The sequence below is a fragment of the Chlorocebus sabaeus genome, chromosome 24 (genome assembly GCF_047675955.1).
Source record: "Chlorocebus sabaeus isolate Y175 chromosome 24, mChlSab1.0.hap1, whole genome shotgun sequence".
Taxonomy (NCBI): Eukaryota; Metazoa; Chordata; class Mammalia; order Primates; family Cercopithecidae; genus Chlorocebus; species Chlorocebus sabaeus.
In genome coordinates, this window is record NC_132927.1 from 70,853,802 (window position 1) to 70,997,014 (window position 143,213).

General features: G+C 47.0%; 4 protein-coding genes and 1 pseudogene across 8 annotated transcripts; all 5 read left to right on the forward strand.

Annotated features, from left to right (window-relative positions):
* The first annotated feature begins 14,098 nt into the window (after positions 1-14,098).
* On the forward strand, positions 14,099-22,562 carry SERPINA4 (serpin family A member 4). 2 transcript variants are annotated; one of them, XM_073010832.1, is made up of 5 exons: positions 14,099-14,469; positions 16,136-16,804; positions 19,628-19,901; positions 20,782-20,941; positions 22,053-22,562. In XM_073010832.1, exons 2-5 carry the CDS (start codon positions 16,153-16,155, stop codon positions 22,251-22,253), a joined length of 1,287 nt encoding a protein of 428 aa, XP_072866933.1. In that variant the 5' UTR covers positions 14,099-14,469; positions 16,136-16,152; the 3' UTR covers positions 22,254-22,562. The 2 variants fall into 2 exon arrangements, with proteins under 2 accessions (XP_072866933.1, XP_072866934.1); XM_073010833.1 differs by having other exon boundaries at positions 14,099-14,313.
* Positions 22,563-33,669: 11,107 nt separating this feature from the next.
* On the forward strand, positions 33,670-47,572 carry SERPINA5 (serpin family A member 5). Of its 2 annotated transcripts, XM_037984448.2 has the most exons (6): positions 33,730-33,796; positions 33,921-34,016; positions 39,949-40,584; positions 42,614-42,884; positions 43,323-43,470; positions 46,511-47,572. In XM_037984448.2, exons 3-6 carry the CDS (start codon positions 39,966-39,968, stop codon positions 46,691-46,693), a joined length of 1,221 nt encoding a protein of 406 aa, XP_037840376.1. In that variant the 5' UTR covers positions 33,730-33,796; positions 33,921-34,016; positions 39,949-39,965; the 3' UTR covers positions 46,694-47,572. The 2 variants fall into 2 exon arrangements, with proteins under 2 accessions (XP_037840375.1, XP_037840376.1); XM_037984447.2 differs by lacking the exon at positions 33,921-34,016 and having other exon boundaries at positions 33,670-33,796.
* Positions 47,573-50,781: 3,209 nt separating this feature from the next.
* Positions 50,782-78,481, forward strand: SERPINA3 (serpin family A member 3). Of its 3 annotated transcripts, XM_037984453.2 has the most exons (7): positions 50,782-51,695; positions 51,942-52,015; positions 52,790-53,528; positions 68,792-69,442; positions 73,599-73,872; positions 76,652-76,802; positions 78,039-78,481. In XM_037984453.2, exons 4-7 carry the CDS (start codon positions 68,800-68,802, stop codon positions 78,240-78,242), a joined length of 1,272 nt encoding a protein of 423 aa, XP_037840381.2. In that variant the 5' UTR covers positions 50,782-51,695; positions 51,942-52,015; positions 52,790-53,528; positions 68,792-68,799; the 3' UTR covers positions 78,243-78,481. The 3 variants fall into 3 exon arrangements, with proteins under 3 accessions (XP_037840381.2, XP_037840379.2, XP_037840380.2); XM_037984451.2 differs by lacking the exons at positions 50,782-51,695; positions 51,942-52,015; positions 52,790-53,528 and adding an exon at positions 66,729-66,857; XM_037984452.2 differs by lacking the exons at positions 50,782-51,695; positions 51,942-52,015; positions 52,790-53,528 and adding an exon at positions 66,756-66,853.
* Positions 78,482-85,240: 6,759 nt separating this feature from the next.
* Positions 85,241-87,641, forward strand: LOC103229917 (adiponectin receptor protein 1 pseudogene; annotated as a pseudogene).
* A 5,785-nt stretch (positions 87,642-93,426) lies between these two features.
* Positions 93,427-100,046, forward strand: LOC103229621 (putative serpin A13). The gene is made up of 5 exons (XM_037983861.2): positions 93,427-93,666; positions 93,998-94,597; positions 96,164-96,434; positions 97,659-97,779; positions 99,572-100,046. Exons 1-5 carry the CDS (start codon positions 93,627-93,629, stop codon positions 99,779-99,781), a joined length of 1,242 nt encoding a protein of 413 aa, XP_037839789.2. The 5' UTR covers positions 93,427-93,626; the 3' UTR covers positions 99,782-100,046.
* The last annotated feature ends 43,167 nt before the right edge of the window (positions 100,047-143,213 follow it).

Below are 143,213 nucleotides of genomic sequence, written 5' to 3' on the forward strand. Positions count from 1 at the left end.
TGACATGGTCGTTAGACTGGACACACAGTTTCATCTATACCTCTAACAAGTATTCAAGGAGCATCTGCACCATGTGGACACAGCCCCAGGCACTGGTGATGTACATGGCAGTGGCACGGTCAGGGATCCCGGTCCTCCTGAAGCTGACAGCAGGCTCTCCTCTGAGCTCCTGTGACCTGCCTCCTTGTCATGTTAATGACCTGGCCCCAGATGGTCCAGTTTGCAACCCTTTCCTGGTCCAGCCACCTTGATTTACAGAGGAGGAAACTGAGGCCCAGAGAGAGAATGTGACTTGCTGAAGACCACTTAGTGATCAATGGCAGACATAGAACTGGAACCCAGGCCTCCTGACTCCAGTTCCCAGGACATTCATCTGAGCCGGGGTGGGTGGCTTCAGGCAGCCACTCCCCTACGCCCATGATCCAGTTCAGTTTCTCTCCAGCTCCCTCCACCAGGGACCGCCCCTAGGGAGGGGCTCCCTCAGTGCTGCCAAGACCCCGTGTTTTAGTAAATGTGTGTCCCATGCTGGGCTGATCTGACCCTGTGGGGAGGGGCCCCGCTCCAGCCTCTAGCTGGGGGTAGGTAGTGATTTCCACCAGGAATGCACGTCATTGGCAGGTCCATCCCCTCCCGCTGTCCAGCCAGCCTGGCATCTGACTAATCAGAGCCACAAGCCCACCATGTGAGTAGCCTTGCTGTTCCTTAGGTTGTTTGCCTTTTTTTTTTTTTTAAATTTTTTTAACTTACTATGCTCAAGCTCTCAGCAGGCTTATCCAACCCAGTCATCCCTGCAGTGCAACCCGTCATTTCAGCTGTGTGTGATGCTCAGCTAGTTGTCTCCGAAGCCTTTCGTCTTCCCACCCACACACCTTTTGGAGGTTGGCAACCGCCCAGTTCTCCCCCTGCACCCACCCCTTCACCATCTCCCTCCTTGCGGTTTCTATGGTGCTGCTGAGCCACAGACCATCACTTTCTTTGCAAGATGGTTTCCACGGCAACGGGTGCTGCGGCCTCTGAGTGAAGCAGAGGCTACCTCTTCTCCAGAGACTTCCTGGTGTGGTCCTAGGTGCCCTGGTCACCTCCTTCTGCTGCTGACTTCTTGTGTGGCCTGGGAAACCTGTGCTCTTCTCGGAGCCCACAATGCTCAGCCATGCTTGTTCATATGGTTTGTCCTCTCCCTCCATGCAGCTCTTGGTTCAGATGCCACTTCCTCAGAGTGGACATCGCTGACCTTTTGCCCCTAATTAGTCTTTATCTCCTGCTCCCCGCTGGACTTCTTCTGGCACTTAGCACAAGCTGAAATTCTATTATTTGTTTATTTGTTTACTGCCCACCACTCTGTCTAGAATATACATTCCACAAGGGTAGAAACTTTGTCCTGCTCAATGCTCAATTTCCAGAGCCTTGCACAGTGACTGCCACAAAGTAGGTACTCAATAAATAACCAGTGATTAAGTAATTGGCCCCACGTCTCCTTTCCAGATCTCAGCCTTCTAGTCCATGGGAACAGCATTTATCCTGGTGTGATGTTGGGCTATGTAGTGTCTATCAGGCGAGCTATGCTTTGGAGTTCTTCAAAAAGAAAAAGGAAAAGGAACAATGACTTGAAAAGTCTCTTAAGTATGGTACTGTTTGGAGAATCCATCGCAATGTAACAGATGACCCCAAATCTCAGTGGCTGAAAACAACAACGGCTTTATTTGCTGAAGATTCGGTGGGTTAGGAATTCAGGACTTAGCCAAGCAGTTCTTTGGCTCCATGTAGTGCCAGCCAGAGTCGTTCACTTAGCTGCATTCATACCATGACTGGCTGAGCTGGCCTGGAAGGCCGCTGAGGCTTTGCTCACATGTCTGGTGCCTAAGTGTTCTTCCATGAGACCTCTCTCTCTCTCTGTTTGGTTAGCTTGGGCTTCCTCACAACATGGCAGTTCCAGATCACTCGGACTTCATACATGGCAGCTGGCTTCCCAAAAGGAGCATTCCAGCATGTAAAAGCAGAAGCTGCAGAACTTAAGGCTAAGCCTCACATTGCATCACTTCTCCCATATTATTAAGACAAGCCACAACTGACGTCTAAATTCAGAGAAAGGGGAAATAGACTCCACCTTTTATGGGAAGAGCCGCAAAGGCCTTGAAGTCATATATCATCCGCCACAGGGACAAATCCCTTCCCAGATGCCACCAAAAAGACTTGGATAAATGTTTACTCCATGGGATCAGGCCTCACTCAGTGCCACTAATTTGAGGATTACAATTATCCACGAAAAGGCTAAGCACAATGATGGACTAAGATAAAGGATGAGTTTGCTGTGGAAACTAATACTAAGGACAAAATTGAGGGAGAATATCAGCCCAACTTGTGAAATATGCTAATACCTGTGCTAGTTAAACTTCTTTCGGTTACAAAAACATAATCTTAGAGACCCTTTTGGATTGCTTAAAAATATAAACACACACAAATATTGGAAGGACTGCCAGGTTGTGGGAGAGCCTCACAGAGCATGGAAGGACTGGATCACAGAAAAGCCAGCTCTGGGGACTCAGTCGCAGGGGGCTATGGGCTGTCTTTTGAGGCTCTCCTGCAACCGCAACTCAGCACTCAAGAGTCTTGCTCACTGTTTTCCTCACGTTCAAATCTCACTTTCCAGGACAGAGACTCAGTGGCCCATCATTCAGGTATGCTGCTAGCTCCAGCCTGAGGGACTGATATGGTCTGGCTGTGTCCCCACCCAAATCTCATCTTGAACTGTAGTGCCCATAATCCACACGTGTCATAGGAGGGACCTGGTGGGAGGTAATTGAATCATGGGGGTGGGTTTTTCCTGTGCTGTTCTCATGACAGTGAGAAAGTCTCGGGAGATCTGATGGTTTTATAAAGAGCGCTTCCTCTGCACATGCTCTCTTGCCTGCTGCCTTGTAAGATGTGACTTTGCTCTTCCTTCACCTTCTGCCATGATGGTGAGGCCTCCCCAGCCATGTGGAACTGTGAGTCCATTAAACCTTTTTCCTTTATAAATTACCCAGTCTCAGGGATGTCTTTGTTAGCAGCTTGAGAATGGACTAATACATGGACAGACGCACAGCCCAGGCCATGACCTTAGGGACTGTGCAAGGTATCGGGGGCAGATCCTGAAGAGGGGAGGTGATTGCAACCCAGAGGCAGGATGGACACCTCCCACTCAAATTTGATCTGGATGTTGAGACCAACAGCAACACACATGCACCCGAGAAAGATCTAATGCTCACACTATGAGGCTTCTCAGGACGGCAGGGCAGGTTGCCTAAGGTGCTCTGAACATGGCTTGAGAAATCACGGAAAGAAGACTGACTGTCTTCGTGTTTTATGGTGGTTAGTATGTGGGGCTGGGGTGAGAATTCCCAAGCACAGTTTGAGAGGCACTGGGCTATCCCATCAGTGGGCCCAGATGTGGGGCAGAAAGGGGAGAAGGAGGAACCAAGATTAAAAGCTGTCAGCAGCCAAGCATCGAGAAACAGAGTCAGACTGCATTCCAAGGGCCTGCTGCAAGTCCTTCATAGCTGCATAGGAGTTTGGAAAACCTGCTCCTCTCCTTACGCTACAAGCCACAACAGCTCCAAAGCACTGAGACCTAGGACGCCCTGAGTTGAGGGGTACAGAAGGACAGGGCAGAAGGTCAGGTGTTTGCTCTGAATCTGGACTTTGGTCAGCACTGCACAGAGACCGAAGCGTATGCAGGAAGCCTGGGGTGGGAAGGGCGGCAAGGTTGGGCTGCAGCCATGGTGGGCAGGGGGATAGGGTTTGGAGGATGAAGCAGGCCCTTGAAGAACAGAAATCGCCATCCCCTCCCTCCCTCCTCAGTTCAGAAATATCTTCGCCTTCTGAAATCATCAACTCAGCATCAGTTAGAAAATCCTCATGGCTAAGGTGATACCTGCTCTGCATGGCCAGAATCAGTGTCCTCAAATCAAACCAAATCGGGATCAACCTAACGCCCCCTCCTCCACGATGCCTGCCCCTATCTCCCCTTCCCTCCCCTTGCTCTACGGCCTATGGCCGCACCTGGGGCTGCCTCACCATGTCCTTGCTGCTCTCTAAGGTCAAAGTTGCTCATGTCTGTGTCCTGGATGTGCCCCGGCCCCGGAGCACAGCCATCATCATTCCATGCTCCATACTTCTGCAGGACATTTGCCCATGCTATTCCCCTACCTGGAACACTGTTCCACACTTGGTACCTCCTCGTCATTCTGCTCAGCTCAAACGCTCCTTCTCCAGGAAGCCCTTCCTGAAGGCCCCCTCCCCCAGCCGGAGCGAGTCCCCGTTGCTGTCAATTCCAGCTCCTGCTCTCCTCTTCAGAGCCCACCCACCCTGTGCAGCTGCAGGGGCGGCTCCCACCAACCAAAACAGGGTGATTTTTCTCACTGCAGCAGGAGCTCAGTAAGCAGCTGAGAACAAGTGCATGAATCAAGGAAGGAATGAATGCAGAGTCCTGCTGAAGTCTTCTCCCCACAGGGCCAGAGGCTATTTCTCTTTCCCCTCCAACCTTCGCCAAGTCTAAGCTCAGGAGAGGAAGGGGCCTGTGTGGTGTGGACCCTGCTGTTGCGAATCTTTCTGAGCCCAGCTCCTCCATTAACTTGCCTTAGTGAAGTTCTGTCCCTCACGTAAGAGGGGGTGTTTGGCTAGATGAGCTAGTGTTAACACTTTCAGAATAGTAGCGGACTAACCCTGTGTTCCCAAACGCAAAAGCCACCGTTTCCTACCCAAAGTCCCAGGGCGCGGGTTTTAGGAGCGCCTGAAGGTGGAGGCGGCGCCAATGCAGTTAAGAAATGGAGGTGCGCCCTCTGGTGGTGAAAGTTCAAACTGCAGCGATCAGGCCCCGCCAAGCACTTGCCCTGAGGCGGTGGGTGATTCTGAAGACTCCCTTGGGGAAAGCATTAAGAACAGGCCCCCTCAAGACCTGCCCTGCACGCCCACACCCGTGATTCTGATTCAAGAGACTTGGGGGAAAGCCTGTGGTTCTTTGCTTTTGATAACAAAGGCCAGGCACAGTGGCTCCTAGCATTTTGGGAGGCCAAGGTGGATGGATGACTTGAGCCCAGGAGTTCCGGACCAGCCTGGGTAACACAGTGAAACCCTCGTCTCTACAAAAAATACAAAAATTAGCTGGGCGTGGTGGTGCATGCCTGAAGTCCCAGTTACTTGGGAGGCTGTGGTGGGAGAATCATCTGAGCCCAGGAGGTTGAGGCTGTAGTGAGCCAAGATCCTGCCACTGACCTCCAGCCTGGGTGACAGAGCAAGATTCTGTCTCAAAAATAATTAACGAGTACCTCTCTTATGGAGGACTCCAGCATCACATTTTGAGGAATGTTGGTCTTGGGCAAAAAACGGCTGAATTCTTTGGTTTCCTAGTACCTCTGTGGTCTTACAGGGCAGTGGCCTAGCCTCCGTGACTGTGGGTGTGGCCTCAGGGTAGCAGAATTTCCCTGGGAGATGCACAGCTTCCCGCAGGGTCACAGGCCCACAGGGGACTCAGTCTACCCACATAACCCAAGAAAGGAGTCCTATCCTCTTTGAGAGGAAAGTGTGGGTTGGGACTGCCCCTGGGTGGTTGCACAATTGGTTGAGATTAAATTTCCTTTCTAATAGTACTAGTCAAGGTGGAGGTGAAGAGAAATTTCTGAGTTCAAATCTAAGTTTTCCCATATAGGAGCTGTATGACCTCAAGGAAGATATTTAGCCCCCCGGGCCTCCACCACCTCCTCTCTTTAATGAGGATAAAGCATGTCTGTTGGGATTCCCAGGATGATTTAATGTCAATGCATCATCAAACACAAGACCCAGCACATTGCAAAAACTCAACAAACAGGAGCTGGTTTTGTTGTAGTTATTATTATAGTTATTTTTATTATTTTTTTCCATAGGTTATTGGGGTACAGGTGGTATTTGGTTACAGGAGTAAGTTCTTCAGTGGTGATTTGTGAAATTTGGGTACACACATCACTTGAGCAGTATACACTGTACCATATTTGTAATCTTTTATCCCTTGCCTCCCTCCCACCCTTCCCCCAAGTTCCCAAAGTCCACTTTATTGTTCTTATGCCTGTATATCCTCATAACTTAGTTCCCACATATCAATGAGAACATGTGATGTTTGATTTTCCATTCCTGAATTACCTCACTTAGGATAAAGTCTCCAGTCTCATCCAGGTCGCTGCAAATGCCGTTAATTCATTCCTTTTTGTGACTGAGTAGTATTCCATTGTGAATACCTACTACAGTTTCTTCATCCACTCACTGATGGGCATTTGAGTTGCTTCCATGATTTTGCAATTGCAAATTGTGCTACTATAAACATGTGTGTGCAAGTATCTTTTTCGTATAATGACTTCTTTTCCTCTGGGTAGTTACCCAGTAGAGGGATTGCTGGATCAAATGGTAGTTCTACTTTTAGTTCTTTAAGGAATCTCCACACTATTTTCCATAGTGGCTGTACTCATTTACATTCCCACCAGCTGTGCAGATGTGGTCCCTGTTCACCGCATCCATGCCAACATCTATTGTTTTTTGATTTTATGATTATGGCCATTCTTGCAGTAGTAAGGTGGTAACACATTGTGGTTTTGATTTGCATTTCTCTGATCATTAGTGACATTGAGGATTTTTTCATGTTTCTTGGCCATTTGTATATCTTCTTTTGAGAATTGTCTATTCACATCGTTAGCCCACTTTTTGATGGGATTGTTTGTTTTGTTCTCACAGATGTGTTTGAGTTCACTGTAGATTCTGGATATTAGTTCTTTGTCAGATGTATAGATTGTGAAGATTTTCTCCCACTCTGTGGGCTGTCTGTTTACTCTGCTGATGGGTCCTTTTGCCATGCAAAAGCTCTTTAGTTTAATTAAGTCCCAACTATTTATCTTTGTTTTTATTGCATTTGCTTTTGGGTCCTTGGTCATGAAACTCTTGCCTAAGCCAATGTCTAGAAGGGTTTTTTCAATATTATCTTCCAGAATTTTTATAGTTTCAGGTCTTAGATTTAAGTCCTTAATCCATCTTGACTTGATTTTTGTATTAAGATGAGAGACGAGGATCCAGTTTCATTCTTCTACGTGTGGCTAATTATCCCAGCACCATTTTTGAAAAGGGTGTCCTTTCCCCCAGTTTATGTTTTTGTTTGCTTTGTCAAAGATCAGTTGGCTGTATTTGGATTTATTTCTAGGCTCTCTATTCTGTTCCATTGGTCTATGTGCCTATTTTTAAACCAGTACCATGCTGTTTTGGTGACTATGGTCTTACAGTATAGCTTGAAATCAGGTAGTGTGATGCCCCCAGATTTATTCTTTTTGTTTAGTCTTGCCTTGGCTATGCAGGCACTTTTTTTGGTTCCATGTCAATTTTAGAATTGTTTTTCCTAGTTGTGTGAAAAATGATGGTGGTATTTTGATGGGGTTTGCATTGAATTTGTAGAATGTTTTTGGTAGTATGGTCATTTTCACAATATTGGTACTACCCATCCATAAGCATGAGATGTGTTTCCATTTGTTTTTGTCATCTATGATTTCTTTCAGGAGTGTTTTGTAGTTTTCCTAATAGAGGTCTTTTGCCTCCTTGGTTAGGTATATTCCTAAGTATTTTACCTTTTTTGCTGATGCTTAATATCACTAGATAAAAATGTTTGACTGAAAATTGTTCTGTTTGAGAAGGCTAAAGATAGGTCCCCAATCGCTTTTAGCTTGTAGATTTCTCTGCTGAGAAATCTGCTATTAATCTGATAAGTTTGCCTTTATAGGTTGCCTGGTGATTTTGTGTCACAGCTCTTAAAATTCTTTTCTTTGTCTTAACTTTAGATAACCCTGATGACAATGTGCCTAAGTGATTATCTTTTGCAATGAATTTCCCAGGTGTTCTTTGTGCTTCTTGTATTTGGATATTTAGGTCTGTAGCAAGACTGGGGAAGATTTCCTTGATTATTCCCAGAGAATATTCTCTTCTTCCTCAGGAACACCAATTATTGTTAGGTTTGATCATTTAACATAATCCCACACTTCTTGGAGGCTTTGTTCATATTTTCTTATTCTTTTTTCTTTGTCTTTGTTGGGTTGAGTTAATTTGAAGACCTTGTCTTTGAACTCTGAATTTCTTTCTTCTACTTGTTCAATTCTATTGTAAGACTTTCCAGAGCATTTTGTATTTCTCTCAGTATTTCTATCAGTGTGTTCAATGTTTCCTGAAGTTTTGATTTTTTTTAATGCTATCTATTTCCTTGAGTATTTCTGCCTTTACTTCTTGTATTATTTTTTGGATTTCCTTGCATTGGACTTCACCTTTCTCTGGTGCCTCCCTGATTAGCTTAATAACTAACCTCCTGAATTCTTTTTCAGATAAATCAGGGATATCTTCTTAGTTTGCATCCATTACTGGTGAGCTAGTGTGGGGTGGTGGGGTGGTGGGGTGGGGGGGTGGATGTTAAAGAGCCTTGTTTTGTCATATTACCACAATTGGTTTTCTGGTTCCTTCTCATTTGGGTAGGCTCTGTCGGAGGGAAGGTCTAGGGCTGAAGGCTGTTGTTCAGATTCTTTTGTCCCACACTGTGTTCCCTTGATGTAGTACTTTCCCCCTTTTCCTATGGATGTGGCTTCCTGCGAGCCAAGTTGCAGTGATATCTTTCTTCCGAGTCTAGCCACCCAGCAAGTCTGCCCGGCTCCAGGCTGGTACTGGGGGTTGTCTGCACAGAGTCCTGTGATGTGAACCGTCTGTGGGTCTCTCAGTCATGAATACCAGCACCTGTTTTGGTGGAGGTGGCAGGGGAGTGAAATGGACTCTGTGAGGATGTTTAGCTTTGGTGATTTAATGTTCTATTTTTGTATTGGTTGGCCTTCTGCCCAGAGCTGGTGCCTTCCAGAGAGCATCAGCTGTGGTAGTATGGAAAGGAACTGGTGGTGGTGGGGTTCTAGAACTCCCAAGAGTATATGTTCTCTGTTTTCAGCTATCAGGGTAGATAGGGAAGCTCCATTGAGGGGCAGGGCTAGGTGTGTCTGAGCTCTGACTTTCCTTGGGTAGACCTTGTTATGGTTGCTGTGGGGGATGGGAGTGAGGTTCCCATGTCAATGGAGTTGTGTACCTAGGAGGATTACAGCTGCCTCTACTGAGTCATGCAGGTGGTCAGGAAAGTGGGGGAAAGCCAGCAGTCACAGGCCTCACCCAGCTCCCAAACAATCTGAAGGGCCAGTCTCACTCCCACCATGCCCCTGCTAACAGCCCTGAGTCTGTTTCCAGGCAGTGGGCAAGCAGGGCTTGAGAACTTGCCCCAGGTTACCCACCTCTCAACTGTGAAAGAACAGGGCTTTGGTTCTTCCCCCACCTGTGGAGTCTGCACGCTGGATTTGCACCCTTCCCTGACTTCTGGCCAGGAAGCTTCTTGCCCTCTTCAAGTTGTTACAAATTTCAGCTGGAGACTTCCTTCTCCCTGTGGCATTTTACCCCACACCTCTGGCCACTCTCCCGAAGGGCTCCTGTGGTGCCAGGCAGGAATAGCCTGCTTGGGGATCCAGCAAGCTCCCAGGGCCTTTCCCATTGCTTTCTCTACCCCTGTATTTCCCTTGGCTCTCTAAATGGACTCAAGTCCAGGTAAGGTCAGAAACTTCTCCCACAAACTACACCTTCATTTTCCCCAGTAGGGATATGTGTTTCATAGCGGAGGGTCTCCCTTTCCCATTTCCGCAGTTTGGGTGCTCACAGTATTTGGGGTGTCTCCCGGTTCTGCAGGGGCAGTCCACTTCCTTCAGAGGGTCTGTGTGTCCTCTCAGGATTCCTGGTTTGTTCTTGAAGTCATTTTGACACTAAAATTCACCCTGCAAGCCTCCGCATGCTGCTCTGTCCATCTGAGTCAGAGCTGCAATCTAGTCTTGCCTCCCATCCACCAGGATGATCCTGAATGAAGTCTAATTATTGTTTTTTATTCAACAGACCCTAACATAGGACTTGTTCTATGCTAAGCAATGTGCTAAGCTATGAAAGTTAGAGGGAAAGACACAAATTCAGGAAGAAAAAGGAATAAAACACTTTCCTTGCTTCCTAAAAGCCCATAGTCCAACAGGGACATCACATGTGGTGGTCTGAAAGCATATCCACCATAAAGATGACTCTAGTCTCAGCTCCTGTCCAACTGCAACCTCATAAGAGACCCTGAGCAAAAACCACCCAGCTGAGCCAAATCAACCCCCAGAACTGTAGAGATAGCAATAATAATGACAAATAACTGACGTTGTTTTATGTCACTAAATTTGGGGTGGCTTGTTTCCCAGCCATACATAACTAGGACACATGTATATCCTGTGTATCCATGTATCTAAACACCAGATAGCAAATGATGAGTTTAAGAGAGGGACAGAGAATTAGATGTAGAGTTCCTAGAGAGTCTAAACAGCCAACCTACACCTTTTAGCATTTACAGATAAGCATCAAGCCCTAGTTCCCTGAGCCTCTCTAACTTCAGAGATACATATTGTGTTGCATGAGTGTTTTGTTGAAGCCCTGCACTCTTAAGATAACATGGGAGAAGCACTTCCCTCCTTCCTCTTTGTAATTCCTTCTCAGTCCCCACCTCTCACCACTTTTCAGTCCTCTTTCACATAAGTAAAGCATTTAAGAATCAGGAGACCTTTTCTTGACCACCTACTCTGGAATTTTTGCATGGAGCTCTCTTTGGACTATACCATCTATAGTCTTTGTGCCTCCATCCAAACCAAGACTGGAAGAGCTTTGTTGTTGCTGTTCTGTATGAGCACATACCCATTTCTTATAATACTGGAAGGAAACCAATTATATCTAGTCATAAGCTGAACACCAGATTTGCAAATGATTTTATTTTCTTCTCCAGATTTTTTTATTTTCCCACATTTTTCATGATGACCTTTATTATTACATTGCCAATCAAATCCAAAACAAGGACAGCCTTTTTAAGGGCAGATTAAATTCCTGGCTTCATTTGGAATCCAGGGAATGGGAAGGGGTTTGGGAGCAGTTAGCAGGAGGGCAGCATAAGTGGAGCCTGTGCTGGAATGGGAGACCAAGACAGCCATTGAGAAAGGGCTGGGCTATGATTTAGGATGCAGTGGAGCAGAGGAGAGTGTCAGGGAGAGCGTGCGATTCATGCCTACAGCACAGTTCAGACAGCTTCTGGGATGCTGGAAAAACTGGCTCCCTGCCGGGGACATCAATGGTGTCACAGCAGCTGCCCCACCTGGCCCAGTGGTATTTCCTAGGGGCAAAGAGAGGCAGTCAAGCCCTCTTCTTTCCCACATCCACCCTGGCCTTCCTGGTCAGGCAACTGATCCCCGCTTTCTTAAACCAGTACTTGCCAAGAGTATTGCAGATTTTAGGATCTTGCCACTGGAACACCTGAGCAGCACCTTTGAGCAGGGCCTTTGGCATCTCTTCATTCATTCATTCATTCATTCATTCATTCATTCATTCAATGACTGGCTTCTGTTACGCATCTTCTATAGGCCAGGCCTGTTCTGATGTGCCCAGGTATGACTGTGGCACAATTCATTTCCTCTGGGACCTTACGGATGATTAACAAGAAACGCTTGGCCTTCAAGATGCGACAGGCAAGGGTTCAACAATCCTGAAGCCCTCCCAGAGACCTTAAGACAAGCAGCAGCCAGGCTGCTAGGCAGGACTGAGCCTGGAGCTAGCGACTGAGCCCAGCCTGCAGCCACACCAATGGCAGTCATTCCCTCCTTCTCCTGCAGGGTCCAAGTCAGTGGCTCCCACTACATGCCTGAGAGTTCTTTCCACCTTTCCTTTATATGGGCCTGCTTTTTGCAGGAAAAAGTAACTGCCCTAGCTCACAGGGACTGCACGGACTTCATGGGATTCAAGAATCTCCCTAAATCGTAAGACATGCATCTGTGCATATTTCAGGGAGAGTTCAAAGCTTTCTTGAGATAATCAGGACCACAACTCCAAAAAAGTTTAATGACATGGTTTCAGCCATGTGTACACCTTTGGGGGTAAATGAGTAATGTACAACCCGTCTAGAATAATACGATGGACTAACTCACGCTTCCACTGCACTCACTATGGCCAGATGCTATTCTAGGACTTTACAGATGTCAGTTTACTGACTCTTCTTGACAACCCTGAGATTTAGGGGCAATTATTACCCATAGTTTACAGATGAGGACACTGAGGCAGAGTTAAGTAACTTAAGTAGTGGTGGAGTCCAGATTCAACCCAGACAGTCTGGCTGTCCACCACTGCTGGGATGGGAAGGGAAGAAGGAAGAGCCCATTGAGCCTGATGTGGGGCTCGGAACATTTGAGGGTGCTGCCTCTGCCCTTCATATCAGTTTTTCTGATTAGTGATTATTGCCTCTCATTTGGCAGGTGAAAAACTGAGGTTCAGAGAGGTGGAGTGACTTGCCTGAAGTCACACATCTCAGCAGTGAGGGAGCCTGTCTGATGCCAAAGCTCAACCTCTGTCCAGAGTGTTCCAGGGGCAGGCACCAGGTACTAAAAGGCAGTGACTGTGTGCTCATGGCAGGGACAAGCTGTCCATCCCCTGGGCTGCAGCCAAGTACATGCTAACCCCTGGAATCTGTAGCATCAGCCCCTAACTCACTGAAGAAGCAAGACTAAAAGAGCAAAACCCCAGACTGTAGACCATTGTAAGGGGAATGATGTATTTTCACATCCATCAGAGCAAAAGTCCATGGCCATCTTTCACTCACTGACTCACTCAGTCAACATCCGTAGAGCATGTCTCTTGCACCACATTCTGCTCTAGTGCAGGGTACAGCAGTGAGCAAAGTAGGAGCTGCTATTCTGGTGGCAGGAAAGGTCTGTCCACATGGAGAAGCAGCAGGTGCTGGGAAGGAACATGAGCTTCATGTTCAGTGGCCCCGGTAAAGACTCTGACTCTGGAATCTGAGCTAACAATGTCTTCAGGCTTACATTGTCTCATTTATAAATGGGCCACGCATAGTACTCCTAGAGTGTGTAGGCAAGAGAAAGAGAGAGATGAGTGAGGGAAAGCAAGAATCCACTGAGACAGTAGCTCTCACTCTGCCTGACCCACCAGCTTCCTCTCTTGTCCTGGTGTTGACCCAATTTGGACCTCAGGCCAGCTGGCTCCAGGGCTGTGCTTGTGCTTGCTCTGCCATCCCATGTGTCTCCATCGCTCAGGGATCCCAGCCCACTGTGCTGCTCAGTGGTATATATTCCATTTACCTTAAGGCCCAGCAAGCTGGAAACACACCCAGAAAGTCTGCTAGAGGATGCCTGAATGGTCAAGGTCATCTCAGTCAGGACACCCAGGGCCAGTTTGCTCCCTGCAGTCCTTCCCCACATGGCATGAGAAATGGCTGCCCCAGGAGGATATAAAGGTGCAAAGGTGCAGAGGTTCACTGATTACTGGGGAGAGAACAATTCCATGGCTGAAGAAGAAAAATGCAAGTTGAATTCCTGGCCAAAGGAGGTTCCTGGTCCCACCCTATGCCACCCTTGCCCTGGGATGTACTGTCCTTATGGTATGACCTATGAGATCTCAGTGGACTCTATCCTCAGAAATCACAGAGTCCAGGATTGCAAACTGGAGGCCCCGCTGCAAGGCCCCGCCCACAAGTGGGTCTTGCCTGGCCTGTAGAGAGCTGACTCTCTCCCTACATCCCCACCATTCCCCACCGTGGCACCATGGAGTCTTCCTTATCTGGTCTATGAAGGCGCTGGAGCTTGCTGCCCCGTATGATCCAGCCCCTCATGTTGTAGGCGGGAGGTGGATGACCGAAGCTCAGAGAGGGAGTAAATGAGCTCAACCTCACACAGCCAGTGAGGGGCCGGGTGGAGACCAGACCTTCCAAGGGGTTCCCCAGGCCCTCAGGGAGCACCAAGCACCAGGCGAACCTCCATGCACTGTACAAACATGAAGAAGTGAACCCTCTTGGGGTTCCCCAGGTGGGAAGTGGGGTGTCTTCTTGGGAGGGGGTGAAGCTACTTCTGGTGAGTTTTCCTTGTCTAGGCAATGCTGCACCCGTGGCCTGTTTGTTAATAATTACCTGGTTGGGAGACAGTGGGTGGTACTGAGAAGGCCTGGTTTGACCAGTCCTCCTGGGCTTGACAAGACAGAGCTGAGACAGCTACCCAGGGGGTCCACTCCAGGACAGACTGTGCCGTGAGTAACCCTCTGAGACAATGGAGACGAGAGAGCCTCTAGAGGGAGGGTGACAAACTGTTCTTTTTTGCTCAAGACTGAAAATTCTTCTAGGACATACTTTCAGTGCTAAAACCAGAAAAGTCCCAGGCAAGCTGGGACACTTGGTCACTCTTGCTAGAGGTGAGAAATACTCAGGCTAGAAAGCCCCCGACCTCGGATCCATGGGCACTGGTGGGTGACTGTGCCTGGAGACCCAGAAAAGCCTCCCCCAGGGATACACAGCTGGTACAGGGCAGCACTGACTGGGGGCCAAGGTCCTTCTGGCTCCCAGTCCAGGTGATCTTGGGAAGTTCATGCCGGAGGGGAGGTGTGTCTCTGAGTGATGCGGTCCTATGTATGTTTCTAAATGATCCCTCCAACTGCTGAGTGGAGAACAGAGAGCAGAAAGTCTAGGAAGTTTTCTGCAAGGGTCTAGGTCAGGGGTCAACAAACCACAGCTTGTAGGTCAAATCTGGCCCACCCACCGCCCATGAGCTAAGAATGCAAGATATAAAATATAAATATAAAATATAAGTGATAACTATAAAAGGTAAATATACAAAGGGTTGAAAAATCAATAGAGGAACATTTTGTGACATAGGAAAATAATATGAAATTCACATTTCAGTGTCCATAAGTGAAGTTTCACTGAAACACAGCCATGCCTGTTCATGCACGTCCGGTCTGTGACTGTTTCCAGCTGCCACAGCACAGTTGAGTAGTGGCAGCAGAGACTGTGTGGTCGGCAAAACCACAGATATTACTATCTGGCGCTTTGCAGAAAGAGTTTTCTGAGCCCTGGTTGAGGATCATAGCAGTGGAGCGGGGGAGAGGCTGAAGAACCTACAGGGAAGTCTAGGAGTTGGACACCAGCTTGGGCAGCATGGTGAGACCCTGACTCTACAAAAATTTAGCTGGGTGTGGCTGTGCACGCCTGTGGTTACAACTACTTGGAAGGCTGAAGTGGGAGGATCACCGGAGCTCAGGAAGTCAAGGCTGCAGTGAGACATGATTACACCATTGCACTCCAGCTTGGGTGACAGAGTGAGACCCTGTCTCAAAAAATAAAACAAAACAAAATAAAATAAAATAAAATAAAATAGAATAAAATAAACCCAACCCTGCAGGCCATGGAAGTGGATTAAATGGATTGTGGGTGGATAGAAGGCTAGAGGCTTTTTGGCCTGACAACCAGATACTGGTGGGACCATTTGATGGGGCAGGAGCAGATTTGGGGGAGAAACTGAAGCATCCTGTCTTGGACAGATGTTCATTATGAAAAGGTACCAATTCTATGCCCGCAACTTTGTCCTGATCCTCATTTTAATAAGTGAGGACACTTATTTAAACATCCATGTCCTCATCTGTACGGGGTAACAATACAAAGACCAGTTCTACTGACCTCTACAGGAGTGGGAGGGTCAAACTAAATGGCATGAAAGTGGTTTGTAAACGATATAAAGCACTCCACAAATGTTTGTGGAGCAGACGCTGAAATAAACTCTGATGATTGCCATCCTCTATGCAAAATCACTGCGCTAATGAAATCAACTCATCTGAAAGAGAAGTGTGGGAGAAGCAGCACCTGAGTCTGGGGATGTGGGTTCTGGCTAGGATACTTTTTAGGTAGGTGACTTGCGTGAGTCACTTTGGGAGTCTTCGTTTCCTGCTCTGTTGGGTGAGAATGGAGTCTAGTGCTGTGCAGAGCTCACACAGGTGGGAAGCACAATGACATGATGGACGCGAGGAGTGTGCCTTGTATGTCTAAAACATTGCCATCCAATAGTGTTGCTGTCACCATACATGTGGAAGGTGGTGGGCGTTACATTGCCTTTCACAAGCTCATCTGCAGGAGTTGAGGGTGTCACTCACGATCTCCGGGTGCTGGCCCACTGCCCGCCTTCTCAGCAGGGCCAGGTGTTCTGCTGGGGGAATTTCCTGGGCATTCTCTTCCCTCCCATAGGCCTGAGAGTGCAGAGGATGCATCTTATCGACTACCTGCTCCTCCTGCTGGTTGGACGACTGGCCCTTTCTCATGGCCAGCTGCACGTTGAGCATGATGGTGAGAGTTGCAGTAACAGCTCCTCCCACCGGCAGATTCTGGAGACAGGTGAGGGCTCCCCCAGCCTCAAGATCGCCCCTGCCAATGCTGACTTTGCCTTCCGCTTCTACTACCTGATGGCTTCGGAGACCCCAGGGAAGAACATCTTTTTCTCCCCGCTAAGCATCTCGGCCGCCTATGCTATGCTTTCCCTGGGGGCCTGCTCACACAGCCGCAGTCAGATCCTCGAGGGCCTGGGCTTCAACCTAACGGAGCTGTCTGAGTCCGACATCCACAGGGGCTTCCAGCACCTCCTACACACTCTCAGCCTCCCCAGTCATGGGCTGGAAACACGCGTGGGCAGTGCTCTGTTCCTGAGCCACAACCTGAAGTTCCTTGCAAAATTCCTGAATGACACCGCGGCCTTCTATGAGGCCAAACTCTTCCACACCAACTTCTACGACACTATGGGCACAATCCAGCTTATCAATGACCACGTCAAGAAGGAAACTCGAGGGAAGATTGTGGATTTGGTCAGTGAGCTCAAGAAGGATGTCTTGATGGTGCTGGTGAATTACATTTACTTCAAAGGTGAGAGTCAGATCATTGGTGTGTGCTAAATCCACACCCCCACCTCCAACCCACTAATTTGTTGACTGGTTAAATATATTTTTACAAAAGGGTAAGTAAAAAGGTTGTGTCTGATAGAGTTAAGCAGCCCTCAGAGAATGCAATGTTAGAATGTTATATGTTGAAGACTCTGTAGTATTGAGGTTTCCATTCCTTCCTATCTTTAGACATATTTTCTTATTTATTTTCTTAATAAAAGTAATGTACAAAATGCATTATAGCCAGTGATCATGAGTCGAATTGCTGGATTCATATCTGAGCTCAGTCTCTACCAACAGTGCAAACAGGTCAGCTTGTTTGCTCAAAGCAGGGATAAGACTAATCTCTACTTCAAAGGTTGGCTTTGAGGATCAAATGATTAACCCATGTGTATACTCCTTATAAAAGGATCTAAAGAGATGGACAAACTACAGTTCCTGGGCCAAATGTGTTCAGCCACTGGTTTTGTAAAGTTTTATTGGCACACAGCCAGGCCCATTCATTTATGTATTGTCTGTGGCTGATTTTGTGCTACAATGGCAGATTGATTCATTACTGCAGAGATGGAATGATCTGCAGTGCCTAAAACAGTTAATATCTCTATAAACTTTTTTGTTTGTTGACCCCTGACCATTTTATGTACTCAATAAATAGCAACTATAATTCATGTAATGATAACAATGCTCATTTTGAAGCTTTACAAATACATAAAAGCATAAAGGAGAAAGTAGACATAATCTCTAGTCCTACCACTCAGAGGCAACAAATGTTAATGTTTTAGCATCTTTTCTTCACCCTCCATTCACACACATATATGTCCACACAGTTGATATCACAGTGTGTGAACAATTTTGTACAGTGTAGATTAGTCAGGATTTCATCACAGAAGGAGAGCCATCTCAAGTCAATGGTAAGGAGATTGTTCTAGGAATTAGGCCCCAAACAACTGTGGCTGGGAAAGTGAAGGTCTAGAGGAAAGAAGAGTTGGGAGGACAGAGAGAAAGTTGCCGATGCAAGCAGACAAGTCAGAGCTTGGAGGGGAATCTATATGCCAGGCTCATCCAGCCAACAGAGTGCTGCCATGGAGGGGAGCATCACTGCGTAGTTTCTGGTGGTAGCCTGGGGCTGCTGTTGTTTAGTGGGGTTAGAGTTGGGAAAAGGAGCTTGGAGACAAGCAAGGGCAAACTGGAGCACACAGAGCACTGCTGAGTCTAACCATTGTCATATCTGACCGCCAGGGCCTTCAGAGAGCAATTTACTTTGAAATCTCACAGTTCTAACCAGCTTGAACCCAGAATTTACAGGGAACAAAATTCTAGGGAGCAATAATGATTCAGCCAAATTCGTCATTCCATGTAATTTGCATGTGGAATTTTCATGCACTATTGAAAACTTTTTTTTAAAAGCTTTATTTTGAGGCTGGGCGTAGTGGCTCACACCTATAATTCTAGCATTTTGGGAGGCCAAGGCAGGTGTATCTTAAAATCAGGAGTTCAAGACCAGCCTGGCCAGCATGGCAAAACCCTGTCTCTACTACTAATAATAAAAAAAAAAATTAGCCGGGCTTCATGGCACATGCCTGTAATCCCAGCTACTCAGGAGGCTGAGGCAGGAGAATCACTTGAACCCAGGAAGTGGAGGTTGCTGAGATAGCGACACTGCACTCTGGCCTAGGCGACAGACTGAGACTCCATCTCCAAAAAAGAAGCTTTGCTTTGAAATAACAAAACTTTTAAACTTAAAAAAAATTAACTAAGGAAGGAAGAGAAACAGTAGTATGGGTTTCACTGTCAGGAAGACATCAATTAGAATCCCAGATCCCTTGCTTTTCCCTGGATGAAAATTCCTGGCATGGAGACCTTAGTCCATTCACCCTACCTGCCACCACCTCATTGCACATCGCCTGCTGTCCTTGCTTCCCTCCTCACACTACATGGCCATCATTTTGGTCACTTCCTTGCAAATACTCTGAAGTCTTAACTTCCTTGGTTTTCCTTCCCTCTATCATACTTACCCTCTAAAACTGCAAACCTGCTTAAACCTAAAGGTCTAACTCGTCTACATCTGCACCCAGCAGCTGAATGTGGTTGAAGAAAAACATCCAACTAGACTGATGGTCTCACGTGATATTTGTGAATACACATCTTCATTGATCTCTCTACACTGTCCAGCAATCCTACTTACATATCTCCCCTCTCCAAAACAACTAAAATAACAGATTCGTCCTTCTCAAATGTCCTCCCCACTCATGACTTTCACTTAAAAATCTTGTCTCACTCGTCATTGAGAAAACAGAATCAGTTAAACAGGAAATCTCTCATCTTCTCATCTCTAAATCTACTCACCTCCAAATCTTCTCACCTCCAAATCTACTCACCTCCCTGCATTCGAACCCAGAAGCTCAGACGTCCTCCTCTCATCATGGCAGTAGTGACCCACCTCTCACGGAAGGCCAACCCCTCTGCTCACACTCTGCTATCTCCTCTCTCCTTCTCAAGGATGCTCACCTAACAACGAACCCCTCTTTCCAGCATCCCTGGTTTCTTCTCTATCAATCCTATTCACATATTAGAAAATGAACATCCTCTGCTATCTCTCATTTTCAACTTTAAATGAGGCCTAAGGGATCCATTCCCCAGGCATGTCAGGTTTTGAATGGTCAAAATGGGACACCTTGATGAGCTCATAGGGCAGGATCTGGAGCTACTCTTTCAGTAGCTCGGAACACCAAGTGGCCTTCCCTGGCTGGAGGACTGACTCTGTGGCCCACAGATGTCCTGTACCTTCTTTTCATCTTCCCTTCAGCCCTGTGGGAGAAACCATTCATTTCCTCGAGGACCACTCCCAAAGATTTCTATGTTGATGAGAATACAACAGTCCAGGTGCCCATGATGCTGCAGGACCAGGAGCACCACTGGTATCTTCATGACAGATACTTGCCCTGCTCAGTGCTACGGATGAATTACAAAGGAGATGCAACCGTGTTTTTCATTCTCCCTAACGAAGGCAAAATGAGGGAGATTGAAGAGGTTTTGACTCCAGAGATGCTAATGAGGTGGAACAACTTGTTGCAGAAGAGGTAATCAGTGTGCTATGGGGGCTGAATCTACAGTACTATCCATCAAATATACCTTTCTAATGAAAGACAGTGCCCCAAAATAGGGAGTGATTGCCAATTATGAGAGAATTCTCACTTGCTCTGAGACCTTCCATGGGCTTCCTTTAAATGATGAACTCTCCTGTTATATTTAAAATATGACTTCCCCCTCGTTAGGGAAAAAAGAACCACAGTAGGAGTTCAGAGTCCTGGTTCTAGACATAGCTCTTCCACTGCACAAGACTTGGGTCAAGTGACTCTGACTCTTGGGGGGTTACCTCTGTGCAATGAAGAGGTAGCCCCTCTGGCCCAGAAGGTTGACTAAGCTGCCATAGTGCGATTCAAATAAACTCCATCCAGCCACCCAAGGAAGTAACAGGAAGGCTTCCCATCATGCTGGCTATGATTGGAAAAAGTCTTCAACCATATATAAGAAAAGGATCCTAGCCCAAGGGCACATGTGAATAGAAAAATCACACAACTTTCATGGTGGAGGGAATCCAATACAAAGAAATTAGCTGGTTCACAAAGAGTAAAACCCACAGGACTATAACAGAGGCAAGGGCAAAACTGCCACCTGGCGAGACTTACATCTGTCTCCCTGGGCACCTGAACACCCACAGAAAGCAACCTCTAGAGGGGCTACCACAGACAGGAGATCCCACAGACAGCAGGCCCTGGGGACAAAGGAACCTGGCCTTTCAACACCCGTTTGTGGGAGGTAGTCTGAGCCAAAGCTGTTTGTGGGGATAGAACTCAGATGGAATACAGCCAGCTAAAGAGGACCACCAAGGAGGGCTGTGCCCAGCAGGGATCCTGGCTTGTTCATTAATCTAATGTTTTAACCCAATGCCCCTTTCAGGAATTTTTACAAGAAGCTAGAGTTGCATTTCCCCAAGTTCTCCATTTCTGGCTCCTATGTATTAGATCAGATTTTGCCCAGACTGGGCTTCATGGATCTGTTCTCCAAGTGGGCTGACTTATCTGGCATCACCAAACAGCGAAAACTGGAGGCATCCAAAGTAAGTCATCAACCCCTAGAGAACTCTGTGGGGCACTTGTGCCCACGGGAGTTGCCAGCGATGGGGCTCCCAAGCTGCCACATGGAGTCTCAGAGCCTGAGTGTGTTCAGTCATCTATAGACATCAGCATCCACCAGTCAACCAGCCCTGGACGTGGTGCTCGGTGCTGGGATATAGTGTCGAATCAGCCCCCCAACTCAGACACCTCTCCCAAACTAGTCAGGGACACAACGTCTTCATAGAGAGATACTTGCAATGATAGAAAATGGAGGCGAGGCCGGGCTTGGTAACTCACACCTGTAATCCCAGCACTTTGGGAGGCAGAGGCGAGCAGATCACTTGAGGTCAGGAGTTCGAGACCTGTCTGGCCAAAATGGTGAAACTTCAACTCTACTAAAAATACAAAAATTAGCCTGGTGTGGTGGCAGGTGGTAGACACCTGTAATCCCAGCTACTCAGGAGGCTGAGGTAGGAGAATCACTTGAGGCTGGGAGGTGGAGGTTGCAATGTGTCCAGAGATCAGGCCACTGCACTGCAGCCTGGGTGACAGAGTGAGTGAGACTCCATCTCAAAAAAAAAAAAAAAAAAAAAAAAAAGAAAGAAAGAAAAGGAGGAAACAGAGAGGAGGGACACAGGTGAGGTTGCATTGGGTGCATCTGTATGAGGGAGACTTCGGACATGAGAGAAAGAGACTCAAGACTTCTGCTAAGAAAAGTGTGTGAGGGGGTAGAGCCTTGGCTTTGAGCTTGAATTCTGGTTCTTCCTCTTATGTTATTGAAGGGGTACTAGTTTCTGAGTTTATATTCCTCACTTTTAAAATGGGCATCATACTGCTGATCTCATAGGATGGCTATGAAGATCAAATAAGATGCACGCAAAGCCCCGAGCACAGAGCAAGCATTCATTTAATGAGAACTGCCGTGACTGTGTGTGGCAGGAGGTCTCCAGCTCAAAAATCCCCCCAAATGAAATTCTTGCTGTGTTATCCCCAAGAAGTGACCTTGCAGGCTATAAAGGGCAGTGTATTCCCTAGCAGTTTCTGACTCTTGCAGTCTTGTCCAGGCCCCCTCCCTTGCTGGCTTGGAGATAATGCTTGTGATTTTCCTCCCAGAGTTTCCACAAGGCCACCTTGGATGTGGATGAGGCTGGCACTGAGGCTGCAGCAGCCACCGGCTTTGCGGTCAAATTCTTCTCTGCCCAGACCAGTCGCCATGTCCTGCGGTTCAACCGGCCCTTCCTTGTGGTGATCTTTTCCACCAGCACCCAGAGTGTCCTCTTTCTGGGCAAGGTCGTCGACCCCACGAAACCATAGCCCTCCCAGGGCTGCTCATCTGTTCCGAGCAGGAGGATGCAGCAGGGGAGGGCTGGGTGTGAGTAGTTCTGTGTTTAGAGTGGGGACAAGGAAGATGCCGAAGGTCCAGGAGTCCAGGACAGCAGGTGCTGGCCCGTGGGGAGTGGGGAGTGGCACTGAGATGGGCAGGGCCTGGACATTCCACACCCTGGTGCTGTGCAGCCTCTGGCAGAGCATCCAACCTCTTGGAGCAAGTTTCTGCCTCTGGAAAGGGGCGGGCCCTTTCCACAACAGGGCGGTTGTTCCGAGTAAACAACACGATGCCACGAAGACCCTGGTTCAGTGTCTTGTACGTGGTAGACACTCAATAAATGCGTCCTCTGCCTGCCCCTCCGGGGTTTGCCCCAGACTCCCCTGGCAGACCTGGTCCCAGACACAAGGTATGAGGAGCTCCAAGTCCCGCTCCAGCAGGTTACCCAGGTTGATGGGAAGGGGACAGGGTGTGGGCAGTCAGCTGCCTCAGGCAGGGCTAGTAGCTTGCTCCAGAGCAGGGGCTGAGAAAGCCACGGAAGGGCAGACACCACCAGGGCAGCTTCCACAGGGACCTGGTCAGAAGAGCCCAGTGGGGCACTGCCCTCTCCTGTGGCTACGGAGATGTGGCCCGTGGCTCTCCCAGGACAGTGGCTGTGGCCACAGAGCACATTGCAGACCCAGAGGCTCTTGCTTTTGCATCCAGGCTCTGTGCTCTGGATCTTCGGGCAAATCCTCGCCCTGTTGGCCCTCAGTTTTCCCACCTTTCTGACCCAGGTGGTCCAGCTCAGACTGGTGGAGTATGTGGAGTGGACCCACCCAGAGTCTGTGAGAATAAACCACCCCTTCCACAGGGTAAGGCAGGTGGATGGGATGTGGTTCTGTTTGCTCTGAGCCTTGGTGATGTCTGGCAAATGCATTTCTCTGGGCAGGACTCTGTGGTTTTCTTGGTGGCCAGGGCATCAGAGGCAGCTGGGTTCCAGCACCGTCTCCAGCCCTTGACCGTGGACATGGAGTTCCCGGGACAGTTAGAGCTGGGAACGGTCCAGCCAGGAAGGACGCCTCCTTTCCTTTTCCTGGGCCCAGCTCACCCTGTGCCCTCAGGGCCAGCGCAACAGTTCCCACATGCTCCCCTATCAGTGCTGATCCTCCTGCCAGGCAGGCCGTTTCACTCCCACTCGGTGGTGTCCAGGTTGCCAGCATGTTCAAAACCAGAATTCCTGGGTTCAAGTCCCAGCTGTGCTCCTTAGAAGCTGTGTGATCCCGGGGAAGTCATTTCACGTCTCTGGGCCTCAGTATATTCATCTATAAACTGGGATGATGATAACACTACTGACCTCATAGGGCTGTTGGGAGGATTAAACAGTGACTGTATATGTCAAGTCTCACAACAGTGCTATGCAAACATTAGCTATATTATTATTACCCTCGTTCCAGCAGCCCTGACAGTCAGTGCTGCCACCACAGGCTCTGAGCTGGGGGTCTCTCCACAAAATCCCACTGCCATCTGGGGCCCCCAAACCTTTTTCATGTTGCCACTTTCGCTACTCAGGAAAATTGACACTGAATCCTCACAAGGGGAAGTTCCAAAAAGGCAGAAGATTTATAGGCCTTTCTCACCACAGTGGTGCCTGAAGTTCCCAACTGAGCTTCTGGAAGTTTTTCTAAATAAGCGTTCAGCTCTCAGCTCTCAGCTCTCCTCTCTTGGTAAATCCAGTGGGGGCAGAATATTCCCCCAGAGTCTGTCCTGGACTGAAAGATTGGGGGCTGTTACTTTAGGACCAGCTCAAAGAATCTTCTAGGCTTCGGGAATCGTGGCTGCTTGCCATGTGCACTCTAGGGCGCTTGCTCTGTGTCCAGGAGGCCCAGGGCTGATACTGAAAACTCAGCCATGGACTTCCGAACAAGACCCAGCTTGCCCAGGCTCTTGGCTCTGGCAAGCAGGATGTCTCACTGTCACAAACCCAGAATTTTCACCAAGGAGAAGGTGACCAGGGGAACAGGCCGGAGAGCTGCCTCCGGTGTTGATGATTGTTTAAGAGTCAAAATATTCCAGTAATTGTGTGACATGGGGTTCCCTGGCCCAAATAGTGCTGCAACCACAGGAATAGGCTCGCTGCCAGGAAACCAGGAAACCGATATTTGGAGCAATAGACAGACTACTCTTGTATTGTGGAAAAGTCCTTGTGGAAGAGAGGAAGATGGAAGGGGAAAGCCCAAAGGGGTTCCTCTCCCTTCCTGCCCCTAAAACATAGCCCTGAGCTCGACATGAGTGCAGCCTCAGGAGAACTTGACGAGGAAATGTTCTGTAAAGGAAATTGCCTGGCGAGGCCATTTTGGGTTAGTTATACCAGCTCTGGGCTTCAGTAAGGAGAAGCTGTCCAGTAAATGCCTGAGGGCACCCAAGGCCTCTGGGGCTCAGGGGAATGCACGCCCTTGGTTCTACCCCTTGATTTTATTGGCCGAAAAGCAAGCCTGCTAGCTCAAAGAGTGATTCATTTCCCCCTGTGCCTTCTGGGAAGTTGGATTCTGTTTTTCAACAATCAGGCGAGAAATAAAGTAAGGCCCAGGCTGACTCGCTCCCTCCTCTGCCCCCACAGAGGCAGGTGGGTGAGCGAATTCCAGAGTGGAAGACAAGCCTGAAAGAAGGCCAAGGTCTAGGGTTACTATGGCAACAGCACGGCAGGGGGTGGTGATGTTGAATGACCGCAGCCCTGATGTGATGAAGGAGAGAGAAAGGAAGCAAGTCATCTTCAATTCAGCCTTGAGAGTGAAGCCTCCTTATTCTGATTAATCTCAACCCTCCTCTACTCAAAAATAGCCGAGGGCTCCGTATTGCCTACAAAATAAGGTTCAAAGCCTCTATCTACAGTCAAGGCCCTCCCTGATCTGGTCACCTCCTGCCTGTTCTGCCTCAATTCCTCCTCTTGCTCTCATGTACCCAGTGGCTGCAGTCACAGAAAGTCTTGTTTTCCCAGGTCTCCCATCGCGTCCCACCTCTAAGAATCTGCACTCTCTCAAGATCTCACAGAAACCCCTCAGCTCCCTAAGGCAGACTGTCATCCCACCATCAGATATGGTTGGCCTGATAAGAATGTCTGCCCCCACCCCCACCATCGCTATTAGATAGGACATTTCAAAGGTGGGGCCCTGTTCACCCTGCATGCCCTCAGCCCACCTGGCCTCAGTGCCAACTGGAGATGAGAGAGGCCCAACTGGTATTTGTTGCATGAACGAATGAATAAATGAATGAATGGATAGAAGAGGTTGAGCCAGGAGCAAGGTCACCGACTATTTGTTCTGCATCACCACCCCTTGACATGGCCCTGGAATTGATTGGGCAAATATTTAGTTCAGCTCCTCAGATTTCAAAACGCCCTTTTGGAGCATTAAAAAAAATTAAAAATTAAAAAGACTTCATGCAGGAGATCTTGCCTCTTTAGAGCAGTGCCTGAGTCCAGTTTTCCCATTGCTGCTCACCTGTGGGGTCTCTCATTTGTGTAGCCTTTGTTACACCACTACAGAGGTATATCTCTCAACAGCAGCAGCGAGCGCTCGGAGGAACCCTGCATGTTTGTGAGTTCAGAAGTTATCTTCCAGCAGGAAAACAAGGTCTTTCTGTACTTTGCAACTGGGGGAAAGGGCAGAGGAAGCCAATGTGAGTGGCAGTGATGTAGCCTAGTGGAAGGTGACAAGTTTGCGTGACTCGAGTAAATTGGTGTGTAGAGAAATGCAGCATGGGTTTATTCGGGTTTTCATTCTTTCATTTAACAGCTAGTTACAGAGTAGGGTTTGGTCATGTTTGAGATAGGAGAAAACAAACTTTTTCAAGTTCTCAACACTACAGTTCACCTGTGGTCACCAAAATGTGTGTGGAATTTCTCCAACCACCAAATTGTCCAGCAGACACGAACTGAGTGTCCTGCAGTTCAATTCAATTCAATTCCAACACTATATACCTGGAGATAACATCAGATCCCATCGGTTTAGGGCTCTGTCGCACTAGACTGCCCCTACTTCAGATGCCAGTTGCAAGTAGTAGGCTGTCACCTATAGTTTATGACCAACTGGCTATAAAGCGAGATACCCACAACTCCCTCCTCAAGTTCAGTTCATTAGCTAGGAGGGCTCACAGAACTCAGGGAAACACTTATGCTTAATGGTCTATTTTATTAATAAAGCATATATATGAACAGCCAGATAAATGAGAGTCAGAGGGCCAGGTATGGGGTACTGGGCACAGAGCTTCCATGTCCTCTCCCAGTGTAACAAAAGATGTTCCTATCACCCAAGAAACTGCAAGGGATCCAGGAGCTCTTCATCAGATGCTCTTGTCACTCTGGAAATTACTAAGCTCTCGGGAATCAGGTCAAAGACCAAATACTAAACAAACAATTCTCTTAGTACCCCTATCTACAAGGGTGCTAGAAGCACTGTCTCAGGAACTCCAACCAGAGACTAAATATATATTTCTTACTATTAATATGTCACCGTTTCACAGGCTGCTAGCCAGGAAGCCAGAGGGACTTCCCCAGTGTAAAATTTGGATTCAGACAAGGCTGCAGTCTCAGTTTCTTCACTAACAGTGCACTGTGGGGCAATTGCTTTACCTGTTTGGGTCTTAATTTCCTCACCTGTACATGGTGGTGTCCTCTGGGCACAGTGACCCACTGCAGTTGTGGCAGTGGAAACGGGAGGATGGACATGGGATCCGCTGAAGACACTGACCTGGGAGTCCTTGGCTTCTGACTCCATGGAACAAGTGAAGGGCACACGGGTCTGCTTCATCCCTGACTGCCTACGAGCAGGCCATTCTCGAAGAAGAGGCAGAATTAATATGAACAGCTCCCGTGCTCTGAGCACCTGCAATGGGCAAGGCATGGTGCCGAGTGCTTGCCAGGAGGTATCAAGAGGCCACGAGCATCCAAGTATAGAACCTGGACTTTGGAACCAGGATGCTTAAATCTAAATCTGAAATTCAGCAATTACTGAGTGTATTTGTTTGCTAGTGCTGCTCTAAGGAAGGACCACAAATGGTGTGGTTTAACCAACAGAAATACATTGTGTCTCAGTTCTGGAGGCCAGGAATCTGAGATCAGTGAGGAAGAATCTATTCCACACCTCTCCCCTAGCTTCTGAAGGTTTTCTGGCAATCTTGAACGTCCCTTAAATGTAGGAACATCATCTCAATCTCTGCTTTCCTCCTCCTGTGGTGTTCTTTCTTTATGAGTGCTGGTGTCCAAATTCCTCCTTTGTAAAAGAACACCAGTGATACTGGAGTAGGGGTCCACTCTTCACCATTATGACCTCATTTTAACGAATTACATCTGCAAGGACCGTATTTCTAAATAAGGTCCTATCCTGGGGTACTCCGGGTATGGGCTTCAACACATGAATTTGGAGGGTCGGGGCACTTCAACCCATAACACTGGGTGAGGGACTTGGGTGGTCTCTCTGTGCCTCAGTTCCCTCACCTATGGAATGTAGATGACAATACCTAACTCATAAGCCTATCGTGGGTGTTTGCTGAGCTCCTGTATGGAAAACACTTAAGCTAGTGGTTCAGCATTAGTGCCTTACAAACGTTAACTGCTGTTATCCCATTCATCTTTTGTAACAACTGTGTGCTGTGGAACGAGGGTGACAACTGGTATGCCTGCCAGAGCTGGGCAGGTCACCCAAACAGACACAGTGGGCTGCTAGTGATGCGGTCCAGGCAGGCAAGACAGTAAGAGCCCCCATTTAAAGGCATTCTACTCGACATTGTTACATAATAATCTATGGCATGAAACTCACCTATGGAGGTGAAAGCTCCTTGTTGCTCTTGATGTCAATGGAAAAAATCGACCACGAGCTACCTGGTCCTTAGATAGGGTTAACAGCTATTCTGAAAGAAGAATGCTGATTTGACAAGAACTGGGCATGAAGCCAACCATGTGGTCTAGAAAGGACACAATTGCCTTTAAGCCAAGGCCTAAGCCCATCAAGACTGAGTTAATGAGGCCACCCCACCAGGCTGGCGGAGGTCAGCCCTCACCAGCCCTGACTGGCTGTCTGGCTGCTGAGATGCTGAACAGGGCTGGAGAACAGACCAATTGGGGCCAGCCAAGTTCGCACATCCTCAGAGCCACCTGCTCAAGTGTTTAGCTCTCCTGGGGTGATTGACTTCAATGGGAACATGGCTCCACCAGCACCTTGATTCAGAGTTCTGGCCTCCAGAACTGTGAGAGAGTGAATTCCTATTGTTTCAAGCCACCCAGTTTGTGGTGATTAATTATGGCAGCCCTAGCAAGCTAATATTCCTCTTTTCCTCCAATTTCATAAGAACAAGTGTTGCTCTTCTTGACACACAGCTGTGTGTTCTCTTGGTCTCCTGTTACCTGGGGGAGTCTCCTTCCATTAATAACCACCTTTAACCTCCCTTTCAGCTTCTTCCCCCAAACCTGGGAAGTCCCTCCCTCCAAGCCACAGCTCCCTCTGCCCCACCTCCTTCCCAGCCTTCTCATCAAGGAGCAATCTGCCTTGACCATCCCCTTGACTTCTCAGCCTGCTGGCCCTGGGATCCTGCTCCCACCTCCCCAACTAGATCACCCTGGCGGCCTCTGTGGACCAGTGACTATCCTTATCTACTTGAATGTTCTGCTGCATCTGACACTGACAGTGGCATCCCTTGTCCTCCCTTGTTATCTGCCCTGGTTCTCCTCCTTCCTGGCCATCATCACCTTTGTGAGCTCTCTCTCTCTCTGCTCAGGCTTATGCTGAGGGTCTCAAAGTTCTATGCTTCATCCTCTTTTCTTGTCCTCTCCTTGCCCCAGGAGGCCCCCTGATCCCAGGTGCTTCCTTCACTTTAGTTCCTGTCTCTGTTCTTGCCTCCAAATCTCTCTTTAGACCCATTCACCTGTGTCATCTCCGCCAGTAGGCACCACAGGCCCCTCAGGCTCACTAGGTCCAAAACTGAACTCATCATCCTCCATACAGGCTTCCAAAACCTACCCCTCAGCTCACACCAGGTCCATTCTCCTTCCTTAATGTGTCTCCTTCTCTCCAGCCTCACCCCTGGTGCCTTGGCACACACCACCATCATCTCTCACCTGGATTACCACAACAGTGTCACTTGGTCCTGTCTTGATCTCCAGGCAACCATACCCATGACAGCCCAAGATAATTCCTCCCTCCTTCTCTTACAGAATGAAGTTCATCCCTGGTTCCCAGCCCAGCAGGACTTCCAAGCTCCCCATCTGGCCCTGATCTGGCTTCTCTCTGTCCTCCCCTCCTCCTCTCTGACAGGCTCCCAGTGCCCCACCACCCCCGGGCTGTACTGCTAACACTCCTGTGGTTCTCTCAGCCCAAAATGCAGCCTCCTGCTGCTGTGCTGTAAGCTCTTCTGTCTGTTCACTTCTCTCCACCCAGCCAGGGCTGATAAAAACCTAGACAAGGTTCAAAAACCCAGATCCAAGGTCACCAACTTCACAAAGCTTTTCCTATTCCATTCCTCTCTCCAATCACGGGAGAATGGACCATGCCTCCCTGTGTGTCTTTACTGTGGAGACATGTGTCAGAGCATTGACGCTCTGTCTTTAGTTCATCTATTGAGATATTGATCTCTTTTCTTGAGGCCAGGGGTATTTTCTGGGACATGGTTAGAGCTCAATAAACATTGATATTGGAGGGATAAAGTGAAGGAAGGATGGATGGAAGGCTATAAGGATAAATGGATGGATGGATAGATGGATGGATGGATGGAAAAATGGATAGATGGGGTGGGTGGATGTATGTATGTATGGATGGATGGATGGATGGATGGATGGACAGATGGATGGATGGATGAATAAATGGGTGGATGGATGGGTGAATGGAAGGAAGGAAGGAAGGAAGGAAGGAAGGAAGGAAGGAAGGAAGGAAGGAAGGAAGGGGAAAGGTAGTACCAGCATGTTTTAGCTCATGCAGACAGGCAGACGATGGGCAGAGGGAAGCATGGTGGCTGATTATAGGAGGATCACAGCAGATGTTTAAGGCAAGATTGACAACCCCACAAAGACTGAGAAGACAAGAAAAATGGGAAAGTTATTAAGACACAAGGCCTAGATCAGGAGCTAGAGGCTGGATCCCAGAACAAGGCAAGAGCCTAATAACTCAGGTAGCCAACCCATCCCAGTTTGCCAAGGTCTTTGCCAGTTTTAGCACTGAATATCCCACACCATCAGAAATTCCTCAGTCCCAGGCAAATTGGAATGATTGGTCACCTTACTAGTGATTAAGACCAGTGCCCCACTTCAGAGCAGAAGCATCAGCCAGGCCCTGAGTGACATCTTGTAGGCTCTTGAACTGGTCTCGCTCAATCCCATGAGGCCCAGTACCATGGAACAGAGGGCAGGGAGGCCGAGGGCCAAGCAGAGGAGCACCTGTGCTCAACAGGGCAAGGCATCACAGGGGCCAGCACTGGTTTCTCAGCCCTTCTCCCAGAAATCACCTTCCCACTTTGATCCCTTCCCATGCCCTGCTAGGCTCTAGGACACCAAAGTCTCATATTCTGGCCACTGGCTCCCCCTATGCAAGCACCCTGGGTGTTATGGACTGAATTGCATCTCCCGCAATTTCTTATGTTGAAGTCCTAGCTTGTAGGACTTGTTATGACTGTTTGTAGAGATTGGACCTTTAGGGAGTAATTAAAGTTCAATAAGGTCATAAGGTGGCACCCTAATCTGGTAAGACTGGTGTCCTTTTAAGAAGAGGAAGAGAAATCAGAGAGCTCCCTCTGTCCACTCCCTCTCCTGGTGTGTGTGTGTGTGTATGCGTGTGTGTGCATGTATGTGTGTGTACAGTGTGGGCTCACCGGGAAGAGGCCCTGGGAGGACAGTGAAGGCAACCATCTACAAGACAGGCAGAGAGCCTTCACCGCAGACCAAACCTGACAGCACCTTGAGCTTTAATTTCCAGCCTCCAGAACTGTAAGAAAATACATTTCTATTGTTTAAGCCAGTGTGTGTTTAACCCAGACCAGCGTGAGGTATTTTGTTACAGCAGCCACAGAAGACTGATAGACTGGGATGCCATGCCCCCGAGACCCCTCCAAATCTCTCCTTTCAAAACTCACCCCCCTCAGTCCTGATTCCTTCAGAGTCCTTTCCATGTGGCAGTGGGAGTCATGAGTTACCTCAGACTTTCCCCCAAATTCTCAAGACATTCCTTCAGGTGTAAGCTTGGGAAACGGCACGTGATGTCTTTCCCTCCTGGGAGGTCAGAGCACAGACAGCACACACAGGCTGGAGATGGCCTACAGGACCTTGGTTAGCCCACCTTTCCCAAAGTAGTTTCATCTGGAACCCATTTGGGGGGTGTTGCCCTAGTTTCTGATGGCTGCTCTAAGAAGTTATCACAAACAGTGGCTCAGACAACACAAAATTCTTCTTTCATGGTTGCAGAGGCCAGAGGCCTCACTGGGCTAGAATGAAGATATTGGCAGGGCTCCACTCTTTCTGGGAGGCTCTAGGGGAGGATCCATTCCTCGCCTTCTCCAGCTTCTAGAAGCTTCCTCACTCCTTGGCACCTGGCTCTGACATCACATTGACTTTTTCTCTCCTGCTTCCACCATCACATCACCTTCTTCTGACTCCAATCTCCTACCTCTTTCTTGCAAGGATCCTAATGATTGTAATTAGGACGCAGCTGGATAATCCACGACAATCTCTTCAAGATCCTTAACTTAATGACATCTGCAAAGTCCCTTTTGTCATAGAAGATAATATTCACAGGTCCTGGGTATTAGGACACGGGTATCTTTGGAGTTCCATTACTCACCTATAACTGGTATGCAGTGCTGATTTCCATCCTATAGGTATGGTTTAGGGATCTCTAGGTCAATGAGATAATGGACTCTTGCTCATGTTACATGGCGTAATGGGAAGAAAGCCAGCCCTAGAAAGAGGGGACTCAGGGACACAGTTTCCCTTCTTAGAGCCTCCTGCTTTTAACTGTGGGATTTGGGGCTGATTTCCTGACCTGCTCGGTTCTGTATTCTCTCCTATTCAACAGGAATGAACTGTGAGGGCACTGAGCAAAAACTAAGGGCTAGATACCTAGTAGTAGTGGGACTTGCCTCTGGATACCCAGTAGTGATCCTGCCTGCTTCTGGATATCCTATAGTAGCGATCCTATCTGCTTCTGGATATCCTACGGTAGCAATCCCACCTGCTTCTGGATACCCGGCAGTGATCACGCCTGGCTTTAGATACCCGGTAGTGATTGTGTTTCCTCTAGATACCCAGTAGTACTGTGCATGTTTCTAGAGATGTAGTCGTAGTTGGACTTGGCTCTAGATACCCAGTGCTCATCTCTAGACTGGGCTGAGATCAGTGTCTCCCTTGAAGGATTGTTGTAATGATGAAAAGACATAATGTGTGTAAAGCACTTGGTGTAATACGTGGTCTTTTTAAAAGTGTGAATAAATACTAGTTCTTATTATTTCTGTGGATATCCAGCAGCCCCATAATTGGGCCCCAAAACCACGAAGAAGGAAGAGGAAATGTCTTAAAGGTTGATGGACAGTGTTTGCTGAACATCAAGATCACTTTCCAGGTATTACCTCTGATTTGCTCTACCAACTCCACACCCCACCTGCAGCCACACAACCTTCCATGATCACGGCCATACACAACACACTGTGTCCGCCAGGCACGGGGACCTTGGAAACATAACCAGGTTTGAGACAGCACCCTGCACTGCTGTCTTGGAAATACTCTTAAGAGTGTGTGGCTGAGTTAGGGAACCCGGATTTCAAAGTAGAAAGGGAGAATCCACCCAAGCCCATAGAAATCCTGAATGCAGCTCCTTTCTCAGCAACAAGCATGGCTTGAGAGTCAGCCACCTGGGCACCAGCCCCACTCTGCCCCTAATTAAATGCATGACTTTGAGAATTCCCTTCATTCTTCAGAGCCCCAATTCAGTGATTGGTGCAATCAGGCTTGGCTACAGCGACCCATTCATTGCAGGCATGGTGAGACTCTCAATCCCTCCCATTCCCACTAGAATCCAGCTGTTGGGATCTATGACCCAGTCAGCATCACAGGCCTGTGGGGAGCTCTCAGGCTCAAGCCTATGCCCCCACTAATCTACAAGAAATTCGCTGCAGAAAACCAAGGAATAGTGCCTGGAAAAAGAGAGGGTTTGTTGGAGCTGTCCCTTTCCCTGTCTCTGGAATACCAGCAATGGACAGGCTCTTTGATCTTGTCTCTCAGGAGTGCCCATGCCATCCCAGGCAAATGGTGACCTGGTTGGTGGCGTAAGTCTTGGGGGGCAGCAAGTGTGCATCGTGGTCAAAGCCTCTGGAGCAGGCAGCTGCGTCTGCAGGCAGGCCTGCTGGCTGGAAACCTGCCAGGAAAGGAAAGGGCTGGCCTGGGGCGGGGCTAGGGAGGGGTGGAGACAGGGCCGGCTGTGGTCAGTGACAAATGCTGGCTGCAATCCAGCCAGCCCTCTGCCCTTTCCCGAGCCCGAGGGACTGCCACCTCCACTGTGTGCACGCTTGGCTACAGGACACAGTAAGTACAGATGCCTCAACGGGAGGTCCCACGGGCTTGAGGGCATGTGAGGCGAGGAAAGGATGGACTCTAGAGTTTTGGGGTTTGGGGGCTGCAAAGCTCTGAAGGAGTCTCACCTCTGCAGTTTCAGGTATCCAAGGCAGCAGAGGTGAGTGGGTCCCCTGAGCTCTGTGACCTTATGCTCCACACTAACTCTGGCAGAGCCTCTGTTTCCTCATAGGTAAGATGGAAATAATTATACCCTTTGGATGGTGTGACTGAAGATTAAATACAGCGGGTACTCTCACTCAGCACATCTGGCCATGTCTGCAGACACATTTGGTTGCCACAACTGGAAGGGGGATGGGAGTTAGTGGCATCTAGAGGCCAGCGATGCTACTGATGATCCCACAATACCCAGGACAAGATCACAAAGCATCATCCTGTTGAAAAGGTCAACAGGATGAAGGTTGAGAGACCCTGAAATAAGGCTGTGGGGACAAAATGTCAGCTGGATAGGAAGTGCTCAGTAAATGGCAGCTTCTGTTGTTTTCTGTGCCTGGAGTCTTGGGCCTTTGGAAATCAGGAACAATGATCTAATATTATCTGCTTCCCTGAGATAAGGGCATCTTGCCTGGAGGCTGCCACCCAGGCCGGTCGTGGCAGCTGCTCATGAGAGACAGTAACCATTTGGCAGTTTGTTAAATGAACAAAATGTAAAAATAAAGTAAGCAGAATTTTTTTGTTTTTCTGAGGGTAGGGCTTTTGGCCAGATACGCAGCAATAAAAGGGGAAACCACTTCCTTGGGCCAGTGTCCTTGCTCGTAGATCAGGAAACCGAAGCATGAAGAATACAGGCAGCAGATGCCTAGTGGTGACGGACGTGTTCATGGTGTTGACGGTGATGATAAGTGACAGATGTAGACTCATCTCCAAACTTGTCAAGTTGTAGACATTAAATATGTGCAACTTTGTGAATAGCAGTCATGTCTCAATCAAGCGGTTTTAATAAAGAAATAAAAGGAAGCCAGAGCTGAGAGACAGGGAGGGAGTTGTTCAAGGTCACCTGGCAAGTGAGCTCCGGGGCGGAGAGAGCTCAGCTCTGGGTGGCTAGCCTGGCTTTTTCCACTGCTCAGTGTCCAACTTGCAGTCTAATGTCTGAATTACAGAAAAGGAGACAGGGGTCAGTTCATTCATTCATTCATTCATTCATTCGTTCTACAAAGGTGTATGGAGCATCTCTCATGACTGCAAGTTCCTGAAGGTGAGAGCAGCACAGATGAGGGTCCCATGCAGAGAGAGGCTGGGATGAAAAATGTCAATGACAAATGCATATATAAAGGCATATGTGTAATTGAAGGAGCTTTGAGAGAAACAGTCAAGGCACTGTTCCAGAGAATAGCTATGGAAGGGGAAAAGGTCCAGTGTGATAAGGTATTGCAAAGAAGTGACATTTCAGCCTGTGCAGAAGTTGGCCTTGGTGAGAAAGGTCAGGGGAGGGTTCCAGTAGAGAGGGAAGGTGTGCAAAGGCCCAGGATTAGGACAGAACTTGCTGCATTTGAGAAACTGGGAAAAGTGAGCCTGGGGGTATCTTGTGATCCAGGGCAGAGCAGGTCCAGGCCAGGTAGAGCCAGATCACAGGAGCCCTCATGGGTTAGAGCACAAATCAAAGTTAGCATTTATCCGAAACACGGAGTTGGCCATGAGTTTCTTAGGCGAGGAAGTGCTGTGACCATATTTATGATTGAAGGAGATTCTTTTATATGTTGTATATAGAAAGCCTTGCAGGGCAAAGAAAGGAAGCTACTGGGGTAGCCCAGGGGAAGATGGTGGGAGATTCCATTGGGGGCAGTGAGAAAGCCAGGGAGACGCGGCAGTTTTAAGACCTGTTTTGGAGCTAGAACTGACAAGCCTTGCTGATGGGCTGGAGTGGAACAGGAAGTCAAGATTACTTCTTCTGGGAGGTTCTGTTCCTGGGTCTTTAGGATGTAGAGGAAGCTGTGACTTTGTCTCTCATCTCTGCCTGGGCTCCAAGCCTCACATCCCTCTTTGTAATTAGAAGATATTGGACAGACCCTCCTCACTAACACAGTTCCCACAGCTTAGTCCAGGGCAGAACTGGGCATGACTTCGTTGCCCAACACAAGAAATATCAGTCAGCAGATTTTGGGCTTCATGGATGGTGGGGGCCAGCGGGAGGGTTGACCAAGGCCCACCCATCACATTCCCAGCACCTGCCACCTTAATTCACCTTGGCCTGAGATGACAGATGAACTTGACTGATTCCCTCTCTTCCCTCTGCAGAAACACTAAAGCCAGGGACCAGGAGAGAGGCAGCCTGACCAGGCTCTCAAGGCACTCGGTGGAGGCTGGTCTGGGGGATGGGAGGCTCCCAGGGCTTCACCTGTCTCTGTCAAAGCCATATATTTCCACCAGAGGCCCAAGAGTGTGATGGCAAACCCGGGGCTTTGAAACTAAGAAACGTAAAACAAGCACTGAGGACTCCACTGCCTCTTGGAGCCACCTCTCTGATTCTCTGTTTCTTCTTTTGCACTGTTAGGATAATGATACCACCTCCATGTTACTGTGGAGACGTATAAATGGGCTAATACAGGTGAACCGCCTGAGGATACCAGGAGGTGAGGTCGAGGAGGAACGAGGTATCACTCCTCAGAGCCGCTCAGAGATAGACTGTGCACGAGTCAGAGGAACCCGGATTTTAATTCTGGTTCCATCACTCAGTAACTGGAACAAGCTTTTCCACTTCACTTAGCCTCAGTCTATTCAATTTGTAAAACAGAGTGAGTTTACTTTTGGAAAACTCTATAAAATAGAGAGCTTACTTTTGGTGAAGGCTAAACATAATAATATTTATGGAGTGTTTAGTAGGTCTTTAATAATTAGTGGTTTTACTAAAAGATAGAGACGGTGGGCCCAGAGGGAGCAAGATTTCTGGGTCTCAAACGTGTAGCCCAGGAGAGCCTAAGTGAACCTGGGGCCCTCTCCAAACAGACCCTGGGGGAGACTCGGTGCATATATAAAGGCACCCGGAGAAGCAGCTCCTCCCCATCGGATCTCTAGTGCTTGGCAGGGGGCGGGGGTCCTGAAGGGGTATCCACAGCACACGGCAGACTGCAGATGAAGAAACTGAGGCCCAGAAAGGGTGAGGCTTGCCCAGGGTGACCTAGCAGTTGCATAGATGAGAGAATGGAGGCCAGGGCCTCACTGGGACTCTCTGGTCAGCTGCCCCTGGGCTCTATCCAAGAAGGAAACTCCCCTGCTTCTGAAACTGTTCTCGAAATTATCAGCTCAGTGTGACTCTGTGGGGGGTTGAGCCACATTGTTTCTTTAGCAGCATCTCCATACATGGCTGGTTCCAACACTTGGCAAGAGGGACCATATTGTGCTGCAAACTAGACTCATTTAGAGGAGCCAGAGATTAAACCGCCCACCCATGTCCTTCAGAGCTCCCCAGGCAAGTGCTATGGTGGGAAGTCATGACACTCCAGGGAGTGTCAGCGGGGGGAAGCCCAGACTCTGCTCACTCATTATCTGCAGATTAGGGCTATTGTTGGTGGTTACTAAGTCAGGGATTTCAAAATCAGGAAGATGCAGCACAGGAATGGAGGAGGCAGGACTCTGTAGAGGCAGAGTGGTAACCGGGCCTGAGTCCAAGCTTTGCTAATGTTAGCAGGAGACTCCATCTCTCTAACCTCGGATTACCCATCTGTAAAATAGAGCTAGCAGCAAGACGCACCTTTCTGGGTGTACGGGGCTGAAGGAGTTGGCACAGTGCCTGAGAAAGGGTGAGGACAATGCGCCCAACTGCTACGGCTGCTGGGTTCGGTGCCAGGTTCGGTTCTGCAGGCAGAACCTTCTACATGAGCCTCCTTCTCAGAGGGAGCTCAGGGCGCAATTTGGAGGCTGGACTGGCAAGGGTGACCCGCTGGAGTTATTCAGCTTCACTTAAAGACAGGCCTGCAGTCCAAGCCTGCCCAATTCCTGAGACCATTCTCTCTCCACTGCTGAGCCCCACGGCCACTCTGCAAGTGATTTCCCACGCAGTTGTTTGGGGCCCTTTGGAGTTTGGTTTTATTTGGGTCACGGGATGCTGTGACAGCTGCCCCTGCCTGGTGGGGATCTGGGAGCCCTGATGACAGTGTGCCCATAGAGAGAGCCCAGCAGAAAGGGATTCCTTCCAAGGTGACACACAGGGCAAAGCTCACATCACAAGCCAGGCAGGCCCTCTGCACCTGATAATTAGCTGCCCTGGGTGCTGCCAGGCTCACAAGTGTGTGTGTTTGTGTTTGTGTGTGGGTGTGTGTGAAGCATGTACCCTATGATACAGTTGAGAATATGGGGGCCTCAGATGGGGCTTTTGCCAGAAACTGCCATGCCTACTGCTCATCCTTCCACAGCACGTGCCCCCAAGCACCCCGTGGTGTAGGTGCTGCTATCATCACTGTCTTACAGTTGTGGAGAGTGGCTCAGGGTGGCGGTGCCATTATCATCACTGTCTTACAGTTGTGGAGAGTGGCTCAGGGTGGGGGTGCCGTTATCATCACTGTCTTACAGTTGTGGAGAGTGGCTCAGGGTGGCGGTGCCATTATCATCACTGTCTTACAGTTGTGGAGAGTGGCTCAGGGTGGGGGTGCCGTTATCATCACTGTCTTACAGTTGTGGAGAGTGGCTCAGGGTGGGGGTGCCGTTATCATCACTGTCTTACAGTTGTGGAGAGTGGCTCAGGGTGGAGGTGCTGCTATCATCACTGTCTTACAGTTGTGGAGAGTGGCTCAGGGTATAACTGACTTGCCCAAAATCTCACTGCAAGGACACAGCAGGGCTGAGATCTGAACCCTGGCAGCGGCTTCAGAGCCTGGGCTGTTTCCTACTGCGGAGGGAGAAGGCAAGACTTCTACCCATAGCCAGATGGGGAAGCATGGACACAGAAACAGCTCCTGGGTGAAGTGGAGGGAGGAAGAGGAGGACTGAAGGCAAAGGCCACGTCAGGAGTGATGGGAGACCCCACAAAGGTCCCCCTGAGAAGCTCTAGAGTCAAAGATGAATGCCTCCTCGTCTAGAAGATGAAGAGATGTCTTTGCCTGCATGGGCTGCCGTCACAAAGTCCCACAGGCTAGGGGGCTTCAACAACAGAAATTTCTTTCTTTACAACTCCGGAAGCTGGAAGCCTGAGGTTTAGGCGCCGGCAGGATTTGTTCCTTCCAAGGCCCTTCTTCTTGGCTCACAGGTGGCTGCCTTCTCACTGTCTTCACCTGGTCTTCCCTCTGTGCGTGTCTGTATCCTGATCTCCTCTTTGTAATTTTTGTGTAAGGACATAGTCATATTGGGTTAGGGCCCACTCTAGTGACCTCATTCTAACTCAGTCCCCTCTTTAAAAGCCCTATCTCCAAATATAGTCACATTCTGGGGTATTGAAGGTTAGGACTTCAGCATATGAGTTTTGGGGGGCACAATTCAGCCCAGAACAGGAGGACGGCGGAGATGCTCACCTGAGGGGGGCAGGCAGAATTCCTTTAGGAGGGGAAGGTGTCTCTCTGTGAGACAAGGGTGGCATGGAGCAGCCCCTGGGGAAAGGAGAAAGGGACAGTTGGCATCCTGGTATCCTGCCTACCCCAGGGTGGATGCTCACTCCATGTGTGCTGAATGAACAGGGCAAGGCCAGCAGTGCTGATAGCCCCAGGCACGTAGCTGGTCTGAGTTCATAGAAGGACCACAGGGCCCTGCCATGTGCCAAACCAGGACACCAGAGTGAAGGCCAGAAGCTCACATGGAAGCAGCTTAGTTCCCTGGTAACCTCGAGATGCTGATGAGACAAAGCAGAGCAGGGGGAATCCTCTCCCTCCATGTCCCATCCTCCAAAATGTGTCCCTTGATGTGGATGGGCGGGGAGGGTTCCTGCCCTGGCAGCCGGGCTTCTGCCTTCGGTCTACACCTCTTCTCCCTCCTTCCTCTCCCCGTTGTCCCTAAATCTTTGTCCTCGAGCCACTGCCGCCCTGTGTAAACCCTCATTCCCAGTCTCGGGGGTGCCATCCCTTTTCTTTGAAGCTAAATGGACCAAACCTACTCATTGAGTGTTGGGTGGGGACATCTCTGGAAAGTCAGTGCCTGGACCAGCCCCACCCCTCTCTGAGGACACCTTCTTTCCCTTTCAGAACAAAGAACAGCCGCCATGCAGCTCTTCCTCCTCTTGTGCCTGGTGCTTCTCAGCCCTCAGGAGGCCTCCCTTCACCGTCACCACCCCCGGGAGACGAAGAAGAGAGTCAAGGACCTCCATGTAGGTGCCACGGTGGCCCCCAACAGCAGAAGGGACTTTACGTTCGACCTCTACAGGGCCTTGGCTTCCGCTGCCCCCAGCCAGAACATCTTCTTCTCCCCTGTGAGCATCTCCGTGAGCCTGGCCATGCTCTCCCTGGGGGCTGGGTCCAGCACAAAGAGGCAGATCCTGGAGGGCCTGGGCCTCGACCTCCAGAAAAGCTCAGAGGAGCAGCTGCACAGAGGCTTTCAGCAGCTCCTGCAGGAGCTCAGCCAGCCCCGAGATGGCTTCCAGCTGAGCCTCGGCAATGCCCTTTTCACCGACCTGGTGGTGGACGTGCAGGACACCTTCGTGAGTGCCATGAAGACGCTGTACCTGGCAGACTCTTTCCCCACCAACTTTGGGGACTCTGCGGGAGCCCTGAAGCAGATCAATGATTATGTGGCAAAGCAAACGAAGGGCAAGATCGTGGACTTGCTTAAGAACCTCGACAGCAACGCGGTCGTGGTCATGGTGAATTACATCTTCTTTAAAGGTAAGGGCCTTGGGCCCAAACCTGCACTTTCTCTGGCTTTTCCGCTGCTTTTTGCTAAAGAATTCCCAATTCCCTCACATACATAAAGAACGGGGAGTAGATTAAGTTCTTTCAGGTGCCTGCTGAGAAAAATTAAGTAAACAAGTAGCCAGAGAAGGTAAGATGAGTGCCTTCTCACTGTGGATGGGGTTAGTGAGCCTGAGATGCTGTTTCCTCCATGGAGGAAGAGCTGACTACTGTCTTTGGGCCCCTGGGAGCATCCGAAGCCCCAGTTTTCATACAGGCTCCGAAGCATGAACCCATTGTGTCCACCATGACAAAGACACCAACACCTCAGTTACTCAGGGCAGGACACAGACCCCAGAAGGGCTTAGAGGGCATTTCCCAGTCCCCCATATGCCCCAGATGCTGGCCCCTCTGCCCTCATAGAGGCCAAGACTCCCTCAGACAAATGCTTCTTCCTCTGAAATGCCTCCTCCGGACTCCTCAGTAAGAGCTGACCTCTGCTTATCTCCCCGACACTCCTTGTAAGCATTTCTGTTCGCGTCTGCAGCTCCTGCCAGGTGCTAACCCTGAGCAAAGCAAGAGTGGATAGAGAGGAGAAGAGAGGAGAGGAGAGAGTGGGAAGGGTTGGGAAGGAAGGCAAATTGTTAACACCTCCCCTTCCTGTGGTCACAGATCGTATCTTTGGCCATTTGGGTGGCTATAACAAAATACCGTAAACTGGGTGGCTTAGCAACAACAAACATTTATTTCTCATAGTTCTGGAGGCTGAGAAGTCCAGGATCAAGGCACTGGCAGATGCAGTGCCCGTTCCTTGGTTCATGATGGTGTCTTCTCAGTATGTCCTTGCTCAAAGGAGCAAGGCAGCTCTCTGTGATCTCTTTTGTAAGGACACCGATCCTGTTCATGACAGCTCTACCCCCACGAACTAATCAACTCCCAAATGACCCCTGTTCTAATACCACCACCTCGGGGTTAGGTTTGAACATATGAACAATGTGGGGACACACACATTGAGACCACAGCAGTGAGTGTCGAACTTGGACTCTGAGATTTCCTATCCCCTGGTGCAGGGCGGTCCCCATTACACCAGATTGCTGAGGACAGCTGGGAAATAAGCTAAGGATGGTATTGTGTGGGGCCTTCCTTTGATAACAAAGAAGTTGGAAACAGGCCAGGCATGGTGGCTCATGCCTGTAATCCCAACACTTTAGGAGGCCGAGATGGGCAGATCACCTGAAGCCAGGAGTTCGAGACCAGCCTGACCAACATAGTGAAACCCCGTCTCTACTTAAAAATTACAGAAATTAGCCAGGTGTGGTGGTGGGCACCTGTAATTCCAGCTACTTGGGAGGCTGAGGCAGGAGAATCGCTTGAACCTAGGAGGTGGGGGCTGTAGAGAGCCAAAATTGTGCCACTGAATTTCAGCCTAGGTTACAGAACGAGACTCCATCTCAAATAAATAAATAAATAAATAAAATTAAAAGAAGTTGGAAGCAATCACTTGTAGCATTTTGTTCAGAAGTTTCCATAGGAAGGTAAGAGAAGGGTCATTGAAGACTTCCCAATGGGAAAAACCTTTCGTTTCCAGGATCCATACGAACTTCTCTCTAAAACTTAAATTAAAGTATTGGGAAGAAAGTGCAAACAGAGAAGCTCACCCAGATATCATGTAGCATTCATGGCCAGCCACATTTTTTACCCTCTTCACTAGGAGATTTGGCCTTGAGTAAAACGTTAGAGAATCAAAGAACATCAGGGGTCCAGGGCCTCTGAAGATGTGAAAACCAACCTCCTTGTTTTGCAGATGTGGAAGGAAAAGCCCTATGAAAAGTCCGAGAACGGGCCCAGTGTTATAAAAGGACTTGCCTTGACATTCAAGAGGTTCAACAGTCACTGCTCTGAGGCTGCCATAAAGATGGTCTCTGCTGGCTATCTTTACTGTCTTCACTCCCTTTATTTGCAGCTAAGAATTTCTAATTCTTCCAAAAAATTCTTTTTCATTTTTCTTTCTTTTCATCTTTAGCTAAGTGGGAGACAAGCTTCAACCACAAAGGCACCCAAGAGCAAGACTTCTACGTGACCCCGGAGACTGTGGTGCGGGTACCCATGATGAGCCGTGAGGACCAGTATCACTACCTCCTGGACCGGAACCTCTCCTGCAGGGTGGTGGGGGTCCCCTACCAAGGCAATGCCACGGCTTTGTTCATTCTCCCCAGTGAGGGAAAGATGCAGCAGGTGGAGAATGGACTGAGCGAGAAAACACTGAGGAAGTGGCTTAAGATGTTCAAAAAGAGGTACTTTCAGACTACCCCAGGGCCAGCCTAACTCCATACAGCCCCAGGGAGACACACACGCCCTACCAGGGCCACACAGCACTGGTGGGAAGGACTCGCCCAGCCAAGGAGCTGCCTTCAAGCCCAGAGGCATCCTGTGACATCCAGGTCCTGGGATCCTAGCCCAGTTGGAGGGACAAGGGCTGGAAGCTGGGTTCCTTAGGGTGGTGCCAGAGTGGGCAGAGACCTCTGGGGCAGCCCATCTCCAAGTCCAGAGCAAGGGGAGGCTCATCCTAGACAAGAGGCCAGAGGATTCATAACCACCATTGTTCCTTGGGTTAAGGAGTCCTTTTTTTAAAGCATCGAAACTAAGAATCCAGTGCATTATGAAGCCAAGGGGTGAAGCTCAGTGTGCCAATGCCCTAGAACAGTCTAAGAAAATTCCTTTTCCTTTTCTAGGCAGCTCGAGCTTTACCTTCCCAAATTCTCCGTTGAGGGCTCCTATCAGCTGGAGAAAGTCCTTCCCAAGCTGGGGATCAGTAACGTCTTCACCTCCCATGCTGACCTGTCCGGCATCAGTAATCACACAAATATCCAGGTGTCTGAGGTGGGTTCAGAAGCTCCTATGCATCTGCTTTCCAAGATATTTCATTCTATTCTATTCTTTCTATTCCGCTCTACCCCATTTCATTCCATTCCATTCCATTCCACTCCACTCCACTCCAGTTCACTCTATTCCATTCCACTCCACTCCTCCACTACACTCTACTCCTCCACTCCACTCCTCCACTCCACTCCACTCCTCCACTCCACTCCTCCACTCCACTCCTCTCCTCCACTGCACTCCACCCCTCTCCTCCACTCCACTTCTCCACTCCACTCCTCCACTCTACTCCACTCCTCCACTCCACTCCTCCACTCTACTCCACTCCTCCACTCCACTCCTCCACTCTACTCCACTCCTCCACTCCACTCCTCTCCTCCACTGCACTCCACTCCTCTCCTCCACTCCACTCCTCCACTCCACTCCACTCCACTCCTCCACTCCACTCCTCCACTCCACTCCTCCGCTCTACTCCACTCCTCCACTCCACTCCTCCACTCTACTCCACTCCACTCCTCTCCTCCACTGCACTCCACTCTCCTCCACTCCACTCCTCCACTCCACTCCTCTCCTCCACTCCACTCCTCCACTCCACTCCTCCACTCCACTCCTCTCCTCCACTCCGCTCCTCCACTCCACTCCTCCACTCTACTCCACTCCTCCACTCCACTCCACTCCTCCACTCTACTCCACTCCACTCCTCCACTCCACTCCTCTCCTCCACTGCACTCCACTCCTCTCCTCCACTCCACTCCACTCCTCCACTCCACTCCTCCACTCCACTCCACTCCTCCACTCCTCCATTCCACTCCTCCACTCCAGTCCTCCACTCCACTCTTCCACTCCTCTCCTCCACTCCACTCCTCACCTCACTCCTCTCATCCACTCCACTCCTCCACTCCTCCATTCCACTCCTCCACTCCAGTCCTCCACTCCACTACTCCACTCCACTCCTCCACTCCAGTCCTCCACTTCACTCCTCCACTCCACTCCTCCACTCCACTCCTCCATTCCACTCCTCCACACCACTCCAGTCCTCCACTCCACTCTTCCATTCCACTCCACTCCTCCACTCCACTCCTCCAATCCACTCCACCCCACTCCTCCACTCCACTCCTCCACTCCACTCCAGTTCACTCTCTTCTATTCCACTCCACTCCACTCCATTCCATCCAATTCTGTTCCACTCTGCTCCATTCTATTCTATTCCATTCCACTACACTCCACTCTTCCACTCCACTCCTCTCCACTCTTCCATTCCACTCCTCCACTACACTCCGGTTCACTCTATTCCATTCCATTCCACTCCACTCCTCCACTCCATTCCATTCCACTCCAGTTCACTCTATTCCATTTTACTCCACTCCACTCCATTCCATTCCATCCCATTCCATTCCACTCCACTCCATTCTATTCTACTCCATTACACTACACTCTACCTTACTCCATTCTATTCTATTCCATTGCACTCCACTCCACTCCTCCACTCCACTCTTCCACTCCACTCCTCTCCACTCTTCCATTCCACTCCTCCACTACACTCCGGTTCACTGTATTCCATTCCATTCCACTCCACTCCTCCACTCCACTCCATTCCACTCCAGTTCACTCTATTCCATTTTACTCCACTCCACTCCATTCCATTCCATCCCATTCCATTCCACTCCACTCCATTCTATTCTACTCCATTACACTACACTCTACCTTACTCCATTCTATTCTATTCCATTGCACTCCACTCCACTCCTCCACTCCATGCCTCCACTCCACTCTTCTACTCCACTCCTCCACTCCACTCCACTCCAGTTCACTCTCTTCTATTCCACTCCACTCCACTCCATTCCATTCCATCCAATTCCGTTCCACTCTGCTCCATTCTATTCTATTCCATTCCACTACACTCCACTCTTCCACTCCACTCCTCCACTACACTCCGGTTCACTCTATTCCATTCCATTCCACTCCACTCCTTCACTCCACTCCATTCCACTCCAGTTCACTCTATTCCATTTTACTCCACTCCACTCCATTCCATTCCATCCCATTCCATTCCACTCTACTCCATTCTATTCTACTCCATTACACTACACTCTACCTTACTCCATTCTATTCTATTCCATTGCACTCCACTCCACTCCTCCACTCCATGCCTCCACTCCACTCTTCCACTCCACTCCTCCACTCCACTCCAGTTCACTCTATTCCATTCCACTCCACTCCACTCCATTCCCTTCCATCCCATTCCATTCCACTCTCCTCCATTCTATTCTATTCCATTCCACTTCACTCCACTCCTCCACTCCTCTACTCCTGCACTCCTCCACTCCACTCTTCCACTCCACTCCATTCCACTCCTCCACTCCACTCCACCACTCCACTCCACTCCATTTGATTCTATTCTATTCTACTCTATTCTATTCTATTCCATTCCATTCTACTCTATTCTCTTCCATTCCATTCCAGTCCACTCCACTTCACTCTCTACTATTCTATTCCACTCCCCTCCTCTCCACTCCATTCCTTTGCAGTCCACTCCACTCCACTGCACTCCACTCCTCTATTCTATTCTATTCTATTCTATTCTATTCTATTCTCTCCCTCTCCCTCTCCCTCTCTTTTCCCCCACGAAGCAAAAGTTTCACTTTATGTCGTATCCTTCATGTAATGGGAAGCCATATCCACCACTGTTCCTTGAGTTAAGGAGTCCTGTTTTAAACAATCAAAACTAAGAAGGCACTTCCTAGCTGTGTGATCTCCAAAAAATACTTGACTCTCTGAGCCTCCTTTCTCTCTTCTATAAAATTGAAGAATTACACCTTGCTCCAAGATGTCATGAGAATTCAATGACAGACACATGAGACGTCACCTCCCAGCACAGTGCCTGGGGCAGAGTAGCTGCTCCATTGTTCCATTTCCTACTTGCTCCATTGCTCAGTTGAACAGATACTTAGAGGGTGATGCCCATAGGCAGAAGCTTTGCCATTTGACATGATGGCTTCACTCACCCCTGGTGGCCTGGTGATGCCTGATGTCTCCCCTGCAGATGGTGCACAAAGCTGTGGTGGAGGTGGATGAGTCGGGAACCAGAGCAGCGGCAGCCACGGGGACAATCTTCACGTTCAGGTCGGCCCGCCTGAGCTCTCAGAGGATAGTGTTCAACAGGCCTTTTCTGATGTTCATTGTGGATAATGATATCCTCTTCCTTGGCAAAGTGAACCGCCCCTGAGGTGGGGCTTCTTAACTCTACACACCTCAGGGTGGGAGATAAAGGTGGCTATGCTATGGCCCACCTGTATGCTGGTAGCTAGTGATTTACACAGGTTTAGTTGATTAATGAGGCATTACAAATAATATTACTGTATGATGATTCCTTCCACCCACACAACTGCAAGACACAGGTGCCTTGGGGAAATTTGGAGAACGTTCAATCTCGCCCTCACTCTTCATCAGTGAAGATTAGCACTGAGATCCACAGAGGCTGGATGACTTGCTCAAGTTCACCAGCATGTTAGTGGCAAAGAGAGGTCCAGAGTCCAGGCCCTTGATGCCCAGCTCAGTGCCACAAAGCTCAGTAGGAGGGTTGTTCCAGTGGATGAGGGCCACCAGGAGGCACAGGTCCAAGGCTGGTCCCCCACCTATCAGCAACAACAACTGTCAGTTCATCCTGCATGGGAAAAATATTGGAATGGGAGTCTGAAATGGGGCTACTGTTTTGGTCCCAACCTGCTGTGTGACATTGGGGCAACACTTCCCCTCTCTGGACCTCAGTTTCCTTCTGTATACAAGGATCAGATTCTTGCTGTGATCCAAGAACTCCTGAAATCATATAGAAAGGCTGGGGTGTGCCCTGTCAATCATGGTTGATTTCAATACACTCAAGTGCCATTCATCCTTTAAGAAAAACATCTGGATATCAAGGTGGAAATGGCCCATTTAATGATTGATTATATTATCGTCTTGTGGATATAGTTATAATCTTATGGGCCTGGCTGGGAGTGGAAGAAGGGAAGCCTGTTGCGAATAGTAGAGTATCAATTGCAGGTGCCAATGACTAACTTTTTGAATTTTATGTTGGCATTAACAATAAAGCATTTTGCAAACACTGGTTATAACTGTCTTTATAGAGGCAGCTCTGGGAATAGTGACATTGATTGCTTACCATGCTCCAGGCCAGGTACCTGGCCCTTCACCTGGATGGTCGCATTTAGCCCTCATAAGACTCCTATGAAGAAAGGCACCACTGTTATCCCCATTTCACAGATGGGAAAGGCAAGGCTTGAAGTGGTTAGGTGGCTTACCCAGTCACATATCTCCTAAGTGGTGCAGCCAGAATTTGGCGGGGAGAGTGTGGCCCAGAGCCCTATATTCAGTCCTGTACTCTGTGCTGTGGAAGAGGGATGACCAGGAGCAGAAGCTTCATTCAGGGGCATCTCAGGCACCGGCTACCCCGTAGCCAGGTAAGTTCCCTGCCTACCTTCACCAAGCACGATGTGTTTCCTCATCTGTCAAATGAAGAGGATCAGACACTCAATAACGGAATAAATGGGTGGGTGAGTCCTTCGCTGCATCCAGGTCTGACTCTCTGTGTGCCTGCCCACCCCACCCTGCATGTTCTAAACATGCTTCCATGAGGCTGTGCCCCACCCTCTGATTCTAGAGTCTGGACGGTATCAGAGATCAGTGCCCACTAGAGGTAACAAGGTCAGGACCCCAAGCCTTGTCCATCCCCCAAAGTATTGAGCCCCCACCATGCACCAGCCCATGCCAGACGGTTTGCACTTGTGATATCACCCATCCCTTAACAACCCAGCAAGGTCTGTTATTGTTCCCGTTTTACAGACAAGGACATAAGTGCTTTCCCAGGGTCCCACAGCTGGTGACAGTGAGGGCCCAGGGTCTGAGAGCCCAGATGGCCCATGTGCGGGTTGGTGGCAGGGCAGATGGCTGCAACCAGATTCAGACATTTCTCTGCAATGGTGCTGTGGGCTCAGGGTGGCTCTTTAGGACGGGGCCCCTTCATAGGGTCATCCACTCCTATGTGCTTTCCCTTGCATCATGCCTTGCCTGAGGCAAATAATTCTCTTGAAGTTTACCCATCCTGTCCAAGGTCACAGGGAAGTCCTGTCTGTGTCTCACACAGAAGGCCAAGGTCCAGCACTGTCCAAACTTTACTCAGCAAACAGTCACAAAGCAGCTTCTGTGTGAGGGGTCGGGGGTGGGCTCAGTGTGGTCTCTGCTGCGTGTCACACATTGAAGCACTGTGCTGGGGGTCACCGCAGGCTGTTTAACTCAATTGTCACATGAGCCTGGGTGCACAAAATGGTAGAGCAGCTCAGATAGAGATGGACAGAGAGAGAGCATGAACCTCTGAGGAGTCAGGTTTTCGCGGACAAGGGGACACTGAGCTGGCTTTGGAGCATGAGAAGGACTTCACCTAGCAGATGTGGGAAAGGAGTGAGACCTCCAGGCAAAGGGACCGGCTGGCGATGAGCGTGATGTGGTGAGCCGTGGAGTGTAGGGGACCCCACGGAACTTCGGTCTGGGCCTGCACGGGGCATGTGGAGGAGATAAGGAGGAGGGAGGTGGCTGTGCCGGTGGTTCACTGACAGAAATCCTGGACGGGAGGCCAATATTTTGTCTGATCTCTTTCATACCAACTTCAGGGCAGTTTGGTCATCCATGCCACACTCCAAGTGTCCACTGGGCCCTTTCTGTCCCTCACCCTCCTTTATACACACGAGTAGATGTCTCCACGCAGCCCTCCCAGGATGCTCACCTCTATCCACAGCTGCTTCTCCAGCACCCACCAGGCCCTCCCATGGAATGAGCTCACCTACAGGGTAAAATCAGGTCACAGTCTGCAGGACTCCTGCATGTATAGGCCTGACTATTCCCCTCAGGACCCTCATTCACAGCCGCTGTATTAATTTTATAGGGCTGCCAAAACGAAGTGTTCTCGTCTGGGCAGCTGCAATGGATTTGCTGAAATTGATTTGCTAGCATTGCTGAAATTGATTCAAGCTTGATTCTAGAGCTTGAATCTAAGATCAAGGCATGTGCAGGGCTGGTTTCCCTGAGGCCTCTCCCCTTGGTTTGCAGGTGGCTGTCCTCTCCCTATGTCCTCACATGGTCCTCCTCTCATGTGCCTGGTTCTAACTTTCTCTTCTCTCCTCATCTGCACCTGTCCTATAGGATTAGGGCTCCCAATGACCTCATTCTAACTTAATAACCTCTTTAAAGACTCTATCCCCAAGTACAGTCACATTTTGAAATATTGAGGGTTAGGACTTCAGTGTGTGAATTTTGGGAGGATGCAACTCAGCCAGGTTCACTATCATTACAGTTGCACTAGTGCCATGTCTGGTTCCTAGTGGACACCCCGGGAACAGCCATCCATCCAGACTGATGTCCCGTGACATCCCCTACACTCCACGGCTCATCACATCACACTCGTCTCCAGCCGATCTCTCTGCCGGGAAGTCCCACACCTGTTCCCACATCCACTGTCTGGGAAGGTCCTTTTCATGCTTCAAAGCCAGCTCGGTGGCCTCCTTTGTGCAAAAAATGCCTGACCTCTCAGAAGTTCATTCTTTCTCTCTTTCTGTCGATCTTTCTCTGAACTGCTCTATCATTTTGTGTATTGTTGAAATGAAGGAACGTGTGACAATTGAGTTGAACAGCTGGCAAAAACGAAAAAGAAGAAAAATAATACTGAGTTAAACAGGCTGCAATGACCGCCAGCACTTCAATGCATGGAATACATGAATGACTTGCAGCAGAGGCCACACTCAGCCCCTGTTTGCCCTTTGAGTTTTTGCACCTTTTGCCAAGATCATTTTTTTTTTTTTTTTTTTTTTTTGGAGACAGAGTCTTGCTCTGTCGCCCAGGCTGGAGTGCCGTGGCATGATCTTGGCTCACTGCAAGCTCCGCCTCCCGGGTTCACACCATTCTCCTGCCTCAGCCTCCCGAGTAGCTGGGACTACAGGTGCCCGCTACCACGCCCAGCTAATTTTTTTTTTTTTTTTTCCAGTAGAGATGGGGTTTCATCGTGTTAGCCAGGGTGGTCTAGATCTCCTGGCCTCGTGATCCGCCCGTCTCGGCCTCCCAAAGTGCTGGGATTACAGGCGTGAGCCACCGCGCCCAGCCGCCGAGATCATTCTTGTTTTTAGAAAACCCACCATTATTTTCCTCTCTAGCCACAGGGATTCTAAAACCTCCCCTTCTGGGCTGTAATCAGAATGCAGAGAAGTAATACAAGGTTAGGGCCCGGGACTCCTTCTCCCACCTCTCCCAGCAGAGACCCAGATTTTTTTAAAAAATGACCTTGGTCTTCAGGGGAAGAACTTCCCACCACAATGAGCAGCCATGCCCAGCCTACCCTTGACTGCGGGGCTTACTCAGCTCCTCCATCCAAAGGCTATTCCTGGGATGCCTAGTAGGAATCCAGGCATGGAGCTAGTGCAAGCGTAATGATAAGAGTAAGCCCAGCAGACACAGGCCCCGGTAATAACCAGGTAAACAAATAAACAGAACTATAAACTGTGATGACAACAATTCATCTGTCCACAGATATTCACTGAATGTCCACTGTGTGCCTGGCACTGTTCCAAGTGCTGAAGAAAAATGAAGAAAACAAAAATCCCTGCCTTTGTAGAGGAGACATTGTAATGTGGCAAGATGACATAATGAAAGAGAATGAAGGATAAAACAGAGAAGTAAAATGGATTGCATGTCACTTGATGACAAGTACTGTGGAATGAGACTGTCATCTATATGAAGCACAGAAAGTGGAACATGGCAACATCTCAGTCAAAAGACCTGGCAGACACCACCTTGGCCAAGGGATCAAGGTTGGCATCGCCGGCTGTAAGCAGTGCTGACATCTCGTTCTCTTCGATATGGCGTCATGAGCAGGCTGCCTCGCTGGTGGGATCTTCCTCCAAACCCAGAACTTCAGTCCAATCACGAGAAAATGACAGCCAATCCCAAGTTCAGGGACATTTGGCAAAATACCCCACCACTCCTACTTAAAAGTGTCGAGGTCATGAAAGGAAGGAAACCCTGGGAAATCGTCTGGAGGAAACTAAGCAGACACGATGACTAAATGCAATGTAGAATCCTGGGACAGAAAAGGACATTAGTGAGAGAGCTGGTGAAACCCAAGTAAGTCCAGGCTGTACCAATGTCCACTTCCCCGTTCTGAGGAACATGCTGTGGTCACGTGAGATGTACGTATTTGCATTAGTGGGAGCAGGGAGACCGTATATGGGACCTCTCTGTATTGTTTGTATAACTTTTCTGTAAATCCAAAACTGCTTTAAAATAGCTTTTTAAATGATACTTTAAGTTCTGGGGTGTATGTGCAGAATGTGCAGATTTGTTACATAGGTATACACGTACCATGGTGGTTTGCTGCACCCCCTTTTTTTAAGAAAATGTTTCAAAAAGAAAACCATTTTTTCTTTTACCTGTAGGTGATTTTTCCCTGTTGGTGAGCTCATTCTGTGGGAGGGCCTGGTGGGTGTTGGAGAAGCAGCTGTGGATAGAGGTGAGCATCCTGGGAGGGTTGCGTGGAGGCATCTACTTATGCGCAGACAGAAGGATGAGGGACAGAACCGTGGGAGTCAGCTCCTCTGCAGTGAGCAAGGCGACCTCACAGAATGTTCTGTCTCAGGCCTCAGTTTGATGCGATCATGGATAAGTCAATCCTTTGTTATGCTCCCGGCCCTCACATTATGCAGCAGGGCACATAAGTGGGGTTGGGAATTGCAAAGGCAGAAGCAGGAGACCAGTTAAAGAAGAGAACAGGGCATAAGAGAGACAATCGGGAGGACCTTCCACAGCCAGGGCCCTGAGGGTCTCCTTGAGGTGGTGCCATTGAAGCCAAGTTCTGAGGGACAATCAGGTGTAGACCCCGTGAGTCTCAGAAGTGGGAAAAGGGGAGTGCTGTACACGGAATTGAGAGATGGTGCCTGTGGCAGCAGCTGGGGAGAGGAGAAGGTGGGGTGGGAGGCCCATCCTTTTCTTGGCCACAGGGACACTGAGTAGGGTGCCCAGACTCAGTAATATAACAGGCAGCACTTGGAGGCTATGTCCTGTGTGTCTGGCACTTGCCTTTGCCCTTTGTGCCCCTCGGCTGAGTTAATGCAGAGGTGAACTGAGAGGCACCTGGGGAAAGGGCTGGGGGACAGGAAGCAGGTGACATCTCCGGTCCTCTCCAGCTTCCCTAGACACTTCCTGGCAGACATTGGCCCCAGTAATAACCAGGTAAACAAATAAACAGAACTACAAACTATGGTGACAACAATTCATCTGTCCACAGATGTTCACTGAATGTCCACTGTGTGCCTGGCACTGTTCCAAGTGCTGAAGAAAAATGAAGAAAACAAAAATCCCTGGCCTTGTAGAGGAGACATTGTAATGTGGCAAGATGACATAATGAAAAAGAATGAAGAAAAAAACAGAGAAGTAAAATGGATTGCAGGTCCACAGTACTGATCCTTCTCTGCCACCCTTCTCCAAGACCACCGTGGTGGCAGTAAGGGGCTCTAAGGGGACAAGAGACACAGGAGCCAGACACAAGACACAAGACACTTTTGACTCCCAGGAGAACCTAGTGTGGGCATCCATACGCCCTTCCTGATGGTGACTTTTTACGCAGACATGCAGAGTACAGTTAACCAGCTGCTCCTGCACACGTCTGGATCTCTACTCACACATCTGTGCACATGCGTGAGTGCGTGCGTGCACACACACACACACACAGCCTCCTGGAGCACTGTGGATTCTGAGTGGCTAACTCAGCTACAGCCTCTGGTTGTACTGAGCTGAGCACCCATTGCCTGCTGGGGTGAGGAGAGGGCAGGCACTTTCCCTGTGTGACCCCGTTTAACCCTCTCAGTGCCCCACTGAGGTGGTCCCTGTTGTCCCCAATGGACAGAGGAAGAACCTGAGTCAGGAACCCAGAGCGGTGTCTCCACTAAGTAGAAGCCTCTGTTTCTCTCCCAGCCTCTCCCAGAGGAGCTGTTCTGAAGCGTGTGCATTTGATCAGGATAATCAAGGTAAATGATCCTTATCTTGTTACATCACAAATGTTAGGGTTCAAGGCTCTGAGGGTGGAGCGTGGGTGGAATCTCTGCTGCCCAGTATCTAAGCTGGGTGATCGCAAGCGGACACAACGTGACCAGCTCTCGGGCTACGCAGGGGGAATGAGTGTAATGAGGCCAGGGTTACAGGGTTGTTGAAGGCTCAGGGGACACCAGGCAAAAAAAAAAAAAAAAAAAGCTATGACCTGCGACCTCCCTATAGCAGTGTTTCTCAAACTCTGATTAACGTTACTTGAGGAACTTGTTAAAAATACGTATTCCTGGCCCTGATCAGATAAATCAGGACAAGTCAGAATATTTGACGCAGAGTCTTTAAGCTCCCCCTTGGGATTCAAATGCACACAGATTTTTGATGCTTTGCCACCTACAATACAAGAAAGGGCAGGACTGTCCTGTTCAGTGCACTATGACCTGGGCGCTCAGGCCCCAATAACTCCCCTACTCCCCTAGCTCCCTGCGGTGCCACCCAACTAGCTTTCTTGCCTGAGGGTGGTCCTCAGACTCCTCATAGAACAGGCCCAGAGGTTCTTAGTTATGTAAGTATCCATTCCTCCAATCACTGCAGAGCACTCACCAGGTAACAAGCACACACGCCCAGGCGAGCTCCCCATGCTCATCCCCACGTTGACGTCTCAGACTCTACAAGTCTTCAGCTGCTGCCTAGGACTCTGTAAGTCCTTGAGCTTGGGACCCCTACCACACACAAGAGCTGGCATGCCCTACAGGCGGGGAAGTGCTGACCATATACACCCAGGAAGTCGGAATTCCAGATAATGAGTAACTTTTTAGCGGAATTCCAGATAATGAGTAACTTTTTAGCACAAGTACCCATTCCCTATGAATTGTGAGGTGTTTTTGTTTGTGAAATCTGACAATTCTACCTGTAGGGAACAGGGATGATTGAGAAGCAGCTGCTCTGATGGTCAGAAGCCAACAGCCTTCCCTGCAGAGATGCGGGAAATCCCAGGGAGAGCGGGAAAGGTCAGGCACTGCACTGGCAGTGGGAGTGGAGTTTGGGTCAGAGGAGGGTCAGTGCCATGAGGAAAGATCCTGGGAGGCTTCCTGCTACATAATGTGAGGGCTGAGAGCATAACAAAGGATTGATTTATCCATGATTGCATCAAACTGAAGCCTGAGACAGAACATTCTGTGAGGTCGCCTTCTTCACTGCAGAGGAGCTGACTCACATGGTTTTGTCCAGGAAGTTGCAAACCTGTGCCAGGAGTAGCCAACCTGGGAGTAGCAAAGAGGCTTTTCTAATGCAGGTTTTCCCAGAGCTCCTCTCCCTCCCTCCCCTGGCCAAAGATGAGCTCTGCAGGGAGAGCCAGCTCTAGGGGACTTTGCTCCTAGGCATCCCAGCTGCAGAGATTGGTGGCGCCAGTCCAGAAAGGGGGTCTTCTGGACCAGGGGATGATGGGGTTGGGCCTCAGGGCACTGGGAGGCCAGTAGGGGTGCTTCAAACTGGCCAGTGACCTGAAGGACTCATATTCTTAAGGATATCCTGGTGGCCACGTAGAAAACAGTCTGGTGGGATGAGGGTGGAAGTGAGGACCAGCTCAGAGGTCACTGAGGGTGCAGCCAGATAGGCTGGGACCCACATGGGCAGCAGAGGTGGGGAGTAGGGATGTGGAGGGGGAGACCCAGCCCCACGCTGGGGGCCCCAAGGGAAGGTGGAGGCTGAGCCAGGAGAAGAGGCACCACCCACTGACGTCCTGCTTGCTGAATAACTGTGAGGAGCAGGATGAGGAGCAAAAGAGCAAGCGAGGAAGTCAAGGGGGTTATTTGGGTGCTATGCTCCATGTGAGGGTAGCTAAGTACAGGTGCCAAGGAGGCACCTGTGTCAAAATCCCAGCTCAAAATGTTAGTTACCAGAGGCCTCTGATAAAGACAGAGCCACAGGTAAAACGCAGCATGCACAACCCCTCAACCCTAAAATCAGAAGGCTATCTGTGTCCTGGCGAGGAGAGAAGCACAATTGATCATCCACACCACCAGGATGCAAGCCCATTATTTCTGATGCAAAACCCAGGCTCCTTCCAGGGCTGGCACAGAGAACAGCCAGAGGTGTCACGAGGCCTCCACCTTCCCCAGCTGGGCAACCTCAGAGGGTATCTCTTTATCTCTGAGATCACTGTGTCTTCATGTCCAGGCTGGGCACAGGTCACCTGGGAGTGGAGCTGTGTTTGCAGAGAAGGAACTAGGGTGGACGTCGAAGCCAACCTGCCTGGTTCAGAATCCTGGCTCAGCTTGGCACTTACCAACAGTGGCAGTGAGGCCTTGGGAATGAGCTTCACCTCTCTGCACTTCTGTTTCCTCATATCTAGAGTTGAGGGAGTGATAGGACCCGCCTCAGTGGGTGTTCATGTGGATTCCATGGGCTCTTAAGCATAAAGAACAGAGCAGCTATGATGACCATCATCTATGTCACTGGGCCTCCGGGAATGAGGAAAGAAGAGGCAGATCTACTTAAGTACAAGGAAGGTGGAGGAAGGTAGTAAGGCATCAGCCATGTGGCACAGATTGTATTATGAGATTGACTGGTTTTCTTACGTCACCCTCAAATTTCCCTCCTTACCTGCTTCCCATGATTCCTGAGAGTCAAGAGGATGGGAGCTGTGGAATGTGTTAGTCATCCACTGCTGCAGAGCCAGTCGCCCATGATTATCTCACGGAGTTCCTGAGGGTCAGGAATCCAGGAGGGGCTAAACTGGGTGGTTCCAGCTCGAGGTCTCTCTTGAGCTTGCTGTCAAGCTGTTGGCCAGGGCAATCCCAGAAGGCTCACTCATGAGGCTGTTGGTAGAAGGTCTCAGTTCCTCACCATGTGGGCTACTCACAGGGCTGCTCAAATGTGACTTAGAGAGAGAGAGAGAGAGAGAGAGAGAGAGAGAGACAGAGGTTTAATTGTTTGGTGTCCAGGACCGAGAGAGAGGGTATAGAGAGAAAGCACAAGAGAGAGAGAGAAAAAAAGAGAAAGGCAGAGAGAGAGATAGAGACAGAGAGACAGAGACAGAGACACAGATGGTTGTTTAATGTCCAGGACTAAGAGACAGAAAAAAGAGAGAAAGCACAAAAGAGAGGGGAAAAGAGAAAGACAGACAGAGTGAGAGACAGAGAGAGAACCCACAGCAGAAGCAGCAGTCTTTTTATAACCCAGTCTCAGAAATGATACCCCACCCCTTCTGCCTTAGAAGGAAGTCACTAAGTCCGGTCCAATGCAAGGGGAGGTAATTAAGCTCTATCTCTTCAAGGAAGTGGTATCAGACATTTGTGGACACATTTGTAAAATGACCAGAGCATTAGAACCTCAGAATCCAGCAGAGTAATTGCCCTAATAGTAGATGATTAATGTTTTTAAAAATGGATGGACTAGCTGAAGGAATAAATGAACGACAGAGTGAGCAGGATATTTCTGTCTCATTTCACACACAGGAAAGGCACCGAGGCTCAGAGCAATTAGGACATGTGTGAGGTTGTCTAGGCAGTAAGGGATGGGGGCTGGGCTGGTTCGCCAGAAATCTGAGATGCAGCATGCAGCGTGCAGCAGTTCTGAAATGGAAGCCAGGGATGGCAAGCTATAGCAGCCACTCTTTCCTGGAGGGAGAACAGACTCAACACCACTCAGTACCGGGGAGGAAGGGATGACTCAGCAGCACTCAAAACAGAGTCAGGAGTTCTCCCTGCTCTTGCCAAACCCTCTGCAGGTGCCTCTTATCCACACAGGGACACCACCAAAGGTCTGGTTGTGCTGAAGGAAATTTGCAACTCCTGCTTCAAATCTGCAGCCAGTATCTCCCCCAGCAGCCACCAAACCAGGCAAGCACAAACCCAGCCAGAGAGCAACATGGGTGTCAGGCAAAAACAGGCTGTTGACTCCATCTTTTTCTAACAGAGATCAGAGTCCTCTGGCCTTCCACAGAGAAGGTGGGGCCTTCTCAGGGTTCTCTGGATCTGCTGGTGTCAGTCAGTATCTATTTCATCTTCCTAAGAATTTTTTTTTTTTTTTGAGATGGAGTTTTTGCTCTGTTGCCCAGGCTGGAGTGCAATCATGCAATCTCAGCTCACTCCAACCTCTGCCTCCTGGGTTCAAGCAATTCTCCTGCCTCAGCCTCCCGAGTAGCTGGGATTATAGGCACCCACCACCACACTGGGCTAATTTTTGTATTTTTAGTAGAGACAAGCTTTCACCATGTTGGCCAGGCTGGTCTCAAACTCTTGACCTCAGGTGATCCACCTACCTCAGCCTCCCAAAGTGCTAGAATTATAGGCGTAAGCCACTGAGCCCAGCCTCCTAAGAATTCTTAAAGGAGCTACGGTTGACAAAAGAGGTTCAGAGAGGTAAAGTAATGGCCCTAAAGTCATCCAGCAAGTAAATGTGGCAAAGCCATGGTGCAAAAGAAGCCCTGGTGGGTGACACTCTTTGGATGGCCCCTGCCTCTCTGGAAGGCACCAGCATTGGTTTCTCTCTGCCTCACCTTCCCATGCAGGTGGGCATGCTTGTGCTTGGGCTCCTGCTGGTCCCTCTGGTTATGCCGCAGAAGCACACTCTTCCTATCTGCAGTCCCAGCCCATGTGTGGACACAACCCATTTCCTAGGGTGCTCCTTAGCCCACCGCACCAAGTCAGCATTTAGGGATCAACTGTGGCACCACAAAGGCAACAGTTGTGAAAACCACAAACTGCATCACAATGATCACGCTTGCAGAATGCCAGTGTCTGATGGACTCTGTAGACTCTGTATGTACCAAGGTGACTCCAATCTAGAGACAACGAGAGTCACTGTTCCTTGGACTGAGCATCTGCTTGTCCCAGGTCCCAGGCGCCTTTGATGTGAATCTTCAGTCTCTTCACTTTTGAGACAGGCACTACAGCCACACTCACATAGGTCCCAAAGGCCAGTGCCATCCACTGCCTCTGCCATCTCCACTCCTGCATTCCACCAGATTCCTTGACCTTTAGAAATAGTCTCCTGGAGGCCAGGCCTGCTGGCTCAAGCTTGTAATTCCAGCTCTTTGAGAGGCTGAGGTGCGCGGATCACCTGAGGTCAAAAGTTTGAGATCAGCCTGGCCAATATGGTGAAACTCCGTCTCTACCAAAAATACAAAAATTAGCCTGGTGTGGTGACGGTTGCCTGTAATCCCAGCTACTCAGGAGGCTGAGGCAGGAGAATTGCTTGAACCAGGGAGGTAGAGATTGCAGTGAACTGATGCCAATGCACTCCAGCCTAGGCAACAGAATGAGACTCCATCTAAAAAAAAAAAAAAAAAAAAAAAAAAAAAAAAAAAAAAAAAAAAAAAGGAAAAGAAATAGTGCCCTGGAGCCCCTGGCCCTGACCTCCCAAAAGCCAGAGTGAACTTTCAGTCTCACCATGGGCTGACTCCCTGGGTCCATTTTAAGTCAGAGGATCGTGCCCATCCACAGTCAAAAGGAGAGAGTGGTGACCGATGTGGACAAAGTTCCCATTCAGCTGAGACCCCAATCAGTAAAGAAAATCTTTCCCTACACAGATCCACAGACAACCAAAGCCTTAAAAAGGCATCAATCCTAAAGCCTGTGAAATTGTCATTTTCTGTCCTGTGTTCAAGAATGGAAATGCCTCCCTTCATTTTTAAAGAAGGAGCAGGGGATAGTGGTGAGAGTCTGGATTTGGCATTGGATTGGTTTTCCAAGGCTCCAACAGCTCCAGCATTTAACAGTCTGGATTTGGCATCGGATTGGTCTTTCCTAACCTCCAACAGCTCCCGCATTTAACAGCTGGGAGTACATGGGCAAATCACATGATTAGACGTTGGAAACTTTTTTCCTCCTTCCTAACTCCCCTTCCTGGAGGTTGACACAGACCAAAACTTGGTAAGAAAACTAAGGATAAAAGAAGGGGCAGAGGCCAGGCAAGGTGGCCTATGCCTGTAATCCCAGCACTTTGAGAGGCCAAGGTGGGTGAATCAATTGAGCCCAGGTGTTGGAGACCAGCCTGGGCAACATGGTGAAACCATGTCTCTGCAAAAAATTACAAAAATTAGCTGGGCACGGTGGTGTGCACCTGTAATCCCAACTACTTGGGAGGCTGAGGTGGGAGGATCACTTGAGCCCAGGATGTTGAAGCTGCAAATGAGGTGAGATTGCACCACTGCACTCCAGCTTGGGCTACAGAGTAAGACCCTGTCTCAAAAAAAAAAAAAAAAAAAAAAAAAAAAAAAAAAAAGGGACAGAGATTTTTTTTCAACATCATCAGAGATGGAAGCTATACAAAAAGAGGAGACAGTCAGCCATGGCAATGTCAAAATATTCATTAGCCAGTACATGTTCTGCCTAGGGAATTTTCCATACCTACTGAGAGGTATGGGGAAAGGAGGCAGGATTTAGCAGGATCAAGAGGCCATGGGGGATGCAGAGTACAGGACAGCAATCCCCAGATGGCCTTGGCCAGCCCCACTCTCCTTCCTCCCACTCTTAGCTCTTAGAGTAACTGTACAATGTGCTAAGAATGCAGTGCCCTGAGACAAGGAGAAAATATCAGGAACAACCTGAGCTTTGTCTTCATTCCTCCTAAAACTTGTTTTCAGTCATCCAAGTGACTTCTGGGATATAAAAGCCAGGGAAGGGTGTTTTTGAGGCCCCTTTTGATGTGACACAATACTATGCAAGCCACACAAACCAGCTTCATTACAGATAGAGGCAGCGAGAATCAACAGAAGCCTAGGATCCATGATGAACCAGTCCCCCAGGCTCAGGAAAGCTGCCCCGGCAGATGGAGTCTTGTTTGCATATGCCTCACTTTGCACCTGTCGAGATGGGGTCTTGCTCTGTTACCTAGCCTGGAGTACAGTAGTAGGATCTCAGTCGACTGCAACCTCTGCCTCCTGAGTTCAAGTGATTATCCTGCCTCAGCCTCCTGAGTAGCTGGGACTACAGGCATGTACCATCATGCCTGGCTAATTTTTTTGTATTTTTATTAGAGATGGGGTTTCGCCATGTTGTCTAGGCTGGTCTTGAACTCCTCAACTCAGGTGATCCACCTGCCTTGACCTCCCAAAGTGTTGGGATTACAGGCATGAGCCACTGGGCCCGGCCTACATATTATTTTAAAATCCACTGCACCTGTTCTTATTCTGCAGGAGATGCTGAACTCTGCCCTTGGACAAGGCCCTCAGTGTGTCCTGGGAGAGCCTGACTTGAAGCCACATTATGCAGAGGCAGGGTGGATCCCAACCCAGGGAGCTGGAGACAGAGGAACTCTAAAGGCAGAAACCTCCTACAGAGGTTGCTCTTCCGCTTAGCCTAAGAGGCAGTGCTTCTCAGGCTTTCTGGTGCACACTAATCACCTTGGGTTATTATTAGTATCCAAATTCTAAATTAGTATGCCTGGGCTGTGCCCCAAGAATTAGCATTTCTAACAAGCTCCTCTGTGTTGCTGTAGCTGCTGGTCCCTGAATCACACGTGCAGTACAGCAAGGATGTCAAAGCTCTCTTCCTCAAAGGGGGGAGCATCTCCTCAGACCCTAGTATCCTCCTCATTTCCTCTTTGCTTCCTTTTGTGGGGCTCCAAAATGTAGTAGGAGTGCCCTGGGTTCTGATGAGAGAATATTCTCAAAGGATTGCTGACTCAGGAGGAAAACAGGCTCCAGCGATCCTGCAGCCCACGGGCTGGTGGGGAGATGACCCACAGGACGCCCTTCCAAAAAGGAAGAGCAGTGGACCTGGAAGAGTATGATTTGGCCTTAGTGTTGCTTCACTTTTCTGTTTTAATTGCCCTGTGGTTTCACCCGGCCGTGGGACTCCACGATGACATGTGCCATCCTTGTATGAATGGTGCTGGCAGAACCGAAAGAAGGGCCTGTACCAATGCCTGGGGCAAAGCAGACCAATGAAGACTTGTAAGAGTCCAGAAAAGAGGCTGAGAGAAGGTCGGGAATGGGGTACATGTGGCCTTGGAGCATCCACCTGAAGCTCCAGGTGACCAACAGCACCCAGAACAATTCTTTACCCTCTGCAGGTCCTCCAAAGCATCCTCAGCAGGACCTGCAGAAGGTCAAAAATTTTCTGCTTTCACATGGGATGGAGGTTAAGACTAAGTCAGCTCAGCTATAAACAAAATGATGCTCTTCCCTTTGAAAAGTAGCACAAGAAAAGGATGCCCTCTCTCACCACTCCTATTCAACATAGTATTGGAAGTTCTGGCCAGGGCAATGAGACAAGAGAAAGAAATAAAGGGTATTCAATTAGGAAAAGAGGAAGTCAAGTCTCTATTTGCAGATGACATTATGTATATTTAGAAAACCCCATTGTCTAAGCCCCAAATCTCCTTAAGCCAATGAGCAACGTGAGCGAAGTCTCAGGATACAAAATCAATGTGCAAAAATCACAAGCATTCCTATACACCAATAGCAGACAAACAGAGAGCCAAATCATGAGTGAGCTCCCATTCACAATTGCTACAAAAAGAATAAAATACCTAGGAATCCAACTTACAAGGGATGTGAAGGACCTCTTCAAGGAGAACTACAAACCACTCCTCAACAAAATAAAAGAGGACATAGACAAATGGAAGAACATTCCATGCTCATGAATAAGAAGAATCAATATTGTGAAAATGGCCATACTGCCCAAAGCAGTTTATACATTCAATGCTATCTCCATCAAGCTACCAATGACTTTCTTCACAGAATTGGAAAAAACTACTTTAAATTTCATATGGAACCATAAAAGAGCCTGCATAGCCAAGACAATCCTAGGGAAAAAGAACAAAGCTGGAGGCATCATGCTACCTGACTTCAAACTATACTACAAGGCTACAGTAACCAAAACAGTATGGTACTGGTACCAAAACTGTTATATAGACCAATGGAACAGAACAGAGGCCTCAGAAATAGCACCACACATCTGCAACCATCTGATCTTTGACAAATCTGACAAAAACAAGCAATGAGAAAAGGATTCCCTATTTAATAAATGGTGCTGGAACAACTGGCTAGCCATGTGCAGAAAGCTGAAGCTGGATCCCTTCCAGCTTTTTACAGATTTTTTTTTTACAATTTTACAAAAATTAACTCAAGATGGATTAAAGACTTAAATGTAAGACCTAAAACCATAAAAACCCTAGAAGAAAACTTAGGCAATACCATTCAGGACATAGGCATGGGCGAAGACTTCATGACTAACACACCAAAGGCAATGGTAACAAAAGCCAAAATAGACAAATTGGATCTAATTAAACTAAAGAGCTTCTGCACAGCAAAATAAACTATCATCAGAGTGAACGTGTAACCTACAGAATGGGAGAAAATTTTTGCAATCTATCCATCTGACAAAGGGCTAATATCCAGAATCTACAAAGACCCTAAACAAGTTTACAAGAAAAAAAAAAAAAAAAAACAATCCCATCAAAAATTGAGCAAAGGATATGAACAGACACTTCTCAAAAGAAGACATTTACGCAGCCAACAGACATATGAAAAAAATGTTCATCATCACTGGTCTGTAGAGAAATGCAAAGCAAAACCACAATGAGATACCATCTCATGCCAGTTAGAATGGGGATCATTAAAAAGTCAGGAAACAACAGATGCCAGTGAGGATGTGGATAAATAGAAATGCTTTTACACTGTTGGTGGGAGTGTAAATTAGTTCAACCATTGTGGAAGACAGTGTGGTGGTTCCTCAAGGATCTAGAACTAGAAATACAGCTTGACCCAGCAATCCCATTACTGGGTATATACCCGAAGGATTATAAATCATGCTACTATAAAGACATATGTACACGTATGTTTATTGTGGCACCATTCACACTAGCAAAGACTTGGAACCAACCCAAATGTCCATCAATAATAGACTGGATAAAGAAAATGTGGCACATATACACCATGGAATACTATGCAGCCATAAAAAAGGATGAGTTCGTGTCATTTTCAGGGACATGGATGAAGCTGGAAACCATCATTCTCAGCAAACTATCACAAGGACAGAAAACCAAACACCACATGTTCTCACTCATAAGTGGGAGCTGAACAATGAGAACATATGGACACACGGAGGGGAACGTCACACACTGGAGCCTGTTGGGGGATTAGGGGCTGGCGGAGGGATAGCATTAGGAGAAATAATATAATGACGTTATATAATTACATCATTACAAATGTAAATGACGAGTTGATGGATGCAGCAAACCAACATGGCACATGTATACCTATGTAACAAACCTGCACATTGTGCATATGTACCCCAGAACTTAAAGTATAATTTAAAAAAAGAAAGAAAGAAGAAAGAAAGAAAGAAAGAAAGAAAGAAAGAAAGAAAGAAAGAAAGAAAGAAAGAAAGAAAGAAAGAAAGAAAGAAAGAAAGAAAGAAAGAAAGAAAGAAAGAAAGAAAGAAAATGATGCTCTTCTGAGGCTGGAGAACTTGAGAACACTCAGGTAATGCTCTGAGGAAAGACGACTAGTCATCCCTAATGTCCACTCTCTTTGTCTCTCTCATGGTAATGGAACTCTCAATTTTTAGCTGAGAAGTGACTACCTAGAATCTTGACTGCACTGCACAGCCTCCTTTGTAACTAGGTGTGGCCATGGGACACAACTCCGGCCAATGGAACACAAGTGGAAATAACAGGCAATGTTTAAAGCATTCCTTTCAAAAGAAAGGTTGTGCCCTTCCCTTCCCCTGTGGCCCTTTCTATGGGCTGGAAGGTGGACACAGCAGTAAGCCATCTTAGCCCAGACAAACAGACATGGAGGGGTGGCTCAGTAACCAGACAGGAGGACGTGGTTTCTGACAACGTGGAGCCACCCTATCAACCCACTGCCTCCAACTGGACCTGCATGAGAGGGAAATGAACTTCAGTCTCATTTTAGCCACTATTTCTTTAAGATTCTGTGTAACTTAAACATATGTATTGGCCAGGTACAGTGGTTCACACCCATAACTCCAGCACTTTGAGAGGCTGAGGTGGGAGGATCCCTGGAGGCCAGGATTTCAAGACTAGCCTGGGCAACACCATGAAACCCTGCCTCTACAAAAAATAAAAACTTAAAAATTAGCCTGGCATGGTGTTGTGCACCTGTGGTCCCAGCTGCTCAGAAGACTGAGTGGCAGGATATCTTGAATCCAGGAGTCAGAGTCTTCAGTGAGCAACGAGCAATGATTGAACCGCTACACTCCAGTCTGGGTGACAAAGCGAGACTCTCTCTCTCTTTCTCTCTCTCTCTCTCTACACACACACACACACACATAATATATATAAATATATAAAAAATATATAATATATACATAATATATAAATATATATTATATATGTGTGTATATGTATATATAGATACACACACACACATATATATAGAGATATATAAAGATACACACACATACACACACACACATATATCCAATTCTGAAACTGGGAGCCTGAAAGTCATTTAAGGAAGATGGACCCAGACAGTTATTGGTCATCGTAGTGCCCTACAGTCAACAAATATGTAAGTACTCTAAAGATGCAGCACTATCACAACAGACATTCAAAAAATGCTGTCCTCGTAGAGCGTACATTTAATATAATTTCATTTCTTCTTGATTACCACTTTGTCAGGGAATATTACCTTGCATCTTAGACACCAGGAAATTAAGCTGTAGAGATTTCCCATGATTAGTTTGAAGTGAGTCAGTTGGTGAGTCAGACATCAGAGATTCAAGCCAGGTTGGCTGGTGGCAGAGCTAGAACCTCCCCACTGGTCCAGTGGCCTCCAAAGCATGCCCTCTAGAGAGGCCTGTCATAGCCATCGTGGATGGGGACTGTGACCATGAGGAATCAAGAGGAAGGATTTTTTTTTTTTTGAAACAGAGTCTCGCTGTGTCACCCAGGCTGGAGTGTAGTGGCATGATCTCAGCTCACTGCAACCTCTGCCTTCTGGGTTCAAGAGACTCTCTTGCCTCAGCCTCCCAAGTAGCTGGGATTACACGCATGCGCCATGAAGCCCGGTTAATTTTTTTTTTGTGTGTGTGTGTTTTTAGTAAAGACGGGGTTTTGCCATGTTGGCCAAGCTGGTCACGGACTCCTGACCTCAGGAGGTCTGCCCACCTCAGTCTCCGCTGGGATTACCAGCATGAGCCACCACTCCCAGCCAAGATTTTTTTTTTTTTTTTTTTTTTGATGAGCCAAAGAAAGACCCTGGACTAGCTAAGAGAGAGGCCCAAGGATACCTGAAGGCCGGGGAGGAGGGACAACCACTTGTTGGGGTGAACCAATAGCAGAGGCTCAGCAGGGCAGAGGCCAAGGCTGAGGACGCCCCCACAGAGAGACACAGAGAGAGCCTGAGGACAAGGGGTTCCTCACAACACCTGTGCTCCCCGAAAGCTCCCCTCCTCACCCCTCTCTAGGTGCCCTACTCTCTGGGGTTGGTGAAGTGGTGCCCAAAATGCAATTGATCTACAGAAAAATAGAGTCCTGTATTTTAAAAATTTATCTAGGTTTGTATATGGACATTCACATCACATAGACAGACACACACGCAGCCACTAACACACACACACACAGATACACCAAAGAAAAGTGCCTTAGAAATACACCAAAATGTGGCCGGGCGCGGTGGCTCATGCCTGTAATCCCAGCACTTTGGGAGGCTGAGGAGGGCGGATCACGAGGTCAGGAGTTCGAGACCAGCCTGACCAACATGGTGAAACCCCGTCTCTACTAAAAATACAAAAATAGCAGGACATGGTGGTGTGTGCCTGTAATCCCACCTACTCAGGAGACTGAGACAGAAGAATTGCTTAAACCCAGGAGGCAGAGGTTACAGTGAGCTGAGATCACACCACTGCACTCCAGCCTGGGTGACACAGCAAGACTCCATCTCAAAATAAAAATAAAAAATAAAAAGAAATAAAAAAGAAATACACCAAAATGTTAGCTGGGGTCCTCTCCAGGTAGTAAAGTGCTGGGGGATGTTTTCCAAAGTCTTTCTTTATATTCTCTGAGTTTTTCCATGTTCTTTAATGAGTATTTAAAAAGCAGATAAAAACTAATACGACAAAGGATTTGTGTGTGTGTGTGTTTGACGTTTTAAGGAAGAGATTAGAGCTATTCCCATAACCAGGTTATTTGAGTGGGTCTAACAAGCCAGTGTTACCAGAAATTATCATCTGGTCATTTCCAGTCTGAGAACAGAACACTTGGTTGTCCTGGCATTTCTCAAGCAGGGGGAGGAGTTCTCTGCAGGAATAAATAAGCCTCAGCATTCATGAAAATCCACCACTCCAGACAGACGGCTTTGGTATCCACCAGCTACATCCAGCTCCCTGAGGCAGGTAATCCATGATGTTCTACATCCTGGGAGCGGAGGAATCTGTCTTTCCAGGAGAGTTTTAGGGCAGCCTGGAGCGTGCGGAGTGTGAGGGGTGAGCCGAGGCCAGGAGGGGGTGTGCTCAGGTGTTAGGGGCCAGGGGACTGCTCTGGGCTGCCGCTGATTCCCTGTGCCTTTTTTAGAGGCATCCTCTGTGTCTGGGTTTTCACACCTGCAAAGGGCGGAGGTGCCCTGGGGCCTCTATGGTCATTTCTGCCTTGATACGTACAGATTCTGGTTCGAGTCCGCTGTGCATCTGGCCCTCAGGGAGGAGGTGCTGTCCTCTTGCCTGGAGCAGGGTGCAGCTCTCAGAACATGCGGCAGATGTGACTATTGCACTGGGTCCCTCTGAGCAGAGGCCACAGGCCTCACGGTGATTTCAGGGTCTCCATGGGGCTGCCTCGGGGGCTCCACTTCCCCAGAAGGACCCCTGGCCAAGTCGACAGATGGGCTGTGTCCCTGGCCAGCAGCAGAAAAGACAAACTGCTGGGAAACAGTCAGTCCTCCAACTTGCCCAAAGTCTTTACCCCTGAAATAATTCTGGAGAAAAATATTGTCTAACATTTATCCAGAGAAATGGTTGCATCAGCCTGAGAGTAAACAGTTGAAGCAAACAAGCTACCTCTGTCCCTGGGCTTGGCCAAAGGCATTTCCACTGGCCTCCCCTCCTTCCCCTCCTTCCCCTCTCTCTTGCTCTCTTCTTTTTCTCCTCCTCTCTCTACCTCTCTCCCCTCCCCTCCCTTCCACTCCCCTCTCTTCCCTGCTCTTCTCCCCAGCACCCAAGCCACTGCTTTTCTCTTCTGAATTCTAGGACTGAGTGGGCGGAGGCTGAAGGTGAATAATCTTGTTTGCTGCAGTCACCAGCTTGGAACTCAGCCCTTCCAGGGGATCTTGTGTAGTAGCTCATGGCTCTTCTCTGGCTTGTAGTTTCAGGCATGGGGTAGTATGGGAGGTTGTGACTCCCGGTACATCTAGTATGAACCAGGTGCCTTCATCATTTATCTCACCTGAGCCACTTAACATGTTGTGCAGAGATGGAAACAGGTTCAGAGAGGTTCAGTCACCTGCTTGCCACTACGCAGCAATCAGAATTGGCCAAAATGAAATGCCAGTCCAAGTCTGGGAGAGTCCAAATCCCTCTCTGCCTTCTCCCCACTAGGAGGCCCTTCCAGGCTTATGGTGGACACAGACGCCATGTGGCAACCTGGCAGGGGCAGAAAAGAACGTTAGCCTTTCTTTGGTCTTGATGCCGACCATTATCAGGGCCATCTAGGCTCCAGACATCATACCGGGCACGTTCATTTCCCTCTCTCAGTCAATTCTCCCTGCAACCCAGCATCATACCGTGGAGGCCTGCGGAGGCCACACCACATGTCATCTAGAGGCTGGGAGAGTCACTGTGGCCTCTGACTCTGTCCAGGGCTCCTTCATCCCTGGGTTGTACTTTGGTGGCAGTTAGGGGACTCGGGGAAGGGACCCCTGCTTTCTAATCCCCTAGGATGAGGTCTGCTCACCAAGCAGGAGGAGAGGAGCAGGCATTCTGGTTGGACTGAACCTCAGACCCCCCATTAGCTTCCAGACTGAGGAGCCAGGAAAACCTGGCTGCCCACTGGACTCCTTTACCTGTTTGCTGTATGGCCTTGGGCAAGCCCCCTCACCGCTCAGTGCCCAGTTTTTCCACTGGAAAAAAATGGCAACAATTATGGCAGTTACCTCAAAGGATGAAAGGAAGCACAGTGATGCATGTCGGGGACCCCAGAGAGCACCCACCTGAGGGAGGTTCCAAAGCTAGCAAGAGGCAGCAGAACAGGGACCAGGACACAGGCCGGGTGGGGGGCAGTGGGAGGTGGTCAGGGCTCCATCTGGCCCTCTGAGACTTAAAGGATCTTTGCTTTGCAGAGTTGAAAATGGAGAGAATGTTACCTCTCCTGGCTCTGGGGCTTTTGGTGGCTGGGTTCTGCCCTGCTGTCTTCTGCCACCCTAACTGCCCACTTGACAAGGAGAATCCGACCCAGGAGGATCAAGACCAGGGGACGCATGTGGACCTCGGATTAGCCTCCGCCAATGTGGACTTCGCTTTCAGCCTGTACAAGCAGTTGGTCCTGAAGGCCCCTGATAAGAATGTCATCTTCTCCCCGCTGAGCATCTCCACCGCCTTGGCCTTCCTGTCTCTGGGGGCCCATAATACCACCCTGATGGAGATTCTCAGAGGCCTCAAGTTCAACCTCACGGAGACTTCTGAGGCAGAAATTCACCAGAGCTTCCAGCACCTCCTGCGCACCCTCAACCAGTCCAGCGACGGGCTGCAGCTGAGTATGGGAAATGCCATGTTCATCGAAGAGCAGCTCAGTCTGCTGGACAGGTTCATGGAGGATGCCAAGAGGCTGTATGGCTCCGAAGCCTTTGCCACTGACTTTCAGGACTCAGCTGTGGCTAAGAAGTTCATCAACGACTACGTGAAGAACAGAACCAGGGGGAAAATCACAGATCTGATCGAGGACCTTGACTCGCAGACAGTGATGGTCCTGGTGAATTACATCTTCTTTAAAGGTGAGTGCCTGGTTTGGGGTTCAGAAGAGGTGGATGTTTAGTTTCGAGCCTCAGGGCTATTTCTGTCCTGACTCAACAACGGTGTTATTAGGCAAACCACTGTAGAGGAGAGTGCCCACGGCGTGGGGGCAGCATGGGCATCAAGGCCCCGCCCTGCCCATAGGCATCGCCATCTCCTGTGGGGTTTTTCCAAATTACGGTTTGTCCTTCCAAGACATAACTCAGTGGGGACCATCAGCCCTTGGTCTGAGTCAGTGTGGTGCCTTTCACTCTGATTTATACTTGTCCAGCAAACAGAAAGAAGGAGCTCTCCTTTCAAACCACTCCAGGGCGCACAGGAGCTACAGCTCCCTCCTTGCAGGGGCGCTGCTAGACTGGGCCAGGAAGCCCCTCTGTCTGGAGGCACCTGCGGCTTCTACCCTGCACATGCGGGAGGCGGTGGTCCAGCCAGGGGCCTTGGTGTCTGGAGGCAGGCAGGTGGGGCTAGGGCCAGCTTCACAGGGGAAGATAATCATCAAGGAGCCTGGCCACTTCCAAGGTTCTACGATTCTGTTCTGCTATCATCTTTAACTATTTTTAAAAATGTGTCATTGACACATAACAAATGAGAGCAGAAATGGCATTGTTCCCATCTGGGGAAGAGTCTGAAGCGTGGGCGGTATCCAAGACATGACCCTTTGCCAGACTCTAACTGGTCCAGAGCCCAATCCCATTGATAGAAACTCAACCAATGCAAACCTCAGCCTGCAAGCTCCAAAGGGGCAGAGGGCAAGCAGGTAGCTTCTGCCTCCTGGAACCCGCAGTCCAGATGGGGACAAATAAAAAGAGATAGGGACACAAAGAGTGATCACTGAGCCAGAGGGTGGAAAGGTGCTTGGGAGACATGAGCTGCTTGGAGGCAGAGTCCTGCTTGGGGGCTGTGGGTTGATTCCTGGGCAAGCCGCTTCCTCTCCCGGGCCTGGGTTTTCATCTGTAAATGAATTCGTGGATCCAGATCTCCCTCTAAGACTACTCCATGCCTCACATGACATTTGTTCTTTGAGTTTCCCGTGTTCTCCCCTCCTACCACCTAGCCCTGTGCTAGGACTCTCCCCTCCAGGACACAGTAGCCAGCCCAGCTTTCCCTCCCCACCTGCCTCTGCCAATGGGAAACAGGCAGGTGGTAAACAGGTGGGCAGTGGAGCTGGCCCCATGTCTCCACCCTCCCCTGAAATCTCCCACTCCCCTCATTGTTCAGTGCTCTGGTCCTCCTGGAGTGGAGACCTGCAGGGCCCCTCCCCTTCCTCTGTTGACCTCTCCTCACTCTCCAGGTGCCAGTTTTGCTCCCTGCCTCAGCCTGGTTTACATACAGTGTATATGATGGGATTTGGTCACTGCTGGGGCCGCCCTGTGGCAGGTGGAGGGGGCTGAGCATGCATGAGCTTCAGGCTGAGACAGTCCCAGCTCAGAACCCTGGAGTGCTTGTTCCCTCCCTTTCTGCTCTTCCTCTTCCACTGCACCCACTGGACCCGCGAGCATGTGAGGATTGACTCACCCAATGATGCTAGAACTATGTATTCAACTGAAAGTAAGGGAGAGGGGGCATCCAACCAAGGGCAGAAGATGGGAATTCAAGAAAGGAAGGTTTCCTCTAGAAAACTGTTTTCTTCTTTTCTCTTAAATCCAGATAGAAAAGGAAGGGAAGGCCATTACAGAAGAGATAAGTCGAGTCAAGCAAAGATCGGATACTGAAGACACTAGTCTAACCAGACATTCGGGCCCTCAGTTGAATAGTTGAGGATGTCAGAAGATGTTAAGGAGGCAGAATCAGAAAACTTGGTGACTGGCAGACAGAAATGGGGGGAGATGGGGCCCGATGTGAGAAGATTTAAAGGCTTGTAGAGCCTGGGTGGTGATTTCATCCAGCAAACCTATCCCTCTCCCCATTCTGGCATACAAGGCAGCAGTCGGGGTCCCCACAGGGAGCCCATCTTCCTGGCAGGGACCCATGCTGGAGATCTGCCCAGCTGAAAGATTCCAGAGGAGCTCGGTGCCCTGGGTAATATAAGAAGGTGCTCCATGGTACTGCCCTCACATGGAGGCCACAGAAGCACTTGAATGGCTGCTGCAACTGGTGACAGGGACACCTGTTCAACTGAAATATCTCCTACCCTGAGATGGGTCCTTGCTCCGAGGGGTCTTTATGATTAGATTTGTCCCCAGTCATTCCATGTTGGGAGGTTGCAGGGACCAGAGAAGCTGAGATGGTCTTTGGGGAGGGGGAAGGAAAGATGGACTGTTATTTTGGTCCTAAAAGTCCAAAGATGGGGAAGTGTCAAGAAGGAAGATGAGGGCACAAGAGAATGTAAGGCCACCCAGAAGCTGGCTCTCATTGCAATTACGGAAAGGAAAACCAAAATAAAGAAAGAAAGGGAAGAAGTTCCCATTTATTGAGCACCTACTCTCACCAGCCATACACATGCAATACCTCATTTAATCCTTGCAGCAGCCCTGAAAGGTGGATGGTGGTGTTGCCATTTGTTAGGTAGGAGACATGAAGTCCAGAAAAGCAAATAATTAAACATTCAAAATTGACCTGGGCCCATTTGAAAATTCCTTTTTCTGCCTCATTTTAGCCCCTAATGTAAAGCCATTTGTGACTTTATCAGCTTTTACCAAGCACCTCCCAAAACCAAGAATGGAGGTGACAGATTGTGGAGCCTACAACCTAGAGAAAGAATTGACAATTTTTTTCTATAAAGGAAAAGTAGTAAGTATTTTAGTAAGTAAGTATTTTAGGCTGTGGGGTCCACATGAGGTCCCTTTTGCAGATTCTTCTGTTCATCTTCCTCCTCTGCTTCTTATTCATCTTCTCTTTCCCCTTCATTTTTTTTTTTTTTTTTTTACAATCTTTGAAAAATATAAGCACCATTCTTAGCTTTAGGTACACACAGAAATAAGCCAAGGCTGTATTGGCTTACAGGCTATAGTTTCCTGACCCCTGTTCTAAAGGAGGAAAATAATTGTACCCAACTACATTCATGCAAATCATGGGCCTATGTCGTAATTCCCAAAGAATGAGTTTCATGGAATTTTCAACATTTTAAATATATTACTCCATTGTTCCCTTGCTTGCATAGTTTCTGATGAGAAGTCTTCTGTCGTTTTCATCGTTATTCCTTTTTAGACAAGGTGGAGTTTTCCTCCCTCTGCCCCTACCTCTACCTCTTTCAAGATTTTCTCTTTCTCTTTACTGTGGTAAATAGGCCTTTAGTGAGAGGAATTATGTCAGTCTGGCTAGGAGTCAGACTGCATTTCATGTTTGTGATAGCTAGAGGTGCCAGAGGCAGTTTCATGGAATTTTACCTTTGCAACACTGAAAACCTAGGCAGCCTCAGAGTTAGAATACCCACAATTGAATCCTCGGCCAGACAGACACCAAATCCAGGGCAAGTCTTAGCTGGATGTTCATGGTCTGTAGAGGTGGACATGAGCTAGATATGAGCTGAGGACCATAGCCAGCTCATGGCTTTTGTGATGTCCAAAACCCCCACCCCCTAAGATGTCACAAATGTCCCTAGGCTTTTATTCCCATGGTCTCTCCTGGCTCTGAGTTCTATCTTCCACTAAGGTTCTCCCTGTTCCTCCCCTCATTCACACTGATCGGCGTCTCTTTTGTCTGCCTTCACCAACTCACATACAGAACCCAGTCTCTTTCCTCCTATTTCCGCCCAAAGCCCTCCCACAAACCACTGTTATATGTTCACATCCCTGTAATGCCAGTGAGTAACAATTGCTAATGAAACATTTTTCCTGTTAAGAAACCAAGGCTGTCCCATTTCTCCTCAGGCACCAGCCTCCCAAGTGTTGTCATGCCTCTTTCCCTCACTTTCCCTAAACCTTCTCTCTCTCTCTTGCACTCCTTATTCCCAGATTCCTATTGATTTCTCATTTAGCACAAGAAACTAGGTCTTTCTTTCATGGCTCTTTTCCGAATCCAAGCCTGCTGGTCTCTCCCTCACCCCCAATAACTTTTACTATTGCCAATCTACTTCTCTAAACCAAAGCAGGGTCACTTCTGTGAGGGACTCTGGGCACTTCCACTGCTGGGGAAGCAGAGTCAAGGCAGGGTGACCCTTGCACTCATACGTTCTCCAACTGCTTGCTCCATCTTCAGCCAAATGGAAGATGCCCTTTGACCCCCATGATACTCATGATTCAAGGTTCTACTGGAGCAAGAGAAGGTGGGTAAAGGTGCCCATGATGAGTTTGCAGCACGTGACTACACCTTACTTCCGGGATGAGGAGCTGTCCTGCACCGTAGTGGAGCTGAAGTACATAGGCAATGCTAGCGCACTCTTCATCCTCCCTGATCAAGACAAGATGGAGGAAGTGGAAGCCATGCTGCTCCCAGAGACCCTGAAGCGGTGGAAAGACTCACTGGAGTTCAGGTGATTCTTCCTGGCCCCCCAAGACCCCACATCTCTCCAAGTCAAGGTCTCACCAATGTCCAGGGACAAGGGCATGGTGGTGGGAGAACTCGTACAGGGACAGGTGGAAATTACACTTACTTTGCCCTGTGCTGCCTGGGTGGCTTTGGGCTTGATTTTTTATTTTTTCTTCTTTAAGATGATGACATCAGACAGGACAAGGGGCTGAGGCTTCCTCTGACTCCAGCATGTTCTAAGTCATGAGAAATCTTTTGCACAGTCCCAAACACTCATGCACGGTCTCTCCTGGTCTCAATCTCTTGAAGGGAGAGAGAAACAGAAGGAATTGTGATCAGTTGAGGGCTGTGATGAGATGGACACTGAGAATCCGCTCTGCACTGGTGAACCACTATGTTTATTCATTTGCTCAGCATTTGCTGCATGATTAACTGAGCACCTACTATGTGTCAGACACTAATTTGCACCGTGAGAGTAAATCAGTACATAAAACACAAGATTTCCTGCCCTCTTGGAACTTACTTTGTAGTAGGAGAGGAGAGAGGCAATAAATAAATATAACAAATAAGTTGTGTGATATGTTAGAAGGCGAGAAATTGAGTAGGGGGATAGAAACTGAGTAGAGGAGGAAGAAAGGATCAGGAAAACTGGAACTTGTGTTAGCTTGTGATTTTAAATAGAGTGGCCATTAGGTGATGTCTGAGCATCCATATAACAGAGGGGAAGGGTGGAGTAGTGTTGATATATCAGGGAAAGGCATTCCTGGCAGAGGGAACAGTCAGTGCAAAGCCTCTGAGGTGGAAGTGAGCTTGATATGTTCAAGGAAGAGCGAGGCCAGAGTGGCTGGAGCAAAGCAAGTGAGAAGAGAGTTGAGAGAAGTCAGGAATCCCCAAAGGGGTGGAGCAGCTTATGTAGGGCCACGTAGACCCCTAGAAAACCTTGTCCTTCCTCCTCTCTGTGAAATGGAGAGCCATCAGGGGTTTGGAGGAGTGCGGCGAGCCGAGTGTTGTTTTAAAAGACGAACTCTGGCTGCTGAGAGGAGAATAACTATAGAGCAGGTGTGGAGTCGTTGACACCTGCAAGAACCAGACACAGACATGAGGTGGGAACCCACTGTGGCTGGGACCCAGGAGGGAGCCATGCATGTGAGAAGTGGTTGCATTCCAGATAAACTTGAGGGTAGAAGAACAGACTGGGGCACATGGAATTGAGCTGACCGATTTCATGGGGACACAGTGAGGTGGAGCAGTAGTTCCGGGCCCAGACCCTGCAGTGGGCCCAGGGAGTGCATGTGGGCAACTGTGCGGGGTAGGGAGGGAGGAGCACCAGCCTTGGGTTCAGACCGTGGTGGCTGGTGTGACCTGGAGCAGGTCATTGCTCTTCTCTGGAGCTCAGCTATCTCCTGAATAGAGAGAAGTGTCCTTTCCCCACCACCCCTGTTTTCACTAGGTGATTATGAGAATCCACTGAGATATTGTATGTGGAAACCGTAATAAACCACCAAGGGCGAGGAAGCTGCTTCAACACAAACTGAGGCTGCAGCCCCTGCCCCAACTACTGTCCAGAGGGCTGGAAACCTCTCGGGATTGTCTGACCCTTAGCCCCTCCTCACTCTAGATCCCAGGAGACTCAGAACATGGGAGTCCTACCCAACCCATCCATTTACTCCCAGACTCCTTCCTCCTTTAGCACCAGGGAGCGGGGCTCAGTAAATAGTTTCGAATGGCAAGAATTCTCCAAACACTTTAGATTTACAAAATGCTTAGATTTATAAAATGCTGTGGTCCACACACTCCTGGCCCACAGAGAATGCTCACTAGATATTTGCTGCATGAAGGAGGGAATGAAGGGACACACACATGAATGAGTGAATAAAAATAGAAATAGGACACCTTCCTCCTTCATGGGACTTAGAGTCTAATGGAAGACACAGCCTCCTGTATAATTGTAAGACCAGGCAGTCAGTGACAGGTGTCTTAAGAGGGCTATAAGCTAAGGGAGGGGGAGCTCGCAGGTGGGAGGTGTGACTTGGGCCTCTAACAGCTTGTTGCCTGCTCTATGCCAGTCCACACCTGGCTTGAGGGACAGTGCCCACTGGCGAGGCAAGATGGGAACCTCCAACTGATGGTTTCAGGGTCCCCAAAGCTCTTCCAATACAATCAGACTCCTCAGAGGCCCCCAGGCCCTTTTTGACCTGCCTCTGGCTCCTGCCCCACCTCATCCCTCACTATCCCTCTCCCTGAGACACTGAGGTCACCCACCACCCTGTGGAGCAACTCCTCCTGCTCCCACCTTCTTCCAGGTTCTTCCACCTGCCTCCTGCCCACCTCTTCACCTAGCTAGCTCCTTTCCCACCTTTGGGACTCAGCCTCAACGCCACCTCCTACAGGAAGCCTTCCTGGTGCTCCTGTGAAGCAAACTGCCATGCAGCCAGTGCAGCTAACCTGGTCCAGGCTCTCAACACAATCAGGAGTCCCTGCTGGTGTGAAGGTGCTTCAACCGCATTGCAAACTGCAGGGAAAGGGCAGGACCAGGCTTGAGCAGGGCCACAACTCCAGACTTGGTGTGCTGCCTGGAGCCTTTCACACTTGCAGATCTGAATGAATAATTAATGAACAAGAAGAGTAAAGACAGGGGTTAAGAAATTGAGGAACAGATTATCTATTTCCAGTCAGAAGGGGGGTGACTGTAGAGGAAACCAGGGAAGACCATGCTGCGAGATGGGAGGCAGGTAGGCACTGATCAGCAGAGGTTCAGATACTTTTTTTTTCTCATTTTCTAGACATATAGACGAGCTCTACCTGCCGAAGTTTTCCATCTCGAGGGACTATGACCTGGAAGACGTACTTCTCCAGCTGGGCATTAAGGAAGTCTTCACCAGCAAGGCTGACTTGTCAGGAATCACAGGGGCCAGGAACATAGCAGTCTCTCAGGTGAGTCTTTAGACTTGGGTCAATTCATCCTTTGTATCTGAACTTGAATGGTGAAAGCCAAATGGACTTTAGGGTACTCTTGAACTTGGGTTAATGCAAGTGCATTTCTCATTATGCACTCACCCTGTTTGGGACACCCCCAAGCCAAGAAGAGCTAAGTTATAGCCCAGCTCCTATTGCTATGTTAGGGGCTGGTCCTCTACAACATAATGTCACCCAGGCTTGGAATCAGAAAGCCACAGGCACCATTCCACACTACATCATTTACTACCCATGGAGGCAAACAATTGAAGTCCTCCACCCCCAGCTTTTCATGTGTAAAATGGTAGTGATAGTTCTTGGCCAGTATCCAGAGCCTGGGGACTTACTGTGGAAGCCACAATAAACCACCAAGCGTGAGGGAGTTGCTTCAACACTAACCTGAGGCTGCAGCCCCTGCCCCAGCCACTGTCCAGAGGGCCAGACGCCTCTTGGGATTGCCTAGGCAGGTAATGCCAATAGGTAATAACAATGACTATCTAGCAATTGTGATGAAAATAAGCTCAGAGTATGAGAGAAGATTACTTGGGACACTCAGCTTGTGTTACTCAAAGCAGAGGTGCCAAGGCAGGGTGGCCATGCAGCCCTTCGCTCTTGTCTGCCCTCTGTGCTCACACAGCACTGGGTTGAGAGCTGCACTCCACCTTTCAAACAGCAAAGTAACAGAACGGCGTGTGTAGAGGAGCAGACCCATATGGTTTAGGAATTCAAGGCCATGAAAAGTACTTGAAAATCCCAAAGATGTTTAAGCTAGAGCAGCAGAGATGCTGAAAGCCATGCTGGCCTGGCCGAGGAGGTTTCTGCAGCAGCTTCTTGTGGTCAAGAGCTGCCAGGATGTTGCTTGGAAGAAAAATACTTTACATTGCTCTTGCTCTTCCTCCCAACAGTAGTGGCTGTTTTGGGGGCAACAGACTCTCAACTCGGACAGAAAGGGATGCATATGAGTTGCTCCATCCTTTACCTCGATGGCTCTGGGCAAATCACACACAGCATCTGGGTCTCCATGTGCATATCTAGGCATCGGTACTGTGCAAAACTAGTTGGCAGGGGAGTTGAGAAGAGCAAACATTCAACAGCACAAAGACAGGCCAGTGCTCGGTGCTCAATGCACATTAGTCCCCTTAGCGGCACACAGCCAGGTTGCTGACTTCCTGCCCATCTGTGTCTCCCGAGAGTAATGTTCTGCTCTCCCCACAGGTGGTCCACAAGGCTGTGCTTGATGTGTCTGAGGAGGGCACAGAAGCATCTGCTGCCACAGGAGTCAAAATCACCCTCCTTTCTGCATTCGTGGACCCAAAGATCACTGTGCGTTTCAACAGGCCCTTCCTGATGATCATCGTCCCTATGGACACCCAGAACATCTTCTTCATAAGCAAAGTCATCAATCCCAAGCAAGCCTAGAGCTTGCCATCAAGCAGTGGGGCTCTCAGTAGGGAGCCTGGAATGGAAGCTGGATGCTCGGGTCTCTGGGCACAGTCTGACCCCTGTGCACCGAGTGGCCAGGGCATGTCTGGCCCTGTCTGCTCATCCTTGGAAGGTGACAGCAACTGCCTGTGTAGCTCCCACATGCACAAGGGCCCGTGGACTCTTCACTCTGGAGGGTCCTGGGTCTCCCGATAGCAATAAACAGTTTCCTTGGACACGTTGCTTGTGCTTTTCCATGCTGACTGCCAGACTCTGTACCTCTGAGGCTACTTGTGCCCCAAAGCCAAGCCCCCTGACCTCCCATGCAGGCTCAGCTCCACCCCAGAATCTGGGCTGCTTCTGCCTTCAGCTGCAGCAGCCTGCCCAGAACCACCTAAGCTTGTGACTGAGCTCACCCAGACCTCAGGCCCAGGGCTGGGAGGGGAACCTGCTGCTGTAAGGCTAATTCCTGCCTCCCGGGCTTCTGGGTGCCCACTTTCAGTTTCCCTCTTTCCACCCGCAGGGCCTAGGCTCCACCTGGCTCTTTCAAGAGCTCCTAGCCCTGACCACATCTAGCATAGCCCCCGGACCCCTCGCTCCTACAGCTGGGCAGGGCTTTATCATGGGACGTCCCTCTTCTGCCCTTTAGCGCCCCTAATTTGGGGGAAGTAGCAACTTTCTGGGTTTCCAGACTGAGCCCCTCAACTGCTTCATCAGTTCCTAGCCCTGGCTGTGTGAATGATCTCCCTCAACAACACGAGTGCAGAGCTGAGGACAAATGAACCATCAGCGCACAACTGCAATAAAAGCAATCATGTAGTCAGGCATTTAACCGAGGCTCTCAGGCACCTTGCAATCTCTATCACAAAGTCTATAGTGATAATGTCGACAGCAGCTGAATACTTGAGGTTTTGATGCCAGACAATTTTCTAAGGTCTCTCCCTGAAGTAACCCATTGAATCCTCCTGATGTCCCTACAAGATAAATGCTCTCAGCAGTCCCATTCCATGGACGAGGAAACTGAGGCACAGAGAGGCTTAGTAATTTTCCCAAGGCCATGTAACTAGTAATTATCACCTGTAGAATGTTAGCCTATCATTCCTGACACCAGAGGCGCCCTCTTAACCACAAAGTGATTTCCATAGGGATTGCCTTCATGGAATGTACAACTTGATGGCAAATAGACGGTGAAACAAGTCTGTGGAAGCTGAGGGAGAGCACCAAATTCAGTTTGGGAAGTCAAGAGAAGGCTTCTTGGAGGAGCCAACTTCTGTGCTGAGGTCAGGGAAAGAGAAGGTGGTCAAGTGAACACAGGGGACAACACTTCAGATGCGAAAAAGAGCAATGGTAGCATTCAAGAAACCAAAAGAAATTGGGTGGCTCTGGGGCAAAGAGCAGAGAGGCTGAGGGGCTACAGGGAGGAAGGGGCCATGACAGAGCCGCTGGGCTGCAGAGGGGCTGGCCACTGGCAAGGATTCCCAAGTGTTTCCTTAGGGCCACAGGGAGCTTTAAAGGAGTTTAAACTCAGATGTGATGGAAGCAGCTTTGCACACTAGAAAAGTACCCTGCCTGCTGAGTAGAAAAATGATTCATCACCCAGGACAAGGATGTGGGTTGGACATCGAGGGGTCTCTGTGGGAACTGGGGCAAAATAGGTGAGAGCTGGGGAGGGAGAGCAGGGATGATTCTGTTGAAAGCCTTTGAGGAGAATGGGTGTGAATTTATGATTGCAGGTGGGGTGGAAGGGAGAATCACTGTATTTGGGTTTGGGCCCCTGGGTGATCCCCAGTTCTCTGAATAGGAAACCCAGCAAGGGCTTGCTGGCAAGGGAAGTCGATACATTCAGATTTGGACCTCCTATGTCTGAGGTTCCTGGGAGACACCCCAGGAGCTTGTTCAGGAAGCAGCAAGGCTGAAGTCAGGAGAGAAATCTGGGCTGGAGGGAAGCGTTCAGGATCCTCCCCAGGGATGGGCAAGTGAGTATTGAGGGTGTCCCCTCAAATGAGTGCCACGGAGTGAAAAGAAAAGGGGAACCTCAAGGACTGGCTAAGAAAGGACAACCCACCAAGGAGAGTCACCAGTGTGGGGCAGGAGACAAGGGGACAGGGAGAAAGCTGTTGCCACAGGACCAAGAGGAGAGACTTATCCAGGGGAGAGGGGAGAAAACCTAGAGACAAATGATGAATGAATGGAATGAATGGGTCTATGGGATTTAGTGATCTAAAACCACTCAGGATCACAAATGCAATGTTAGCAGAATTAAGGGAGGACCACAGTGGGATGGAGAGTGAGCAGGAGAGGGAGAGAGGGAAGGCAAGACAGACTGGCCTTTAGGGAAGGAGAGAGAGAGGATGGTGGGTAGTGAGTGCTAGGCTGAAGTTAGCTGCAGTGCTTGACAGATGTGAGAGCCTTGAGCAAGCTTGCATAACCATAGAAAGGATTCAGGAGGCAGGGTGACAAGCAACCAGGGTTGCAGAGTGGCACAACTCCTCAGGTTACAATTCACAGGTGGTTTGGCACCATCCTAAGGTTACAGTTCACAGGTGGTTTGACATTGCCTTCAACTCGGAGTTGCAGAATGAGCAGTCGGCCAGGCTGCATGAAGCATTCCTGGAGAGGGCACAGGTGGAGGGCAAGGATCAAGGGTCAAGGCTTCCACTGTCACGGGAATGCAGGGAGGGCCTGGCGAGGGTGCTGGTGAGGGTGTGTGTTTATTGGGAGGATCAGGTGACCTCCTCTCCTCCAATGACTCTGATGATTTCTAGTATAGGAGGCAAAGTCACCTGCTTAGTGATATTTGCCAGAGGTAGGGGCAGAAAAAGGAACAAAATGGGACAGAGAGTGGACCAGGGTGTCACGGCAAGTCAGCCAGGCTCACTGATAAGCGCCTTGGAGGTCCATCTCCAGGAATTCTTGGTGGTTCCAGACTTTACAGACAGTTGTGGAATCCCCCATCTGGTGGAATATTTCTCCATTCTTACCAGTCCCCCTGTGGGCTTCAAGAAGGCCAAGTGCTGATCAGAAGGACAGGAGTCAAGGGGGCTGGAGGTACAGACTAGAGAAGGGTTGACGTCATGGACTTGAGATCAGCACTGGGGGGTACAGATGAGGGCAGAGGGAGTTGATCACTGGGGAAGACTGAGGATGGGGAGATGGGGTGCCTAGGAGGTCCAAGAATGACCTGTGAGAAGTGCCATATGAACTATAAAAGCTACTTTTTCCCCTGAAGAGGATGTTTTCGCATTGACTCTCAGTTTTCTCACCTGTAAGGTGAAAACCATGATAGAGTGTGTATGTCTGTGTGCATCCATGTGTAAGAAGTCAGCAAGTCACTGAAATGCTTGCTCCGGAGTCTGAACGTTCCTTTGACAGCAATTTAAAAACTCCTGAGATGATCTTTTCCACGTGAACTAACTCCTCATCCAGCCTGGCATGGCTTCTCGTCCCTTGACTGGAACCAGATGACATAGCACTGGACAAGGCTCTGACCTGCCCAGCTCCTGCCCCCAGTCCCTCCTGGCCTCAGTCCAGGTGTCTAAGGAGCCTTACCACAGCCCAGGGTTCATTCCCTTCTGTGACTTAGGTCTGGAAATTGCTGGCTGAAAACTGAGTTCCTTCCTTAAGGGAGCATCTGGGCCCCAGATCTGTGAGTGTGGGGCTTAGTTTCATTCTTCTCCCTCCCCTGGGAGCTGAGGGCACAGCCACCTGCTGATCACTAACTATTGCCCTTAAATGGCTTCCTGACACTAGCTGCAGGGACAAGCCAGCCCCTGTCCTGGCTTATTACCTCCCTCACTAACCAGAAGTGAAGTCCAAGCCTGAGAGGCACTGACACCAATGAAAGACACCTACTTACTCTCTTATTCAGCCCATGCAAATTGCCAACCCTCCAAGTGCAGGCCCTGAGCTGGCCCTGGGGATTCTGAGGTAAAGAAAGTGTACCTGAAATTTGCCCTCATAGAGTGTTCAATTTATCGAACAAGACAGAAAACTGAACATGGGCGTGACAGCAGCCCTGAGGAGTGGGGTACAGGATGTCCGGAGAGGGCAGGAATCAACTCCAGACTAGAAGAGTTCAGTTTGGTCTCCTAGAAGAACTGTCCTCAAATGCAAAATCCTGTACAGTGGAGAGGAGACACCAGGGAGATGTACCAGCAGAAAAGGAGAGGGAGTGCAGTGTGGCCATGGAGCTAGAAGAAGATCCTACGGTCTGGATGACCGATGTTTGAGGGAACCATGGTCATCTGTGGAGCTAAAGAGAAAAATGTGAACAAGAACATGCCTTGGAAACCATGTTAAGGATCTCAGAGTTTATTCAAAGAGTGGTGAGCCACAGTGAATATTATACACAGGGAGGCGTTATGATTAGATTTCACTAGAAAGACCTTCCTGGCTGAGCAAGGAAGAATGGATAGGGTATTCAGTGTGGACTTGGTGAAAAGAAGAGAACACAATGACCAAGAGTTTCAGCTTCGCTAGGAACTGGGAGAGGACAGAGAGGAAAGGAGACTAATTGGAGAGATATTTATGAGACAGAATTGAGGAGACTTCATGGTTGATTGTGTGGGGAAAAGGAAGCAAAGATGGCACCCAAGCTGCTGGGTTGAGAACTTGGGGAACTGAAATCCACATGCCGTTCTATGAGCTAAGGATTATGAATAACGTTTTGTGCAGGAAGAAGATAAATCCTGATGTGGACATGTGGAGTTGGAGATGCCTGGATGCCATCTAAGAAGAGAAGTCCAATAGAGAATGGGCTCTATGGATCTGAAGTTCAGTAGGGAAATTTGGGCAGGAGGGATGGAATTCAGGATTTCTTCTTATTAAAAATGTGAGGACACTCCTGCCAAATGACTTCTAATTTTCCCTGTGCCATAGAAGGAGATGTTATCTGCTGAGTCCATCATGGGGAAGCAAAAAACCCAGAAGTCTGGAGGAGGGGAGACGAGGACACATCAGGAAACCTCGATGTTCTAGCAGGCACTAATAAGGGTCCCGTGGGGTCTGGAGACCACTGTTTCACTAACCTGTACAGGTGCGTGGTTCCAGGTATACTCGGCAGTTCAGACATAGACAAAAAGGGGACAGACTGCAAGTGGTTACTGGAGCCAAAATTTCCCCCGGCTACAGGACAGAGGGACCATGAGTGGCTGACATAAGGAAAAATGAGTATATCTGAAAATACTGACCAGAGAGTCATTCAAGTGATGGGATTTTCATATTCCAGGCCGGGGACATCAAGGAGCCATAAAAAGGTGTCTGGAAACAAGATGGTACTTTGAAGTTGAATAGGAGATGGTGCATTGAGGTTGAAGATACGGGATGATTCATATATTGCTAAAAGGATTCCTTCCACTTGCTCAACATCCATTTTACATAGATCTACCAGCTGGGAAATGGGGAAACAATGTCCACAAATTCCATGCAGCTGATTCTCCTGTCTACTCCTCCTTTCTTCTCTGAGCCCTTCCTCTCGCCACACAGCTCCCCATGGTGACTTTCAAGTCGGCAAACCTTCAAAGTCCAGTTCAGATCTTGGTCACATGACTTTGGCCAAATTACCTGGCATCACTGTTACTGCCTCTGCTCTTGAATGGTGGGAGAACATCTACTCTAGAGGACCATCAGGTGGATTACAAAGAATCATAATAACAACACATGTCAAAGACCTGGCTGGGTTCCACAACCCTGCTCCACTGCCTACAGCCTCTGCCACACCAGAAACACGCAGGACACCCTCTTGGGCCCACAGGTGCTGCTAAGGGCTGTGATTGATGTGGCCAAGAAAGGCACAGAGGAATTAAGCTTCAATTCTCTACAAAGAAAACCCCACTGACCATTGTGCATTTCAACAGCCCTTTCCTGATGCCCATCCTCTCCCCAGATACCCAGAGCATCCTCTCTGGGCAAAATTATTGACCACAATAAAAAAATGAAACAAAAATCACAACTTGTAAAGCAAACTGAACCAGTATATGCAAAACAGGTAAACTATACCCAACCATGACTTGTTATATGTACTGCCTACGTCCAGAATGTATTGATAGCAGCATGTTCAGACCTATGTGCTCGAAGGCAAAGCCACAGAAAATGCTTCTAAGAGTGACTCCACACAGACTCAAAATGAGTTTTATAGATAAGAACACTGACTACTCGCTTAGTTTACAAATCCTGGCCATGCTTTAGAAGTATCACTCAGAAACCACCATAGAGTAACTCCAGCCCATGAGACGCTGTATTTCCCTTAACTACCCTCTTTCAAGATTTTGCTGCACTGCCAGGATGGTGTTCTCCCTTGCTCAGAGAGTTTAATAAACCCAGCTTTGTTTGAGAGAAGTGAAGCACTGGCAAATGCTACAATGTGGATGAACCTTGAAAACATTATGCTAAGTGAAAGAAGCCAGGCACAAAGGCCACGTATTGTATGATTCCATTTATGTAAAACATCCAGAACAGGTAAATTCACAGACGCAGAAAGCAGATTAGCGGTTGGCAGGGGTTAAAGGAGAGAAAGAATGGGGATGACTACTCAATGGGTAAGGAATCTCCTTTAGGGGTGATTATAATAGTTTGAAACCAAATGGAGGTAATGGTTACACAACATGTGAATGTACTAAATGTCACCAAATTGAACACTTTACAATGGTTAATTTTAGGTAATGTGAGTTTTACCTCAATTAGAGAGAGAGAGAGAGATATTAAATGTCATGTATAGAACTTATTTGGATCCTAATTGAAACAAACCAACTATAAAAAAAAAAACAATTAGGGTCATGGTCACACACCTCTTCTGGCATGGGGAGGGCACTGAGGATCAGGGTCTCTCTGCTGCAGGCCACTTGCAGTGCCATGGGATGTAGCGTGGGGCACCATGATCCGGTTCATGCCCATCGGCCCAGTTTTTCCACCATCGCAGGGAGATCTCTGCTCCTTGGGGCTGAGAAACCCCAACCTTTCCCCAAGATGAAGTTGCAGGGTATTGAGGTACCAGCCAGATGTCTTCTCACAAAGAGTCTGTGGTGGCACAGGAATGGGGCTCCTGCCAGTAACAAGGAAACTGACACGATGGAACTGGTTGAACTCTGAACTGTGACCCCTGCTACAAGAGAAGGGCAAATGGGTAATCGCCAATCCAACCAAAGCTGAAGAAGAGCAAACATGCCCAGTGCCCAGGGAAGAAGAGGAGGAGGTGTGGGTACTGACACTTCCCCTGCAAGCCCACCACACCCTTGGCGAGCCAGGTGCAGAGCAGCAATGGGTGTGTGAGTGAGTGAGCGCAGGGTCTGGCCATTGCACACAGCCAGGCATACTGGCTGCTGTGGCGGGGTGGGCAGCTCTAAGCACTGGCACAGGTGCTGGCTCCATGCAATGCTGTGGCTGGACCAGATGTACCACACGTGGCTTCCGTTATGGGGCACCCACATCTGAACAAGGGGAACCTGGTGGCACCCAAAAGCTTGGAGACACGAGGAACCAAAGAGCCCCAAAGAGGGTGTCACAGCCCTGGCTTGGGGAGCCCCTAAGGCTGGGGTCCCCAAAACGTATCAGTTCTTCTCTCCTTGTTGCGCACAATGTGGTGAGCAGTGGGCCGTGTTTCAGCTCTGTTTGTGTTAGGGTTCTTTCAGTCCCGCCATTCGGTGGGCCCCAAGTTCTCATCCTGCATCCAAGAAGAATGAGGTACATGGACAGCTGTAGGGTGAGCAAGGCGTAGAAGAGCTTCATTGAGCAACAGAACAGCTCTCAGTAGACATGCAGTGGGTAGCTGCTTTCCACAGGCAGGTTGTCTTAACATCTTTTGGAGTCTGGCTGAGCCCAAGAATTTCATGGGTTCAGAAGGGAGGAAGTGCATGATAATTGGTCCTTGGGTGGTCATGGGCAGGCCCAGAAAAAGCACCGTAAGTTCTCATTCTGCACCACAGAACCCCACCCAGAACTGGCAGCCCAGTCCCCAGGCTTCAGGCTGTCCCTGGCTTGAAGGTGGGGCTTCACTGGGGATCCACCCCTTTCAGCCCAGGAAACTGTCTGCCTCCTGCCATTAACATGCTGTCCACAGCATTCAGGCTGTTTGTGCTGAGAGGTGCCTGCAGGTTCACCTCGAGCCACCCTCAGCATCCCCTTGGCCTCCCTCCTGTGCCTGTCGGAACACAAAGTCCGGAGGGTGCTGAGGTGGCAGGGGGCTGGCATGTCAGCACTGCCCTGATTGTGCACACATCCAGCTGGCTTGTGACAGCACCTGGGCTTGGCCACAACTTTGCTCCACACCGGAGCGGACACCGGGAGTGGGAGCAGGCACTTTAAAACCTGCGGGAACAAGGGACTTCCTGGGTCCCCAAGAGCACAGAGATACCTGGGTCTGGAGTTGAGGATGGGAGGCTGCAGCTGCACCTGAACACATGGGGATCCCACCCCACCAATTCAGTAGGGGACGGGGCTCCCTACTGTTACCAGCCCCAGCTGGCTCCACAGAGCATACAACCCTGGCCGTGCATTCCCCCTCCCCCGCCCAGTGCTGCTGGCATCCCTGCAGTGGTAGCTCCAGACAAGCTGCTGCCACCATCAATATGATGGGCTCCCTGACTGGCTGCAGGACAATGACTGTCTGCTATATGGCCATAGACAACCCATGTCCTCCTTCTGGGCTTGCTTCAAGAGCATCTTCTCTATCCATACAGAAACTGGCAACATCTGGACCCATCTGCTTGGTTTCGTGCTGTTTCTCTTTTTGGAAATATTGACCGTACTCAGACCAAATATGTACTTCACGGCCCCTCTACAGGAGAAGGTGGTTTGGGGGATATTCTTTGTGGGTGCAGTGCTCTGCCTCGGCTTCTCCTGGCTCATCCACACTGTCTACTGTCATTCAGAGAAAGTCTCTTGGACCTTTTCCAAACTGTACTGTTCGGGGATTGCTCCACTGCTTACAAGGAGCTTCATCCCCTGCCTCTGTTACTCTTTTTACTGCTCCCTGCAGCCACGGCTCATCTACCCCTCTATCGTCTGTGTCCTGAGCATCTTTGCCATCATTGTGACAACGGGACCGGTTTGTCACTCCTAAGCACCGGCAGACAAGGGCAGGGGTTCCTGGGATTTGGCTTGAGTGGCATTGTGCCCACCATGCACTGTACTATTGCTGAGGGCTTTGTCAAGGCCACCACAGTGGGCCCGATGGGTTGGTTCTGCCTCATGGCTGTGATGTACATCACCAGAGCTGGCCTTCATGCTGCTCAAATTCCTGAGCGCGTCTTTCCTGGAAAATTTGACATATGGTTCCAGTCTCAGCAGATTTTCCATGTCCTCATGGTGACAGTGGCCTTTGTCCACTTCTGTGGGGTCTCCAACCTTCAGGAATTCCATTACAGCTGAGAAGGTGACTGTGCTGATGACTTCCTTCTCTGAGCCTTCCCAACTGAGGGGTGGAGGAGGAACTTCCCAAGTGCTTTTATTTTATTTTTATATTTATATTTTTTGAGACAGTCTTTCTCTGTCACCCAGGCTGGAGTGTGGTGGTGCCATCTCGGCTCATTGCAACCTCTGCCTCCTGGGTTCAAGCAATTCTCCTGCCTCAGCATCCTGAGTAGCTGGGACCACAAATGTGCACCACCATACTCAGCTAATTTTTGTATTTTTACTAGAGATGGAGTTTCACCATTTGGCCAGGGTGGTCTCAAATTCCTGACCTCAAGTGATCTACCCAGCTTGGCCTCCAAAAGTGCTGGAATTATAGGCATGAGCCACTGTGCCCAGACCAGGTGCTTTTTAAAAATAACTTCTTCACTAAAGTAAGAGGAGGAGTCTGAGTTGTCTGTTTCTAGAAAAAACTCTTAGAGATTTCAGTACCAACCAAGCTTCAGCCCACTTTCACACCCGCTGGACAATAAACTTTCTATTTCCATTCTCCTAGATGAGGATGGGGCACGGTAAAACTTAGCCATCCCCTCCTCAGCAGTCACCCTCCTTGGCAAAGCAACTACCGAACCCCACAGAGACAGTACTTTGAACTTCATGTTGAGGTTTTACCCCAACCATTTTGGGAAAATTATGAAGTGGAACTCTTGAGAAATTTGCTTTTTTTCTTGAAGAAAATGTACCTCCCTTACCCCCATCCTTACTTTGTATTCTGGCTTATTAAAACAGGCCATCCATTTTTGTAGCACACTTTTCAAAACAATTGTATAACCTGGTCCCATCTTTCTAGGGTCTGATTCTGCTTACATAGCAGAAAGAATGAAGCCTCCAACTCTTACGCAGCCCGGCTAATCATGGAAGTGTGTCCAGGCTTGAAGCAACTTGAGTTTTAATGTGTTTTTTCTTGTCAGAGTAATGTAAAATTTAAATGGGGAAAGATATTTACTATTTAATACTAAGCTTCAAAAAGAAATCTGCTATCATTGCTATGTATCTTGATGCAAAGACTGTGATGTTAATAAAAGAAAGTACAGAAGACACTTGACATTCAAAGAAAAAATGATTAGGAATCAGTTAGAGAAACAATGGCTTGATGACATTAAGAAATTATTGTTTTTAAAAGTGTGACATGCTATTACAATTAAGACTTTTTTCCCAATTTTTGTACATAAAATGAAATATTTTATAGGATTTGCTTTGAAATATTCCACAGGGAGAAAGAGATTGGAAGGTGTCAAAAAATGATATTGGTCTTATATTGAAAAGAACTGAAGCTGCTGATGGGCATATAGGGACGCATTGTACCATTCTCTCTATTTTTTATAGGTTTGCATTTTTCCATAACAAAAAAAAAAACCTCCAGAAATCTCACTCTTGGGGATCTACCCAGAGGAAAAGAAGTCATTATACAAAAAAGATACCTGCACACACGTTTATAGCAGAACAATTAGCAACTGCAAAAATATGGAACCAGCCAAAATGCCCATCAGTCAAGGAGTGGATAGAGAAACTGTGGTCTATATATACCATGGAATACTACTCAACCATGAAAGGAACAAAATAGTGGCATTCACAGCAACCGGGAGGGAACTGGAGGCCATTGTTCTAAGTGAAGTAACTGAGGAATGGAAACCCAAACATTGTATGCTCTCACTTATAAGTGGGAGTTAAGCTGTGAGGACGCAAAGACACAAGAATGATACAGGGGACTCTGGGGACTCTGGGGACTCTGGGGAAAGGGTGGGAGGGGTGTGAGGAGTAAAAGACTACAAATAGGGCACAGTGTACACTGCTTGGATGATGGGTGCACCCAAATCTCAGAAATCACCACTAAAGAACTTATTCATGTAGCCAAATACCACCTGTTCCACTAAAACGTATTGAAATATAAATAAATAAATAAATAAATAAATAAATAAATAAATTCGATTGTGGTTATGGCTATATAATTCTGTCAATGTACTAAAAATATTGAATGGCACACTTCGAGTGGGTGAAATAGATAATATATAAATTATATCTCAATAAAGCCATTAGAAAAAATCCTTGAGGGCAGGATTTGCCTTATTCCCCAGTACTTAATACATCATCCTCAGATGCAGTACGCATTCCATGATGAATGAATGAATTAGTGAATGAATGAATACAATGAAGCTCATAATAGACCCCTGTGGTGCCATCCCTGATGTGAACATCAAGAATTGAAGGTTTTAGGAAGTCAACAAGAGGTGATCGTGTGGCTATTGATGTCAAGACAGTGGATAAGCAGAGCAAAAATATAGTAATAACAAGCAAAGCTGGAAGAAAATTAGTTCTGGCTCAGACCCGTTATCTCCTGGGAATCTTTTTTTTTTTTTTTTTTTTTTTTTGAGACGGAGTCTCGCTCTGTCGCCCAGGCTGGAGTGCAGTGGCCAGATCTCAGCTCACTGCAAGCTCCGCCTCCCAGGCTTACGCCATTCTCCGGCCTCAGCCTCCCGAGTAGCTGGGACTACAGGCGCCCGCCACCTCGCCCGGCTAGTTTTTTGTATTTTTTAGTAGAGACGAGGTTTCACCGTGCTAGCCAGGATGGTCTCGATCTCCTGACCTCGTGATCTGCCCATCTCGGCCTCCCAAAGTGCTGGGATTACAGGCTTTTATCTGCACTCAATCTGCAGGTCCTCTTGTGCCATCCCTGCCTCCAAGCCAGCTCAGGAAAGACAAAGCGTTTGATTCGCTAAGGCTTTGCAAACACTCTTTCTGTTGAGTACATATTAACTTTTCTGTTCACATTGCATGAAAGGGGAAAGTTCTATCGACTTTCCCAAAGAAGCAATCATTACATTGTAACTAGCCATTACAACTTAAAAGGTATTAGAGCCCGAATGAAAAAGCAATTATGACATTTAAAAATACCGTAACTCAAGCTCCTTGGAGGCCAGAACTCTGACTTGGGCGTCTCTGTTTTCTTGTGATGAGCACAGCGTCTGACACAACAGTTAAGTGTCCATAATGTGTGCTGGGCAAAAGAATGTGACCAGGAGAGGGCGGAGCATCGCTCCAATTTGCTCAGCCTTTTGCTAGAACCTCTATATATATCACTAGGCTTAACTTTCCTGTCAACCTTGAGCAGTAAGGAGGGCGAGGGAAGAAACTGAGGCCTGGGAGTGTCAGGCACAACAAAAGTGGTGGAACCTGCACCCAGGACACCCGCCCCAATTCCAGGACACCCGCCCCAATTCCAGAACACCTTCCCCAATTCCAGGACACCCGCCCCAATTCCAGGACACCTGTCACAATTCCAGGACACCGCCCACGTTCTTCTCCACACACGGATTTCCACATAACCCTAATGGAGGGCAGATTGTTTTCCTCTGTTGGTTTTTGCCAAGGGTGGACACTGAGCCAAGGGCAGCCTTATTCAGTCTGAGTTATTCCCAGAAATCCAGCCCATCACATCCCTCCCTGAGGAACGCAGTTTTTCAAGGGCCATTAGACCTGCCGAATCTCCCCCAGCTCCTCCAAAAGCTCACGGAAAGCATTCACTTTCAGGTGAGTTGGGGGCTGTGGGTGGGGCTAGATCCCCAGTTCCCCAGCTGACTTGTTGAACTTGCCACAAGTTAGATCATCATGCTACACACACCTACACATACACACACACACACACACACTCACGTGCCCACTGTGCAACAGGAGCTGTGCATATAGGCAACAATCTGGAGTGGTGCCGACTCACCCTGCCTCCATGGCCTCAAGCATGCTCTTGCCTCTGCTGAAACCCCCAAAATCCCTTTCCTGCCTCTCTCTTGCTCCATCTTCCAGTTTCAGTTCAGGTGCCACCTCCTCCAGGAAGCCTTCCAGGAACTTCTACCTTCCATGCCTCCTATAGGCTCCTCATTCACCCTTTGTGGTTCGCCTCTAACTGCCATCGTCCTTTCCTCACTGAGCCGTAATCAGCTCCCCGCATTTCCCTGCAATCACTGGTACTCTCCTTCCAGGCAGGGCCCAGGCTGCCAGTCCCTGTTGCCCTGACTGCTGAATATTCATTCAGTGAGTGAGTCAGTGAGTACATGAACGAGCGCCTCTCGGGGCCTCAGTGTTCCTGTCTGTCCAAGGCCCAGGTTGGACCAGGGCATCCTTTCTGCTCAAAAGCTCCATGGTTGTGGGCCCTCAGAGGAAGCCCCTGCTGCTGCTAGGTTCCAACTACACCCTCACCAGCAGGGCACAATGGAACCCCACCTAGAGAATGCGAACGTGGACAGACCACTGGACCCGAGACAGCTTGTCACCAGCCTGGCCATGCAGCACACACCACCCTGCGCAGATCTCTGCATGTCTGTCCCACGGGACCTGAGCCTCCCCAAGGGAGCCACTGCGTCTCTCTCATATTGTGTCCCCAGCGTACAATTCAAGTCCTGACATGTAGCAGAGGTTTTGTCTATGTTTGTTCAATGAATGAATGAGTGAATGAATGAAGGTTAAAGACAAGACAATGAAAGTGCAAACTTCAGCAAAACCAAGATATTCACCACAGCAGATTACCAGGCAAATGGGTAAATGGAGATGGTTGGTTCTCTGTCAATAAGTAAATCACAGGGAACAGACGCTTTCCTGGAGGCTGAGGCTGAGGCTGAGGCTGAGCTGATTGTTTCTTACGCAGATGAGGAAGCTCAAGTTCAGGAAGGTCCAGGGCTGCCCAAGGTCCCATGGAAAATCAGAGGCAGGACAAGGGGTTGTGATGATGGTCATTTCTGTCAGTTATTAACCCAAGCCTAGAGTGGACATGTGAGGCCAAGCACTTGTGGCAGAGAAAGCTAGGAACGGTCCAGTGTTAGGTTCCAGAGAGGCAGGAAAATGCCTGTGCTCTAGGTAAGGCTGAAGCCCTAGAAGGAGGCCCCCCAAAGGTTAGCCCGTGAATGATTTGTTTTTTTCAACAAATACTGTTGAGCGAGCACTCTGTGCTGAGCGCTAGGAATGAACCATGCATGAGACAGAGTATCTGCTCTCACGGAGCTTGTCTTCTAGTGGAGAAACCAGACAAACATGTCCTATCATGCCAGATGGGCATCAGAAAAACCAGGCAGGGTGAGGGTGGCAAGGGCAGAGGTGGGGTCTCTCTGGGGAGGTGACCTTTGAGCCGACAACTGAGTGAAGGAAGGAAGTGAGCTGTGGAAAGGGTGAGGGCAAGGCTGCTCCGGGCAGCCAACAGCAAGAACACAGGTTCTGAGCAGGAAGAAGAAGCTTGGTAAGTTCTAGACTAGCAAGAAGGCCAGGATGGTTGGAGCAGAGGGAGGGAGGGAAAGGATGATCAGAAGGAGGTCAGAGGCCAGGCACGGTATCTCATGCCTGTAATCCCAACATTTTGGGAGGCCGAGGTGGGCAGATCTCCTGAGGTCAGGAGTTTGACCAGCCTGGACAATATGGTGAAACCATGTCTCTACTAGGAAATTACTTGAATCTGGGAGGTAGAGGTTGCAGTGAGCCTAGATCACGCCACTGCACTCCAGCCTGGGTGACAGAGCAAGACTGTCTCAAAAAAAAAAAAAAGAGGAGGCGAGAAAGGTTAGCAGGGTCCTGTCATGTAGGGCCTCCTAAGGTGTGGTGAGAAACACAGGATTTCTCTTGGTTGCTATAGGGCCATTGGAAGTCTCTAGCAGGGAATGAACGCATCTGATTTTCCTGTTAAAAGGATCACAGTGGTTCCCTAAGTGGGGCCCAGGACCAGCTCAGACCCTTGCCAAAATGGATTCCATACTCCACGGAGGCCTGCTGAGTCAGACCACTGGAAGGGAGGCCCCAAGTCCGCTGCCACTCCTGGGGCTCTCTGTGCCGGCTCCTGGGCTGAGTGTGCTCTGTGCACACTTTGAATTTCTGTAGCCTTGTGATGTGGGGATTCTTAGCAGCATCCCACAGAGTGGAAGCCAAGGTCCTGAGAGGCAAGGCCACTTGCCTAAGGTTGCTGGGCTTATGTGAGCAGAGCCCTGGACTCCTTGCTGTACCATGAGGCACCTCCTGGCCCTCCTCTCCTTACAAGCTTCCTGCAAGTGTAAGTTCAGGGATAAGAAGTGGGGCTCAGATGGGCTAAGTGGATCGCCCAAGGTGGTAGATCTGGGCTGTGGTGCAGCCAGGATTCATAGAAGGGTCCTCTGGAGGCGGGGCTCTGACTTTGTCCAGAGATCCCCCATGTCTGTTTGTGAGCAGGAAGCTGTGGGTTGGGGAGGAGCGGACGGGAAGGGAGCCCCCAAGAGAGGCAAGGAGAGCCTTGAAGTATTTGCTGGGTGCCTAGCACAGGGCAGACACTTTGTGAATATCACACATTATCGTTATCATTACCATTGACGTTGTTGTCCTCTCTGCCACGCTGCTTTCAGACCAAGGACCCCAGAGGATGGAAGCCCCTTGGTGGTGGCCGCTGGTCACTGTGCTCATGGCTGGGGCTCATTGTGTGGCTCTGGTTGACCAAGAAGCTTCGGATCTCATCCATTCTGGCCCCCAGGACAGCAGCCCTGGGCCTGCCCTGCCCTGCCACAAAATCTCTGTGAGCAACATAGACTTTGCCTTCAAACTCTACAGACAGTTGGCTGTGAATGCCCCTGGAGAGAACATTCTCTTCTCCCCGGTGAGCATCTCCCTGGCCTTGGCCATGCTTTCTCGGGGGGCCCCAGGGGCCAGCAGGACCAAACTCCTGGAGGGCCTGGGGTTCAACCTCACTGTGGTGCCTGAGGCGGAGATCCAGGAGGGCTTCTGGGATCTGATGCTCAGACTCCCTGGGCAGGGTCCCCGGCTCCTCTTGACCATGGCCCAGCACAGGTTCAGTGGCCTGGGCACAAGGGCCAACCAGAGCCTAGAGGAGGCCCAAAAACACATTGACGAATACATAGAGAAGCAGACCCAGGGGAAGCTTGGGGCCTGGGAGAAGGACCTCAGCAGTGAAACCACAGCAGTTCTGGTGAATCACATGCTCCTCAGAGGTAAGAGCGTGTGTGCCCAGTGCAAACCTTCTTCCCAGAATCCCAGAACCCAGGCTCCAACCACACCCGAGCCCCACCCCTCACAGCAGCTGGAAAGTGTCCCCTCCTGACTTAGATATAGATGACACTCAGTGAGTGTCTGCCCCTGAGTTCTTGATGTCTCTTCTTGAATGCCTCCAGTAACACGGAACTCATCCCCTTCTCCATGTTAATGACACTGGAAGAGTTTGTTTTTAAAGAAGAGTTTTTCAAACTTAATGTGCATATGAACTTTCTAGAGACTTTGTTTAATGCAGGTATCTCGTACCTATCCGAAGTGATTCTGATTTCAGTGGGGTAAGTCCAAGACCCATGACCTTGCGTTTGAAGAAGCTCACCTCCCTTCCTCACACAGGTGATTCTGCTAACGGAAGACTACGAGCTCCCCTTTGAGTAACTCTAGAAGCCACCACTGTATTAAGGAACCTGAATTTCCTTCCTCTGGCAGGCCTTAGGAGACATGAATTACAGCAGGAAGAGTCCTAAATTTTTTTAAAAGTCCTTAATTTTTTCCAAGACAGTGAACAGGCTGCATGTCCCCACCATTGTGTGTGTTTAAACAATACAGTCATGACATTCAATCCACTGCTGTTAATGCCTGACTTAGTTTAATAGACCACATGATGCCATGGTGGCCATTTGGGGGCGGGCAGGGGATGCTTGTTGTTATCCCCTTGTTCTCATTCAGGACTCAGGAGGTGAACTCAGTCCTCACATTCGTACAGTGCTCTGTGGATCTCAAAGTGTGTGTACCCCACAATCTCTCTTGACTCTCACCTGGGTGAAACAGACCAGTCTTATCTTAGCAAATATGCCTAAGATCAATGTTCCCATTTTACAGATGAGAAAACAGATTTTTTAAAAAGAAAAAAGCTTATTTGCCTGAGCCAGTGAGGCATCACTCAAATATGCATCTATGACTGTTGATGGTGTTTATTTGTAGGCATGGTTACACATACACACACATATATTGACTACGAAGTTCTTATTAACATGCCGGCTCTGTGCATATTTAATTTTAATTCTCATCACAACCCGACAAGATAGATATTATCGTGTCCACTTGATGGATGAGAAACTGATGCAAAGTGGGGTAACTTGCCCTAGATTTCAAAGCCAGGCAGAACCCAGCCTTCAAATCCACACCTACCTTCAAGAAGCTTGTGCTACAGTGATACATTTTTTCTTAAAAATTAACCACCTCCAGGAGAGATTAAGGAGATGAGAGAGAATTTGTGTTTATGTGATTATAATCTTATTATACTATTGTAATAGTTTCTAATAGTATTGATCATTTTCAAATGAGGACAGAAGCTCAGGGAGGCTCCGGGCTCAACCCAGGGCCACACAGGTACTAAAGGACCTCTCAGGAGTGAGTGATTGAGTGGGGCTTGGCTTCCTGAGTGTGGACTCCAAGATTCCAGCAGCCAAGGTGCTTTCCCCACTCCCACAAGCTGCCAGAAGGGTGACCCCAAGCCCGTTCTCGGTTCTCTGTGAGGATGACATTTGTGTTGCTCTTCCCCTCAGCTGAGTGGATGAAACCCTTTGACTCACGTGCCACCAGCCCAAAGGAGTTCTTTGTAGATGAGCACAGGGCTGTGTGGGTGCCCATGATGAAGGAGAAGGCCAGCCACCGCTTCCTGCACGACCCTGAGTTGCAATGCTCTGTGCTACAGATGGACCATGCTGGGAACACCACCACCTTCTTCATCTTCCCCAACAGGGGCAAGATGAGGCAGCTGGAAGACGCCTTGCTGCCCGAAACACTGATTAAGTGGGACAGTCTGCTCAGGACCAGGTAGCCCGCACACAGCAGAGCCCCGGGAAGGCCGGGCCCCACCTTCTCCCTCAGTCACTGTAAAGTGTCCCCAGGGCACAGTCACCTCAAGGGCGTTATCACCCCAGGACACTGTCACCTCCAGGGCATGGTCACCCCAGGACACTGTCCCTGCTCAGAGCACTGTTATCCACCACGATGCTGTCACATCACCCAGGACATCTCACCTCCAGGACACTGTCATCCCTCAGGATATTGTCACCTTCCCAGAGTACTGTCACACCCCAGAACACTGTCATTCCCCAGTCACTGTTATTTCTAGGACACTGTCACCCCACAGGTATTGTCACCCCTCCAAGACACTATTGCCCTCAGGACACTATCACCTTCCACCCATGGCATCATCACCCCCAGAACACATTGTCATGGCACTGTCACCGCTACAGTGCCATGACACAGTTACCCCCTGGGATGCTGTCACCTCCATGGTATTGTTCCCCTTCAGGGCTCTGTCACTCTCCAGGGCACTGTTATTGCCTCCTTGAAGATATCAGTTTGGGTTCTGGGGAGGAAGGACTGGAGAGAGCACTGGCCCAGAAGTCTGGAGGCTGGTCCCAAGTCCCACCTCTGCTGCAGACACAGTGACTTGTCATGGGCTCCCTTGGCCCCTTACGCTGTTGAAGAGCCTGGTGCTCTGGCCTCTGCCAATCTCAGCCTTCTCCCTCCTCGGCCTTTTTTTCTGTGTTCCCAACTCCCCCATGCTTATTCCTGGAACCTACTGAGCTCCCTGCAGTTTCCTGAACCTGCCAGGCTGTTCCTCAGCCCTGGGCTTTTGTGTGTGCAAATTCCTCGTCCTGACGTGCCCTTTCTTGACCCAGCCTTCTCTGGGATTCTTATTCTTTATTCATGGCATAGCAGAGCTATCACTTGCTCTGTGAAGGCTTGACGGATCCCCAGAACAGGCAAGGTGTGCCCACTCTGGGTTCCTGGGAACATCATCGTATCACCTGCTATTATCACATGAGAATAACACTGTCCTTGGAGGGCTTCCATGTCAGTGTAGTTACAACCCCCTTCCCACACTAAGGTGAATTGGTGATGGTATGACTTTTAGAAAGCTCACACCCACTGCCCCTCCGAGAATGGGATGGAGCGGGTGTGTGGGGCAGAGGGACCCCAAGCAGGGAAGAAGGTGAGAGGCTGTTTCAGGATCTTTACTGCAACCCAATTTCTGTCTCTCCACAGAGAACTCGATTTCCACTTCCCCAAATTTTCCATTTCTAGAACCTACAGACTGGAGATGCTCCTCCCACAAGTGACTGTGGGTGGAGGCTTCCCTGGGCAGCCTGGACTGAACATCTCTAAAGTAGGTTGGGGCCGGTGTGTTCAGAGGGCCTCTCAGTGTCTTTTGATGAACACTGGAGGGAGATGTCCAGGACCTCCTTAAAGACAGGAGATGCTATTTCTTTCAACTTTGCAAGTTGCTATTTGCTTCCTTGCGTTGATTCTGCGACTGCCACCTGCTTTGTCAAGACACTGGGGATCTCAAAGGAAATAAGGAAAGGGAAGGCAGATATGCAAATTTTGTCCCCAGGTTGGAAGTGCAGAGGACACTTCCTGGGGAGATCATTCCTGCTTTTAGACCTAAAGTACAAGTTACTTTAAAAAAAAAAAAAAAAGGTGGGGGAACTGACAGGGAACATGGGGAACAGCTTGGTCCTCAGGGAACTGAAGATTTCCCAGTCTTCCATGATCTAGTCATCACCCTCCTGTCCAGACTATGTCTCCTACTATTCACAGCATCCTGCTCAACTGAACTTCACAGTATCCTACATGCCCCCACAGTTTTCACCTTCTGACTTCGGCTCAGACTTTTTTTTTTTTTTTTCCGAGACAGAGTCTCGCTCTGTCGCCCAGGCTGGAGTGCAGTGGCACGGTCTCGGCTCACTGCAAGCTCTGCCCCCTGGGTTCATGCCATTATCCTGCCTCAGCCTCCCGAGTAGCTGGGACTACAGGTGCCCGCCACCATGCCCGGCTAATTTTTTTTTTTTTTTTTTTTTTTTGGATTTTTAGTAGAGACAGGGTTTCACCGTGTTAGCCAGGATGGTCTCAATCTCCTGACCTCATGATCCGCCCGTCTCGGTCTCCCAAAGTGCTGGGATTACAGGCATGAGCCACCGCGCCCAGCCCAGACTTTTGAATTTCAAACCACCCAAAATGTTCTCCCCCATCTCTGAATATTCAAGTTATATCAATTCTTCAAGGCCTTGCACAAATGTTACCTCCTCCATGAAGGTTTCTCTGTTGTTATCCTTCACCCCCACACTCAAAGCAGAAAGAAATCTCTCCTGATAACTTTCCACTCTTGCTTTCTTTACCTGTCTTATCTTCTCGATCAAATGATGAGCTTTTTTAAAGTCAGTCAAATCCATGTTTCTATCCTTACCATCCCCGGCACAGTGGAGTACACAGCATCGGTACTCAATAAACGCACACGGAATAAACTCATGAATAAACGAGTGATTGAATAAGTGAAGATAAATTAGCAAAATGAAGTGAATGAAAGATTAAGTCAATAATGATTGGGTGAAAGAGTGGTTGGATGAATGCATGAATGAATGGATGGAGAAATGGGTGAATGGACAGATAGATGCTGGTGTGATATTCAAAATATACCGCAACCAGTAAAGTGCAGATGCCAGCCATAAAAATGGATATAGATGAGGAGACTGGTGATTGGATGAATGAATAGGTGAATAGTGAATGGCTGGAATCACGGATAGAAAGAGCATGGGTAGCAGGGTGCATGGATGATGCGTGGATGGGTGGGTAAGTGAGTGGTGCATGGACAGGTATATGAATACATAAGTGGTGCATGCAGAGGTAAGTAGATGGTTGAGAGGTGTGGAGTATGGTTGGCTGGCTGGCTGGTTGAATGGATCAGTGATGGATGGACAACAGTCAGGCAGAAGTATGTAATAGTAGTAGATGGATAGTGAATTTTTTAAAGGGTAGATAGAAGAATCACTGACTGGGTAAGTGAGTAGATGGATACATACGGGGTTAAGTAACAGAACAGAAAAAAATTGGTCCCAACATAAAGGCCTGGTTTGTCCTTCCTATGGGATGGCTTGATGATTCTAGAATTTTCCTTGCAGGTCACTCATAAGGCCATGATGACTCTGGATGAGAAGGGCTCTGAAGCTGCTGCAGCCACCAGCATTCAGCTTACCCCCAGGCCTCACCCAGACCTTGACCTCTCCCCCACTCCAGGCACTGAGTTCAGTCGGCCCTTCCTGGTGATGACTTTCCACATGGAAACGGGAAGCATGCTTTTTCTGGGGAAGATTGTAAATCCACTGGGATAATGCCCCCTCAGACATGCTGGGTGACTCAGAGGGAACAGAATGGCCCACACAGCAGGGAGCTTCTATTATAGACTCCAGTTAAATGAAAAGTTGCATATACCTGGGTTTTTTTGCTTGGTTTTCACAGGAACCCATGGGGGTAAGGTGATCAAGGCTGTTCTCCCTGCACACAGGTAGTAATTACCATTGAGCAAACACCCACTATGTACCAAATGCTTTCTATCTCTTATCTCATTTTTAAATGAATTATCACAACAATCCAACAAAATAAGTATTTCGTTGAACCATATGAAATTGTTTATATTTGGATTGTACCTATATTTTGTAAATATTTAAAAAAAGGCAACTTCTAATGATTCAATCCTTCTCATAGCTGAGGATCAGAGAATTTCAGAGACATGCTCCAGCTCACTGAGCTAGAAAGCAGGTGAGCTGCTTTCCAGTCTTATCCATTTTGCTAAATTAATGAATCTCAAACTTTACTGTATGCACAAATTCCCTGTGGGTCTTTTTAGAAAGCAAATTTTGATTCAACAGGTCTGGGATGGGGCCTGAGGTCCCATATTTCTCACAAGGTCCCAGTGATGCTGAGGTTACTGGCGGGGTGTCTACATGTTGAGCACCAGGTTGCTAAACGCACTTGCTCCCATGATCCCCAAAGAGGTTAAGTTAGTGTGACCAGCAGGGCAGGGGAGTGGCATTGGCCCCTTAATTCATGTGTGGGGCTGAGAAAAATATGAGCAACACCTTTTTGCAGCCTACAGATAAAGCCTGCTTTAGGGCCACCTATTAATGAGTAGAATGGGAAAAATGAGTGTCCTAAAGATTTTTTTGCCCAGTCTAGACACACAGTGGGTATTTGTAACTGTCTGTACCCACTGTATTAGTCTGTTCTTATGCTGCTATTAAAGACATACCCAAGACCAGGTAATTTGTTTTTTTTAAATAAAAGGTTTAATGGACTCACAGTTCCACATGACTGGGGAAGCCTCACGATCATGGTGGAAGGTGAAAGAGGAGAAAGGCATGTCTTACATGGCGGCAGGCAAGAGTGCATGTGCAGGGGAACTGCCCATTATGATGCTGTCAGATCTCATGAGACTTATTTACTATCATGAGAACAGCATGAGAAAAACCCACCCCCATGATTCAATTACCTCCCACCAGGTCCCTCCCATGACTCATGGGGATTATTACAATTCAAGGTGAGATTTGGGTGGGGACACAGAGCCAAACCATATCATCCTCCATGTAAGTTACTGCAACTGTGACTTTGGCTGTCAGGTGGCTCATGTTCCTGGATTTCCAACTGCATGAAAGAAAGGACCCATACAGGCTTTAGGGCCAGGCACATCTGAGACCAAATCTTACATCTGGTGCAAAGCAGGTTCACTGTGCACTGGTGACCAACTTGCCTGAGTCCAGTGAGACCCACACACGAGTTACATGAAGTGGGCTTATTACTGACAGATGGGCAGCAAAGGATAACAGAAGCCTAGGATTCCTTGCAAGCTGGGTCCCCAAGGCTCAGGAAAGCTGCCTGGGATACACGGGGTCTCATCTGTGTGTGCTCCATTTGCAGAGCAGCTGAGGAACCCCAGAAGGCAGCCTTCCCTGGGTGTCTTAGTCTGTTCGTGTTGCCATACGGGAATACCTGAGGCTGGGTAATTTATAAAGAAAAGAAGTTTATTTGACTGACAATTCTGCAGGCTGTACAAGAAGTATGGCATCAGCATCCACTTCTGGTTGAGGCATCAGGCTGCTTCCACTCCTGGTGGAAGACAAGGGAAGCCATCATGTGCAGAGATCTCATGATGGGAGAGCAGAAGCAAGTGAGAGGGGAGGGAGGCACCAGGCTTTTTTTTTCTTTTTTTTGATACAGTCTCACTCTGTTGCCCAGGTTGGAGTGCAGTAGCGTGATCACAGTTCACTGCAGATTCAGTCTCCTAGGCTTAAACAATCCTCACACCTCAGCCTCCTGGGTAGCTGGGACTACAGGCACATACCACCATGCCTGGCTAATTTTTTATGGCATTTTACCATGTTGGCCAGGCTACACCAGGCTCTTTTTAACATCAGTGCTCTCAGAAACTGAGTGAGAACTCACTTATTTCCACAAAAATGGTACCAAGCCATTCATAAAGGATCCACCCCCATGGTGCAAACAGGATCCCAGCAGGCCCTACCTCCAGCACTGGGAATTGAATCTCGATATGAGACAAGGCGGGGCCAAACAAACCATATCCAATCTGTAGCACTGGGTTTTACACCCAGGGACAACGTGACTTGTTGGACTGAAGTGTTGAAGGATACCATGTTTCTAGGGAGGATGGGAACTGAGCCTGGGCTCTTCCGGCCAGTCCTTCCCTGTCTCAGGATATTGCATTCCCAGCCCATGCTACAGTTATTCTTGAGAACTACAAATGAGAAAGAAGTGGGGGCCAACTGGATCATCCAAGGCCACCTGGAGAACTGCCCTGCACCTGGCCCTCACTAGACGCCCGTCCTAGAGCCGTACCAAGGACAGCAGGCGGGCACAAGGAGCCATGCTGAGTGCTGGTCAAGGAGCCAGGCCTGCATGAGCCCGCCTAACCTTCATTTTCCATTCTACATTTTTGCAAGAAATAAAAATTGTTTTTTTTTTCTCTTCTTCAGTGAGCAGGTGCCCACAAAGCACCAATGAGTCAATAAAATTAGCCTCCCCCAGAAGGGGGCAGCCCTGGAGTCACTGGGGGTAATACCCCTGAGAAGGTGGAGTGAGCAGCCCTAATGTACAAGAAAACAGGTGTCTTACCTTTTGTTTTATGAGAGTTTCCAATGAAAGGATCCCAAACTCAAATGCCTGTTGGGCCAGGTGGGCAGTAAGCAGTGATCAGAAACAGAAAACCACAGCACAAGTTCAGTCATGACCTGGGCCTCTGTGAGGGAACGAAGTACTGGTAACTCAATCCCTCTCCTCCTCCCTTCCTCACCTAAGGGACTCTGTCCCCTCTGTCTCTCCAATCTGGCCAACCCCACGGTCCCCATTCAGACTCTGAATGATGATCTGGTTCAGTGCCCTGGCATGAGCCCAGGTGCCCACAATACCAAAGCCAGGAGGGGGCTGTTAGCTGTCTGACAAAGTGACTTTCAGTCCTGTGATCCCAAATTCCTGAAACGAGGAAGCTCAAAGGCTGGCCCACTTCCTGGGACAAGCAAGCACACCGGCAGCACAGGCAACGTCGGAACAGGAGATGCTGCCGCACACAGGAGCGCCAACGCCATCCCTGTCCTCAAGGAGCCCGTGGCAGACAGGGGAGGATTGTGCTATGCACAACCAGCCAGAATGCAAGGCAATTACAGCTGTGACAGAGGGGCCCAGAGGACAGATTTCGGTTCACAAAGGATGAAGGAAGCAGGGTAGCATGCCAGAAAGACCCCAGCAGTGGGGGGTGCCAGGTGCAACTGGATGCCACCATGAGCCATGTGATCGTGAGGAGGTCACTTTCTCTCTCTCAGCCGCAGTCCCCCATCTGTGAAATGGAAGCCATCATAAGGCTGCCACCTGCCAGATGCTGTTACAGAAGGTGACACGTACTCATGCAGCCCTCATGGCAACTCGACGTGGGGGCTCCTTGCATTCGACAATTGAGGAAACAGGGACTGAGAGACTAAGAAATTTCCTCTTCCAAGTCCCCTGCATGGAAGTGATGTCTCCCTCCCAAATCTCACAGGACCCTCCACACCCTCTTCTGAGCCCTGAGCCCTCTCTGTCATGCATTTTGGTTTTAACGTCTGCCCTTCATGCCTGCAGCAGATCGAACCATATCTGAGCCAACTCTGGATCTTTTAGGCTCCAACTCTGGATCTTTTAGGCTCCAAGGCGGTGGGTGATCAGGGCCTGGCTGGCTGGAACACTATCGGAAAGTGTTGTTCTAATAATAGAGCAGAGAGATGGGTGGAGAAAAGGAAAGGAAAGATAAGACACACAGAGACACACACACACAGACACAGACACACAGACATACACACAGACAGACATACACAGAGACACAGACACACACACATAGAGACACACACAGAGAGACACAGGAACACACACACAGACACACAGACATACACACAGACAGACACACACACAGAGACACACAGACACACACAGAGACACACACACACAGAGATACACACACAGAGACACAGACACACACACAGACATACACACACAGAGGCACACACAGACACAGACATACACATAGACACACACACAGACATACACATAGACACAAACACACACACAGAGACATAGACACACACAGACACACAGACACAGACACACACAGAGACACACACAGAGGCACACACAGACACAGACATACACATAGACACAGACACACACACAGAAACACAGACATACACAGAGACACAGACACACATACAGAGACATAGACACACAGAGACACACACAGAGACACAGACACACACAGACACACACACAGAGACACACACACACAGACACACACACAGAGACACAGACACACACACACAGACGTAGACACACACACAGACACACACACACAGAGACACACACACAGAGACACAGACACACACACACACACAAACACAGAGATACAGACATACACATAGGCACACAGACACACACACACAGACACACACAGAGACACAGACACACACATAGACATAGACACATGCACACAGAAACACAGGCATACACATAGATACACAGACACACACAGACACACAGAGTCACAGACACACACGCAGACAGACACAGAGACACACACACAGAGACACAGACACACACACACAGACATACAAACACAGAGACACAGACATACACATAGGCACACAGACACACACACACAGACACACACAGAGACACACAGACATAGACACATGCACACAGAAACACAGACATACACATAGATACATAGACACACACAGACACACAGAGTCACAGACACACACGCAGACAAACACAGAGACACACACACACAGACACACCCACAGAGACACACACACAGACACACACACAGACACACACACAGACACACACACAGAGACACAGACATACACACAGATACACACACAGAGACACACACACATAGACACACAGACACAGACACACACAGACACACATGCAGAGACCACACACACAGACACACACATACAGACAGATGTACACAGAGATAGACACACAGAAACACAAACATACACACAGATACACAGACACACACACAGAGACACAGACACACGCAGAGACACACAGAGACACACACATATGCATAGACACAGAGACACACACACAGAGACACACACACAGAGACATAGACATACACATAGACATACACATAGACACACAGACACAGACACACACAGAGACACACACAGAGACACACACACAGACACACACAGAGACACAGACACACACAGAAACACACACACAGACTCACACAGAGACACACAGAGACACACACACATAGACACAGACACACACAGACACAGACACACAGAGACACAGACATACACAGACACACAGAGACACACACACAGAGATACACACACAGATACACAGACACACAGATACACACACAGCACACACACACAGACACACAGACACAGGCACACACACAGAGACACACACACAGACACACACAGAGACACAGACACACACAGAAACACACACACAGACTCACACAGAGACACACAGAGACACACACACATAGACACAGACACACACAGACACAGACACACAGAGACACAGATATACACATAGACACACACACACAGAGACACAGACATACACAGACACACAGAGACACACACACACAGAGACACAGACATATACAGACACACAGAGACACATACACAGAGATACACACACAGATACACAGACACACAGAGACACACAGATACACACACAGCACACACACACAGACACACACAGACACAGGCACACAAAGACACACACAGAGACACAGACACAGACACACGAACACACGCACAGAGAGACACAGACATACACACAGATACACAGACACATACACACAGAGACACACACACAGTGGTACAGACACTCACAGACACAGACACACACTGAGACACACACACATAGACACACACACACAGACACACACACACACACAGAGCAGGCTGGGAAGAGAGGCAAAGCAGAGCCCCGGGGACGTGGCCGAGAAAGACAGCAGGGAGACAGGAGAGAAAATTTCGCAGACCCCCAAAGCAGAGCAGAAGAAATTGTTTCCAGAGGCCATTTAGAGCTGCCCCCGGCCTCCACAGCCCTGTCACTTCGCAGGTCTAGAGGTCCCCTTGCAGCTGCCAGGACTGGGAGGAGGGAGGGCAAGCAGGGCAGGGCAGACAGGCCTGCTGGAGAAAATCTCACCAAACCAGGCTTGGCATCCATGTCCCCCATGGCCCTGTGCCTGGGTGGGGGATGGGGGGTTGGTAGAGAAAAGTGGTCCAATATGGCTGGTCTGCACATGCCACAGATGTCCACAGGCTCATTAGGAGAGGCCAGATGGGTAACCTGAGAGCCCCGAAAGCGTGGCCTTTAGCACTGCCAACTCTATGCTCTCCAAAAGGGGGCTCTGCCTGCTGGATCCCAGGTTGGTCAAAGTAAAACACAAAAAGCTTGCATCTGCTCCGGAGGAAATACATTGTGAAGCAAAGCAATTCCCCCACATTTCTCTCTGATTTTTCTTTTATTGTAGTAAAAGCATTTAACACGGATCTACCCTTTAACAATATTTTTTTTTTCCCACAGACAGGGTCTTGCTCTGTCATCCAGGCTGGAGTGCAGTGGTGGGATCATAGCTTGCTTCAGCCTCGAACTCCTGGGTTCAAACGATCCTCTCACCTCAGCCTTCCAAGCAGCTGAGACTACAGGCATGCACCAACACACCTGGTCAGTTAAAAAAAAAAAAAAAGTAGAGATGGGATCTTACTATGTTATTCAGGTTCCCTTTTACGAATTTTTAAATGCATGATACAGGATTGTTTTCACGCACGAGGTCGTACAGTATATTTCTAAAACTTCTCCATCCCGTATAACTAGAAGTTTTATCTGTTGAATAACGCTGCCTCAGTTCCCCCTCCCTCCAGCACCTGGCAACCAGCATTCTGTTCTGCTTCTATGAGTTCAGCTGTCTTAGAACCTCACATAAGTGGAATCATGCAGTCCTTGTCCTTCTGTGATTGGCTTATTTCTGTCACCATAATGTCCTCCGAGTTCATCCACATTGTCATATATTTCAGAATTTCCTTTTTTTATAAGGCCCAATAATAATTGATCATATATATATATAGTGAAGAGGCCATCTACAGAATGGGAGAAAATATTTGCAAAGTATACATCTGATAAGGAGTTAATATACATAAGGAACTCCTACCGTCAATAGCAAAAACCAAAACAAATAACCCAATTAAAACAGGTAAAGAATTTGAATAAAGACCAGGCAAAGCAATTTTTTTTTGGAAAAAAAAACCAAAAAAAAAAAAAAAAATTACAGACTTATGCCTGTAATTCTAACACTTTAGGAGGCTGAGGTGGGAGAATCACCTGAGCTCAGGAGTTTGAGACCAGCCTGGGCAACATAGCAAGACCCCATCTCTATTAACAATGAAAAAATTTGGCCAGGCGCAGTGGCTCACGCCTGTAATCCCAGCACTTTGGGAGGCTGAGGCAGGCAGATCACCTGAGGTCAGGAGTTCGAGACCAGCCTCAAAATGGATAAACCCCGTCTCTACTAAAAATACAAAATTAGCCGGACGTGGTGGTGCATACCTGTAATCCCAGCCACTCAGGAAGCTGAGGCAGGAGAATTGCTTGAACCTGGGAGACGGAGGTTGCGGTGAGCCGAGATCGCTCCATTGCACTCCAACTTGGGTAACAAGAACAAAATTCTGTCTCAGAAAGAAAAGAAAATAAAAGAAAAGATTAGTCAGGTGTGGTGATGCATGCCTGCAGTGCCAGCTACTTGGGAGGCTGAGGTAGAAGGATCACTGGAGCCCAGGAGTTCAGGGATGCAGTGAGCAATGGTCACGCCACTGCACCCCAGCCTGGGTGACAAAGTGAGACCCTCTCTCAAAGCAAAACAAAAAACAAAAAAACTTGAAGAGACATTTCTCCAAAGAAGACATACAAATGGCCAACAGGTATGTGAAAAGATGCTCAACATCACTCATTGTCAGGGAAACGCAGATCAAAACACAAAGAGGTATCCCCTTGTTAGGGACCATTATTTTAAAAAATATTGGTGAGGTGGTGAAGAAATTGGAATGCTTGTACGCCATCGGTGGGAAGGTAAAATGATGCAGCTGCTAGAAAAACCAGTATGGCAGTCCTTCCTAATATTAAAAATAGAACTACCGCATGATCCAGCGTCCCCACTTCTGGGTATTGGTCCAGAAGAATTCACAGCAGGATCTGGGAGAAACATTTGCTCTCTGTGTTTATCGCAGCATTATTCACAAGAGCCAAGACTGGGAACCACCCAGAAGCCCGTCAGCAGATGAATGGATGACGAATTCTTCTCGTTCCTTTTCTCCTTCAGTCTTCACCACCCAATGTTAGAGAGGAGAAAGATTCCAAGTGTATCTGCCCCTGGACTTTTCAAACAACTTAAGGGGAAGACCACGAAGGACGATGGGACAGAGGGGGTCTGCTGGGGGTATCAAAGTCCTTATCCTGCTCCAAATCAGGCAAATCTGTTGTTGAAGATTTTATTTTGTTGACTATTTATGTATTTACTTATTTATTTGTTTTTGAGATAGGGTCACTCTGTCACCCAGGTTGGAGTGCAGTAGCACCATCATGGCTCACTGTAACCCCTGCCTCCTGGGCTCAAGTAATCCTCCCACCTCAGCCTCCTGGGGGACTGGGACTACAGGGTACACTGCCACATCCAGCTAATTTTTGTGTTGTTTTTTTTTTTTTTAAGATGGGGTTTCACCACGTTGCCCACGCTGGTCTCGAACTCCTGAGCTCACACGATCTGCCCGCCTCGACCTCTCAAAGTGCTGAGATTACAGGCTTGAGCCACCAAGTCTGGCCAAAGATTTTAACTGAGCTGTTAAAAATATTTTAAATTTAAAACTTCCTATGATCATATTATATAACTCACTATTTCCCAGGGAGGAGAAAGTGGCTGTTAATGTCCCCAGGCCTCATGACAAAGTGGATAAGAACCTGGCTTGGGAACGTGGGCCTCTGAGTCAGGGAGCCTTGGGTTCTTGCCTGAATGCTGCCCTTGTCTAGCTGTGTAACCTTGGGCACGCTGCCGAAATGGCTTCCTCCCTCCCTTGTGGATTGGGATAATATAGCCGCCTTCATGGGGTTGTTGATACAGTAAAACGAGTCACTAACCCCAAAGCTCTTAGCAGCATGTGGGGCACAGGCAGCCTGGGGAGGCACCAGCTGCTGTGACCTTCACAGAGGACCCTGGAGATGTCGTGCTGCTTAGCTGCAGGACCACAGACAGCTCACTTCTCTCGCTCATCCACTATCTTGCCATGTGTTCGGCGAGGACCTGGGTCTAAAGCAGTGGGTCCCCACCTGGGCTCCACAGCGCAGTCATCTGGGAGGTGTTGCAGTGAGACTGACCCCAGCCCTCACTCCCACAGTCTCTGACATCATTGGTCTGGAGGGGGCCAGGGCATCCGTGTTTTGTATAAGTTCTCTGGCAATTCTCTTGCACAAATGCAATTGAGAACCACTGCTTTGGCTCATGATAAACACCTTCCCAGTTCTGAAACTCTGAGACTGGACTGAACGTGATTCCAAAAGTCTCTGAGAAGCACCTCATGTGTTTGGAGCACTGGGTTAGGTCCCCGGCCTAGTGACGTCTCATTGCCTGGGAAAGGCTTGATGTGGCTGCAGCTGGGAGTTTTCAAATGAGATGTCTTTCTTTTCTTAATATTAAACTGCTTGTCTCCATCTTGCCAACTTTTCAAATACACTAACGTTGTAAATAGTAGCCATACAGCTGAAATTTATTGTCTCACAATCTCTATAGGTTACATATGAGAACGAAATTGTCTTTGGGCAACTCTAACTTACCCTTATGTTGACACTGGGTCATGCCCATTCTACTCTATCTTTGCCTGCAGTTTAATACTTTTTTAAAAAGGTTGGAGAAATTAATAACTTTCACATATACAAAAAAACGAAATAAGAGGGAAGGAGAAGAAGAAAAAGAAGAAGAGGGACAAGAAAAGGAAGAAAGAGGAGGAGGAGCAGGAGAAAAAAGAAAAGAAAAAAGGAAGGACTGCTTTTTGTACAATAGCAATGATGATGGCAAATAAAATACTAAGTACAAACTTGAGAATTATGCAAGCTCTAGGCAGAGGAAAAATGTTAAAAGCTGCAAAAGAACAAAAGGAATGCTGAACAAATAAAAAGGCACATCGTGGCCTTGGATAGGAATATTCCACATCATAAAGACATCAGTTCTTCCTAAGTTGGGATATAAATTTAACAGAAACTTAATAGAAACACCAATAAGTATTCTTGGTCTTACACACACACACACACACACACACACACACACACACACACTGGGGGTGGGAGGTGGACAGGCTGGAGCAAGAGAGAAACAAAATGATTTTAACTAGACAAAATGATTCTAACATGCCTATGAAAACAAAATAAGCAAGAATAGTAAAATTCTGAAAAAAAATAAAGACTATTGGAAGAGGGCTAGACTTATAAGATATCAAAACATTCCGAAACCTCTAATAAATTATAAATAATGAAATTATAATTTATTAATTATATAACAGATAATTAAAATTATGGTCCATGAATAAAAAGACTGATCAATGGAACAAAATAAGAAATCTGTAAATGGTCCCAGATACATACTAGAATTTAGAATATTATACAAAAAGGTATTTCAAATCAGTGGAGAAAAAGTACATTTGCCACTAACTAGAACTGAGACAATAAAGTTGTCATCTGGAAATAAAATATTGGATCCATAATTTTTGTTACTAATCACTGGAACTGTTCACAAGGATTCCAGTGTTCCTCTCCTGACCATGTGATCTTCTTTGATTAATGAAATATGGGGGGAGCACATCACTTCTAGGAGGAAGCCTTTAGGAGCCAGGGCATGATTCACCATCTCTCTATGCCTCTCCTACAGTGACCAGCAAAGTTCCCAGTGATATGTTCTGTCACCCTGGGCCCCTAAGCCCCCTGCTGATAAAAAATGAACAGAGAACATGAGTAAGAAATTAGCTTTTGTTTATTTCAAATATTATGATGTGGAGATTCTTTGTTACTGCAGCACAAAACATCTTATCCTAACTGATGCAGCCACAACATCACATTTCATAGATGTCAAAAATTTAAATAAAAAACAACATAACCTAAAAGTACTAGAAGTCACCAGAGAACCCTTTAAAACTTTGAAGTAAGAAATGCCTAACAAATAAAACCCAAAGGCCATTTTTTCAAAGATTTTTAAGTATGTACAATTTTTTTAAGATTCTACATGATAAATACTATGGTAAGCAGAATGGAAATAAAAGGAAAAACTGAAGGAAATACAGTTTAGAAAGAAGATTAGGCCGGGCGCGGTGGCTCAAGCCTGTAATCCCAGCACTTTGGGAGGCCGAGACGGGCGGATCACGAGGTCAGGAGATCGAGACCATCCTGGCTAACATGGTGAAACCCCGTCTCTACTAAAAATACAAAAAACTAGCCGGGCGAGGTGGCAGGCGCCTGTGGTCCCAGCTACTCGGGAGGCTGAGGCAGGAGAATGGCGTGAACCTGGGAGGCGGAGCTTGCAGTGAGCTGAGATCCGGCCACTGCACTCCAGCCTGGGCGACAGAGCGAGACTCCGTCTCAAAAAAAAAAAAAAAAAAAAAAAGAAAGAAGATTAATTCTATATATTTGATTGTATATATATTGCATATATGTACATATAGTATAATCAAATATATGGAATTAATCATCATATGTATATACAATTTAGATATGAGCAAAAATATTAATTGATTGTTCATAATAAATGAAATAAGTTGCCTCTCAAACATATAAAAATACACTCAACCTTAGGTTAGGAGAAAAGCAAATTAAACTACAAATGAAATCTTGTTTTACCTGTCAGATTGGTAAAGATTTAAAAAAAGGCATGCTGTACAGATAAGATTGTGGGAAACATGAATTTTCATATATTCCTTGGGGAAATACAAATTGGATATTCCTCTATGGAGGAATACCTGATAATATCTCTCAAAATAAGTGCTTATGCCCTTTGACTCATAAATTCGATTTCCAAAACTTTATTCCACAGGTAAATCTATACAGGTGAGAAATAATATATATACAAAATATTCATTGCAGCATCATTTGAAATTGCAGGCAAAAAAAGGTAAGAAGTAATTTTTAAAAAATAAAGAGTAAAAAGAAAGCAAACAACACAAATACTCATTAATAAACAGCTGTTTATATAAGAATGGTCATGTATATGATGAAATATGATGCAGACAAAAGGAATGAGCAAACTCTTTGTGATCTTATATGGGAAGATCACCATAAAATATTAAACTCATAAAAAGAGCAAAGCGAAGAACAGAGTGAATATTATGCTACCTTTTATATGTGAATAAAATAATTCTGGAAAAAAGTTCAAGCTGCTTATAACATTTTTTGTCTTGGGGAGGTGACCTGGGTGCCTGGCAGAGGTTTGGAGGGAGACTTTATTGTATTCCTTTAATTAATTTTGAATTTGGAACCATATTAATTACATTACCTATTTAAAGAACAACTTTAAATAAGAGAGAGAACGAAAAATGTCTCTGAATATAACTAACCCTTCTAGAGTTTCCCAGCACAAAACCACAGCTAGGGCCCATCAAACAATGAAATTAAGTGTTTATGTGTTTCTGAGTATTGGAAACAATTATGTAACCCTAGATGCAACTGAAATCTCATACCAAGAAGGTTCAAGGCAATTGGCCATAATTTCCCGCTGCATTGAGTTTTGTATATTTCAGAATTGAAAGACATTTCTTTAGAAAAATCTAAGACCAAAATTTTTTCAAGAGGTCAACTCTAATTCCATTTCAACCAAGAGGTTTCCCTGCCTTGATTAAAGCCATCAAATTGCTCCACAATGGCAATCCTGTTTTCTGTCCTCTTATCTTAGAAGATCCCATAAAGATTTCACTCACAGCTTCCTTCCCAACAGAGAAAGCTTAAAAAGTCTTTGTCCAAGTGAATTTTCTATTCTTCTAAACTGCTCATTTCGAGTCGTGGTGGCTCATGCCTGTAATCTCAACATTTTGGGAGGCCAAGACAGGAGGATCACTTGAGTCCAGGAGTTCAAGACCAGCCTGGTCAACATAGTGAGACCCCCATCTCTACAAAAAAATAAAATTAACTGGACATGGTGGTGCATGCCTGTATTCCTGGCTGCTTGGGAGGCTGAGGTGGGAGAATTGCTTGAGCCCAGGAGGACAAGGCTGTAGTGAGCTGAGACTGAGACACTGCGTTCCAGCCTTGGAGACAGAGTGAGACCATCTCAAAAACAGAAACTCAAGTCATTTCATGGTAAGAATTACCAACCCGGGATCACTTGGGAAGGGTGATGATGACACATCAGCTACCTATGACGCTCTAATGGTGGATGGGGGACAAAATTGGGCCTCCCTCTCAGAAGGAGCCCAGCCCTACATTGCACATTCTGGAAAAGTTGTACATTGGGTCAGCCTGAGAAGAAGCTTTAAATCAGGAAGATCTAGATTTGAATCCATGCTTCATTTGGGGATTTACGCAGAAAGAATCCCAGGATTTCTGTCTTCCCACACAGAACTCTTTCCTTCCCTAAGTGCCTGCCTGTCTGTGGATGACATGGTGAAGTTTGAATCATGCAGTTGATCTTTTTGGAAACCCATCATGCAGCAGCCTGCATACACTTTCCACTGGCACCTCGTCCACCGCCCTACACGAAGCACCTCGTCTCATTTATTTCTCGCCTTCTCAAACTGCCTCCAGCTTCCAAGATACATGCCGGAATGAATTCATCATATTCAAAATGTCATTACATTGTCTTTCTCTTGGAAGGCGTGTCTCATTAGTTGCCCTGGCCAGGTAATCTTGCTCTCTGACAAGCTCCCATCAGCCCTGGCTGGGAAATTCCCAGTCCCTTTGCCGGGAAACTTGGATCTGGAACAAATCTAGATCCTCCCACGTTGCCCCTAAAGAGGCTGCCTCCAACTGAGGCCCACTCCTTGCTAGGCTGACAAGCATAAGCCAAGAAAGGGCCGTTGCCACTGAATCTCACATTGCTGGAGAGAGAAACTAGTCACCTCAAAGGATTTCTTGATCTGTGAGCCTCAAGAGAACCTCGAACTGTGGCAGTTTCCTATGGAAACACTGGTTCCTTGGCAGCATCATGAGTCCTACAGAGGCAAGAATAAGGCCCTGGGAATGCTTCTGCTGGTGGAGAGAGGATAATCTGGGTAGGAGAAGTCTTTCTCCAGACTACCTGTCATGAGAAAGAAGGACCTGATTGGTTTCAAGGGGACTTGTAGGAAGATGCAGGACCTGGAAGCAGAAGAGTTTTGTAATGGTCCAACTGCCACACAAAGGAAGGGGTAGTTTGGGGCTGCAGTAAACACCCTCTCCCTGAATGATTTCAATCCAGGACTCAAGAAACATGTGTTGAAGATATACTAGAGATGGCTTGAGATGAGGTGGGGGAGCTCATGGTCAAAACCAAGCTTCCTGGATACACTCTCAGCACCCACTTCCTAAGAGCTAGTGTGAGAGTTAAAGCAGATAACACTCTAAGCCACAGCTGTAACCACAGTTAGAGTGGCAGGGTGATTTCTTGACATACAAACTTAGGTTTTGCCACCTTCACATTTCCCCTAACCTTTCCCAAGAGGTAACCTGGTCTAAGTTTGTTTTATTTTATTCTTTGGCAGTAGGGAGAGGGGTGAGGAGTATTTGCATTTTAAGGTTGAATGCAGAAAGTCATGTTCTTGGAGAAATGAGGTGGGAAAAGGAAGAGCAGGAAGAAAGGTAGATTTCCCAGGGCTGGGGAGGAGGTGGTGCTCTGTGGCTCCACTGGGAGTGAAGACCTATTTCCTGCTTGGTGGTCACTCAGAGGCTGTCAGATGGCCTGGGTCCCCTTATCTCAGAAAAATCACCCATTTCCGAGCTTGGCACAACAGTAGTAGAGCCACCTGCTATTACAGAACCCACAGCACCCAATTGGGGTGCTTTGGGCTGCAAGTAATAGAAAACCCAAAAACAAACTGGTTTAACAATAGAAAGATATGTTTTCTCACATAACGGTTTGGTGAATCATTTCATCTCATAACTGCCTGCCTCTGGGTGCTAGGCTGCTTACCCTTGTGGATGGCAAATGGCTGTAGCAGCTCCAGCAGTCACACACAGACACAACCATATCTGGGAGCAGAGGACCCTCTCTTTTGGATGTCTCTGTTCTCGAGCTCCTGGCCTCTCGAAGTGCTAGGATGACAGGCAGGAGCCACTGCACTCAGCTGCAAAGAAACCTTTCCCAGAGACTTCTTATTCCCCTCTAATGAGGCACAGCAGGGTGACACACAGATTTTAAAATCACCCCTGGCAAGAGGCTGAGATGACAACAAGGGATTCTTGTTAAAATGGACACTGGAGAATCAGGCACCATAGCTCTGACAATAAAGCTATGGACAAGCAACATCCCAGAAGCATCATAAGACAGAAGAATTGGTCAAAAGCAAAAAATTTAATAAACCTCAAATAAGCCTCCTGTATTCTTAAACTATGTAGGAGAAAGTGATACCCACCCATACCCAGTTTCTGATAATGACTCTGAATTTCCAGCTAATTGGATGGGGACTCAGAGCCAGATTAATTTAAATTCAAAAACATAACAAAATGTAACATTTCCTGTACACCTGAGTTGGTGGGGTAAAATAAGTATCTACATCGATGATGATGATGTTGATGATGATGGTGATACAAAGCAGAAGATGCTGCTTTTCTGACGTCTAAACCTGTTGATTCACATAATGTTACCTCTTCCACCCATAGGATTCTCTCAAGTTGTTTCATCCACCAGGCTGAACCTACTTGCTCTGAGCTGGTGTTTCCGCCACTCCATTACTCAGCCTCTGCCTTCTGCTATCTGCCTAGGTCCTCTGGGTCAATGCTGCTTTTAACATATGTGTTTCGTTATGGATGCAGTATTTCCCCCATTCCCTTAGCTCCATCCCCTATGTTGGTTCCACTCACTCCCATCTGTGGACATTTTTGACCCAGTATGGTGTCCAGAAGGATAACACAAACTCTGATTTGCTCACTTTGAGCACCAAAATCTCAACTGAACTAACCATGTAAAGTGGATACTTAACTACTCCTGCATACCAAGGTGTTCCTGTAGCACAGATACACCTCATAACCTCCCCAGTGGTCACTAGTTTTGCAAGAAAGTCTGAAGCATGACCAGCTGCACATATTTTACCCTAAAAACTTGCTACATAAAGGGCATTTTATGGAGGGTAGGTGTGGATCCACCATTTCATAGCCATTTCAGACATGGCTTCTCTTCGTAAGTCCTTATTAAATGTTCCTTTCTGAGAAACTGGGTTTCTCAGCCGCCTTCTTCAACCTCTCAGCTCCCTCTGCCTTTGGAGGTAGGTTTGCACAGACCTACTCACTACAGAACAACGGGCATCTACAGGACAAGGAGAAAGCCCTTAGAAGAAACCAATGCTGCTGACACCTTGATCTTGAACTTCCAGCCTCTGGAACTGTGAGGAAATAAACGTCTGCTGTGTAAGCCACCCAGTCTGTGGGGCTTTTTACGGCAGCCCTAGTGCGCTAGTATACTGCTGTCATTCATCAACTCAGCAAATTTATCACACTATATGCCTCCTCCCTGTCTCTCTCTCTCTCTCTCTTTTTTTTTTTTTTTTTTGAGATGGAGTTTCACTCTTGTCACCCAGGCTCGAGTGCAATGGCACGATCTCGGCTCACTGCAACCTCCGCCTCCCAGGTTCAAGCGATTCTCCTGCCTCAGCCTCCCAAGTAGCTTGGATTACAGGCGCCTGCCACCACGCCCGGCTAATTTTGCATTTTTTTTTTTTTTTTTTTTTTTTTTCAGTAGATACAGGGTTTCTCCATGTTGGTCAGGCTGGTGTCAAACTCCCAACCTCAGGTGATCCACCTGTCTTGGCCTCCCAAAGTGCTGGGATTACAGGCATGAGCCACTGCGCCCAGCCCTCCTTGTCTCTTTTTAAACTTTGCAGCAGCTGGGTGGGGTGGCTCATGCCTGTAATCCCAGCACTTTGGGAGGCCGAGGCGGGCGGATCACAAGGTCAGGAGATCGAGACCATCCTGGTCAACACAGTGAAACCCCATCTCTACTAAAAATACAAAAATTAGCCAGGCGTGGTGGCACGCACCTATAATCTCAGCTACTAGGGAACCTGAGGCAGGAGAATCACTTGAACCCGGGAGTTGGAGGTTGTAGTGAGTCAAGATCGCCACTGCACTCTAGCTTGGCAACAGAACGAGACTCCATCTCAAAAACAAACAAACAAACAAAAACAAAAACAAAACCAAAAAAAACTTTGGGGATGGCTTTGTCTGATTTTTTAGTCTCTCTGATGTGTGTCTGGTTTGTTCTAGCTTGCTTGCTTTCGTCTTTCTTTTTCCATTTTGTTTCCTTTTTTCTTTTCTCTTTCTTCCTTTCTTTCTTTTCTCCTTCCTCCATCTCCCTCTCTATCTCTCTCTTTCTCTTATGCAGCACCAATAAGGAGTGCTACAGAATAGATCGTATTTGGCAACAAACAAACAAACAAACAAAAACTTCACTTCCTAAAAGGAACTAAAATGTATTGCTACCGGGTAACTTCATTGACACTTTCTGTGTAACACATTGAACTTTCTCATGGCACTACTAGCTCGGAACCAGGCTATTTAACCACTTCAAACCACTATTATAAATTTATTCATGGCAAGTAATGGAATGATATATTCTCAAAGTCCCTCCTGTCTTCTGAGTCCATGACTCAAGGGGTTTTGTGGGTGCCAAATGAGATCCAACAGAATGTCTCATGCAGAACCTAGCACATAGTAGGCTCCATAAAATGTAACTATTATTATCATCATTATTATTACCTCATGTTTGTGCCATCCCCTCAGACTTAGCACACAGGAGTTGCCTCAGGAAATTTATTTCTATTATTTCCAAGAAAATTAAAAAAAAATAAAAACACGTTCTCTTTCAGCTCCTCCAAAGTAAAGTAAACATGCCAAATGACTTCCAATGACATGACATTTTTATCCCATGCGGTGTTGGAAATCCACCTGCCACATTGATGCAATGCCTTCATGTGCATACCAAGTTTGTTTTCAAATTTTTCTTTAACGTTGAGTCTTGACAAAGAAATTGAACAGGAAGTGGAACAATAAGTAAAAAGCTGCCAAACCAAGAAGAAACATCCTGTACTGATGGTAACCCTATCATAATGACGTTCTCTCACACAGCGGAGGAGCAGCCTCACTAACAAGTCCTCAGGGGCTCAGAACGGGTTGCCCAAGAAGCCATCACCCTGGAGAATTGGCTGCCTGGCCTATGCTCAAGGTGTCTGCAATGGCTCAGCTCCTCCGGCTCCCCAGGCCCCACTGCCACTCTGGGGCCTCCTCCTGCCCTTGAGAACACCTTGGTATAGCTGTGGTCCAGACCCAGGCCTTTGGGGCCAACCCTGAGGCTGACCAACATCTGGACAGAGATGCTCGCTCATGGGCTGGCAGAAATCAACATTACTTCTGTTCAGTGCACAGGCTGAAATCAAACCGGAAGTTTCCCACATGCTACAAATAAAATAAGAGGGAGGAAGCAAGTGAAATATTCCTCCCCTGTTTTATTTTGAAAAACTATCAAATACATAGAAAAATGAAAAGGATAGCACAATTAACAACCGTATACTCTTCTCCTAGATTTACCAGTCATTAACACTTTGTCACATCTGCTCTGTCTCCTTTCTCTTTCTCTCTCACTCACATGTACGCACCCGGTGTATATGTGTATGTGTATACTTTTTTTGCTAACCCATATGAAAATAAATTACAGACATCAAAACACACTACATATAAAAACACATGCACATATATACATATAGGTATTTATATGCCTACACACACACACACACATATATACACATATCTATGATTATACGTAGACACACACACACACACACACAAAAATGTAATACAGAACACAGAGGCAGTCATCTCTGTCTCTGTAGGCTGGGTGCTCAGGGCTTCCCAGTCAACCCTAAACATCGCCTCTAACTAACATCATTCAGGCCCTGTGAAAACAGAAACGTTCCTCCACAGGTCTTGCCCATGTCATCAAAACAAAAGATAAGTGTGTCCAGATGCTGGGGAGGATTGTGGGTTGTGTCTCTGTTGATTTTGGAGGCAGACAAAATCTGAGTATGAGGAGGCCTGAGTGTTTGAGCAAGACGAAACACAAATACTTTGACTTCCCAAGTCCTTCCTCTCAGAGAGCAAGAATGCAATAGATTCTTACAGAATGATGTGTCATTTTCCAGAAGCACACACATTCATTTTCCTACCTCTTTTTATGCTACCATTTGTGCTTCTGGAGGTACTCACAAACTAGCATGATATTCCCAAACAGTTGTTCATGACAGCTGAGGAATATTTTTTCACATTAAAGAATGCATATCACCAAATTTGTATAAATATGGATCTAAACAAACCGCACATCAAGTGTGAGATGGACTACTCACCTTGGCAATGACAATAAAATTGCACATGGTTTTATAGTTATTAAATTATTTAATAAGATTTAATTAAATTTATAAGTAAATGTTGCTTTATTTGAATAACACTGATTTTACATGTTATTTTTATTATATATTAATATAATCTGCATTTTTCACTTAATAAAAGATTATTTAAAATATTTTGGGAAAATCATAGTTTGAAAGTTTTTCAATTTTAACTTTCTGTATTTTTTATTTTTTCATTTACATTTTCATGAAAATACATTCACATTTTGTATAATTTGATTTCAATTATTTTATTTTTTAATCTTTTAGCTCATTACTGTCAATAGAAAATAATATGTGGTAATATTGATTATGGCAATATAATTGGTGATTTCACTAAAATGAAGGAGTAAAATATTTCTGAACTAAATACATGATAATTTAAGAATTTTGTGTTTATACGTTATATTCCTCATCCAAACTTTGACAGTCCATCATCACAACAGCCAGATATGAACTATAACTATTAGATTCAGTTTTTCTTAAATATTTTGCCAACTTTTAGTCATATGAAAATCATAGCTTTATAGATGATTTGTTCTGTCATTGTACAAGTATATTTGAGAAGGCAGGATAAAACACATGTTATTTAATGGTTCCTTAGTTTCGTACACAACTTTTTTGGTTTTGTTTTTTAAATAATTTTTTAAAATATAAATAGAGATGGGATTTTGCTATGTTGACCAGGCTGGTCTTGACTTCCTGGCTTCAAGCGATTCTCCCATCTCAGCCTCCCAAAGTGCTGGGATTACAGGTGCGAGCCACCATGCCTGGTCAGTATACAACTCTTAAATGTTTACACACACGGTTTGTGACTTCCATTTATACTTTTATCTGAGGGCCTCTATTCATAGTCTCATAGGTCCCAAAATGTTAGGACAGACCTGCACACAAAGAACTTTGGACACACACAAACCCACATGCACTTATCTCATTTATATAAAATATAAATGTAAAAACAAATGAGGGCTGGGCAAGGTAGTTCATGCCTGTAATCTAAATACTTTGGGAGGCTGAGATGGGAAGATTGTTTGAGGCCAGGAGTTTGAGATCAGCCTGGGAAACATGGCAAGACTTTGTCTCTATAAAACATTTTGTTTTAAAAATAGACATGTGTGGTACGTGCTTGTAGTCCCAGCTACTCCACAGGCTCAGGCAGGAGGATCATCAGAGCCCAGGAATTCAAGGCTGCAGTAAGCTATGGTCACGTCACTTCCCTCCAGCTTGGGTAATAGAGCAAGACCCTGTCTCAAAAAAAGAAAGCAAAGCAAAGCAAAGAAAAGAAAAGAAGAAAAAGAAAAACAAGTAAGTATTGGCAAGCCAAAAAAAAACCAAATTCGTTTATAGCAATATTCTCCAGAACCAAATAGAGAAATTTGAAAGGTAAGTGGTTTAATGGTAGAGAAATTATTAATATAATAAATTTCATTTTTAAAAAAGATCCTGACAAATAACACAAAAGCACATGATAAAATTTAATATTCATTCTCAATTTAAATTTCCAAAATATTTTTTTAAATTGGGAAAAGTAGAACATCAAACTTGGTGTCACTTTCCATGGTGACATATTTCAGATATTGTGCTTAAGTTTGGAAAAGAAAAGGATGCCAGGGAATATTTTCATTTGTTAACATTGTCCTTGAATTCCCATCGGAGGCACTTCTGCATAAAGTAGAAATAAGATATATAATTGTGGGAGGAAGAGACAAAATCACGTTATTTGCAGCTGGTATACGTCAAGAAAACCCAAGACAGCCATCTGAAAAGCTATTAAAAATAATGAAGTTTCAATAATATGGCCAGATACATAATAAATATGCCGAAGTCAATAGTTTTTTTAATATACTAGTAATAACAGATGAGAAGACATAAGAGAAAAAGAGATTCCTTCCATAATGACAATAAAAAATAAAATACCTAGCAATGGCTCTAAAAAGATAATGGAAGAATCCATATGAAGAGAAATATAAAGGTTTAGTGTGGGCTGTAAAAGATTTGAGACAATGGAGAGAACATGATCCTGGATAGGAAGACTCAATAAGGAAAAGATGTCAATTCATCCCAAACTAAATGAAGATCTAATGCAATCACAACCAAACCAACAGAAGTTTTTTATAACTTGGCATAAGTGATTATAAAGTTACTCTTCTAAAAAGTTAAAATAGCAAACAGTTTTTCAAAAAGGGTAAAATATAGTCATTTAAGCTTCCATTAAGCTATAAAACATTATACATCATTATCAATTAAAAGAGTGTAGGACTTGAGTGATTCAAGAAAAAGAGAAAGTCTATTTGTCTGCAGCTCTTTAATGAGCTTGCCCTTGTCTTCCTCCCTATCTCAAGTTCTGCAAATCTCCTCAATAATCCTTAGCACCAATTCAACAAAAGTACAATCTACACATGTCCCCAAGAGATCGCTTGGTTTTTTAAATTGGTTTCTGATTATAAAATTTTATATATTTGGACGGCCAGGCGCAGTGGCTCATGCCTCTAATCCCAGCACTTTGGGAGGCCAAGGAGGGCATATCACTTGAGGTCAGGAGTTTGAGACCATCCTGACTAACACGGGAAAACCTCATCTTTATTAAACACACAAAAATTATCCGGGCATGGTGGTGGGAGCCTGTCATTCCAGCTACTTGGGAGGTTGAGGCAGGAGAATCACTTGAACCTGGAAGGCAGAGGTTGCAGTGATCTTGCCACTGCACTCCAGCCTGGGTGACAGAGCAAAAGTTCATCTGAAAAAAATGAAAATAAAAATAAAATGTATATATTTGGAAAAATTCAAAAATTAGAGTGATGAAATATTCATCCCTAGTATCACTACATGGAAACAAAACCTGTTATGTTTTTATAGATGTTTTTCATGTTTGTTTCCAAGTAAAAATTAAAACACAAATGATATAGCTATTAGCAATAATTAGGATTATAGTGTTTATACAATTTTGGCTTTTTTAATGAAATAATTGTTTTACAGTACCCAAAATGGTCTATCATATGGATATCATATAATATCAAGCAATAGTGTGCTCATAAATGTTTGACAACAGGTTCTTTGGGTGGTGGGCTGGGAAGCCCTATTTGTAACATTTGCCAGATTCTTTGGTATAAATGCTTCCATCACTGTCAATTTCAAGATACTGATGTAACATCACTGAACCTCTACACCATTGGAAAGAAACGCCCATCATCAGCTCTCGTGAGACCATGCTAGCCAACTCCAGCATACCACTGATTTTAAGCAACTTTGTTTTGGTGGATATTGAGTTGGGTGAGATATTTTACCATCATAAATAAGTATGGTGGATATTATCTTATTCCACAAATTAATAGCTCTGATTATTTCAATAACACAGATTCCCAAAAACTAGAATTCTAGATCCAAGAAGACTATCACTTTGAAGCTGTTTATTAATATTGTTAAATTGCCTTCCCAAAATGCATAGATTTACTCCACTATCAATAATATACCTGCCTCACTCTATTCTCCTCAGAAATATGATCATTTCCAAAACAATGTTGACCAATTTCATAGGCCAAAATGAAAGTTTTACTTGCTCTTTAATTATTTGTGAAATAAGCCTTTGTATTTTGTCGATAAATTCTTTCATCAGAGCCTTTGCTTATTTTCCCATTCAATTATTAAGTTTTATTGATTTGTTCTTTATATGTTAAATACCTAATCCTTTGACCTAGTTTGCCAAAAAAAAAAGTTTACATGTTTTCTAACTTAAATTTTATTTATTTTTTTCTTCTTTGTCTTTTACAGCATCACTAGACTTCAGATAAATTTTATTTAAACCATATTTTGATGCAGATAAATTTTAAATTTATAGTAGTCAAATCTATTAATATTCTACATTGTCATTTGTTTCATTGTTTTTTAGGCTAAAATGTCCTTCTCAATTTAATCTCTGATAAATGTGGCATTTATTTTGAAAACATCACATTTATCAGAGATTAAATATTATTGGGATGATATAACTATGCAGAGAAAATTAATTTTGACTTCCTCATTATGCAAATGTATTTCAGATGAAGTAACAATTTTAATACAAAAAAAGTGAAATTTTAAAAATGCTGAAGAAAGCATAGGACAAATTTGTTTGTATATATTTGTGTGTGTGTGTGTATGTGTCTTGCCATGATCCTAAATCCAAAACCTATAAAATAGAATATAATAATTTAAAGTTTTTTCTTTCATTGACTGTTACACTTGTAGGAATTTGTTTAATAAACCAATAGGACGGTCGCGTGCAGTGTCTCATGCCTGTAATCCCAGCACTCTGGGAGGCCGAGGCGGATGGATCACCTAAAGTCAGGAGTTCGAGACCAGTCCCAGCTACTTGGGAAGGCTGAGCCAGGAGAATCGCTTGAACCCAGAGGCAGAGGTTGCGGTGAGCCGAGATCGCGCCACTGCACTCCAACCTGGGCGACAGAGAGACACTCCGTCTCAAAAAAACAAAAAAAGAAAAACGAAAGAAACCAATAGGACATATTCACACACACACACACACACACACACACACACACACACACACACACACACGAATATTCAGTGCAGCATTGTTTTAGGTGCAAAGAACTGGAAACAAGCTCAACAAAAGACAAAGGAAATAAAGTATGGTACAGTCATTCAGGCCAGTGCTACCCTATCATTAAAAAACAAGAGGCAGGCGGAGGTCTCTAACTCCAGCAGCCCCTTGAGCTTGCTGAGCTCCCACTGAAGGAGAAGGGGTAAGTAAGGAGATCGCTATACTGTGGCTTGCACAAAGCCTCCTGCCCCCAAATCCACCCGCAGCTAAGCACCCAGGAAGCTCTTGGCTACAAAAGCCTCTCTCAAGAGCTCGCCCTCTACTGGACGGCGAAAAAACGTCAAGATCACAGTCCCAGAACTGCGGCATTCCGTGAAGTTAGAAGTTACCAGAATCAGAACTTCAGATTCGCTAACTTACTTTCTAGCGTCTGGTGCCAGAAATTGCTCAAGACTTCAAATCAGATCTGCGCTTCCAGACCCAGCCACTGGTACTTTGCAGAAGGCAAGGGAGGCCTTATCTGGTTGGCCTTTAAAAAAAAACTTTGTAGGTACACGGTAGGTGCATGTATTTGCAGGGTACATGAGATATTTTGAAACAGAAATGCAATGTAAAATAATCACATCATGAAGAATGGGGTATCCATCCCCTCAAGTACTTATCCTTTATGTTACAAACAATCCAGTTACACTCTTTTAGTTATTTTTTAAATGTACAATTACATTATTATTAACTATAGTCACCCTGTTGTGCTATCAAGTAGTTTATCTTATTTTTTATTTCTACCTTTTTTTTTTTTTTTTAAACCCGTTAAGCATACCCACTCCCCACTCCAGTCTTACACTACCCTTCCCAGCCTCTGGTAACCATCATTCTACATTCTATGTCCATGAGTTCAAATTTTTATTTTTTAAGATCTCACAAACAAGTCAGAATATGAGATGTTTGCTTTTCTGTGCTTGGCTTATTTCTCTTAACATAATGATCTTCAGTCCCATCCATATTATTGCAAATGACTGAACCTCACCCTTTTTTTTTTTTTTTTTTTTTTTTTTTTTAGACAGAGTCTTGCTCTGTTGCCCAGGCTGGAGTGCAATGGTGCCGTCTCAGCTCACTGCAAACTCCACCTACTGGGTTCAACCGATTCTTCTGCCTCAGCGTCCCAAGTAGCTGGGATTACAAACATGAACCACCATGCCAGGCTAATTTTTGTATTTTTAGTAGAGATGGGGTTTCTCCATGTTGGCCAGGCTGGTCTTGAGCTCTTGGTCTCAAGTGATCCACCCGCCTCAGCCTCCCAAAGTGCTGGGATTATAGGCATAAGCCACTGAGACTGGCCTCTGATTCTTTCTTTATGGCTGAATAGTACTCTGTTGTGTATATGTACCATGCTTTCTTTATCCATTCATCTGTTGATGGACACTTACATTGGTTCCAAATCTTAACTATTGTAAACAGTGCTGCATCAAACATAGGAGTGCAGATATCTCTTCAATATACTGATTTCCTTTATTTTGGGCACATACCCAGCAGTGGGATTGCTGGATCATATGCTAGCTCCATTTTTAGTCTTTTGAGGAACCTGCAAACTGTTATCTATAGTGGTTGCACTAATTTACATTCCCACCAACAGTGTATGCGTGTTCCATTTTCTCCACATCCTCACCAGTATTTGTTATTGACTGTCTTTTGGATATAAGCAGTTTTAACTGGTGTGAGATGATACCTTATTGTAGTTTTGATTTCCATTTCTCTGATGATCAATGATTTGAGCAACTTTTCACATGCCTTTTTGCCATTTGTATGTCTTCTTTTGAGAAATGTCTATTCATATCTTTTACCCATTTTTAAAGTAAGATTATTAGATGTTTTTCCTGTAGAGTTGTTTGAACTCCTTATATATTCTGGTTATTAATCCCTTGTCAGGGGGATAGTTTGCAAATATTTTCTTCCATTCTGTGGGTTGTCTGTTCATTTTGTTGATTGTTTTCTTTGCTGTGCAGAGGCTTTTTAACTTGGTGTGATCTTGTTTTCCATTTTTGCTTTGGTTGCCTGTGCTCGTGGCATATTGCTCAAGAAATGTTTGCCTGAACCAGCGTCCTGGAGTTTCTCCAATATTTTCATGTAAGAGTTTCATAGTTTGGTGTGTTGGACTTAAGTCTTTGATCCATTTTGATTTGATTTTTGTATATGGTGAGAGATAGAGATCAAGTTTCATTCTTCAGCATATCGATATTCAGTTTTTCCCTCACCATTTATTGAAGAGACTGTCTTTACCCTAATGTATGTTCTTGGCGTCCTTGTTGAAAATGAGTTCACAGTAAGTGTGTGCATTTGTTTCTGGGTTCTGTAGGCTATTCCATTGATCTATGTGTCTGTTTTCATGTCAGTACCATGTGGTTTTGATTACTCTAACTCTGTAGTATAATTTGAAGTCAGGTAATATGATTCCTTCAGTTTTGTTCTTTTTGCTTAGGATAGCTTTGGCTATTCTGGGTCTTTTGTGGTTCCCTATAAATTTTAGGATGGATTTCTCCTTTTCTGTGAAGAATGTCATTGGTATTCTTATAGGGATTGCAATGAATCCATTGATTGCTTTAGGTAGCATGGACATTTTAACAATATTGATTCCTCCATTCTTCCAATCCATGAACATGCAATATTTTTCCTTTTTTGGTGTCCTCTTCAATTTCTTTCATCAGTGTTTTATAGTTTTCATTTCAGAGATCTTTCACTTCTTTGGTTAAGTTAATTCCTAGGCATTTAATTTTATGTGTGGCTATTGTAAATTGATTACCTTTTTATTTTATTTTCATGTTGTTCACTGTTGGCATATAGAATTGTTACTAATTTTTGTATGTCATTTTTGTATCCTGCAATTTTATTGAGTTTGTTTATCAGCTCTAATGGTTTTTTGCTGGGGTCCTTTAGGTTTTTCCAAATATAAGATCATGTCATCCACAAACAAGGATAGTCTGACTTCTTCCTTTCCAATTTGGATGCCCTTTACTTGTTTCTCTTGTCTGACTTCTATAGCTAGGACTTCCAGTACTACACTGAATAACAGTGGTGAAAGTGGGCAACCTGGTTGTGTTCCAAATTTTAGAGGAAAGGCTTTCAGTTTTTCCCCGTTCAATATGATACTAGCTGTGGGTCTGTCATATATGGTTTTTATTATGCTGAAGTACGTTCTTTCTATCCCCAGTTTTTTGAGGGTTTAATCATGAAGGAATGTTGAATTTCATTAAATACTTTTTCAGTATCAATTGAGATGATCATATGGTTTTCATCCTTCATTATTTTGGTGTGATGTATCACTTGGATTGATTTGTGTATATTGAACCATCTTTGCATCCCATGGATAAATCCCACTTGTTCTTGATGAATAATCTTTTTAATGTATGGTTTAATTCAATTTGGAAGTATTTTGTTGAGAATTTTTCCATCACTATCCGTCAGAGGTATTAGCCTGTAGTTTCCTTTTCTGATGTGACTTTGACTGGTTTTAGTATCAGGGTAATACTGGCTTCATAGAATGAGTTTGGAAATGTCCTCTCCTCCTCCATTTTTTGGAATAGTTTGAGTAAGATTGGTACTAGTTCTTCCTTAAATGTTTAGTAGAATTCAACAGTGAAGCCATCAGATGCCAGACTTTTCTTTACTAGGATACTTTCTTTTTCTTTTTTTTAAACGTTTATGTTCAGGAGTACATGTGAGGGTTTGTTATGTAGGTAAACTAGTGTCATGGGGGTTTGTTGTACAGATTATTTCATCACCCAAGTATTAAGCCCAGTACCAATTATCTTTTCTTCTCCTTTCTCTCCTCTCACCCTCCCCACTCAAGTAGGCCCCAGTGTCTGTTGTCTCCTTCTTTGTGTTCATAGGTTCTTATCATTTAGCCCCACTTATAAGTGAGAATATGCAGTATTTGATTTTCTGCTCCTGTGTTAGCTTACTATGATAATAACCTCCAACTCCATCAGTGTTCAAAAGACATTACTTCATTCTTTTTTATGACTGCCTGGTATTCCATGGTGTATATGTACCACATTTTCTTTATTCGATCTTTCACTGATGGGCCTTTAGGTTGATTCCACATATTTGCTATTGTGAATAGTTTGTTGGCCTTTTTGACGACAATAACCTGTACCAATTATGCCAAAAGACAGTCAGCTAGCATGTGGTATTCCTGGATAACACATTTAAGAATCTACTATGATGGCAAACATTTCATTTAAAAAAAATCTTCAGGGGCTTTCCAAAATGGCCAAATAGGAACAGCTCCAGTCTGCAGCTCCCAGTGTGATCAACGCAGAAGATGGGTGATTTCTGCATTTCCAACTGAGGTACCTGGTTCATCTCATTGGAACTGGTTGGATAGTGTGTGCAGCCCATGGAGGGGGAGCTGAAGCAGGGTGGGGCATCATCTCACGCAGGAAGTACAAGGGGTCTGGGGATTTCTCTTTCCTAGCCAAGGGAAGCCATGACAGACTACCTGAAAAAACGAGACACTCCCACCCAAATACCACACTTTTCCCAAGGTCTTAGCAACCAGCAAACAAGGTGATTCTCTCCCGTGCCTGGCTCAGTGGGTCCCACGCCCACAGAGCCTTGCTCACTGCTAGCCCAGCAGTCTGAGATCAAACTGCGAGGCAGCAGCCTGGCTGGGGAAGGGGTATCCACCATTGCTGAGGCTTGAATAGGTAAACAAAGCAGCTGGGAAGCTCGAACTGGGCAGAGCCCATCCCAACTCAACAAGGCCTATTGCCTCTAGACTCCACCTCTGTGGGCAGGGCATAGCTGAACAAAAGTCAGCAAACAATTTCTGCAGACTTCAACATCCCTGTCTGACAGCTCTGAAGAGAGCAGTGGTTCTCCCAGCACAGCATCTGAGCTCTGAGAATGGAAAGACTGCCTCCTCAAGTGGGTCCCTGACCTCCATGTAGCCTAACTGGGAGAAACCTCACAGTAGGGGCCAACAGACACCTCATAGAGGAAGGAGGCTGCCCCTCTGGGATGAAGCTTCCAGAGGAAGGATCAGGCAGCAATATTTGCTGTTCTGCAGCCTCTGCTGGTGATATCTAGGAAAGCAGGGTCTGGAGTGGACTCCAGCAAACTCCAACAGACCTGCAGCTGAGGGACCTGTCAGAAGAAAAACTAACAAACAGAAAGGAATAGCATCAACATCAACAAAAAAGACATCTACACCAAAACCCCATCTGTAGGTCACCAACATCAAAGACCAAAGGTAGATAAAACCACAAAGATGGGGAGAAACCAGAGCGGAAAAGCTGAAAATTCTAAAAATCAGGATGCCTCTTCTTCTCCAAAGGATTGCAGCTTCCCACCAGCAACAGAGCAAAGCTGGATGGGGAATGACTGACTGATGATTTGACAGAAGTAGGCTTCAGAAGGTCAGTAATAACAAACTTCTTCAAGCTAAAGGAGGATGTTTGAATCCATCACAAGGAAGCTAAAAACCTTGAAAAAAGATTAGACAAATGGCTAACTAGAATAAACAGTGTAGAGAAGACCTTAAATGACTTGATGGAGTTGAAAACCATGGCATGAGAACTTCGTGATGCATGCACAAACTTCAATAGCTGATTTGATCAAGTGAAAGAAAGGGTATCAGTGATTGAAGATCAAATTAATGAAATAAAGCGAGAAGACAAAGTTAGAGAAAAAACAATAAAAAGAAATGAATAAAGCCTCCAAGAAATATGGGACTATGTGAAAAGACCAAGTCTACATTTGATTGGTGTCTGAAAGTGATGGGAAGAATGGAACCAAGCTGGAAAATATTCTTCAGGATATTATCCAGGAGAACTTCCCCGACGTAGCAAGGCAGGCCAACATTCAAATTTAGGAAACACAGAGAATACTAAAAAGATATTTCTTGAGTAGGGCAACTCCAAGACACATAATTGTCAGATTCACCAAGGTTAAAATGTAGGAAAAAGTGTTAAGGGCAGCCAGAGAGAAAGGTCGCGTTACCCACAAAGGGAAGCCCATCAGACTAACAGTGGATCTCTCAACAGAAACCCTACAAGCCAGAAGAGAGTAGGGGCCAATATTCAACATTCTTAAAGTAAAGAATTTTCAACCCAGAATTTCATATCCAGTCAAACTAAACTTCATAAGTGAAGGAGAAATAAAATCCTTTACAGACAAGCAAATGTTGAGACATTTTGTCACCACCAGGCCTGCTTTACGAGAGCTTCTGAAGGAAACACTAAACATGGAAAGAAACAACCAGTACCAGCCACTGCAAAAACGTGCCAAATTGTAAAGACCAACAATGCTGTGAAGCAACTGCATCAATTATCAGGCAAAATAACCAGCGAACATAATGACAGGATCAAATTCACACATAACAATATTAACCTTAAATGTAAATGGGCTAAATGCCCCAATTAAAAGACACAAACTGGCAAATTGGATAAAGAGCCAAGACCCATCAGTGTGCTGTATTCAGGAGACCCATCTCATGTGCAAAGATGCACATAGGCTAAAAATAAAGGGATGGAGGAAGACCTACCAAGCAAATGGAAAGAAAAAAAAAAAAGCAGGGGTTGCAATCCTAGTCTCTGATAAAACAGACTTTAAACCAACAAAGATCAAAAGAGACAAAGAAGGCCATTACATAATGGTAAAGGGATCAATTCAACAAGAAGAGCTAACTATCCTAAATATATATGCACCCAATACAGGAGCACCTAGATTCATAAAGCAAGTCCTTAGAGACCTACAAAGAGACTTAGACTTCCACACAATAATAATGGGAGGTTTTAACACTTCACTATCAATATTAGACAGATCGACGAGACAGAAGGTTAACAAGGGTATCCAGGACCTGAACTCAGCTTTGCACCAAGTGGACCTAATAGACATCTACAGAACTCTCCACCCCAAATCAACAGAATATACATTCTTCTCAACACCACATAGCACTTATTCTAAAATTGACCACATAATTGGAAGTAAAACACTCCTCAGCAAATGTAAAAGAACAGAAATCACAACAAACTGTCTCTCAGACCACAGTGCAATCAAATTAGAACTCAGGATTAAGAAATTCACTCAAAACTGCACAACTATATGGAAACTGAACAACTTGTTCCTGAATGACTACTGGGTAAATAATGAAATGAAGGCAGAAATAAAGATGTTCTTTGAAACCAATGAGAACAAAGACACAACCTACCAGAATCTCTGGGACACATTTAAAGCAGTGTGTAGAGGGACATTTATAGCATTAAATGCCCACAAGAGAAATCAAGAAAGATCTAAAATCGACACCCTAACATCACAATTAAAAGAACTAGAGAAGCAAGAGCAAACAAATTCAAAAGCTAGCAGAAGGCAAGAAATAACTAAAATCAGAGCAGAACTGAAGGAGAGAGAGACACAAAAAAAAACCCTTCAAAAAACCAATGAATCCAGGAGCTGGATTTTTGAAAAGATCCACAAAATAGATAGACAGCTAGCAAGACTAATAAAAAAGAAAAGAGAGAAGAATGAAATATACACAATAAAAAATGATAAAGGGGATATCACCACCAATCCCACAGAAATACAAACTACCATCAGAGAATACTATAAACACCTCTACGCAAATAGACTAGAAAATCTAGAAGAAATGGATAAATTCCTGGACATATACACCCAAGACTAAACCAGGAAGAAGTTGAATCTCTGAATAGACCAATAACAGGCTCCAAAATTGAGGTGATAATTAATAGCCTGTCAACCAAAAAAAGTTCAAGACCAGACGGATTCACAGCCAAATCCTACCAGAGATACAAAGAGGAGTTGATAGCATTCCTTCTGAAACTATTCCAATCAATATAAAAAGAGGGAATCCTCCCTAACTCATTTTATGAGGCCAGCATCATCCTGATGCCAAGGCCTGGCAAAGACACAACAAAAAAAAAACAGAATTTTAGACCAATATCCCTGATGAACATCGATGTGAAAATCCTCAATAAAATACTAGCAAACCAAATCCAGCAGCACATCAAAAAGCTTATCCACCATGATCAAGTCGGCTTCATCCCTGGGATGCAAGGCTGGTTCAACATACACAAATCAATAAATGTAATCCATCATATAAACAGAACCAAAGACAAAAACCACATGATTATCTCAATAGATGCAGAAAAAGCCTTTGACAAAATTCAACAGCTCTTCTTGCTAAAAACTCTCAATAAACTAGGTATTGATGGAACGTATCTCAAAATAATAATAGCTATTTATGACAAACCTACAGCCAATATCATACTGAATGGGCAAAAACTGGAAGCATTCCCTTTGAAAACCAGCACAAGACAGGGATGCCCTCTCCACTGCTATTCAACATGGTGTTGGAAGTTTTGGCCAGGGCAATCAGGCAAGAGAAAGAAATAAAGGGTATTCAATGAGGAAATAAGGAAATCAAATTGTCCGTTTGCAGATGACATGATTGTATATTTAGAAAACCCCATCGTCTCAGCCCAAAATCTCCTTAAGTTGATGAGCAACTTCAGCAAAGTCTCAGGATACAAAATCAATGTGCAAAAATCACAAGCATTCTTATACACCAATAACAGACAAACAGAGCCAAATCATGAGTGAATTCCCATTCGCAATTGCTACAAAGAAAATAAAATACCTAGGAATTCAACTTACAAGGGATATGAAGGACCTCTTCAAGGGGAACTACAAACCACTGCTCAACAAAAGAGGACGCAAACAAATGGAAGAATATTCCATGCCCATGGATAGGAAGAATCAATATCATGAAAACAGCCATGCTGCCCAAAGTAATTTATAGATTCAGTGCCATCCCCATCAAGCTACCAATGACTTTCTTCACATAATTGGAAAAACCTACTTTAAAATTCATGTGGAACCAAAAAAGAGCCTGCCTGCATTGCCAAGACAATCCTAAGCAAAAAGAACAAAGCTGGAGGCATCACACTACCTGACTTCAAACTACACTACAAGGCTGCAGTATTCAAAACAGCATGGTACTGGTACCAAAACAGACATATAGACCAATGGAACAGAACAGAGCCCTCAGAAATAATACCACACATCTACAACCATCTGATCTTTGACAACTCTGACCAAAACAAGAAATGGGGAAAAGATTCCCTATTTAATAAATGGTGCTGGGAAAACTGGCTAGCCATATGAAGAATGCTAAAACTGGATTCCTTCCTTACACCTTATACAAAAGTTAATTCAAGATGGATTAAAGACTTAAATGTTAGACCTAAAACCATAAAAACCCTAGAAGAAAACCTAGGCAGTACCTTTGAGGACATAGGCATGGGCAAGGACTTTACGACTAAAACACCAAAAGCAATGGCAACAAAAGCCAAGATAGACACATGGGATCTAATTAAACTAAAGAGCTTCTGCACGGCAAAAGAAATTATCATCAGAGTGAACAGGCAACCTACAGAATGGGAGAAAATTTTTGCAATCTACTCATCTGACAAAGGGCTAATATCCAGAATCTCAAAGAACTCAAACACATTTACAAGCAAAAAACAAACAACCCCATCAAAAAGTGGGCAAAGGATTTGAACAGACACTTCTCAAAAGAAGACATCTATGCAGCCAACAGACACGTGAAAAAATGCTCATCATCACTGGTCATGAGAGAAATGCAAATGAAAACCACAGTGAGATACCATCTCATGCCAGTTAGAATGGCAATCATTAAAAAGTCAGGAAACAACAGATGCTGGAGAAGATGTGGAGAAATAGGAGCACTCTTACACTGTTGGTGGGAGTGTAAATTAGTTCAACCATTGTGGAAGAGAGTGTGGTGATTCCTCAAGGATCTAGAACTAGAATTACCATTTGACCCAGCAATCCCATTACTGGGTATATACCCAAAGTATTATAAGTCATGCTACTATAAAGACACATGTAAACATATGTTTATTGCGGCACTATTCACAATAGCAAAGACTTAGAACCAACCCAAATGTCCATCAATGACAGACTGGATTAAGAAAATGTGGCACATATACACCATGGAATACTATGCAGCCATAAAAAAGGATGAGTTCATGTCCTTTGTAGGGACATGAATGAAGCTGGAAACTATTATTCTGAGCAAACTATCACAAGGACAGAAAACCAAACACTGCATGTTCTCACTCATAGGTAGGAATTGAACAATGAGATCGCTTAGACACAGGGCAGGGAACATCACACCCTGGGGCCTGTTGGCGGGTGGGGAGCTGGGGGAGGGATAGCATTAGGAGAAATACCTAATGTAAATGACGAGTTGATGGGTGCAGCAAACCAACATGGCACATGTATACCTATGTATCAAACCTGCACGTTGTGCACATGTACCCTAGAACTTAAAGTATAATAATAAAAAAAAAAACTTCATCCTTTTCTTGGTAGTTCTGAACATTCAATATTTTTCCCATGGGGTTAAATGTACCTAAATATATGATTACTTGGCAAATGTGAAAAAAACGGCGGTCAGAAATCAAGAATTGACAGTTTTTCCATTTTTTTCTTTGTGAATATTTAATATAAATGCAGAGAAGTAAAGCATTAACACAAGTCAGAATGTTTCAGTGAATAAGTTTCAGCAGTTCAATTTAGTAACAACTATAAACAAACATGTCAAAGTTTCCTGGACCATGAGAGCATTTACATTTTTAAAACAGGTAAATTTCTTATTGATGACCACTAAGTGGTGTCTGTAGCATTTTTATCATATAGTGGTTCTGTCTATTCACTATACCTTTTTAACTGAGTTGTCCTACATTGCAAGTGCGTGTTTTCAATGTTGTCTGCCTTCTGTGCTTTTCCTGCAGGTTCACTATTAAAATATACTAAACTGCATTTTAGAAAGAAAGATACAGATCTTCATACATGACAAAAAACAATAGCTGGCAGTGGCAAAAAGGTAAGACATAAAACAGGGTATGCAATATGATTCCATATTTTTTAAAAAACACATAGAATGCCTTTAGAAGGATACACAAAAGCTGACAATAATTGTTAAAACAATGACCCTGTGGGTAAGAGGGTGGGGAGGTGGTGCAGAGTTTGTGTTGGGGGTGGGGGTGATGAGAAATGTGCTTCTCAGTGACATGCACAGATGCCCATTGGGTGGCTTACCACATATTAACTATGCAAATAAATGTATAAGAAAGCTCTTCCCACTCTGAGATCAGATAAATAATCACATATTTTCTTATAGACTTTTACATTTTGTTTTACTTGTTTTTAGGTTTAAGTTTCTAATTCAACTGGAATTGATCTTGGGAACAAGTGTACAATATTGTTTTTCTAACTCTGAGCCCTGGGTTCCATAGCGTTACAGCCGGGGAAACTCCCAGGCAGGGAGTGGGGAAAGGAGCAGGCTGACACAGCTCCACCTTCATCCGGACTCTATGTGGGGATCCCGCCTCGATATTGCAGTCCGCACATGCAGGTAGGGACGTGCTATTAGCAGCTAGAAATAATAGCCAGGAATTCAGAGGTGAGTTCAAGTCTAGTGATGCAAAATTCAGTAATTTCAGAGAAAAAAAAACAGAAGATGATGTCAGCGTTCTTGTAGTCACCAATCCTGGAAAAGCAAAATAAATAGAGGAAAACAAACAACTGAACCATCAACTTCTGAAAGTCTCAACTTAAATCAGCCTTAAAAAGAAATTAAAAGAGCCAGGCATGGTAGCTCATGCCTGTAATCCCAGCACTTTGGGAAGTCAAGGCAGGCAGATCACCTGAGGTCAGGAGTTCAAGACCAGCTTGGCCAACGTGGTGAAACCCCCCCACCTTTATTTAAATATACAAAAGTTAGCCAGGCATGGTGGTGCATACCTTTAATCCCAGCTACTCGGGAGGCTGAGGCAGGAGAATCACGTGAACCCGGGAGGCGGAGGTTGCAGTGAGCCGAGATCGCACCATCGCACCCCAGTCTGGGCAACAAGAGCAAAATTCCATCTCAAAAAAAGAAAAAGAAAAAGAAAATTAAAGGGAAAGTAACACAGAACGTTTTAAAGTCCACAGTTTTAAAGAAAGTGCCTGTCTCAAACAGGGAGGAAGCGCTCTTCACCAAGAACCTACACCTGGGACATCAGGTGGGAGACACGTGGGAGAAGATGGAATTCTGCGGCCACTGAGGCTGGTGACACAAGAAAGCTGAAAATCTATGGGGCTTGGAATAGCATGTATGTCTTTACTCTTTACTCTTTGGTCTTTACTGAGTTCCTACTGCAAAACGGGAATTTCCGAGGAGCTGGGGATACCGTAGTGAGCAAAGCAGACAAACACCTCTGCCTCTAACACGTTTGCCTCCTAGTGGGGCGAGACAAGCAGCAAAGAAAACCATGAAGGGGAAGGACAAGACAGTGCATCAGATGGAGATGACCGGCATGAAGAAACCATAGCAGGGGGGTGGGGGAGGGACAGGGAATGCGGGAGAGGGATGGTGGAGGTGGTTGGAGAAGGTGACATTTCCCCAAGTCCTAGAGGGTGCTCTGTAGATACCTGGAGAAAGTGTGGCCAGGCAGGGCTGGCACGTGCTGTAGTGCCCACGCTATGAAGGTCCAGCAGAGGCAGCGAGGGGGCACGTGCCAGGCATAAACTAGGGAAGCCTGGTCACTTCATGGAGATTGCTCCACGGGGCCTGGGGCTGGGCCAATGTGACCTCCAGCTTCAGGAATCACACTCTCATAAGGACAATCTGATGCCCAAGGAGTTTGGGAACTTTCAGAGGCAAGGCCCTGCCCAGGCAGGATTACCTTAAATAGTTTATTTATTTATTTGTTTATTTATTTATTTATTTATTTATTTATTTATTTATTTATATTTTTGAGACAGAGTCTTACTCTGTCCCCCAGGCTGCAGTGCAGTGGTTTGATCTTGGTTCACTGCAACCTTCACTTCCCAGGTTCAAGCGATTCTCGTGCCTCAGCCTCCCGAGTAGCTGGAATTACAGGTGTTTGCCACCACTCCCAGCTAATTTTTGTATTTTTGTTAGAGACGGTGTTTCACTATGTTGGCCAAGCTGGTCTTGAATTCCTGACCTCAGATGACCCACCCACCTCGGCCTCCCAATGTGCTAGGATTACAGGCGTGAGCCACCACGCCCAGCCAAAGAGGCTCTTTAATACCCAGAGCCCATCACTGTCAGAAAGATTTGCTTCCTAAAGCCTTAGTTCATCAGATATGTCAGTTTTGTAAATGTTCTGATCCTCAAGTTTTAGGGAATCTGAATTTAAAGAGCAATGCAAGGTTTTTGTTGTTGTTGTTGTTTGTTGTTGGTTTTTTAAGAAAGGGAGGGGGAAAGAAGGCAGTTGGTCAGAGCCAGGCCCAGAGAGGCCTGGAGGATGCGAGCATGTGTACGTCCTGGGGCTAGATACAAAGCTGTGCAATGAGCCTTGTGGCCACCTGGTGGTGGCCACTGTCACACAGGGAACAAGGCCCCAGTCCCAAGCAAAGACCTCTTCAGTTCAGTCTGTCTTCACATAGAGGACGGGAGAGGGGTCTGGGCTCTTCCCCTGGTGAGAGACGACTGACCGTGACATTTTTTTCTCACATCCCCAGCTAGGGCTGGGCCACCCCGGCCAACACAATACCGAGTTCTCCTGTCTGTTTTTTCTGCTGTCTTCAGGGTGCAATGTGAATTGGGGCCGGACAGTCTGATGTCGGGTGAGCGGCCCCAGCACCCAGCACTGGGCTCTGAGCTCCCAGAGTGGACAGGCAAAAAGAACTGGATCCACCTCCCAGCCCTACCCCTGAATCGTTGTTGGACTTCAGCACTTAATTCAGATCAAAGGCGCTCAGCGCTGACCCTCTCTCGACCCAAGTCTCTTCACCTGTAAACCTGGGGCCAGGTTCCCCGCTTCAGGAGATGCAGGGAGCATCAGTCACACAGAGTCCTCCTCCAAGACAAAGACTGGGTCTTGTTCATCTGCAGCCCCTCGGTGCCTCCGAGTGCCTTTGGGTTAAGTAATGTCCTATTGAAGTCCTCTACTGAAATGCATGTTCATTAAAGTTTCTGCAATTTAGCATAAATTAAATTATTGATATCTTTATGGCACTCCAAAAGAGCAAGGATTTAGAGGAGCCTCAGCTAACAGAGCTCAGATAAGGCACTGCTGGTACCAGTGATAATTCCTGCCAAGAGTCCCGTCCTAAATCCAATGGAAACTCCTGGGAAACAGAAGGCATAAAATGGCATTGGCTGGCACGGTGGCTCACTCCTGTAATCCCAACACTTTGGGAGGCTTGAGTGGATCGCTTGAGCCCAAGAGTTCAAGATCAGCCTGGGCAACATAAGGAAACCCTGTCTCTACTAAAAATACAAAAAATTAGCCAGGCATGGTGACATGCACCTGCAGTCCCAGCTACTCCGGAGGCTGAGACAGAAGGATCACCTGAGCCCAGGAAGTTGAGGCTCAGTGAGCTGAGATTGCACCAGTGCACTTCAGCCTGGGCGACATGAGTGAGACCCTAGCTCAAAAAAAGAAAGAAAGAAAGAAAAGGCACTAATGAGCCCTGTATGAATGTTCATTAACAGGCACGTGGAGTCAGAGGACTAGAGTCCAAGTCAAGCCATTGTGCGTGAGTAAACTCTTTGACTCTCCTAGCCTCAGTATCCTCATTTGTAAAATGAGGACCAAATGAACTGTCCCCATATGCCCCGCACGTTGATCGGAAGCATCAAGCGAGATGAGTGAGCTCGCTTTGCTAAGGGCAGGTATGGTGGGGGTGCTTGCTGCGGTGTACCCAGAGGGTACACGAGACAAGCCACACAGCTCCTAATCTCCACGCTCAGGAGGTTAAAACAGGACTGTGACAAGTGTCCACTGAAGCCCCCCAGAGGCCAATAGCAAACAGTAAGCCCCAAATCTCCCCATACTCTGAGATGAGATGCTGGACTACTGAGGCAGGATTTGTAAAGACGGTGCAAGAAAACCTGTGTGGTGACCCTCAGCCTATTCTACCTAATTGAATAGAAGACACAAAAAGAGAAGGGACGTCTTGGGGACAGCTGTTGGACTGCTAAGGTATTCCTTTTCCCTATGAAGCAACTCTCCTCCCTCCTTAACTCAAACCCTGGGAGGAGACCTTGGTAACCTGGGAGAGCTGTGTCCCTGGGTGTCCGTGCACGCAGAGGCTGGTGGGTATCAGCCTCATGCCTGGGGAAACCTGAAGGCAAGAGGGCAGTTGCCAGCCTGGAGTGTCAGACAGCAGAGGTGTCCGGGAGGAAGAAGGGCTGGACGGGGCTTGAGCGATCCTTCCACTGAGAGCGGTCAGAAGCATGAAGCTGTGCCCCCACCAACTAAACTTCCACCAGAGGAGCTGGCTTGGGGTCTCTTGGAAGGGACTTTGCACAGAGGCACCTGGAGGGATGCAATGCCTCAGGACCGCAGGCTGACAGAGCCTGAAGGAGGAGGGTACAGGCAAGTCCCGGAGGTTTCAGGTGTGGGGATTGCAAAGAAACCTACAAGAAGGGTGCACGTGAACATCGCCAAGCCCAGACCTCGAGTGCTCTCAGGCAGAGCTCTTCCACACCCTAGAGTAGCAGGAAGGACGCCTGGTGAGCAGAGGAGAGGTGCTGGGAGTAAAGACAGAGCAGCTACCCGCCCACCCCCAGAGTTTATCTTTGGCTGGAATTCAATGTTTTCATTACAACACTGGACTAAACAAAGGATTTTTAAAGTTCATTCATATCCTCTTTTATTTACGAGCCATCCCAACAACATTTAGCTTATGTAGGAAATATGTATAAAATCTCAAAGTTGGCTATTGAAAGTTTAAAAAGAAAAACAAAACTCACCTGTTTTGTCTTTTAAAGTTAGCAAAATTTCCTTTAAATAACAACATGGTGTTGAATCTCAACATTTACTTGTTTTTAACCCCAACAGCAATCTGCTTTCATACATACTCTGCACGTAATATTTTTTGAAACATATATAGAAAATTTTCTTTTCCGCTAGGCACAGTGGTTCATGCCTGTAATTCCAGCACTTTGGGAGGGCCAAGGCGGGAGAACTGCTTGAGCCCAGGAGTTCGAGACCAGCCTGGGCAATATGGCAAGATCCCATCTCTAAAAAACAAAATAAAAGGAAAAGAAAAACATATTTTAATTAAAAATATAAAACAAAAAATGTAAAAAGGAAAGAAAAAGTTTTTTCTTTTTTTTACAAAACAAAAATATTTGAGCACTTTCTATTTAGTAGAGTTTAGCAATGCAGTTATGTTGACAAATTTAGCTCTTCATTGGGAGACACCTGTTACATACAGAAAAAAATCCAAGAGACAGCAGATATTTTCACCTGTAAGAACAATGTCTAATTTAACTTTTTTCTTCTAGTTTTTGAAGAAGACACTCCACTTGTAAATTCAAATTTGGTTGGGCCTTTTTAGTCTATTTGCTTTGTTTTGTTTGTGTATTTGTTTGTTTTCCTTCACCCAGACTGGAGTTCGGTGGCACCATCTCGGCTCACTGCGACTTCCACCTCCCAGGTTCAAGCAATTCTCATGCCTCAGCCTCCCAAGTAGCTGGAACTACAGGCGTGCACCACCACACCCGGGTAATTTTTGTATTATAATTTTTTTTTTTTTAGTAGAGATGGAGTTTTGCCATGTTGACAAGGCTGGTCCCGGACTCCCAGCCTCAAGTGATCTGCCCTCCTCGGCCTCCCAACGTGGTGTCATTACAGACGTGAGTTGCTACACTCAGCCTTTGGCTCCATACTGTGAGCACTCCCATCTTTTTATTTTTGCAGGGCCTCTGAGCTGCTTCTCCCTCTTGTTTTCTCCTCTCACATTCTTGTTTCTTAGCACGCTTCGCTTGTACCTGTTCATCTTCTTCTGTGGCTCTCTGATTTGAGGTTTGAACTTTTCACTGAGATGGTAAAGGAGTTCACTGTTGTGTTGCATGGTTCTTCTGGCTGAGGCTAGTCACAGCGACACTGACCTTCACACAAACCCGATCATGCTACACTCTTCTTCAGGCAAAGGCTGGTCAACTTTTCAGAGCTGCTTCCTGAATCTCTCCTCTTCAGTTAAATAGTGATGTTTCAGATGATCTGGGTATTGACCTGCGAATTAAGATTCCTGTGACATTTGAGACTTCCTTTCCTTCCATGGCAATTTCTTGTAATTTTGCTGAATATTCCGTTTTTTCCAAAATGCAAAGCCTGTCTCTAGCGAACACTCCCCATGAAGGCTTGCAGACAGGCTGCTATGATCTCTGATTCACCTTCTTATTCCTGTATCCATCCAGAGAAACCCCTTCACCTTACCACCACATATATATAAATTAACTATAAGGAGGCGGAGGACTTTTTATTATCCAAGAGTGACTAGAAAAAGCTAAGCCATGGGACCTGCTAGAGACAGCGCTCAGGGACGGGGAAAAAGGTAGAGAATCGCTGGGGTAGTAGAGACAGAGGGAGGGAAAATTCAGATGCTTTAGGATGGAATCCTCGAGTCTCACCTGTGCAAACCCACAGCCCTATTCATAGAAGAGCATAAAGGCTTGGAGAGAAGTCTTGTAAAATTACCACTAAAATGTCAGCGGTGGTTTGTGGGGAGAATCGGGGAACGTGGGGCAGGGATACTTATAAGGCATCTATTGCTTTTTTTTTAATTCTAGGTGTTCTTGTACTAGGCGGTACTTTTTTTGAGATGGAGTCTCGCTCTGTCGCCCAGGCTGGAGTGCAGTGGTGCAATCTCATCTCACTGCAACCTCCACCTCCCAAGATCAAGCAATTCTCCCTGCCTCGGCCTCCTGAGTAGCTGGGGTTACAGGTGTCTGCCACCACACCTGGCTAACTTTTGTATTTTTTTTGTAGAGATGGGGTTTCGCCATGTGGGCCAGGCTGGACTCGAACTCCTGACCTCAGGTAATCTGCCCGCCTCGGCCTCCCAAAGTGCTGGGATTATAGGCATCAGCCACTGTGCCTAGCCTGGAGGTACTTTTTGAGATGAGAGTGTAGACAGGCATCCCTGGAGTAATTACAGGACAAGTAATAACTACATCTATATACACACACATACCCCACCTCTTCCCCATCTTTAAGGCCAACCTTTGTCCTCTGACCCTGTCTCCTGCTTGCAGGCATCACTAGCCCCTGGAGACCATGAACATCTGCTGCATCAACCCAAATTCAGGCCTGACCCCGCCCACCCCAGTACCCAGCAGTGAAGGCTAAAGGAGGTGGAAGCTAAGGAATGAAAGGGAGAAAGAGTGCGGGAAGGGGGCGTCCGTATGCCTTCCTTGTTCTCCTTTCTTTTATATAAACACTGTCATCTGCCATTAAATGTGAAGACTATGCCGACTGGAGGAACTGCCTGACAGCTTAGTGGAAAGCACTCTTGGTTCATTACGCAAATATCCCCGGCCTCACTTGTAATCACTCCTGGAGTGCCAGATTCACTCCTGGTTCCTGCCAACAGCATGGCCCTTCTCTTCGAGAGGTCAGAAGAAATCAGGAGGAAACCAGATGAGCTTGAGTCTCTCACCTACTCCCTGACCCTTCGGGAGGAAAATGTGTTTAGCCAGAAAAGCAGAGTCAGCCCTCAATCGAGAGACCATTATGGAGCCAGGAAGCAGCTCCCATTTCCTCTCAGGGTATTTACTTTTGGTTTGAGCCCCAAGTACTATCCTAGGTGGAAAGCGCTCCTGGAATACTGTTTTCTGTGGAGATTGAAAAGAACTTCAGCATAAAAACGTGGGCTCACTTAGAAACCTCCGATTTCACATTTAGTAAGCGCTTCCAGGCCCCCAGCTTTGAGGTGGGAGCACAAGACCTTGTGACATGGGCTTCACCATTCATTCCTCTGCTCACATGCACAGAGCACCTACTGTGCGCCAGCTCCTTGCTACGCATGCTGGACTCAGAGAGGGAAAAGATGTAGCCTGCCCTAGAGGCTCAGTCTGGGGAAAGGACAGACGTGAAAATACATAAGAGCAGGTGGCTTTTGTGGATGCTGGGATGGAGGTCTGTATAGAGATGGTGGGTACAAACACAGGAGGGGCAGGAGGAGGAAGCGTGCAGAGCTTTGAGGAGG

Bases quoted from the DNA above. Each gene is read 5' to 3' on its own strand.
- LOC103229621 (XM_037983861.2), top strand. From the start codon at position 93,627: ATGAGGCACCTCCTGGCCCTCCTCTCCTTACAAGCTTCCT. The intron at 96,435-97,658 runs GTAGCCCGCACA...GTCTCTCCACAG, and splicing joins GACAGTCTGCTCAGGACCAG to AGAACTCGATTTCCACTTCC. The intron at 97,780-99,571 runs GTAGGTTGGGGC...TTTTCCTTGCAG, and splicing joins CTGGACTGAACATCTCTAAA to GTCACTCATAAGGCCATGAT.
- SERPINA4 (XM_073010832.1), top strand. From the start codon at position 16,153: ATGCATCTTATCGACTACCTGCTCCTCCTGCTGGTTGGACGACTGGCC. The intron at 16,805-19,627 runs GTGAGAGTCAGA...TCTTCCCTTCAG, and splicing joins GAATTACATTTACTTCAAAG to CCCTGTGGGAGAAACCATTC. The intron at 20,942-22,052 runs GTAAGTCATCAA...TTTTCCTCCCAG, and splicing joins GAAAACTGGAGGCATCCAAA to AGTTTCCACAAGGCCACCTT.
- SERPINA3 (XM_037984451.2), top strand. From the start codon at position 66,791: ATGAAAATCCACCACTCCAGACAGACGGCTTTGGTATCCACCAGCTAC. The intron at 69,443-73,598 runs GTGAGTGCCTGG...CTCCATCTTCAG, and splicing joins GAATTACATCTTCTTTAAAG to CCAAATGGAAGATGCCCTTT. The intron at 73,873-76,651 runs GTGATTCTTCCT...CTCATTTTCTAG, and splicing joins AAAGACTCACTGGAGTTCAG to ACATATAGACGAGCTCTACC.
- SERPINA5 (XM_037984447.2), top strand. From the start codon at position 39,966: ATGCAGCTCTTCCTCCTCTTGTGCCTGGTGCTTCTCAGCCCTCAGGAG. The intron at 42,885-43,322 runs GTACTTTCAGAC...TTCCTTTTCTAG, and splicing joins CTTAAGATGTTCAAAAAGAG to GCAGCTCGAGCTTTACCTTC. The intron at 43,471-46,510 runs GTGGGTTCAGAA...TCTCCCCTGCAG, and splicing joins CAAATATCCAGGTGTCTGAG to ATGGTGCACAAAGCTGTGGT.